Raw genomic sequence first — 127,744 nt, 5'->3', positions numbered from 1 at the left:
TAGTTTCCGAGAGCTTCTGTTGCAGTCCCCAAGGTCTGGATCACTTGGGTGAGTGCTCAGGACAGATAACTGCCCACGATGGGGAAGAAAGGTAATCCTGTTTCCCTTGAGGTCAGGGAGCAGCAGGGAGAGAGGAGGAGAAACATGCTCGTTTTAACAATGAGTCACAGTGGCAGAGCTGCAAGGCTGCATCCAAAGCTTAGACTAGACACTGTTACACACACACACACACACACACACACACACACACACCCCCGGGGCTGGGACAGTGGGAGCACCGGCCCTGCTCAGCTGGAACAGCTGCCCAGCTTCATGGGGGCCATCGCCAACTGCCTGATTCCATGGTCCTGGCTGGGGTGTGGCAGATGAGGGCCTCCCAGAGGTGCTCACACAGCTCTGTGACTCTGCCTTCCTCTGCTGTGCTGCTGCAGGGTCCCTCTCACAGAGGTGTGTCTTCCTCTAGGAGCTCCTGAAGAGCCGGCACGGCCAGGCCTGGGGCCCAGAGACTGGATTGCTGGCACCTGGTTTGTGCCTCTCTCTTGTTGGTCGAGTTGGAGTGGCTGCCGATGCCGCCTCAGGTCCCGTGTCTCACAACTGACAGTGCCCCGTGTAGGTTGTCACTGGGGCCTGCGTGGCTGCTGCACACTGAGCTTTGGAAATCAGCTACCACGGCACCGGGCCTCTGTGTCCAGTCCTGCCCCCCTGGCCCAGCTGTCTTCCCACCCCGGGAAGCTCCTGCACCTGGGGATCCGTCCACTTGCTCCAGAGACAAGCCTTGGCTGGAGACCCCAGGGCTACCAGGTGGCTAGAGACCCAGCCACAGTGTAGCCCAGGGCAGTTACTGTCCAGGGCTCTGCATGGAGCTGGCCAGATGGCAGGGCACTGCTTCTTTTGAAAAGCAAGGTACAATGAGGACTGAGGCAGAGGCGCTTGACCCTCTGGCCCCTGTTGGGCTCGGTGGCTCTCCCAGCTCCTAGGCTTCTGAAGAGAGGAAGCCAGGCACCGGCGCCGCCCAGCCCCAGGACGACTTCTCTTGTCACAGTGGGGAAAGACAGAAGGTGTCTGGAGCACTCTGGGAACAGGCCGCTCTGTCCTGCAGGCAAGCTGCAAGGAGAGGCCGCCGGAAGTCCACTGGCCAGTGTTTGCTGGTCCACCTGCAGCCCTCCCCGGCTGCCTGCTACTCAGGTCTGCGGCTGCTGATCGCTGGTGGGGAGTTGACTCCTCACTGTGGAGAGGCTCTGGCAGGCCATTCCTGGGGACAGCAGTCCCCTGGTACCAGCCGGAGTGGCACTGGGCTAAGCCCCAGGGGAAGCCTCCGTGGGGTCACAGTGAGCACAGCTGGTGTTTTGGAAGAGTCAGGGAGGAAGGGAAGAGAAAGCGAAAGCTCCGGCCCCACACCCACAACGGGAAGTGGGCAGCTTAGCGGGGACTGGAGGTCCCCGCAGGTCCCGGGAAGATGCATCTGGTCATCCAAGCTGCCTTGGTCTCCAGGGACAGTCAGGTTGCCGCTGCTTAGCTGTGTGCACGATTAGGCTGATGTCCTTGTCCATCCCTCCCCCAGTCCTGGACCCACTGTCACAAGCATGACAATAAGTCACAATGGCAAAGCAGCAAGGAACTCAGTCAAGGTCAGAAGAGACAAGTTCAGGAAATGGGCTTCTCTTGCTTTCAACTGGAACACACACAGCCCAAGAACTCCAGGCCTTGGGTGTTGGGCTGTGTCTCCTCTTCCACGGCGTGGGCCCAGGCACCTGCTCGCTGCCCCGGCCACGCCTTACCTCCATCCCTGGGAGCCAGCACACTCCTCCAGTCCTGGCCACCCATCCACTGCAAACCACCCCAGGTCCACCGCAGAACCGAGGGAGCATCACCGATGCCCAGGGACAGCGTGGCACTCCTGCTGCCCTGTCCTCAGTCCAGCTGCCACTGGGGCTTCGGCATGGGACACCTGGCAGTCAGGGCTGCTGGGCTGCAGGCACGGCAGGAGGTCTGGGGGAGGGCACACTCCAGGGTTTCCACCAGACCAAGGCTTGGCCAGAGGAAGGGCCTGGGGAGTCCAGTGTTTGCTGGTCCACCTGCAGCCCTCCCCGGCCACCTGCCACTCAGGCCCGTGGCTGCTGACTGCAGGTGGGGAGTTGACTCCTCACTGTGGAGAGGCTCTGGCGGGCCCTTCCTGGGGACAGCAGTCCCCTGGTACCACTCACTTTCCCCCCGCCCCTCTTGCACCTGAGAGAGGTTTCTAGGGGGCTCCCTGCACGTCCACCATCCCAGGAGCAATGGTCTACAGGCGCAGCCCTTGGCCAGTGTCCACCTTGCCTGGGATCCTGGGGTCAGAGCCACAGGCTCAACTGCCCCTTAGCTCTACAGCCAATGCTGGACCACCCTCCCAGACACACAGGCCCTGCAGTCAGTCACCTGGAACACCCGAGTGGGCTGGAGGTGCACCCCTCCCAGGTGCGGTGTTCAGCTGTGAGCACCGCAGTGTGAGCTGGCGAGGGAGTCCCCTGTCAGGAGAGTCACTGCAGAGGACTGGCTCGCATGCCAGACTCTTTCCAGGACAGCAGCTCCCTGGCTCCAGTCCCCTGGCGACAAGGGCATGTTCCAGAAAAGTCAGTCCAGATTTGAGGCTGCGACATGAGGAAACAGGGAGATGTGGCTTCTGGCCTCTCAGGCCACGCTGCCTGAGGCTCAAGGACAAGGCTGTCCTGGGGCTCAAGGTCAAGGACCCAGGTGCTGCCTTGCACTGGCCAGGTGAGGGGTCTCAGGGAAGCCCCTGCCCACATCTATTCTGGGGGGTCAGCCTGAAGCCTGCAGCAGCCCTGAGACCTCTGGTGCCCAGGACTCAGGTCTGGTCAGAACAGGCGGCTTTGAGCAGGCCTCTGCTTCCAGAGGCTGCTGGAGTTCTCGGGGTGGCTGTGCAGTGCCCCCAGGCCTCAACCTGGTCTCTCCCTTCACCCATGGGTCCATCCCAGGGAGACCGAGCCTCCCTCGGGGCACGCCCACCGGCAGGGGTAGGAGCGGGGAGCGAGGTGCACATCTCTAGGGCACACCTGGGGACGCCCAGGACCCAAGTCCTGGCTGGTGGCTGATCTGGGGCATGGAACAGACCTGCAGCAGCTGCCAGCTCCACAGAGAGAAGGGAGACGGAGCCTCCGGCCAGTGCCCGGAGCACGGAACCTGCTCCTCTCGGCAACCATCCGGCCCTTGCCCAGCTGGCCCTGCCCAGCCAAGGATCTGCCCAGCTGGAGAGCAGAAAAGAAGGAGAGAGGGCCCTGCCTCTCCAGGCCCTGCAGGGTGTTGAGAGCCACAGCCGAAGGGGCCCCAGCAAACTTCCAGCTGCCGGCTGATGATTGACTCACAGCGGCCCCAGCAACATCTAGCTGATTGGCTCCTCTGCGGTGATGCTCATTGGGCTGTTTCCCTGCCCTTTCAGACCACGGAGCTGCTCATTGGGGGACTTTTTTGGCTCCGCCCACGTGACCCAGCCAATCGGCCTCAAGAGCAGGAGGATTGTGGGAGGTGGTGAGGCTTGTGGTTGAGGGAGAGGCTTGTGGGAAGCCGGTGGTGGCAGTTGGGCTCTGAGGGTTTTTCCTGAGAGGCTGTTTTGTTTGGCCTGTGTGGTTCTAAAAATAAAGTTAGTTTCTTTTGACAAGTGGCTCCTGATTGTGCCCAGCCAGACTGCGGCAGCAGGGGAGGTCTGCTGGCCAGCCAGGGCACCTGTGCGCCTTCTCCAGCGGCAGTGCCCTTCCGCAGTGGTTCTGCAAGGCCCGGTAGCCAGCCCCTTACTCCGTGGAAGCTGCACATTTGCTGTGGTCCTGGGGTTTCCGTGGGGCATGTGGTGGGCAGGTGCTGACACCTGGCCACCTCCCCTGAGTTGGCCTGCAGCCAGCCTGGGCTGAGTGTCCCCTGGGTCACCTCTGAACTGCCCTTGTGTGCGCTAGACCCCATGCCCTGCCCTGTCGCCACCGCATTGGCAACCAGCACCCGAGGCCGCCTGCCTCTGACCCTTCAGCATGGATGGCCCTGCCAATGGGCTGTCCCAGCCAGCAACCCGCTGCCAGGAGCACTGAGCCAGCTGTGTCCCTCCCACAAGATCTGTGGCACATGCGTCACTGTCTGTCCCTCAGAAGGTCATCTTTACTGCAGGCCTGTGGCCCATGAAGGTGCAGCCTGGGAAGACCTTGAAGGAGCATGAACAGTGATGAAGAGGAAGAGGACACCAAACCAGAGGCGAGCAGCCGTCCACGTCCTCTGGGCAGCCAGTCAGCAGCCACAACCCTGTGGGCACCTGTGGTAGCATGGGGACCTTCAGGGGCCCCTCATCACCTTGGACTCTCTGCCACCTACACATGCAGCTGAGTTTCCTCTGAGAACAAAGCTGGCTGAGTCCTGTCCCTGCACCCGAGGTGTGGCGACCTTACCAGACAAGGCTGAGAAGCTGGCCGTGATGGGCAGGGCCCTGGCAGGGGAGCAGTGTCTCCCTGCTCTCTGGGTCACATCTGCAGAGCCAGGCAGCTCCCAAGCTCCACAGCCTCGGGGCAGGCAAAGCACTGTCAGTGAGTGAGCCCGGCCTCATGCCATCCCACGTCTACGGAGAACAGCCCCACAGGACCCGGCCATGGTGACCCGGCCATGGTGACCCTGCAGCGGTGGCTGACTGATGACAGAAGTGACCCTGCTGTCCTTGAGCCCTGTCTCTGTCGGGGTGAGGGGCCCATGCTTGGCAAGGTCATGGAGCCATCAAGAGCCCCTGCTTCTGCAGGAGAAGGCCATCCGGACCTCAGGGTGTAGAAGGAAATACCAACATGGTGGCCCCGGAGCACATACTGGGCTCTGCCAGCGCAAGGGAAAACCAGCTCGACCCCACGCAGCCCAGACACCACAAGATTGCACGGAAGGCAGGACAGCCGTTCCTCCCCCAGGGTCACCAAGAGGGGCCAGCCTTGGACGCAGTCTGTCATGCAGGCTCTGTGGCTGTGTGAGTGAGCACAGAAGGGACCGTTCCACTTGGCACGGCCGTGGTGACTGCCAGATTCTGCCATGTGTCAGCTTTTGTCAGAGAACACAGTGTGAATTTTGCTCCCCCTCCGCGGAGGCAGAAACCAGCGGGAGCACAACCGGAAGTCGTCTCTGTTGGCTGTCCGTCCTTGCAACCGAGGTGCAATTCTTCTGGTGTCCAGTTACACACGTGGTGGACTCGGGTCTGCTGGAACCTAAGAAGGTAACTCAGCCTTCCTTGCGCAGGCCCGGGTGGGACGTCCACGCTCATAGAACATGGTGAACGGCTTTGAAGGGGCCCCGTCCAGGTTCCAGGGAGGCGGTATCTGGGAACTGCCCTGTCCAACTGTAAGCAGTTACAGATGCCCGAAGTCTACTGGCCGTCTCCACGATGCCGACTGTGCAGTCTACCCCTCCCTGGACCCCAGATGGACTCTGGCTGGTCTGCCTGGGCTCCCAAAACACACTCCAGGGCCTCACTTGACCGCGAAGAGTGGCCAGGGCTGCCTGGTCTGCCTGGGCTCCCAAAACACACTCCAGGCCTCACTTGACCGTGAAGAGTGGCCAGGGCTGCCTGTCCTGGGATGATCTCCCACTGCCTGGTGGCCTGACGCTGGAGAACGCAAAGCTGACTGGGAACTGGCCGGTACTCTTCCCCCAGGTGTGGTGTGGATGAGGAGGGGGCAGACCCAAACCCACCACTGGACCCCTGCCAGCCAGCAGCACAGGCCACGCAGCCCACGGCATTCCTCACATCGCTGACCTGGAGGGGCCCAGAGCCTGGGAAGGGCCGGAGGCCTCCATGAGCCAGGTGGCTGCCTCTCTGATGAGGCTGATGGCAGGTGTGGCCCCAGCTGCCCAGGCCAGGGTCCTGGCCCGGTGCCCAGGGAGAGCTGGCTCCCACCCCTACTCCAAGAGCACCAGGCTTTAGGAAGCAAAACCGCCCTGAAGCAGAGCCAGGTTCCTTCCCCACGGCCCCCGGCCCTCCCGCCTCCCCACCCTCCTGGCCCTCTCGGCCCCCAATGGCTCCCCCGGCCCTCCCGCCCCCCGTGGCCCCCGGCCCTCCTGCCCCTCAACAGCCCCGGCCCTCCTGCCCCCGTGGCCCCCGGCCCTCCTGCCCCTCAACAGCCCCGGCCCTCCTGCCCCCGTGGCCCCCGGCCCTCCTGCCCCTCAACAGCCCCGGCCCTTCTGTCCCCGTGGCCCCCGGCCCTCCTGCCCCCCGTGGCCCCTGGCCCTCCTGCCCCCCGTGGCCCCCGGCCCTCCTGCTCCATCCGCTCAGCCCTCCCAGACATCTGACAGTCCGGGCACGGGGGCTGGGCTTTCTCAGTGTGGATTTTTTTTTGGTTTGGGTCTTGGAACTGGGATTTGAACCCAGAGGTGCTTTACCATTTGGGTGCAGCCCCAGTGCTTTTTATTTTTACTGTTGAGACAGGGTCTCAAGTTGCTAAAGCATGCCTTGAGCTTGCAACCCTCCTGCCTCTGCCTCCCAAGTTTTAAGAGCCCATTGTCTGGACATTGCCCAGGGCCCATCCACCTGTAAACCAGAGTCCTTCTGCCTCTGAAAACACGTGGTTTGATGGAGAAGTGATTCCCAAGGGTGTGCTGAGTCTACAAGAAAAGTGACTTAAGGCAAGAAAAACAATACTGGGAGGGGGCTCCCAGTATGCATGACCGGACTCAGAGGCCAGAGGAGTCCAGGGGAGATGCAACCCTAGGGGAGTCTTCACCAGAGGGTCAGCCTGGGACAGAAGCAGGGGCCATCCCTGACCAGGCACCAGTCTGCAGCGAGAGGCCCTGGAGACGGGCAGCACCCAGGCCTGCAGCTCCAGGCTACCCAAGACCGGAGGGGAGACCGCGCAGGGGAGCCGCGTGCAACAGGAAGCAGGCCAGCTGCGGGGGTCAGCAGTAAAGACAGTGGCCCGGGCTTGCGTCCTCCCTGTTCCAGAGGGAGCCCACACTTACCCACAGGCCCCGGGCACACCCCACGCTCCCATGGCATGAGCTTGCTGGCAGCTCTCAGAGGCACATGGAACATTCCGTGGCCGCCCACCAGGGCCACTGGGCAGGAAGTATTCCCACAGGCAGCAGCTGCACAAGGGCCAGACAGGTGCAGCCACCTGCCAACCAAGGTCTCCACCAACTCAGCTCCCACCCACTGCCCCACAGAAGCCAAGCCCAAGCGGTTCCTGCAGCTCCGCCCCACTGGCCGCCCCCTCCTACCTCTCCCTCCCCTTGACGTGCACCCAGTCTCCAGGCCGCACCGTGGCCATCACCCTGATGTTGGATGTGCCACCCATGGACTGAGGGCCGTTCCACCTGCCCCATGGGTGCCCCAGTTGAAGGCCAGGCAGCGGCTTCCTGTGCTAGGACCCTGGTCCTCACACAGTCCCACTTCACGCATTTCACTGACCACCCGGCAGAGCTGGTCGTGAGCTTGGTGCAGGGCAAGGAAGACCAGTGGGCACTCACCCCACTGGGACAAGTGGGACTTAGACTCACTCCAGCAATCACCACAGCAGGGGACAGGGGTGCCATCAGCCCGGCCTGGCCTCTCTCCCACCTGGTGCAGGATAGGGTTGATCCTCTTTTGGCTTCTGGTGGCAATTCATTGTGCCCAAGGCACACAGCAGGGTTCTGGGCCCCTGACGGCGTCGTTCCGATGGGCACCTCTGGCCCCCAACTGAACCAGGACTACTTCCTGTGCAGGATCCACCGGGTCACTTGGGCACCCAGGACAGGTGACTCGGCAGCTGACAGAAGTGCTCTGCACCCAGACCTCCAAGGAAGAGCTCAGAGGGGCTCATGCCCAGAGAGGGACGTGACCATCAGGACACCAAGAGGCACAGAAGGCACCCAGTGAGCACCCAAGGACACCGTGGTGTGCAGACTGAGGGGCACGCAAGGAGGCTTCCTTGGGCGGCTCACACCCAGGGACCTGCCACTGCAGAGGGCTCGCCTTCCCATTGGGGTGTCTTCTTGTCCCATGTGAGGCAGGCCCCTCCCCTGGGAACGCTGCAGGACCACTGGTGGCCAGATCTGGGGATCACTGGTGGTGTTCATCAGGAGCAGGCTGGTCTGCACACCAGGGGTGGCCGTGTGATGTCCATTCTCAGAGGTGAGGCCAGGCGACTCTGGTCACCAGAGGTGGGCTGTGTGACATCTATCCTCTGAGGCAGGGCTGTGTGACACGGATATGCAGAAGTGGGGACACTGAGCTCAGGGTGGCAGTCGGACGCTGCCCCCTGGCTTGGGGCTCAGGTTTCACCTGCAGCTCCTCCCCCAGCCTCTTGAACTGGTCTGGTTTAGCTTCAGCTGCATCTTGTGCCATGCCTGGGAACGAGTCGCATCTTCCAGAACCTTCCCCACTGTTCACGAGGCAGCTCACTCTGAGTCGGAGGAGAAGGGACCAGTCAGACAGCAATCATCATGAAGAGGCCTCAGTGCAGCCCGCCTGACCTGGGTGTCCTCTGTGCAGCGCGACCTTGTGCTGAGGGGAGAACGAGGGTGGGACAGGCATCTGCAGCGAGGCTGCGGGGGAAGTCCTCCGTAAATATGGCCGGTGGCTCATTCATGGCCCTGCTGATCCCTGGTGGGCCCCCCACCTACAACAGGTAACAAGAAAGTGCAAAGAAGTCATTAGGAGACGATGAGTTTTGTTTTTAATGTAACGTCTTCCTTTGACTCTTGTGAGTGTCAACTTTTAAGGATGATGGCTATCTGACTGGCAGAAGCTCCCGGCATTCTAACAGCAGCTCTCAGCCAGCCCGCACTGCCCTCCTGCCCTGGGCAGGCCAGCGAGTTCCTAACCCACAGGTGCAAGGCCTCGCTGCAGGAGTCTGGCTCTCCGCTCGGGTCCTTTTATGGCTGCAAAGAAGATGTCCTCCTCTCAGCATCAATGAAAACGCAGCGGGGGGCTGCAGGCATTCAGCGCAGCTCCTGGAGCCCTAATTGCACAGCTCACCTGGAAGTCTGGCTGGAACGGACAGTCCCCTCTGTGGTCCAGTGGGCTGAGGTTCTGCATTCGAAAGGCTCCCTTGGGAGCCAGCATGGCTGGTCCTCGGACCACTCTGCAGGCAGTGGAACTCGGGCCACCAGAAAAGAAGGAACTGCATCCCAGACACGCTCCACGACCTCTCAGCCCACGCTGGCCTGTGGGGACACTCACCTCGCTGCCCCGCGGTTGTCACCTGCTGTGCCAAGCTGCCCTCGGCCTTCCTTCTTGCAGAGCATATTAAAATAAGTATTTGGGTCCTTCCTATATGCTCACACATGCAGGCACCACAATCAAACCAAAAAATCACAAGGAGATCAGTATGCGGACAGAATCCCCAGAGCTGGCTAATGACGTGACGGATAGCAAAACCAGGCAAGACAGCGATCCCTGCGCCTCCCAGCCACGAGGTGCCTCAGGGCTTGTCCAGTGGGGGGCTTCCCTGCTGCCTGCCAGCCACCACAGGTGGGGCCTGGGTAGCCACCGGGGCCTGCCACCCTCCACACTCCCTTCCCACCACCCGGCCGACATTTCACCAGCCTGGGGCAAAGAGCAGAACAACAGCCACTGAGGGCACCGCGCGCCTGCCACCCGAGCTGCTCCTGGGAAACGGAACAGCCCCATCGCTGGTGCCCACCTTCTCTGACATGCCCCTGTGGGCCGACTTCCTGAGCTCTTCACCTGTAGGGTGTCTGCCCCAGCTGTGCTCCAGCGGCCGGAGGAGCCAGGCCTAAGGACCTGGCTGGGCGGGCCACCTGCACCCTCTGCTCCGCAGTCCTCGGATTCACCCTGAGGGAACCAGTCGCCTCTGGGAGCAGCAGCCATGGCATGCTTCCAGGCCTGGGGACATGAGCCTCCTGGGCGCACCTTCTGCTGCAATGTGGGGCCGCGCTGGAAAGTCCCAAGGCTGTGCACCAGTTATACATGGCGAGAACACAGCCTGCCGCCTCCTTCAGCAGCATCCACCTCCTGAGAGACCTGGTGTTGCTCCGGCACCGTGGGCTGTTGCTCTCCTTCTAAAATCAAAATCCACACTTTTATAGCTGGGCCAGAGTTCAGTTTGACAAAAACATTTTAAAGCTAGCAGATTTGATATATTTTTTCTCACTATCAAATGTTTCTCTAATTGCTCTGCTGCCTTGGAGTTCCGTGGCACCTGGGAGGAGTCTCAGGGGCTTTCCATCAGTGCTCTGCCTGTTTGCAAAGCTGCGGGGCCTCTTTTTATTTTTGGTCCTGATAATTTCTGCCTGGTAGGTGTAGAGGGGAGAGGAATTTTCCAGTCATTCCATGCCAGCGACAGGGCCAGGGGACAGTCCATACTGCGACCTCGGCCTCCCACTGGGCGCTGTTCCTCTGACGTTGTTCCAGGATAGATGTTCCAGGATTGTGTGTTGCCTTGTGTTAGCTGAGCCTGGTCGACACACTGTGCACTGTCCCAAGGAACAGGGACACCCTGAAGGGCGCACCTGTCTTCTGGCCCCTGAATCTCTCCCAGTGGCGGCACAGGTGGGAAGGGAGTGTGGAAGCCAGGCTCCTGGGTGGGCCCGTCACGTCCACTTGCTGAAGGGCTGAGTGAGCACAGACCAATCTCAGTCTGGACACATGTCCGCAGGGCATTTCTTCACCCGCCTCGCCAGCCCTGGACCAGCCCCGGAGGTCCTTCAGCTCTCCAAGGGCAGGAGTTCCTGCACCCAAGGGTCATTGTGGAGGGTGCTCTTTGGCGTCAGGCCCCTGCAGCAGTGACCACACTGCCCTTTCGTCACATGCTCTTGCAGGGGCTAGATGAGTTTGGAGCTGGCAGGGCCTGGGAGCTGCCAGCTGCAGAGGCTGCTGATGCTACCCAGGGTCCTTCCCAGTCACACTGGCCATGCTGGGTTAGGAGAGCCAGCCCACAGGACGGCTCCCTGGGCAACACCCTGCCTGCTGAAGAGGTGTGCTCCCAGTGTGTCCCCGAGAAGCCCAGAGCCACAGCAGTGCCCCTGCCATCCCTCACGTCCCTGTCCCTCGGAATGACCCACACTGAAGGAGTTCACACGGATGCTGTCACTCACAGTGGTGTCACGAGTGGAGTCACGGTGACGTGGCAGGAGGTCGGTCATGTCTTGCTGGATGCTCTACTCACAGCTCCAGCAATCTCTCAGAGAACTGTGACGCGGGCACCCGAGAGCCACTGTCCACCCTGTCCAGGAGGCTCCCAGAGGAACAGAGTGACTCTCGGCTGACCACATGGCAGGTGCACCAGAGGCCGTCCACACTGCCCCAGCATCTCCTGAGGTGACAAGTGACAGCTCTTCCTTCCAAGTGTGGAGAGGGTCTGCTCCCAGGCACCCTGATGGGAAGGGGCAGAGGGAAACAAGATGGTGGGAGCCAGGGCCCAGCCAGCAGAGGGGCTTGACAGAGCCTTGTCCTGCTCCACGGGTGGGGAGGGTGCACGGGGCGTGAACGGTCGACGTGGCGGGATGCTCTGGCCAGGTCCCAGGGAAGGTGTGCTGGGACACCCCGCGTGGCAAAGGCCAGCCAGGCTGCCCCTCAGCCATCCTGCCCGTGGCACCTCACTCCCTTACAGTGTGTAGGCATCCCATGCCTGGCACAGGACAAAGGGTCAGTTCTGCATCCTATTCCACATGCCCGTAGGCAGACGATGGGCCTCACGCTCATGGAGAGCTAGGCCACCTGGGCAGCGTCGGAGCAAGACTCCTGGGATCAGCCACGGATGCGCACTGGTTGGCGGTCTGTCTTCGAGCCGGTCTTGGTCTCTGGGCCTCCTTAAACCACCCCTGGGGCTTCCTGGTTGGCGAAGGCCCAGGCAAACAGCAGCCAAGCTATCAGACTAGACAGAACGTCCCCAGGAGCCGAGAACAGGCCACGTGCCACAGGCAGAGCTTCCTGGCAGCCAGCATTCTTAGGGAGGGGCGTGCTGCACATAGGGCGCCCAGCTCAGAGAACTTCCTACCCTTCTGGGATCCAGCAGGCCTGGTTTGCAGCCCCAGCTGACGGGGAGCAGGTGGAGTCGGCCTGCCTGCCAGCCAGGAGCACTAGCAGCCCCTGGATGGGCTAGCCTGCCGAAAGCCATGACTGTTGCCATGGTTTGTCCCCAAACAGAAGAGTCTGCTGTGATGTAGACTGTGCTTTCAGGCCACATGCTGTGCTCATGTGCACATTCATGCATACGTGTGCACGCGTGCACACACACACACGCACACACGCACACACACACGTGTGGCCTGGGCCAGGCCGGCCTGTTGCCTCTGAGACACGCTGGCTGGGGCTCTGCCAGGTCTGCGGTGTGGGCTGGCAGGGCGTTGGGGCAGGGAGGACACCCTGGACATGTGCTCTGGAAATGCAGAAATGGATACACTAGTGCTGGCCACTGACCTCCACAGAAAGGGCCCCCAAGAAGCAGCCACCTGCTCCCAGGCTTGGCCAGTGGCTGAGGCAGCACCTTTATTCACAGAGTGCTCCCAGGAAGCACCCACCTGCTCCCAGGTGTTCCTGCCATCCCAGGTGTGAGGCTGAGAGCAGCCAGGGGGCACTGGACTCTTCACCGCTTGAACGTGGACTGACCCAACATCAGGTCACCCAGCTCTACAGTCAGCCAGAGGGCAGCCAGGCCAGGCCAAGCATGGACACTGATGACCCTGGTCTCCTGTCCTGGCGGGCAGGAAGCTGGAGAAGGAGCCTTCCGTTCATATTCCTTGTGAGCAGTCGCTTCACAGACGGGCACTAGCTGGAGAAGAGATGGCCATGAGTGGTGTCCCCAGTACTTGCTGAGACAGAAAGCAAAGCGACCACAGGAGCCCCTGCCAAGTCAGGGCATCGTGGCCCGATCCTCGAACACAGGCCAGGACCTCTGCCGTCCAGCAGCAGGGCAAGGCAGTGGAGGAGCTTAGGGAGGCCAGCGGCAAGAGATGAGCTGGGTGGCGCTCCTTGGCGACGGCGTGACCGGCAGCCCCAGATCCTCCCGCCCCTTCCACTGCTTCACCTGAAGAGGGTCTAGAGAAGCCACTGCTCCTGGACCAGCGTGTACCCTCATACCCACAGACCACTGGAGTCTGGTTGTCCAGCTCCCTGTGGGTTTCAGGACAACACACACAGCCCCATCTGGAGGAGGGGGACCCTGGACCCAAGCATGACCTAGGGGGTCCGTCGGCACAGACATGTCCACCTGCATGGTCGCACCTGGGCCCTGAACACGTGTGTCTCCATGACAAGCAGCAGCACTGTGGGCAGCTATGGGAAGTTCCTGGGCCAGAAGTAATTTTACGAGGGGGGATCTGGCTGATGGGCCTCGGTCCATGAGTACAGACAGGTGCTTTGGCTGCTGCTTCTGCTGCTGCAACTTGACATGTCAGTCTGTCAGCAAGCCGGCCGCAGCTCCGCAGAGCTGTCGACCAGAGGAAGGACAGGGGAAGGAGAAGCCAGCCCCCTGACCTGATGACTGGCTCTCCGAGAAGCTTGCTCCCCGGTGTCAGGTGGCTGGCAACGTGTCTGACCTAGGCCAGGTCCTTCCAGACGGAGCTCACACAGTGCTGGGTCTAGCCGGGCCCCACAGCTCAAGGACATGTTGGCAGACATGTCTGGGGACAGCTGATGGAGAGCTCGGCTGAGAGGCGGAGACTGGCTGTGGGACACTTCACGTCTCCACTCTTGGCTCCTGAGCAGCTCCCAGAGGCTCGGGATCTGGAGGAGGATCAGAGCGGCCAGTGGGGCCAGGCGGCTCCGGCACCAGCATGCTCCGGCCTCCTGCTCCGCGGCGCTGTCAGGCCCACGTTTCCTTCATCACAGCAAACGGACCTCAAACACTGACACAGATCGGGATGCTGTCTCCCCTCCCGGTGTCTGGGAGACACTGCAAGCTCTCCTCACCTGTGAAGCCAGGGCAGCACCAGAGGGTCCCAGCGCAGTCGCGTCTCACCCTGAAGCAGAGTTCCATCTTCTCTACCCGAGACCCCAGGCTAGGGGCCCTGCAGGGCCCTTGCTCCAGGTGTCAGAGAATGACCCGTCCCTGCCGTCCCTGGAGTGAGGCTGAGAACAGGCCCGGGGCACTGAATCGTCACCCGTGCCATGCGGTCCTGGACCAAAGACGCTGCTCCGGGGCAGCCTCGAGGCCCGCGGGCCCTCCCGGGACTCACAGCACAGGAGCCCACGGAGCCACGGCTCCCGTTCCAAGAGGCCCATGGAGTCCTTCCTGCCTCTGGACAGCCAGCCCTCTGGGGTGCCCAGACCTTCTCTGGAGCAACTGGGCCTCATCTCCATGGTTTCCCGTGGGCGAGTAGGGCCAGGAGGGGCAGAGCCAAGAGCTGGAGAGAGGGGTGGTGGCCATGAAACCCCACTCAGTCCCCTGGCACCTGGCTGCGGGGCCAACTCCTGAGTGCTGGGCCAGTTTGCAGTGCGGGCTGGCTTGAGCCGAGAGCCCTGGCTAACATGCTGACCCTGCAGCAGAGGCCGCCTATGGATAAATAAGCCTCTCCCTGTTGGGTAGACACTAGGGCAGAGGGGAGTGTTGGGCAAAGTCTGCCGTACTGTCATCTGGCTTGAGACTGGCGATGACACTTGCAGAACTGTTTTCCCCTTCCTTTTCATTTTTAGTGTGAGGATGTCTAATAGATCAGGTTCTTTGTTGGACTTTGGCTCACTCCGTTGGTGAGTGATGAGAAATAGTGTTTCTCGGTGTTCCACAAGGTGGTGACCTTCTGGTGAATGCTGCCAGGGCTTCCAGCAGAGCACCTCCCCGTCGTCACCGTCACCGTTGTGCTCAGAGGCCACAGAGGGAAGCCGGGCACCTCCCCCTGCAGTCTCCTGAGTGGAGGCTGCAGTGGCGGGAGACCATGAGTGGGAATGGTGTGTCCCTCGAGCTCCTGTTGGTGTGGGAATGCTCAGAGGAAGGGGATTGGATGGTGAGGGTGTGACTAACCAGCCCGTCCGGCTCCCAGGACTGACTGGGAGGGACCTGTGGGCTGGAGGGGTGGGTCCCTGCAGCTGTGCCGGGAAGGGGGCCTCTCCCCGAGTCCCTTCCTTTCTCTCTTCTCTGCTTCCTGGCTGTCATGAGTTAACAGATTTCCTCTGCTGGTCCCTTCCCCCATGATCTGCTGCCTCCACTTGGACCCAAAGCAATGGAGTCAGCCATCTTGGACAGAAACCTCTGAAACCATGAAACCTCAATTAAACTTTCCCCCTTCCAAGTTGTTCTTGCCAAGTGTTTTGGTCATGCTAATGGAAAAGCTAACTAAAACAGAAATTACTACTGAGATGTGGGGTCCTTGTAGCCAACCTAACCCTGGGCTTCAGAAGCATTGGGAAATGGTTGGAGGAAGGAATTTTGGAAAGTTTAGGATGAAAGCTGCAAAAGTTCTAGAATTTGTAAGCAGAGCTTAATGGGCAGTTCTGCTGGGAGCTTAGACCAGAATGCCAATACAACTGTGGACCCTAAAGACTTATGTCAGGGGCTGGGGCTGTATGTGATGCTCACATTCAGGACCCCCAAAGACCACCAGAGACCCAAGATCGATGTAAGCAGCAAAGAGGTGTTTATTGCGAGCTAGCTGGGTCCTCCGCACGCGCACACAGCAACTGATGATGCTGAGAGGCCCCGAGCCCGGGGTTTGCAGCAGTTTTACACATTCTTTGGAGAGGGCAGGGACTTCACCTACATCATAGCATCTCTTAGCAAATCATCACACACCGCGGGAAAATCAAATAACAACTCTTAACATTGATTAGCACATTCACTGGCGGGAACAAGTTGGGTAGGGGGTGATTGGTCAGTACAAAAGGGGGATTCATTTGAACGGATTGGTTTAAGCCAAGAGGGGCGTACGTGCTGAACTACAGGGTTTCCCAACATGTTATCAACCACCATAAACTACTGGGGGGGTCATCTGGCATCCCAGGTATTTCCCTGTCTCATGCTGATTGGTGGCTGCTAGGGGGCTGCTATGGGTCCCCACCTAGCCTGACTGAGTCAGGGACACCTGGCGCAGCAGATCTCTCCTATTATTTGTAGATAAACAACTTAGCAGGGTGGGAATGTGCCTAGGAGTGCTCTGTGGGTTTTTCCAAGGACAAAGGTGATGTCCCTTCCTTGGACAGGCTTTGCTCTGAGGTAGAGGCTGGTTTTTCAGTAGCTCAGTGGTAGAGTGCTTGCTCTTGGGCTTTTGGGCTTTTCCCAGACTTCATTAACATTCCAAGAGTTGTCCTGCGTTTCCCGGATTTCATTCTCAACCTGGCCTCCATTTTAGATCTTACTCCATATTAGACCCGATTTACCTAACTACACTGACTACCTAACTTTAAATCTGGCTTCAATGAGGTTTCAGAGAGAAATGAAGACTTTGTTGGGAATGATCTCTATTGGGAATTGGACTAGTGATCATTCATGTTTCCTCTTGGCAAAGAACTTGTCTACATTTTCCCCATCCTATGAGAATTTGTGTGAGGCTGACTTCAAAGGTGATGAACTAACTAATCTAGCCAAGGAAATTTCAAGGCAGCAAAGCATTCAGTTAATGATATGGATATTGCTGGCATTTTTTAGCCAGGTTTACTGTGAGGACTCGGAATAGAAAGCAGAGCTAAATGATTTTTTTTTTTTAATTACAGTTTGGCCAGAAAAGTGCCTGTAAAGTTGGCCAAGGAAATTGTGCTTTTTGAAGAGATTAGAACCCTTAAAAATATGCTAAGTACTTAGCACAGAGACCATAGGAAAGATGGCTTGAGGCACCTCAGGAATCTGCAAGACCACACCTACTTACTACTAGTTGCAGAGCACAGGACAGAATATTGCACTGAGGAAAGACAGTAGATGCCCTGCTTACACAGGGGTGCCTAGGAAGTCGATTCACTATGCTGAGCCGTGCAGGCACTCCGAGGCTGCTACGCTGTGATTCTAGGGGCTAGGTACTGTGCTAGCTGGCTGCGTCATCCACAGGGTTCTGCAGGAATGCAGGGTACTCAAGTTAAGGGTCGTGGAGGCTCCCACCAAGATCTCAAAGGGAGGCCTGGGAGGCCAGGCAAAGTGTAGAGGGGTCGGAGTCCCTGCGGGCTGCCCTGAGAGGAGCGTTCAGAGGTGAAATGATTGGCTCTTGAGGGCTGTAACCTGGTCAGCCCATCCTAGTTTGGACAAAATGGGGGGTGACTGTGGGCAGATGGGGCTTGGCTGCAGGAGGCGGGCCACTGGGGGCTGCCCTGGACGGGTGCATCTTCCCTGAGTCCCTCCCTCTCTGTCTCTCTGCTTCCTGACTCCACCATGTGCTGAGCAGCTCTTCCCCACTGGGTCCTTCCACCATCATGAGCTACCTCACCCTGGGCCCAGAGCTGTGGAGTCATGGTCTGTGGACTGAGACCTCCGAAACCCTGAGCCCTAATAAACTTTCCTCCTAAGTTGCTCTTGTGGGATGTTTGGCCACCATGCAGAGGAGCCAAACGGCACCCTTGGTGTGTGGTGCATGCCAACGTCCCACGATTCTTGGTGGAAAATGCAGGAAAATAATAGATTCTTACAATCCGCTGGCTACAGCGAGCTGGAGACCTCTCCTCACACTGCCCTGCATGTTCCGCCCGCTCCTTTCCCATCGGTACATTGGACGTACACGTGGCGGCGGGGTTCCTAGTGCCAGGTTCACTTGCCCTTCCCCACACCCTGCCCATCTTCCCCACACCCTGCCCATCCCTTCCTCCTCCTGCCCAGTCTGCAGGCTCTGCCCGACGGGCCTCCCTCAGTCACCATCGTCACCGACTTAGATGTGCTAAGTGGTGAACCGAGGCACGATCGAGTGGTGAAGAGTTCATCTGAACAAGCAGGGATTTGTGGATCAGTCAGCTCCCAGCCGGAAGGGGCTTGGGATCCCTGCGGGAAATGGGCAAGGCAAACACAAGCAGAGGTAAGCCGGCATGGGCCTGGCTCGCGACAGGGCAGCTCCATTGGCTTGTCTGGCTGCAGAGCCCCGGGCACGGCGCCCTGAGCCTGCAGCTGCTTTTCTTTCTTAACCCCGGCCTGGAGGACCGGCCTGGAGGACGGGCTGTGAGGTACGCCCAAGTCTGCACATTGGACCACCTGGAGGCCTGCTGGAGTGCTGCAGGCAGCTGCAGGCCCGTCTCTGTTAGTGCCTGTTCCCGGAGTCAGGTGCTTCCCCTCCTGGTTTCCTTCTTCTTTTTTTAAAATTATTTTTAGACAGAGAGAGAGAGAGAGAGAGAGAGAGAGAGAGAGAGAGAGAGAGAGAGAGAGAATCTTAATATTTAGTTTTTAGTTTTCGCCGTACACATCTTTGTTAGTATGTGGTGCTGAGGATCGAACCCGGGCCGCACGCCTGCCAGGCGAGCGCGCTACCACTTGAGCCACATGCCCAGCCCTCCTGGTTTCCTTCAAATCAGCAATCTTCGTCCAGGTCTTAAATGTGATTTTCATTTCTTTTCAGAACAAGAGGGGCCCACCTTATTGTCGGCATCAGCTCTCTTGAGACACCGCTGGACGCTATGTGTGCTGCCATCTAAAGTGGACAGCTCAATGGCTCTTGCCAGTTCCCAGTGTCATGGGCCACTTGGGAAGTCTGCCACCTGCACAGAAGCCACATCCAGTAGCCCAGACCTGGCTTTCTCCCTGGCCGGAGGCCACATATCCACTGAGGGGTGTGGAGCTGGACTTGGGCGCTGAGCTCTTCAGGTCTGCCTGACTCTCCTGACTCTCGCTGGCTTTTTTTCTGGTGTTCTGTGTGAGAGACAGAGGCCCGTCTCTGACGATGGCGCCTCTCTGACGCTGAGGCAAAGGAGCTGGCTTTCCCAGGGTCTCAGCCTTCCCATGGCCAGGCTCACCTGGTTCCTTCCACTGCCTTCTGTGTTTCTTTCTCTAGTTTGTAGCATTTTACATCTTTGTGCCTTTGAGTGAACTGGTAGGTGTGCAGTGCGACACACGCACGTGGGGACGGCACCTGCCTTCTCCGCTGCTCCGCTACCTGGCTTCTTCAAATGAACTCTTCACCACTCGATGTTGTGTGCCTCGGTTCACCATTTAGCACATCTAAGTCGGTGACGATGGTGACTGAGGGAGGGCCAGGTAGGGCAGAGCCTGCAGACTGGGCAGGAGGAGGAGCCACCCCCCCAGATCGACTCTGCCATCCCCGCCTTGATGGAGGGACGCTCCCACCACAGGGAATGGGCTCTCAGGACTCTCAAGTCCCCTTCCTGAAGCCCCCAACTGCTGGTCTACCTCATTCCGTCTCCTGGAACCAACACACGGAGGCCTCCACACCCAGCGTCTTGCCCTGCTGAATGGGGTCTAGGCACAGTGGAGGCTGCTCTGACCTCCTCACTCCTACGCCTGGTGTGGAGAAGGGCAGCAGGTCAGGGTTAGGCGCAGCTCTAAAGCGGAATCCGGGCTGCGCTCTCTGGGCCAGGGTGCCCTGCAGACTCAGCCTGAGAGAAGCCAGCTGTGCATAAAGCTGTTGGGCAGTGGAGCCTCACCTCCCGTTCTCCTGTCCAGGGGTGTGGGGAGACGGACCTGTGCTCTGGGCACTGGGGCGGGCAAGCATCCCTATGTTGGTCCAGTCTGCCAGCTTTGACGGTCAGTGTCTTAGTGGATGGGTCACATGACACCTCTATCCTCACTCCTCCAGGAAGCACCAGGGCCTCTTCTAAAGGGTCTCGGCACTCGATGAGCCTGGCAGGCAACAACCACATCAGCAGTTTCCCACTGATAACAAACCAGCTGGGATTCGGCCACAGCTGCTCCCACGAAGAGAAGGTTCCAAATGGCTGCCAAAGTGCTCACAACTGGATGCAGGGCCGGATTCTATCTAAACACCTCTCCCAGGGACCCTGGAGCCCGGGAAACACTGACAACATTCAGTGAGGGGAGATGAGTGCGCTCATGATGCTGCCTTGCAGGTGAACAGAGCACTTTGTAAGCAGAGGACCTGGGGAGCTGCAGACACAGTGGGCCGGGGGCCTGCCCTCTGTGTTCCACAAGTTCGCAAACTCCCACGAAGAGCATGTCTACAGGCAAAAGTGTTTGGAAGCTGCGCTCCCTCCTGAGACAGAAGCCACACAGAAGGCAGAGGTGTGGCCCAGACGCAGACTGATACCTAAGAAAGCCAAGGGGCACAGCCAGTGCTGGCAGACCCCCCTTTCCACCTCTCTGGTTCCCTGACACCAAAGTCTGACAGAAGGGCCAGCCCCTGCTGGCTGGCCTCCTGTACCTGCTGCCCAACTCCGATCCCAGAGGCATCGGATACCCAAGTCCAGAATCAAAGCAGCAAACCCAACAGGGAACAGAGTGAATGAGGAAAACCAGGGCTGGAGAGGAGAGACGCAGGGAGGGGAGGAGCGCTCGGGCTCACGCTGGCCAGCACCGAAACAGGGACAGAGAGCGGGGGTGGGCCATGCACCACAGACCAGTCAGGCCCTGAACCAACTCATTTAGTGATCGATCCAACAGCAGGGTGACCTGCCATTGTCCCCAGCCTACAGAAAAGGACCCTAAACAGGGAGTGAGGCACTTGGTCAAGGGCACAGTCTCTGCCATCCCTGCCAACAAGCTCACCCGAAAAGAAAGTGGTGGACTTTCGCCCCAGGCTGAAGAAGCCAGGTAGTGCAGCAGCGGAGAAGGCAGGTGCCGTCCCCACGTGCGTGTGTCACACTGCAGACCTACCAGTTCACATCGGAGGGGCTTCATTTCAATTTCAGAAATACATTTAATACTGACAGCCTCCCACACGTGATGGGAAATGTCGAGTGGGCAGAAAAGCACAGATGGGAGGCAGAGCCAAGCCCGGCTCCACAGCCAGGCCACAGATGTTGCTTCTTAGACCAGAGACAGCCTGGTGGTGCCCCAGCAGGAGCCAGGCGCTCTGTGCAATGCGTCCCCCGGTGGTGCTGGATGGCCAGCTCAGGACCCCATATTCCAGCAGAGGAGGGGCGAGAGGAGCAGAGCATTAAGATTCTGGAATGACGGACAGGCTCCCTAAAGCGGTTAGTAAAAACTGACAAAATGAAATCAACAGGAACTAACTGTAACATACTCTATGTAGATTTTAAAAAAATTAGATGCAGATGGGCACAATGCCTTTATCTTATTTATTTATTTTTATGTGATACCGAGGATAGAACTCAGTGCCTCACACATGCTGGGCAAATCCTCTACCACTGAGCCACAGCCACAGCCCTGCATGCAGATATTAAAGAAACAGATAACAAAATTTGTGGGTTAGAGAAAAAAATCCTAAGAGCTGCACAAATAGAGACAGATCTGGAGATCTGTCTCCCCGAGGCAGGTCATTCACAAATGTACCTCAAGGCCAGGAAAGGACAGCCAACCCTCCAGCTGGATGAATAAGAGTTGCGGGGGTGGGGTGGACTGTGACAGGCCACTCCACAGGTCCACGGCCACTGGAGGCTTGGCACAGGTGAGGGTCTGAATGGGCAGCCATGTTAGCCAGGTTGGGATGGTCCTCCCAGGGAGAACAGGACAGGCCCAGGGAGCCTGTGGCCTCAGTGCATGGGGACCACGCTCTCTCTCACCCAGGGCCCCTTTGTTCTCTGCTTACTTTCATGTCACAATGACCACAGGGGCCAGGAACACAGCCCTGTGAGGCACATCTGCTGACCCAACAGCACAGCTGCTGCCCAGCTGCTGCCCAGAAATGGTCACATCCCCTGGGAGACAGTGGTGTCTCAGGGACAGTGGCCCTGGCCTCCCGACAGCTACACCCAGTGAATGATTCCAGAGGGAATAAGGCTCCCTTCCCAGGCCTGGTGCTGGGCAGAAAGTCTCCATTTCTGGATGCAAGAGTGACACACTGCACTGGAGCCTTCTGTGTGCCCAGGATCCCTCCACAGGTCGCCTGGGGCTTGACAGCAGGCACATCCTGCAAAGCCAGACCTTCATAGTCACATGTGCTCCCCAGGGCCTCAGGCTCTGTCCACTGCTCTGATGTGCTCTGCTCTGTCCACTGCTAGTGTCTCTGGAAAGGCCCCTGGGTGAAATGCAAGTGTGAGCACCTGGGTGTGTATGTGAGTGCCTGAGTGCATGAATGTGCCTGGGTGTGTGTCCATGTGAGCACAGGAGCATGAGTGTGCATGTGCATGTGTTGGGTTATGAGAGTGTGCGTGTGTGCGTGTGCACGTGGCTGTGTGCCCGGGTTTATGGGTATGGAAGTGTGAAAGCCTGAGTGTGTGTATACCTGTGTGTGATGTTGCAGTTATGAGTGTGTGAGCGTGAGCACCGAGTGTGAGCCTGTATGTGTGGGTGTGAGAGCTGGCATGAATGTGTATGTGTCCAAGTGATTATGCATGTGTAAGTCTCATGAGTGCGATGCTGTGAGCACATTAGCTTGGATCTGCGCGCGTGTGTATGCACCTGTCCGTGTCCCAGGTTGCTCCTCCAAGTGGTGGGCCTACCAGCCCTGACTCATGCTCCCAGAGCTGCGGGGTTCCACGCTGCTCCGGGCGGCTCTGATCGCCGCAGGGTCTCCCCAGGACCCCGCTGGGCGCGAGAGGGCGCCGTGCCACCGCGGGCAGGACCCACCAACCGATGAGCAGGGCGGTGCCAGACTCTGGGCAGCGGGCCAGCGGACGCCGCGCTCCGCCCCGAGGAACCGCGGGCAGGCGCGCGCAGCCGGCAGCCAGCCCCGAGGTAAAGTTGCGCGCTCCGTGGAGCCGCGGTCTACCCCGCAGTTCCGGGGTCCAGGGCGGGGATGGGGGCGCTGGCGCCTTTCCGCGGGCTGCCACTGCCCGCTGTGCACACTTTGGCCTGAAGTGGAGGGACTCGGAGGGGGCGGGGCGGACTGTTCGGGCGCCGCCCCCGCCCCACGCGCTCGATCCCCAGGGCGCGCGGGCCCGGCCGCGTTGTGCGCTTTCATGGAGGTCCAGGTGGCCGCTGGAGCCTGGATCCTGCAGCCGCCCCGTCTGCCAGCATCGGTCCTGCCAAAACCTGGGTGAGAGGAAGAGGGGACGGACAGAGGGCCCGCGACTGGGATAGGGGTCCCCAGGGTGAGACCAGGGCTCTTTCAGGCTCTGTCCGGCTTGGAAGGTGGGTGCACCCGGCTTCCGCGAAGGTGGGGACATGGGCGAATGTGTGGCGCTCGTGCGCCTTCCTGGCCGGAGAAGCGGTGAGATGATCGACCCCACGGCCAGCTTACCAGCACAGGCGCGCGCACGCGGCCCCCCTCCCACCCGGCCTTGTACGACCCGCCGCGGGCGGGTCTGAGTCTGGCGGGGGTCCCCGCTCTCGCAGCGGTGATTTCTGCGAACTCCCAGCCCGAGCGTGCGCCGCACCTTCCAGGCTGAGATGGGGCTCTGCGGCTGGGGCGCGGGCAGCGCCTGTGGCTCGTACGGTGGCCCCAGGGGGCAAGGATCGTTGGGCGTTGAGGGGGTCCGGACCTCGGCGGGCAGGTGCGGGGTGTGAACTGGCCTGCTCTTGCCTCCGCACCAGCACCCGCCCGACGCCGGTCCGGGGAGGGAGGCGTCCTCGCACCTGCGAGTGTTTGTGCTTCAGCTGTTGCGGGGTGGCCCGGGAGGTCCCTTCCCAGCCCGCCCGGCTCCAGCCATTCCGAGCCTCGGAACTTGGCCCGCTCAGCAGCGCGGCGGTGGCGGGTTGTCCCTGGGAGCCTTGGCCCCTTGTCCGACTTGGCTTTCTCGGCTCTTCTCCCCGCGACTTCCAGGAAGTCCTTCTCCTCCGCATTTGCCCTCCGCAGGTTGTAAATAATGGATCTTGACCTAGTTGGGAAATCTCAGAGCAGTTCTGAGTGGCTCACTCAGCCCAGCCCTTGGGTCAAGGTGGCAAACCCGGGGTCAGATGTAGGTGGGGCGCGGGAATCGCCTTGAGCAGTTTTCTTGTCTGCTGAGAAATCTGGAGGAGTCCACCATCCCTTGGTGATGAAGGCAGAGAGGGCTCATCCCAGCCCCCTACCTCTCCCTCGGGCTGCCGGGCTGAGCTCTGGCTGGGGTTGACCTCACATCCTTCCAATCCTCGTGGGGTGGAATTGCGCTGTTCCCTTGAACTATGAACATGTAGCAAGTTAGGGGTCAAAATACACTTGCTGTAGGTCCTGGTTAGGTGCTAGCCACAAAGATGTGGGCTGTGATGTGTGGCCCAGAGGTGCCTTGTTGGTGTCTTACTAGGGAAGGGAACAACTTTCAGGTCTTTTTAAGGCCAGTGCCAATATATACATTCCACTTTGCAAACTTCTGATACCTTGAGATTTCCATACTTTAAGAAACGAATTGTGTGTGTGTGCAATACAGGAAGGAAAGGAGGAAGCCTGCTCCCGGCTGACAGAGGGCCTGTATGGCTTTCCCTTTTCAGTGCCTAGGAGGCTCCTGCACAGAACGGATGCTCAGAAAATTGTGCTGGTTGATTAATTGTTTGAATCGTAATTAAGAGTTTATGCCCAGGGTATGGCTGGGAGCGCATTATCGTAATTACAGGTGTAGATGCATAATCAATAGGTCTTTTAGAGCATAGGTTGGTGGGAAATGATAAAATGTGGGGTTGCCCTGGTAAATGCCATCAGGGGCCCCTCAGCAGATCTGGTACAGTCAGTCTCCTGGTCCAGAGCTTGTCTTCCAGAGAAGTGCGTCTGCCAGGCGCCAGGAGGGCAGCAGGAGCCAGGGGGCTGTTTGGAGTAGGAGGTGCTGCTGACTCGCCTGTGTGGATGTGTGGGGGCAGGCTGTGGGGAGCAGATGGGCAGCTTGGGGACGTGTCGATGCAGAAGAGGGGCAGACCTGAACAAGGAGGCCAGGCCCAGGGCTCCAAATGGCCACCTGGGTCTGCATATCTGAGCGCGTGATTTCTTGAAGCCGAGACATCTAGGCTCTGGCCCGTCTAGGAGTGTTCTTTGGTCATGGAGGGGCTCCCATTTGCTGGAGGTCAAGTGTCTGCCTCAGGGGTCCTGACAGTCCGCTGTGAGGAGGGCTCAGAGTGGCACCTACAGAGCAAGGGCCGGACCCTGCCCCTGGGCCGGACCCCAAAAGAGGGTGTGTGCCTCACCTTGGGAGAGCTCAGCGTTCCCTCTGCTCCAAGGACGGCGGTCGCGCTCGCAGTGCAGTGCCCTCCACGGAAGAGTCCCAGCAGTTCACCTGGGCACCTGTGCCCCAAGCAGGTGTGTCTGCAGCATTCCCAGGACTCCACTTGAGAAGCAGCTGTGAACCGTGTGCATTCTGACCCTGTGTCAGATGGGAAACGAGCACTGCAAGGTGTCTTGGCGCTCAGTCTGAGAGGGGAGACTTTTATCAGAACCAAGTAAAACCAGTAGTACATTTTCTAAACAGAAAGCACCCAGTATTTACATCTGACGGTGAGTTTAGAAAAAGACTAATGGAAATGGAAGACGGTAACAGAAGGCCTCATGTTGCTTGTGTTCCACAGAAGACGGCATATCTGCTGTGCAAGCAGAGGCCTGCCCAAGACCCTGGGCACAGCACAGTAGGCTCTCCCCTCCTCCTATTGGAATCCAGCTCTTAATTTGGTTCCCCTCTTCCTCCCAGGACCCCTGTGAGCTGCGCCTGCTGGGCATTGCTGCTCCTGTGAGGAGGGACCCGGATGCAGCTGTGACCAGGAGCCTGGGCACACTTTCCAGAACTTAATGACCTTCCTGGTTATTTTTAACCTTCTTAGATATGTAAATGGTGGAGTTTAAATGTGAGATTAGTCTTGGGTGGTGCTGGGCATGTGAAAGTAAAGGCTAGAATCCAGGGGCCACACAGAGCCTCATAAACTGATCTGATCTGAATACGGCAGAGTTCTAACTAAATTCCAGTCTGGCAGACAGATTTGCTTTTGTAAAGGGTTAGTATGGTGACTAGTACTCTGACCTAGGTGAGCCTGACCCTCGGCTCCAAGCACCTTGTGGGCGTGGGTGTGGGTGCCCAGGCTGGCCCTATCTCCAGCTTGTGGGCATCAAGGGGCTCTGAGCCAATAGGGGTTGCAGGTGTGGCAGACCCATGAGCAGCACTGAGCACAGGCTTCCCTCGTGGTCCCAGCTGGACGGTGGGAGCTGAGCCAGTGAACCCAGGTCCTGCCCCGGGCTCCACCTGTGAGGCTGAAGACAGGACCTGCAGTCAGCTCTGAACACAGAGCCTCGCTGATTCCCCTAGTGGGAATTTTTTTTTTTTTTTTTTTTGTACAAGGATTGAACTCAGGGGCACTCAACCACTGAGCCACATCCCCAGCCCTGTTTTGTATTTTATTTAGAGTCAGGGTCTCACTGAGTTGCTTAGTGCCTCGCCATTGCTGAGGTTGGCTTTGAACTCTTTGAGCACTGGGATCACAGATGTGCACCACTGCACCTGCCCATTTCTTAAAATTTAAGCACCACCAAAGTGGACATCTTTAAAGACTAACCTGTGAAATTTTGAGTTTGATAAAAAGTTTGAGAACATGTAGGCTCCAGGGGGGGAAGCTGACTTCCCAGCAGGATGCCAGTGCCTGGAGCTCCTCACCATGTAGTGCACCCCACTTTACTGTCCAGGCCTTCCAGGTGAGTCCTTGCCACCAGGTGTGGTCCCTGTCCAAGAGGCGTGCCCACAGGAGGCCCCAGGCATGCTCCTCCAGGGCCCTTCCCTGGCTGGCGAGGCCTGTGCCCACTTCCTTTGCCTACTTTAGGGGGTTGCGGTCTGGCCCTCTCCTGGCATCCCAGCTCTCTCCATGCCTCCTGTTTGGTCTGTCTTCCTGTGACGATCCTGGGGCTGGTGCTATTGCCTGTGTTTGTCACATGGCCTGCGTAGGTGTCACAGTGACTGTACGCTTGCCTTCTGCCATGCAGCCTGCTACAGGCCTGATGTCAGCTGCTGACGTCATCGGGCACTGCTGTGTACCAGGCTGCACAGCAAGAGGAAGTCAATTTGCAGACATTTCCAGTGAATTAATGCAGGCTGGATTCATTAGAATTAGAAAAATACCTCAACTGCTAAAATCTAGAGTCTTTGGGGGCTAACACACACCTTGTGTGCAGGGCAGGCCCCTTTCCATCAGCCAGCAGATGGTGAAGAGACCAGAGTGAAGGCCCAGGAGGTCGGGTGGGTCTGAGGTAGGCAGGCAGTGTTGGTGTTTCTCCATGACCCCAATCCCAGTGTGACAGTGCAATGTAGGTGTATCAGCCTGTCTTTACTATAACAAAGTACCTGGGACAGGCTGATTTATAAAGAGAAGTTTATTGGGGCTCATGGTTTTGGAACCTGGGAGTTCAAACAGAGGGTTGCCGGCCCCGGCCCCTGGGCTACATCCCCTCTGGCAAGAGCACATTGTGTGTCTGTCAGTCTGGTTGCTCTCCCTTTGCTATAATCAATCCCACTAGGAGCCTCTCAGGGGACTCCACCCCGTGAGGACTCTCTAACCTCATCACTTCCCAGAGGCCCCGGCCCTAAGCACCAGTTTCCACCCTCTGAATGAGAGAAAGGGGACTTTGTCTGATCTAATCACTCTCCGGGGACCCAGCCCTAAGCCCCAGAGTCGCAGGCACACATGGCACATTCCAGCCTTGGCAGAGGCCAAGGGAATGAACCACGTGGGGGGAGAGCTGTGTCCCTGCTGGACAAGTGCTGCCGTGTTAGGCCTCGGCTCAGGTCAGGCTTGGCTGCTTGTTGGCCGGGAGGCTCACTGGGGAGTGCTGTGTGGTCCCAGGAGGCTCTGCAGGGGTAGATGGGCCTTGGTCACTGAACATCAGCAGTACAGGACGTGGGGCCGCCTTGCTCATGGCTGGGCCGAGTGAGGGATGTTCTGGGGTGCTTCACACTCCAGTCAGGCCTCCAGAGGAGCGCACTCCAGGGAGTCGGAGGCGACTTTCAGAGTGATGTGGGTGGAGCTGCCCTCGCGGGGGTCTGGGATGTGCGTCTGGCCACTGTTGTCCTTGAGCACTGCTTTCAGACTGGCCCCCTGCTCGCCCGCACCCACCGCGGCAGAATTTGTAAAGGGGGAAATGGCACACTCCTGGCAGTTAGGGGCTTTGAGAGAACTTCCTCTTTTTTGATGCATAAGTGTAAGAACTGAGCTCGGAACCCTGGAGCCCAGATGGCTCAGGCCTTGGAGCCGAGAGCCTGGGGTGCAGGGCAGACCCGGACAGGGTTGTCCCTGCCTCTTGCTGGCTCTGGACTTGAGTCACGTGGGTCTCTGCACTCTTCCCACTGAGATTCCTCAGTCCTCCAAGTGGCGGGTGTACACTCCCCTGTACCAAGTGGGAGTGAGGCCCCATTTCTCCAGAGTGAGTTCCGTCTCCCGATGGCCAGCCCTGTCCTGCATGCCCTGTGTCTTGCCACCACTGGAGGCACTTAGTGTCCCTCTAGGTAGCCAGGCTGGTTGTGACGTACCCAACCTTCTGAAATGAGCTCACTCAGGTCCCATCTGTGACATTTGCTTTGAACAGTGTGACATGGGTTCCACTGGGAAGAGGAGGTGGTTCACCCCGGGCAACTGAGCAGCGGCCCTCGTGACTCCTCCTGCCCCCAGAAGCCCCAGCCTCTGGCTAATGGGGTCAGTCGGCTCCAGGCCCTGCAGTGGCGCGTCTGGGTTGTGCGCCTGGCTCTTGCTGAGCCAGCTCTTTACTCACCCCAGGGAGCTGAAGGACCAACAGATGACAGGAGCCGCCACTGTCTGGTCTGAGTGGGGAGGAGAGATTCTGGGAGCCTTTGTCAGCTCACTGCAGGGAGCTTGTCACATGGAAAGCCTGCTCTCTCTTATGCAGAATGGGCTTTAAAAGACAGAAGGAGCTTGAAATAATCTGAGAGAAAAGGGCTGAGGCGGAATTTACAGAAAGAGAAACTTCAAAAGGAAGACTTCAGGGCCTGTGGCTGGGACGCAGTGGCAGAGCGCTTGCCTAGCACCTGTGAGGTACTGGGTTCTCAGTGCCGTTCTCAGCATCACATATAAATAAATGTACAAAATAAAGGTCCATCAACAGCTAAAATTAAAGGGCTCAGGCCTGTAATCCCAGCAGCTGGGGAGGCTGAAGCAGGAAGAACACAAGTTTGAGACCAGCTTCAGCAACTTAGCAAGACCTTGTCTCCAAATTTTAAAAATAAATAAAAAGGTTTGCGGATGTGGTCAGTGGTTGAGCAACCCTGGGTTCAATCCCTGGTACCAAAAACAAATAAACAGATAGATAGCTAAAAGGAAGGCTTGGAAAAGAGAGTGGAGGCCTGCAGAGTCCTGGCCAGGAGGGAGTGTGGGGAGTGGGCCTTCACACAGGGCACTGCTGAGGGCAGGCAGATCACAGCTGATGTCAGGCACCAGGGCAAACCTAGCAAAGAGAAGCAGCAAAGATAGAAGGCAAAATTAATAAGCAAACTTAAACCCGTGCTAGTGCACACTTCCAGTCGCTGGATGAAGAGAACCCTCAGACCACAGAGACAGGCAATCAAGTCCTGCTCAAACCAACCAGAACATAAAGTCAGTACTCAGAAATCACGTATGTTTGTATATACTAATGGTGAACAATCTGGAAGGAATTAAGCAATGTTATAAAAATAATAAAATCATCATCTTCATAATAAAATATGTGAAATAAATTTAACCAAAGAGACGTAAGACTTGTGTATTCAAAATTACAAAACATTATTAAAAGAAACTAAAGGAGATCTAAGTAAATGAAAAGATATGCTATGTTCATGGATTGGAGTATTTAACATTGTTAAGGTGGGCATACTCCCTAAACTGATGTATAGGTTCAATACAGTCCCTGTCAAAATCTCAGCTGTCTTCTTACAGAAATGGACAAGACAATTCTAAAATTCATATATAATTGCAAAGGACCAACATTAGTCAAAAAGTATCCTGAAAAAGAAGAAAGTGGCAATGAACTCTGTACGTACTAAAACTAATTACAAATCTACAGTAATCAAATTTGTGTGGCATTATAAGGAGAGACATCATGGGCAGTGGTATAGAATTGCAAGTCAAAACACCAACACATACATCAGTGGTCGGCTGATCTTTACTGTCAGGTTGTTCATTTGTCGTGGTGCTGTGGATTGAACCAAGGTCAGCTGAGTTTTGATAAGGGTATCAAGACCATTCAATGGGGAAAATCATTTTTTCAGTAATGGTGCTGGGACAACTGGATATTCACATGTGAAAGAATTCGTGTTCAAAACATCCACAATTTGATAAAAAGTTCACTCATCATACCAAGAATCAGAAAAACCAAAACATGAATGAAAAAAAAAAAAAAAGACAACAGACACCAACCTGGAGATGGATCTGATTAGGGATCACATGAGCAGCATTTTGAAGTAGGCTTCACCTATCATTTACAGGTTTTCCTGAAACAGATAAAAGAATAGAAAACCTTGGCAAAGAAAAAGAAGATATAAAAAAGAAAAAAGTGGAATTATAGAACTTGAAAATACAATAACAGTTTTTTAAAAACCTTGCTGCATGGGGGCAAATAGTAGAGGATGACAGAAAACAGAATCTGTGAACTGGAGAACAGATCAATAGAAATTGCCCAATATCAACAACAGAGAAGAAAAAAAAGACTGGAGAAAAGTGAACAGAGTCACAGGGATCTGTGTGACGGTACAAACCTATCAACATCTGTATCATCTGGTCCTAGAAAGAGGAGAAAAAGAGTGGGGCTGAAGGAGTATTTGAAGACAGATGCCGGAAAACCTCCTCAAATGGCAGAAGACACAAACAGATGAAAGAAGCAGACCATAAAGACATCTAAACGCTTGGGAATTAAATAATACGATTTTAGTCAATCTGTGGGCCAAAGTAGAAGCCTCAAAAGAAAATTTAAAATGCATGGGACTTAATGAAAATGAAAATACAACAGATCAAAATATGTAGGATATATGCAAATCAGTTGAGTGGGACGTGGACAGCACCCAATGCTGACATGAGAAAGAGGAAAGGTCTAAAATCAGTAGGATGAGTTACAACATTGGGTTAATTCTTTAAAAACTCCTGGAAAAGGACTCCCAAGGATATTTTCACTGGAAAAGTCTATCCAACATTCAAAGAAGAGAGGAGTCAGCATTGCCTGATGACCATAGTAGACAAAGACAGTACAAAAAGAGAAGACAACAGGTCAAAGCTTGCATACATGCACATCCAGAATCTTCAACACCGTATTAGAACAGTGAATTCAGCAATGTGTAAAGTTACTGAACCAAGTGAAATTCAATACAGGTATGCAAGGCTGGTTCAATGTTCAAAAATCAACCAGTATCTCCCACCATATCACCATAAGATATCATCACATCAATTGATGAAGAAAGGCATTTAACAAAATACAACACCTAGTCACAATAAAAACTCCCAGAAATCTAGAAATGAGTATTCAACCTGACAAAGAGCACCTGCATGAAACCTACAGGTGAAAGACTGAAAGCTCTTCTCCCAGGACCTGGAGTAAGATAGGGTTGTTCACTCTCACCACCGCTGTCAGCATAACACTGGAATTTTTGAAAATGAAGAAAATGAAAGAAAGGACGTAAAAACCATTAAAGAACAAATATAACTCTGTTTGCAAATGATACAATTATCTATGTAAAAAAATCTAAGAAATGTTCCCCCCCAAAACTCCTAGAACCAATAAGTGAGCTGGGAAGATGGCAGTGTAGACGACCAACACCCAGTGAGTCACAGTTCTGTGTGCCAGCAATCAACGTGGAGAACCAAAAGTAAGATCGCAGGCCAGGCTGAGCGTAAAGCTGGAGCACTTGCCCAGCATGCACAAGGCCCTGGGTTCAATCTCCAGCACCACAAAGAAACAAAAGCAAGGCCATTTACAATCATACCAAAGAAAATAAAACACTTAGGCATAAATACACAAAATATCAAGTCTATGTGCTACACATTGTAAATGTGAATAAGAGATAACAAAGAAGACCTAAATAAATCGAAGGACATACCATGCTCATGGATTAGAAGACTCTGTGTTAGTCCTCAAACTGATCTATATGTTAGTGCAACTTGTATCGAAATCCCAACAACTTCCAGGTGTATGGCGCACGCCTGTAATCCCAGCATCTGGGGAGGCTGAGGCAGGAGGATCATGAGTTCAAAGCCAGCCTCAGCAAGATCGAGCTGCTGAGCAACTCAGTGAGACCCTGACTCTAAATAAAATACAAAACAGGGCTGGGATGTGGCTCAGTGATCAAGTGCCCCTGAGTTCAGTCCCCCGTCATACCCCCCCAAATTGCAATATTTTATGGAAAAACTTATTGGAAAGTTCATATGGAACAGCTCAGGATCTAAAACAATCAGAACAATTTGGAAAAAGGAGAGCACAGCGGGAGAGCCACTCAGTATCGACGCTTTCCACAGTCATCAAGACAGTGTGCTACTGACAGAGGCACAGACGCATGGACCAATAGGATAGGGCACAGAACCTATCAGGAGAGTCACACAAAGGCGTCAGGCAGGGGTCCCTCATCGTAAACCTCAGCCTTTGTAGAAAAATTACTCAAAATGGATTGGACTTAAATGTAAGTGTAAAAATATAAATTTCTAGAAAAAAATTGGAGAAAATCATGGGGATGCAGCCTTGGGGCAAAGAATTCTTAGGCCTGATATACCAAGGGCAGGATCCAAAAACAAACTGGATCAATTGGACCTCATGGAAATTAAAAACCGCTCTGCAAAGACCCCCTCAAGAACGTGAAAAGAGCTGGGCATGGTGGCACAGGCCTGTAATCCCAGCATCTCAGGAGGCGGAGGCAGGAGGGTCACGAGTTCAAAGCCAGCCTCAGCAATGGCGAGGTGCTAAGCAGCTCAGTGAGACCCTGTCTCTAAATAAAAAACAAAATAGAGCTGGGGATGTGGCTCAGTGGTTGAGTGTCCCTAAGTTCAATCCCTGGTGGGGTGGGCTCTGCAGAGTGGCAGCAGGGTCCTGGTGGGGTGCTGCATGGGGCCTGCCTGCATCTGTGTCCTGCTGGTGTGGCTGTTTAGTTTTACAGGGCGCTACAGCAGGGGCCACCCGAGTGGAGGGTACCAGAGACCTCTCGTCTGCAGTTCTCTCTAAATAGGAAGCATACTTTAAAAGGTGTACATGTGCATGTTGTGGTCTGGATGTGGAACATGCCCATGGATCAGAGGCTGGGCACCCGGCTGAGGGCAGGTTGGAAGTGGCAGAAACTCTGGCAGGAGGGACTAGCTCTGGACCCTCCTGCCCTCAGGGGCCTCCTGGCCTGGTTCAGGCTCCCAGGCACAGCTCTTCTTGTTGTCAGCCAAGGTTCCCAGCAGAGTGCGCTTCCAGGGCAGGCCTACTCCTTGCCTGGCATGGTCTTGGGACTGGCCTGGGCCATTTGCTCTCATCAATCGGTGAGCCCTGCAGGGTTGGCGTTCAGCCCGTGGGATGGAGAGGGTGTGGCACACCCTGCAGTTTGAGTCCCTTCCCACCTTCCTCTGAGAGGCCATCCTGAAGTGCCCGGCTGCTCCCCATCCCTCTGGACAGGGGAGGAGTGCCCTCTTGTCCTTTAGGAAGTGTCACAGGCTCCGTGTTCTTTGGCACTGAGACTCTCCCCAGCGCGGTGTCCGGGAGTCACTGCGCCAGCCCAGAGCCTTGGCCTTTCCCGCTGCAGCGTGCCTTGGTCACCTGTGTTTCTGTTCCAACCTGCGCAGCTCCGTCCGTCTGAAGGGAGGTACCTGCACAGGTGCTCCGACGTCTTCAGCGTCCACTGTGTCCAGGGCCTCAGTGCCTCAAGGTGACTGGCTGGGAGTTGCTGGATCCCAGCAAGGGCTATCCTCACAGCGAGAGTCCTCCTCACAACTGGCCCACAGAGGCGTTCGGGCTTCCAGGTTCTGTGGGTCCCCAGGCGACGCAGCATGTCACCCAGCACTCTGACCGTGGTGTCTGGGCTCTTCCCCCTGTGAGGGCTGTTTTCTCCCTGCATCGCTTGCCCATGTCCCTCTAGGTTTTCGAGGATCCTGTCTACGTTAGTTTTCCTCCTCGTGGGGTCTCAGTGCGCCCCCGCTGCTCTTCCACATTTGAATGTTACAGTAACGTGTCTGACTCCACAAAATAGGTGGCTCTGGTTTTCATTGGACAAGGGACTGAACTGAATTTATAGGTGAACTTGGAGGGGAAACACCTCCCTAACGCTGAGCTGTCCTGTCCAAGAATAGGGCACCGCGTTTGTACACCTGTTCTGGTCCATGTCCGCGTTCCAGAGCCTTCTCCAGGACACCTGTCACGCCTGTGGAATGTACTCCCACGCCCTCTCCCAGGCTTCCCGAATGGGCCCCTCCGATCGCTGTGGTTCGGCCAGCTGCTGGGTAAAGGAAGGTAAGGGGTTTCACAGCCCACGGCTTGGCTGACTCTTGCATTCAATGAGTGGGTCTCACCACCGATTCTCTGCGGTCCCGGTGTTCAGCTGTGTCCCTGCAAGTGGAGGTCAGTCCTCACCCTCCAGTGGCAGGCTGGTCTTGCCTGGTTTCTCCTTGTAGTAATGAGAAGCCACTGGAGACGGTGCCCTTCCCCATCTTCCCCACTGAGAGGTGGCTTCAGACGTAATTGCCCTCCAGTCAGTGGCATCCTCATGTCCTTGGGGCCTGGCGGAGGAGGTGGCTGTGCGGCTTCCCTCCGAGGTGTTGCTGTGGTGTTCCACCTATCGGAACCTAGCCGCCTGCCTGGTGTAGACGCTACTTGGCTCTGACATTCGTCGTCTGAAATGTAGCACTGCAGTTTTAAGAAGGAAAGGAATGAAGCTTGGGTGAGTGGAAATCCATCGTCTTAGAATTGAGATGATTTTCAAAGGCACATGTCACAGTCTGTTCACCTCGGAGGACAAATAAGCTGAGGGACAGTGAGTGGGCGCACACTCTCAGCCTGTCCCGAGGGTTGGATTGCTGCGTGGAAAGCAGCCCCGGCGGGAGTCAAGGGAGCACATCAGGGAGGCCTGGCCACAGATGCATCTGATCCACAGGGCACTCAGTGCTCAGGGTGGGTGTCAGCAAGGACACGGCAGGCAGGCCGTTTCCCAGGCTTCAGTCCCCTGTGAAAGATATCATTTTGCTCCCCTGAAATTACAATTGGTTCTAAAATCACCTGTACCTTTTGAAAAAAAAATGAAAAAGTGCAGGAGAGAAAAACATGAAGAAAGTAGAAATCACGGAAACTTCCATGCCCACACCTAGCCACCCCTAGGGATGTTTCTTTGTTACCTGCTGGTGGAGAGAGATGTGGCCTCGCCACAGCCACTGCCCTGGGCCAGGGCCGTGTCAGCGCACCCCTCCTGGTTAGAATGCGTGGAAACGGCCTGGCAACCAGGGGCGGCCCCGAGGCAGCCCCCACATTTCCAGTCACTTGTCCTGGTGGGCCTCGCCTGCCCCCGCCTGGCTGGGGAGAGAGCTGCCTGCACAGCCCGTGGGGAGGGTGTGGTGCTACTGGCAAGCCCACTGACCCAAGCACCCACAGGAGTTCCCTGGGCACAAAGTGCCCCTGCTGCCCTTCTCTTTGCCTGAGTGCTGTTCTGTTGTAAATAAACTGGTTTCTGTGTGGACACACTCCCCACCACTGCTGATGGGCATAGGTGGACAGGACCACTGAGATAGCCGTGAGAATTTCAAACCCAATGTCCTTTGCTTTCCAGGCCCATGTCAGCCTCTCTGCCTCTAAGTGATCTGCTCCCTCACTAGCATCCAGGATGCACAGTTTCCAGCCCAACCAGGGCTCTTTCTCCCAGTGGGCAGGACCTGGTCGCTCAGCACTGCATCTCTCAGGCACCAGGCCTCAGGGCTGTCGAGAACCTCTGAGGGAGCTTTTATTTACAGGGGTGGCACCCCAGTCCAGAAAGGAGGAGCTCTTCAGCCTGTGGGGAGAAGAGGGACTGTCCACCCCCTCCTGGGCTGTGTTCCTGGAAACACAGGGCCGTGCCACCTCCCACTACCATCAGCTCTTCAAATAGAGTGCCGTGGGCTGGGCCTAAGCCTCTCTTCTCTGAGCTCTGGACTGGAGTGCTGGTGTAAATAACTACTTCAGAGGAAAAATGGTCTTAACAGTGTATTTGCATACAAATGTGCTAATTACCATCTCTTATGTACCAGATCAGAATTGGAGGCTAGAATCATACTAGAAATTTATGATCCTTAAAACCCTCAGGCATACCGGCCTGCAGAGGTACTTGCACATGAGGAGATGCATGTGTGTAATGCCATATTGTTGTCTGTACATGTGTCTGTGTGTGTACGAGTGTGTGCCTGTGCATGTCTGCTCATTTCACTCCTGCTGCAAGCTCGGTACCCATCCCTTCACCCTGTGTCACATGCAGCTGTGTTTCTCGGGATCGGCTGTCTGCAAGGAGCTGGTAGTGACCTGGAGACACGTGAGTCTCTATGTAGTTCCCTTGAGTTTTGTGCCTTCTTTGTGGGTCTTGTTCCTGTGTGTGATGGTGGCAGGGTTTTCTATTTCTGAGCTGGAACCGTGACACCAAAGTCATAAGCCTTGGGCCTGCATTTGGGCTCCCCCCAGCTCATGACTGCCCGCTGCCTCTGGCCCGGTTGCTGGGTTATGGTGGCTGCCTCCTGGGAGGCAAGGAGAGGGTGTGGTGCTCTGATGGCCTCCACAGCCCCCAGACTTACTGTGGAGAGTCGTCGCGATGAACACTTATGTGAACAGTGAGTGTTAGGTAAACACTTTGTGACTTTGAGTTTGTAAGAAAACAAGATTGTATTGAGGAAGAAAAAAGTTCTCCCATGAAAGTAAGAGTCTTGGAAACTGTAGAGAACTAGTGTGGCCAGCTTCATTTTAATCCTGGGGTGGTCTGTCTGCTCTGGCTGTAGGGAGCAGAACACCTTCCCCAGGCAGGGAGCTGGCCATCCTGGCTTGGGCAGCTGAAGGCCCAGGACTCAGCCCTGCTCACCTCTGGCAACGAGAAGCCTGGTGGCCCCTCACCTGTCAGGCATGGCAAGTGCAGACCTTGCTTTGTAGGCTGCACCTGTCTGGAGGGTTCCTGGCTCCTGTCTCCACTGTGGCATGAGCCACTGTGGCACAGGTAGTTGGTGATTGAATCAAATGTGGAATGCTCCCCTGAGTTAGGAGTCCTTAACCCGGGCCTGTGGAGCCCAGGTGGCCGTGAGCAATCAGAGGGTCCCACAGCCTGTGGAGCCCAGGCGTCACGTGGCCACATGTGTGCTGTGAGGAGACCCTCCAGAGGGCCAGCCCAGTCAGTCAAGGAGTCCAGCCCTAAGTGCAGGCCTTTCCCTGTCATTTTAGGGTTTGGAGAAGTGTCAGTAGAGATCTGAGATGGCAGCTTCTGAAGAGAACCCCCAGAAATGAGCCCCCAGTCAGGAAACCCATTGAGGGAATGCCTGAGTGAGGGCCTACCCCCCCAGAGAACTGCGGGGTGGCCTGGAGGTAAACCTTCCTGCTTGGAGTGTTGTAGATGGCGGGTACATGCAAAAACACCTGCTCCTCAGGTCGGTGTGTTCTGGGAAGACGCTCGGAAAACACTCCAAGTCCAAATTTGAAGGATAATTTGAAGGATTTTCATTTTGCCAATTTTACCAATTATACCTGGTCAGGGGCTGAGTCTAACAGAATTCAAGTTGCTCTCTGAAAGAGCAGCAGTTTCCTGGCCTGTGTCTTGGGAATTTAAGGACAAAAACTGTACCTCAAGGACTTTCCTTAGCGTCATGCAAGCGAGCCAGTCACAGACACGAAAACAGCAGTTAGCAGACAGCCGCATCTAGGGTCTGAGCAGGCGGTTGGCAGAGGTGAGAATCTACTTCACAGTCATCGAGGTCACCAAGAACACCATAGCCTGGGTTGAGTACATCTTTGTGGGGTACAAAGTACACAAGACAATATGTGTTTTTTTTAAATTTAGCAGAAAATAACTTTCATTTTGTTTTCTCAGAAATGAGTCTTGCTGCTGACTCTATGACTTAAATCCTATGTCTTACAGTTGCTTATTTCTGTTATCTTACTTATCAGATCTTTATTCCTCTAGTCTATGACCTATACTTACAACTTACTGATTGTGTTGATCAGTTCACACCACAACAGGGTGCAGAATAGGTCGTATTAATTGATTGCTAGGGAGGAAGGTAAGGACGGGCTTCCAACCCCAGACTCCCAAGAAGGAGTCCAGCCCCTCCTGATGGCCAGAGAGTGCAGAGTGAGGAGGGAGACATGCTTCGAAAGCTTGTGTGGCTGGTGGAACAGTGTTGAGGAGCCCTTCAGAGAGCCCCATCCCCTGTCTCTTGCTCTTGGATCTTTCTCCTTTCCTCCCACTTTCTTTCCTTTCTCCTTTGCTGCTTTCTGGAACCCTTCACCCCCTCCCCCTAATCTTTCTTTGGTATCCATGGGGGTCCCACCTTTGGAAAGGTCTTAGTGGCCTCGTGCCTTGGTTTACCTGCGTGGGCCCCAGAGGTCGACACTCAGGCCAGGCACAGGTGATGTGACCGAGCGGGTCCTGTTCCTCTGGCTCCATCCTGGGTCTCCCACTCGGTGGCTCAAGTCCTTTCAGCCCAGCGGAGATGGGTGAGCTGCCGAGGGCCCTCTGAGCCTTGCCACCTTATCAGCTGACTCTTCAGGCACCTGCACTGGTGCTGTGGAACAAAAGGAGACGTCCCCGTTTCTGCTTCCCCACCCCAAGCAGGACTGCCCCATCGAAGGGGATTGGAGTGAAGGCGGGAGCTCACGCCTCCCTGCCACAGCACTGGGCTCTCAGAGCGCAGTCAGAACTTCTGCCGTCTGACCGAGTCCCTCCTGTTGCGGCGTGATTTGCTGGAGACTCTTTGTTGCAGTCCTAATTGTTGTTTTCCTTTTGACACCCACACTGTTGGTGCTGTGTTTGGGAAGTGACAAACCAGAAAGTGAGCTACAGGACAAAACCCAGACCTGTTGGGCCATAATTGTCTAGAAGTGACAAATTTAAACCAGCCCCACGGGCAGGCCATCTGGAGCGTGTGCCTACATGAGGGGATCAACAAGCAGGTGTGCACCTGGAACTCCAGTGACCACATACCCTGCCCCCAGGAGGCCAGGGGTGTTGGGATGTCCCCTCTATCCCTGCAGTCCTGAGGCCACACATGAGGAGCAGTGACAAGACTCCTCCCACAGTGAGGAGCCCCTTGGGGTCAAAAGAGACCACATGAAGAACCTGGTTTCCACCCTTGCCCAGCAAGGAGACCTCACCCGTGCCCTGCAGAGCAGCATGGGAAGATGCCCGCACAGTGAAGGGTCTGAGCACCCAGGTGTCCAGGTTTCCTGAGAAAGCACTCATCATGCTGCGCTCCAGGGAGAGCTCTGATTGACCGAGGAGGAATAGCAGTGGACACCAAGCAGGATGGCAGGGGAGCGAGAGTTGTTGCGCAGAAGTGCAGAGCAGCTCCAGTGAAACGCTCCAGCGAGCCGCGGAAACGGCAGGCAGAGCCCAGCCAGGAGTGCCCGTGAAGAAGCAGAAGGAAGTGTGAGGACTGAGTGCAGGACGCAGTGGTGGGCTCTGTGGCAGGTAGAGTGGACGGATGGAAGAGGAGAGCGACCTCTCCAGGGCTCATGGGCAGCCTGGGCAGAAACCGGTGGTGTCCAGCACTGCCAGCACCAGTGCCAGGAACTGGATCACTGGGACCCAGATCCCTCCGACCCCGTGGCCTGGGGCTGAGGAAAGCAGCCAGTGTGGAGTGCAAGCGCTGCGCGAGCAGGGATTCCAAGGACCCAGGGAGCTTAGGGCCCTGGTCCCCCCAGTTCCAGGGCCCTTTGCCTGCCTCCTCTGACGGGCTGTACTGACCAGCCCGTCAGCAGCCTCGTGGTAGGGCAGCCCCAGCTGGGGTTGGCAGTGACGCGGCCGTTACCAGGGCCGAGTCCTGCTCCCTCACATGTTGAAGTGTGACGTTAGAGAAGCACGCCAAGGCAGGCATATAAAGCAGGGTTTATTTAGAAAGAGGAACCTGGACGTCTCCGGGGAGGGAGAAGGGCCATAGTGGTGTCCTGGTATCCCGAGGAGTGAGGTGTTCTGCCCTTTTTATATGTCCTAGGCCTGTTAGGTTCTCCTCCCTTTTCCCCTTATCTCTCTCCTTCCTAGTACATGACTAGGCCTAGGAAATGCTCAGTGGGACGGCCTAAGGGTGGGAACCAGGTGGGCTGGGGGGAGGGCAGGACGGTGCAGCCCTGGACACAGTGACTATCTTAGGGTTCCCTGTAGGGAGGGGCAATTCCTGGGACTGGTGACCTTGGCAACAGGTTGGAGAAGGGGCTGGTTCCTGATAGGGTGGAGGAAGGGCTCGGAGGAATTCACATTTCAGTCCTTCAGGGGACAGTCTCCAACTTCCCACACTCACTCAGAATTGGCCTTCTAATCCGACCTGACTGATTTCCTGTCTATGCTGATTGCCTGTCTAATTCTGGCTTCAAGCCAGAGGAAACAGAGACTTCTTCCCCCCACAGACAGTGGCAGAACCCAGACCCCCCCCCACACACACACAGAATTGTTCTTCCTGCTCCCTGGCCACCCGCAGTGCACTGGGCATGCACACACCCCACAGCAGCGCGGTAACCCTTGATTAAACCTCACCAGGCCACCGAGGCCCCTTTGCTCTTGCGCTGCGACCACACTGTCATCTCCCAACCCAGAGCAGATGGAGTTTGTGTAAAGTTGGGATGAATTGATCCTCCTTTCATTCCTTTATTTATTTGTTTGGGTTTTTTTGGGGGGGTGAGGGCGTATTGGGGATTGAACTCAGGGGCACTTGACCACTGAGCCACATCCCCAGCCCTGTTTTGTATTTTATTTAGAGACAGGGTCTCACTGAGTTGCTTAGTGCCTCGCCATTGCGGAGCTAGCTTTGAACTTGGGATCCTATTGTCGCAACCTCCTGAGCCACTAGGATTACAGGTGTGCACCACCGCACCTGACTCCTTTATTTATTTTTTACTGGGTTTCCTCCACATACATACAGGTGAAATTCTTTTGGTACACTGACATGACATGCAACATGCTGTGGTTGACTTCCCTCCATATGTCTGCCTCGTTCCCTCCTTCCTCCCTCCCTCCCCTTCTCCGACATCTACTCCACCGTCTTCCCGTATCTTTATGATACTCGTCTCCTCTCCTACCACCTTCTTTCCTTGTTTGGGTCTAGCTTCCACATATGAGAAACATTCAGCTCTTGGTTTTCTGAGTCTGGCTGATTTCACTTACCATGATGTTATGGTTTGGATGCGAGGTGTCCTGCACAAACTCAACGTGTGAGACAAAGCGAGAGGCTTCAGAGGGGAAGTGACTGGGTTACAAGAGCCTTAACCCAATCAATGGTTAATGCCCGATGGGATTGACTGAGCGGTGATTGAAGGTAGGTGGGGTGTGGCTGGAGGAGGTGGGCATTGGGGCTGTGGTTCGGGGTATAGATTTGTATCTGGCAGGTGGAGTCTTTCTGCTTCCTGGGCATCATATGAGCTGCCTCCCTCCATCACACTCTTCTGCATGATATTCTGCCTCACCTCCAGCCCTGAGGAATGGAGCCTTTTGTCTATGGATTGAGACCTCTGAAACTGTGAGCCCCCAAGTAAACTTTTCCTCCTCTACAGTTGTTCTGGTGAAGTCTTTCATCACAGCAGCAAATTAGCTGACTAAAACACACGATGTTCCGCATTTTCATCCACCCAATTATGGTACATGCCGTGACTTCTTTCTTCCTTCTGGCTGAGTGCAGTCCTTTGCGTGTGAATACATATAAACACATGTTCTTAATCTCCTCTGTTGATGGGCACGTGGGCTGGTTCCATAACCTTGCTTTTATGAACTGTGCTGCTATAAACATTGAGGTGGCTGTGTTGCTCTAGTATGCTGATTTTGGATCTTTGGGATAAATAAAGAGTGGGACAGCTGGTCAGAGGGTGACTCCATCGGTAGTTTTCTGAGGAGTCTCTGCGCTGCTTTCCAGAGGGATTGTGCTAATTTGCAGTCCCACCAGAATATGTGAGTCTACCTTTTCCCCACGTCCTCACCAGAATTTATTATTTTTGTGCTCTGGATATTGAAGATCCTTTTATTAATATTTATTTTTTGGTGTAACTGGACACGATATCTTTATTTATTTATTTATTTTTATATGGTGCTGAGGATCGAACCCAGCATGTTCTAGGCAAGTGCTCTACTGCTGAGCCACAATCCCAGCCCCTGAAAATACTTTTTGATTAGTTTTCTTCTTTTTTTTAAATTTTTTTTTTTTTAGTTTTCGGCGGACACAGCATCTTTATTTTATTTTTATGTGGTGCTGAGGATCAAACCCAGTGCCTCGCGCATGCCAGGCAAGCGCATTACCTACCGCTTGAGCCACATCCCAGCCCTAGTTTTCTTCTTTAAGTTATTAAGCTTAAAAACTTCGTAATAGGGCTGGGTTGTGGCTCAGTGGTAGAGATTCGCCTCACGTGTGCAAGACCCTGGGTTCGATCCTCAGCACCACATAAAAATAAATAAATGAAATAAAGGTATTGTGTCCAACTATAACTAAAATATTTTTAAAAGGCTTCATAATATAAACCTTTATTATTTTCCCTGTGAATTCTATGAAGCAAGGAGACACAATGGCTCAGAAAGGACGATGTAGGCTTTGGATGGTACAGCCCCAGGGTGACCAGGCCACGTCCACCCATGAAGTGGACAGGCAGCTCCAATTCCAGCACCTTCTCCCACGTCCAGGAGTGGGTTGCCCTAAGATGGAGGAGGTGTTGAGGGGACACTGAGAACAGGGGGCATGCTTGATGTTGGCCAGGAGGCCGGGAAGCAGTCCACGCACATCAGAAAGTGTGTGCATGCCTGTGTGCTCACTGCCTGGAGGACCTGTGTTCTGGGCCGTTCTGAGCACTTCCTTATCTGTGGTCCTCACCATGGTCTTGTACACAGGTGCCATGACGCACAGGTCCCCGTCTCTCGCTGGCCAACGTCACAGTGGTGAGACGCACGCTGACAAGCACCTGGGCCACAGTGCTGAGTGCATGCTGCGGTAGCACCACGTCAGCAGGTTAAGGCGGGCCCAGACTGAGGGGCCACGTGCAGTGGGCAGAGCTGCCCAGGCCCAGCCAGAGGCCCGGCTCTAGGGGCCCCAGTAAACCAGGTCTGGCCGTTTGCCCCAGCCCCATACAGAAGAAGCCATGCTGAAGAGCAGGTGTGGCCATGTTGGGAAGGCACCGTGGGGCAGCAACTCGGCCCTGTCTCTGGGGTGCTGAGTGAGCCTTGGGTTTCAGTGGAGGAAGAGCTGGGACTTCCTCACACTGGTCTGACTGACTGTTCTCTAGCGCTGGTTCTGTGAGGTGGCTCTGGAGACCCTTATTGCTGGAGAGGGCCGTCCCCCTTTGCCTCACAGGATGTCTGTCTGCCAGACCTGGAGTCCTGGAGGGGGCACTTGGGTTCCCATGAGACAACTGCTCCTGTGGGGGTCTGCCTCTTCATGGGGGGTCTGCCTACCCGGCTACGCTGTTCCTGGGTGGTGATGGGCCACGGCAGGAGACTTTTAGGTGCTGCTCCAGGAGTCTGCAAAGTGCTTGGCAAGAGCTGGGAGCTGTGACCCCTGAGAAGCGTGAAAACACCTCGTTGCCCTCATCTTGACGTCTTCAGACCCCAAGGAGGGGGTCACTGAGTGGATGCACCCTGCTCCCATGATCACCCTGCTGCACAGAATGCAGGGATCTAATCAGAGCTGAAGGTCATCACAAAGACGAGACACCAAAGGCAGGCAGAGGCCAGGTCCCCCGCCTGGTCTGCCCTAGCATGCACAGGCCCAGGCAAGAGGCCAGGCTCGCAGCACAGGCCGCTTCTGAGGCTCTGTCTTCCTAGTGCACTGCGAGCTCTTCACTGTGCCACTCGAGTCCTGCTGCAGCTTGACGAGGTGGGCCAGGCTCCTGTGGGGAGTGCTCCAGGAGCAAGGGCTTTGCCTGGTTTTGACTGACTACAAGTGCTGTAGCCATAGGGGAACACCCCCACATCCTCTGAAGACCTGGGCTGGACCTGGGAACCCCAAGTCACTGCAGCGTTCACAAGTAGCATTTAATCACCACCGACAAGCTGTGTCCCCCCCCCATGGCCTCCCTTCAGGAAAGCTCTCTCCCAGGGCTGGGACTGTGACTCAGTGGCAGAGCACCTGCCTAGCATGTGTGAGGCACTGGGCTGGACCCCCAGCACCACATGTGAATAAATAAAAATAAAGTTTTATCAACAACTGAAAAAGAAAGAAAAAGAAAGCTCTCTCCTGCTTTCCTAGGTGTGGGGCCCCAGGGAGAGGGTGGTGTTGGCCTGGTTACTCCAATGACATGCCTTTAATCTCCAGTGGCACACGAAGCTGGCTCTGGAGAGCTCAGCACCCTGAGGGGCATTCTGTACCCAGTTTCATGTCTGCTTTGTGTGACACCAAGTCCACCAGGAGCGTGCAGCAGCACCAGGAAGAGCTGGGCCTTAGTCCACCGTACAGGGGACATTGCCAATGCTGGCCACACTCAGCCAGGCCTGGGCTTTCAGGGACCCTGGGATCAGCCCCCTCTGGGCCTTGGCATTCCCGACCGTCCCTCGGACTGCCGACATCTGTGCATGGCGATCTGCCTCCAGGGTCCCCAGGCCAAGAGCAGTGATACAGGAAGCCAGAGCGGGGCCTTCAGCCTGTCTACAAGGAAGCTAGGGCACAGGTCCAGGGCTTCACACCCAGTAGCTGTACAGTGACTCCAGGCCCGGCCCTGATGTGCTCCTGTGGTTCTGGTGGTTCTGGGACTTGGCTTGAGCTAGGCAGGAGTTTACAGCTCCTTCTAGGTGAGATGTGGGTCACCTTTCTGCACCCTTTCAGTGCAGGCTCACTCAACCCGAAATCCTGCTACGAGGCAGGCTCAGGGCTAGACGGCGAGCTGGCCTCAGTCCCACTGATGCTGCCTCCTGGCCTTCCGGCCTCCCCCACTAGGCGTGGGGTCATCCCCTCTTGACAATCAGAGCCACCTCCAGACCTTGCCTGTGCCGTATGGGCAGGGTCAGACCGAGAATCGCCGCTCTGATGCTGTGTCTGGTTGTCAGGTGCCTGGGCCTAGCAACCTGCAGCTACTGCCCATCCACGTCTTCACAGGCACAATCCCAGCCTCACGCCATCGCCTCCTTTTTGACCCAGCCCTGGAGACTTTCCTTATGGGTAGGTGGTCTCTCAGGTCTCCCCTGGGCTGCGGGTTAGCCTGTGAGGCCACTTTCAAGTGGGCTGGGTCACACCTCCGCCTTGACCTTGAGGTCCAGCACCTGCCTCACTCACTTCCCCACGGAGACAGCATCAGACTTGCCAGGCTATTCCTGGTAGCATAGGTGTATCTGTTTTTGCTGTTATGAATTGAGCATCTTCTCACATATTTAAAAACTTCTTTTCATCTACTGTCAATCAGACTTCATGTCAATCTGCCCATTTTTCCTGTGGCACTTCAGATTTTCTTTATGATCAAGAGCACATGTTTCATTCCACTCCAAGGATGGGAACGAACTCGAGTTTCCACAAGTAACTTCACGATTTTAAGTCAGATGGAAGTCGACTTGAAGTGCTTTCCATGTAACGTGACGTATGGGCAGGTGGTAAAGACAGTCCTCCACATCACTTCAGTTCTGTGGCTCTTCTTCACGATCATCCACCCAACCACAGAAAGCTTAGAGCCCCCCATGCCTTGGCCACAACAGGAGCCAGGTGGGTGGCAGAGGTGGGGTCAGGGCCAGGCGGTAGTTGGCCACAGCAACACAGTGGGATGGGAGGTCCCCAAGAAACACATCAGGTTCTTTCTGTTTCTGAGAGCAAAACCCAGCGTGTATGCTCCTGGTAGGAGCTGCCGCCTCTGCTTCCATTCCAACAGGTATGTGGAGAGAAGGTGCCGCCCTTCACAGCCATGTCCACCCAGAGCCCAAGGAAGCTGGCAGGAACCCTCAAGCAGCACTGGAACTATTTGTAATTTCAGAGGAAATGTCATCTGGATGTGCTTTCTGCTTGAGTGTGACCCTTGGGGGGGTGGGGTGCACCTCCAGGGCAGCCAGAACACAGGTCCTCCCGAAGTGGAAGGCTGGAGCAGGACCCCAGGCAGCCACACTACCAGGGATCATCAGGGGCAGTTCCTGCAGTCTCAGGCCTGCATGTGCTCCTGTTTTCCTGCCTCGAGCAAGTTCAGTCTCCAGAGATTTTGAATAAGATGAGACCCTCTTGGGGCTGTACCTCAGTGGAAAAGCGCTTGCCTAGCATGTATGGGCATTGGGTTCGATCCTCAGCACTGCATATAAATGAATACATAAAAAATAAAGGTACATCAACAACTAAAAAAAAATAAAAACAAACAAAGACATGTTGTCCATCTACAATTACCAAAACAATAAAATAAAATAAAAAATGACTCTTTAAAAGAAGAAGGAAAAAAAATCCAAGATCCTCTTCTGCAGTACTTTTTCAAGTTCCCCTGATTTATGGCCTGGAGCCTAGGAAGCGACCGACCCCTGGCTGCGTGGAGCTGTTGGGCACCCCTTCTCAGTGCATGCCATCCAAGAGAGGCTGGGATTTGCAGGTCCTTGGCCTCAGCTGGCCCGCAATGGACTGAGACTGGGTGTTTACTGGATGAAAAGGCAGTGGGGCTTGAACTCACACACAAGCTTGGCTCTTGGATGACCCCAGTCATGCAGCCAGCAAGGCTTTGCAGCTGTAGCACCGGTGCTGGCTGCTGGAGAGGGTCCTGGCCCGCGCAGGTACTGTCCTGGGCAGCCCTCCAGAGTTCAGGCTTCATGCCCCCCAATGGTGAAGTCCCGCAGCCAGCGGGAAGGGACTGTGATTTGTGGATGTTCTTTCCCCTCCCTCTGTTAACACCACCCCTTCCCCCAGCTGTAGGGGAAGCTCACTGCAGGAGGGTGCCCTAGTGTCTGAGCTGCCCCCGGGCAGGTAGCTCACTCTGGACCCCTTAACATGTGAGATGCATGTAACGAGCAAGATATTCAGACTGTGTGGGTTAGACACAATGATTTACCCAGCACCTACTTAAAAGCTGGTTTTAATTTTTAAAAATTGAGATTAAGCTGGGCAAAGTAGCACATGCCCGTGATTCTAGCAACTCCAGAGACTGAGTCAGGAGGATCACAAATTCAAAGCCAGCTTCTGCAACTTAGAGAGACCCTGTCTCAAAATAAAAAAAATAAAAAGGGCTGAGATTGTGACTCAGCAGTAAATTGCCCCTGAATTCAGTCTCAGGTACAAAATATATATATATAAATTAGATTAAGTCTCATAAGGTCACTCTACCATTTTAATCATCTCAACCCTCAATTCAGTGGGCTTAGTGTATTAACAGTATAACCATCACCACTAAGCCCAGAACACTGTCACTTCCACAAAAGAAACTTGGTGCCCATGTCCGCTGCCAGCCTTGTCTTCCTGTGGGTGCATGTAGACTGGACGTGGCACATGAAGGGGCCCTTCCTATGGTTGTCCTCAGCGTCGCCTCCCAAGGTCAGCCACACGGCAGCAGCACCTGCTTCTTCTCCACAGCTGACCTGTCCCGGTGTATGAATGGACCCAGTCTGTTCACCCATGTGCCTGTTGATGGGATCTGGGCCACTGTCACCTTGGGCTGCTGTGCATGAGCTGGTGCAGGCAACTGTGTCCAGGTTGTCATGAGAAATGCTGTCATTCTCCGGTGTCTTCCAGGGCTGGGTTTGCAGGGCCGTGGCCCCTGGCTGGCCTTTCTGGGGAGCTGCCAGGCTGTTTCCCACTTCCTGCTGGCCACATGCCAGTTCTGACTTGGCCAAGTCTTCTCTAGCACTTGCTTCTTTCCCGTGTGTGGTGAGGACGTTTACAGGTGTGAGGAGGCGTCTCCCTGTAGTTTTTAGGAAACGCTAAATTTGACCCCAGGCTCCTCCAACGAGCACTTACTGGCTGCTCTCAGAGCCCCCCACCTGCCTCTTGACAGCTCAACATTGGTGTGTCTTCATGTGACTCTCGTAGAGCTGCTTAGGTGTGTGGATCTAGGTTTTCATCAAATTTGGGGATTTTTATCCATCGTTTCTTCAAATATTCTCTTGCTGCTTTCTCCTTGTGGGATATCATACATCCCACAAGTAGGTACCCTCCACAGGAGCCACAGATACCTCAGGATCCATTTGTTTTCTTGTTTCTCCCCCCCCCCCCCCCCCCCCCCGCCCCTGGGCAATGAACCCAGCCCTTTTTATTTTTATTTTAAGACAGGTCTCACTAAGTTGCCCAGGCTGGCCTGGGGAGTTGCTGGGACCACAGGTGGGTGCTGCTGCACTTGGCTTCAGTTTCTTTGGGCTCCTCAGACATGATGCCCTCCGTGGCCTGTCTCAAGTCAGGGTGCTTTCTGCAGCCTCCTGGATCTGCCCCGGGGCCCCTGGAGGACGTATTTCTTTACTGCATGTTTCAGCCCCAGAGTTTCTGTCACTCCCTCTGTAACATCTATGTCCACTGGTCCTGTGTGTGGCGAGGCATTATTCTTGCAGTCTCCTCTGTTCACAGTCTCAGCGGGCTTGGGCAGTTTGTTGCAGTTTCTCTCTGCGGAGGCTACACATTTCATTCTTTGTACACCTCCTGAGTTTTCCATAGAACATTTTAAGAGGCAGGCCTGAAACCAGACCCCCTGGGATTTGTTGTAGCTACTGATGTTCAATAACTTTACTGGAATAATTTTTAACGGTCTGTATTTTTGTTCAAAATGTGGCTGCTAACATCTCTGTTCTATCAGCTCCGTGGTCAATGAGTAAGTGGACACAGATTCTTAAATGCCCAGAATGGAAAGCAAAGCAAGCTTTGCACACAGGCTTTGTGTGTGTGTTTATCTCACTCCAACCCATGCCAGACAGTTCACACCACAGTCTTGCCCTCACCTCACTTTCTCCATGTGTGTCCTGATCTCTGCCTTGCCCCCACCTGCTGGCAGTGGGGAGATCAGCCCAAGGAGAGATGAAGGAACTCCTTTGGTCTTTCCTGAGCTTGTGCACCGTCCAGGCTTGAGCATGGTATTCTGGAGTCTCAGGAATTAGCTGGAACAGATTTCTGAGTTCTTATTCCCCAAAGTGCCTCACTCCCCAGCCTGTCCTCCCACACACGCTGCCTAGCTGTGGTTCATCCCAGCTGTGACCCACTGCCTCAGCAGCAATAGCTAAGGCATTGGCCAATAAATATCTTCACTCCACACTGCCTGCTTTGGCACTGGGAGAGTTGCCAGCTATGAGAGATAAAGCCAAGACCTTCAAGCTGGCTTCTGGGAGCCACCAGATAGGTCCAGGTAATGACAGTCACTGGTGCAGGAGGTCCGACTGTAGGGGAGAGGGTTTGCAGGCTGTGTTTCCAGGACCACTGCTAAGCTGGGAGCAGAGCAGAAGAGGAGGGCACAGTCAAAACTGCAAAGCTTCAGACTGGGCTGGGCTGGGCTGTTTTGAGTGTTCCGAGGTTGCTGGTTAGTTCCCAGAGTTCAAAAAGAGTTGATTTTAGAATTATCTTACCAGGTTTTTTCCCCATTGTTTTGAGCAACGCCTTGCCCAGATCTCTGGCTGTGTCTCTAAGACGGACCCAAATGTGAATGTGTGCAAGCCTCTCTCCAGCACCTGTTCCAAAGCAAATCCCAGCATGTGTCACTGTTCTCAGGCCACGAGTTAAGGTCAGGTCTCCACTTAACCAGCTCCGCTAGAAAGCCTGAAAGTTCTGCTGTTGGGATTTTGTGAGCTTGGGAATGCGAGAGGAGAAAGCAGCAGGTTCACTGGCGCCTGCCTCTTTTTTCTTGCAGGCCCCGTCTCCCAAGAGCGCGGCTCCGTGACCTCTTGGGGCAGCACCTCTGAGCACCGGCCGGCACATGGGGCCATGGCCCTACTCCCGGGGCACGCCGAGCCCCCCAGTTGGCCGCCTGGTGGTGGACCCGCCCCCGCTCGGCACGTCATCATCAACGTCGGCGGCTGCAGGGTTCGCCTGGCCTGGGCCGCGCTGGCGCGCTGTCCCCTCGCGCGCCTCGAGCGCCTGAGCGCCTGCCGAGGCCGCGACGAGCTGCTGCGCGTGTGCGATGACTATGACGTGAGCCGAGACGAGTTCTTCTTCGACAGAAGCCCGTGCGCCTTCCGTGCCATAGTGGCCCTGCTGCACGCCGGCAAGCTGCGGTTGCTGCGTGGACCGTGCGCGCTGGCCTTCCGCGACGAGCTGGCCTACTGGGGCATCGACGAGGCGCGCCTGGAGCGCTGCTGCCTGCGCCGCCTGCGCCGCCGCGAGGAGGAGGCCGCCGAGGCGCGCGCTGTGCAGACTGGGCACGTGGCGCCAGGGAGCCCGGCGCGCGCCCTCGGGCCGGGGCGCCTAGAGCGCAGTCGGCAGCGCCTGCGCGATGTGGTGGACAACCCACATTCCGGGCTGGCGGGCAAGCTCTTCGCCTTTGTCTCCGTGTCCTTCGTGGCCGTCACGGCGGTTGGCCTTTGCCTGAGCACCATGCCGGACATGCGTGCGGAGGAGGAGCGGGTGAGCGTGGTGGGTCGGTGGGGCCACCCTTGGGCAGGGTGGGGCAGGAAGTGCTGGCTGGGGGCAAGCCTAGCATGTGGGAGGTGGCAGCGCTGGCAGCCCTGCCAATCTCAGAACAACATGGGTGGGACACACGCGGGGGTCGGGACAGGACAGGACATAGACGGGTAGAGGGCCCCAAGAGAGCCCTGGTCTTGTTTGTGTACAACCCTCCTGCAGTGGTGGGTGAGGCCACAGGCATCAGACCTTCCTGACCCACTGGGCCGTGAGTGAAGGTCCAGTGGGCAGAATCTGGGCTCTAGGTTAGAGTCAGTTTGGGCATCCATCCCCAGGCCTGATCCATTTTTCTCTGGAGTCTTTCCAACAGCTCAGCCAGGGTGGACTACCTGAAGCTAAAAATATGCAATACCTTAAGGGTCTAGAGAACTGTGTGGTTTGGCCCCAAATTTGGTCATTCCAGGGCAAAGGAATGAGACCTATGTTCTCCTGGGGCAGCAGGGCCAGAGCCAAGTCAGCTTTGGGGGGGGGGGGGCGGGGGGGGGCACTCCATCATATCACAGTAGCTTTCTGCCCCCTTCTTTCTGGCTTGTTGACCAATGGGAGAATTCCAGCACAGAAGAGCTAGGCAGAAGTGTCACTTGTGGGTTAAGCTAAGTTCTCAAGACAAGGCAAGGGCAGATGAAAGACTGCCCTTGCAGTTAGCCTGCATTTGCACACATTGTGCATCATGGAACGTCCTGAAAACATTGTGTAAGGATGGTGTATACCAGGGCAGGTGTCGGGATTAGTAGGGAAGGGACGGTCACTCCTCCTCATGGTGCTTCATTCCTGCAGAGGCTCCTAACCTTCCACCTCTGGTCAGCTGGCCAGAGCCCTTTGGGTGTCCGGGGACAAGTGCTGGAGCCCTCCAGGGGTTAGCTCATTCAGAGAAGCAGGAGAGCTGAATGGAGTAGGAGCGTGGCAGCCTTACTGCAGGCTAGGTTTGCATGTAAATTTTGGACACTGGTTGGCCTGTTTCGTTGATGAGGGTCCCACAACTGAGCTGTCATGTCCAGTCATCTTAACCAAGCCTGAGTTGCTAATTCTGCTTCTAAAAAGATACTGATGGGTTTGTATTTCTAAGTAGCAATTACTCAGTGCAGTATTCAGAAGGGGGAAATCACTTACATAAGACCAGGGAGCGGAGCAGTCAGGGCTGCCTGGGCCAGCAAAGGATCTGGGAGCCCCAACTGCAGATCCTCTCTTAGGCATCTCTGGTCCCCATCACGCCTCTTCACACTCCCAGACACTATCTTCCTAACTCAGTTTCACATTCAAGAGTGGAGCCTCCATTGTGGGAGGACATGGGGAGAGGCGTCCATGCTGCCAGAGGTGCTGGCCACTGTGGGCTCTTGGAAAGCTGTTTGCCAACGGTCAAGAGCTTGTGACAGACACTTCTGAGAACATCTGTCTTAGGGACATGGGAAGCTACAGGCACTGTGGGCAGGGCTGCAGGTCCCACACCCTTCTAGAATAAGGATGATGTTAGTCAGCTGGACCTGGAAAGCAAGGACAGTGACGGATGCTCATCATTGACAGCACCTGCTAGGAGCCCATCTGGAATCACTGCCTTCCTTCCATAACCCCGAAGCAAATGCCACAGCCTGTCTGACTTAAAACAAGGTTCGTTCTGGTGCAGTCCTGTGGGCGAAAGTTCACAATGGGTGTGCATGGGCCAGAAGCCCAGGTGCCACAGGGTGGTTCCTTCTGCAGGCTGTGGAGAAGCCAGGTCCTTGCAGCCTCCTCCATCACCAGTACACATCCCTGGCCTCCACTTCCACCTGTCTTCTGCTCTGACTGGCCCCAGCTGTCCCCTTAACACTGACCCTTACCACACTGAGCCCAACTGGTGAGCAGGACACTCTTCCATCCTGGGTCCCTTAACTTGGTTACACCCATAAGTCCCTTTTGTCTTGTGAGGTGATGTCTCCCTGGGCTCCAGAATGAGGATGGGGAGGCCTCTGGGGGCTACCCTGGCCTCTAGGTCGAGTGCTAGGGCTCAACCCACATCCTGTCCTGGAAGCCACTTGCCTGCCTACATCAGAGAAGTTCAGCATGCATCTGCCTCCTGGCACCTGGTCCAGGCACCCAGAGGAGGAGGGACATGTGTCACTGCTAGAGAGCAGCCGTGGCCTGGCTGCGGGGATCGGAGGAAGACCTGTGAGTTGGAATTGCACTGTCTCCTGCGAACTCTCACAGTTCAGCTCTGTGCAGCTGTGTGGCAGTTCTCCTGGGGCCCTGCTTTTGTTCACACTAAGCAGCCTTAGGGCTGTTGTTCATAAAGTCCCGTCGACTTACGAGATCTGAGACCTAGAGCAGAGGGCCCATCTGTGCCCAGCACCTGAGCCTGAGGACCAGCTCTCATGCTGCAGGTCAGATCCTTCACTCCGAGATGTCTGGGCAGGAGGGTCTGGAGGAGGGGCCATCTGCTGGGTCATCCCCATCCTGTGGGCTTGTCCCCTGCATTGTGTGCTCTGGAGCTGCACCTAGACCTGCCTGCTGTCCAAGCAGGGCTCAGGCTTGGGGTGACCGCCATGAGTTTTGGATGGAGGACACAGTGTGTCTCTGCCCCCACCTCATGCTGCCATCCAGTGCTGATGGTTGCTTAGGGACCACAACAAAGGTGTCACATGAACACACAGGTGCTGCACAGGCCCTGACTGCAACAACCCTGATGGCTGTGGAATGACCCGGAAGGACTCTCTGTAGTGAGGCCAGGAGGTTGAGGATGCTGCAGGTCCCAGGCACCCCCAGTGGTCAGCGCATGCCAGGGGCTGGCTTCTGGACAAGGTGGGGTCTCAGTGCCACTGGACCATGAAGAGGCGTGGACAGGGCTTCTCACTCCAGCAGGGAGCTGGGAGAGCTCTCCTGTGCAGGGGTGGCTGTGTTGCCTGGGCCCGTGCATACCAGCCTCTGAGAAGAGCCTGTGGCTGCCTAGCTTGCAGTAAGGGGCATTTCTCAAGGTCCACCACTTCCTTTCATGTTCTGACCATCTGGGAGTGTAGGTCGATTTTCCTCTTTAAATTTGCATGATTAACTGAAGGCCAACGTGATTAGTTATGGATTTCACACCTGGGAGTCCAGCTCCTAGGCCCCCCTGAGGATGTGTCTGCAGCACTGTGAGCTGGTGCTGTTTCTGGTGCACACGGCACATGGTGTTTTGTCAGCTTCTGCCTAGAGCGAGATCAGTGCTGTGTCTGAGCTGGGCCACCATCCCCCATGCACAGTGCACCAACTCATGTGTCAGTCACCCCCAGAAGCACCTCATAGACATATCCAGGGTAAAGTCTGACCAGCAGCTGGGCACCCGTGGCCCAGTCCACTCATTCCCCACCACTTGAGCACTGGTGCCCTCCATCCCACCAGTGTGGGTCTGTATGGTGGGGCCCTGGCTCACCAGCATCCATGAGGTGAGGAGGAATCACACTTCCCAGCTCCTCCCGTCTGTCTTCCTGGGCCCTGCGTGGTCTGTGGGGCCCCTGACCAGCCTCCAGGGCTGTGCACTCCAGCTTGAAGCTTGGATAAAGCTTCTGAGGCTCACCCTGAGCCTTGTGGTAAGCTGCCCTGGACCTACACACGGGGGTGCTCACACTGAGAACCATCTGCTGCCAGGCAGGTATTCTGCAGAACTCAGGATGCTGAGGCAGGAGGATCGCAAGTTCAAGGCCAGCCTAGCAATTTAGTGAGACCCTGTCTCAAAGTAAAGTGAAAAGGGCTGAGATATAACTCACTGGTGCAGCACCTCTAAGTTCATCCCCCCCCAAAAAAAAGAAGAGAAAGGAAAAAATACTAACATGGTTCGTTTGGAAAAGGCAGACCAAGGCACTCCCATGGGAACCACGGCCTGAGCTTTCCCATCCCAGGCCTGCCTGGTGACAGCCATGGTGCAGTGTGGGCCATGGATGACAGCTATGGCATGGCCACAGCAGGGCCTAGTGGTGGCCATGGTGCTGGGACACTGTGGGGTGACAGCTGTGGGGGTGAAGGCTGTGGTGTGGTGACAGCTGGATGATGGCCACTGCATGGTGGCACTTGTGCTAGGGCTGTGGTGTCAGACCTGCATTCAGGTCTCCACAGGGGGAGGCTCCTTCTCTCTGTGAACTAAGAAGCAGAGCTGGACCCTCGACTCTAGCCTCTCGAGTCGGTTCTCCCAGCTGGTGTTGCCTGATGAATTTATGCTTGGGTGGATTCAGTTCCCTTCTGTCACCCAAAGTGAGTCCGGATGGGCAGCATGGGTCAGCATGGTCTCTCCCAGAGGCTCCCAGCTGCCCTTCCTAGGCGTGGGGACGAAACCTAGTGGGGTGGGGGGCAACCCATGGCCACACATGGGTGCCTCGGGGGTCTGTTGACAAGACTGTGTGGCACTCCTGGGTGGAGCCATCTTCACAGGGGTCCGGGAGGCTGCAGGTGGTGTTTGCACAGAGGAGGGAGAGGCAGACAGTGCCCACACACTGCTGCCCTGCATGCTGGCCCCCTAGGGCCATGCTTGGACCGCTGGAGCACAGAGGGCCGAGGGTACTGGCCAGAGCTCAGGGCACTGCGGCCCTGCCTGGACAGCCCAGTCAGCCACAGACTCCCCATCCCGTCTCATGGAAAGGGGTTGGGTTGGCTTATCTTCACGTTTGCAGAGACCTGCTCCAAGCATCAGCAAACCAGCAGCACGGCCATGAGTGAATCTGTGCTGCGCATCCTGGAGGGCCTCGGGCCTGGGGTCAGATGTGGTCGCCCACCTTCCTGTTCTGTGAAGTGGGGACCATTCCTCAGGGTGCTGCGAAGTGGGGTGAGCGCACAGCAGGGGCTCGGCCATCCTGCTCCTCTGCAGTCCTCCCCCCTGCAGCTGGCCCCTCCCCCGCAGGAGTCCCCAGTGCTGTCGCAGCCCTGAGTGGCCAGTGTACCATGCTGCCCAGATGGATGTGGGAGGCACAGAAGGCCAGTGCCCACATCCGGGATCACTGCCTGCTTTTGTGGGAGGCCACGTGGGCTCTTGGAGGCAAGGAACAGCTGGAGCTGGTGAGGCTGCTCAGTGCAGGCAAAGAGGAAGCTCTAGGTTGGTTCTCTCTGCTCCCTGCACAGATCTGGCAAGAGGAAGCTAGGAGATCTGTGTTTCTGGTTTTCGCTGTAGTCTGCTGGGAAAATGTATTCACATGCCTAGAATAGAAGCACAGGTTCTTTTCTCCATAACCTATCCAAGATTCTTGGTCTCTCCTCTGTCTCCAAAAGAGGCACAATTGGGCATTGGTTTTGGTGTGTGTGTTCTGATTGCCGCCAGACCCCAAGACAGTCACTTCTCCCTGGAGCTTGGGCTCCTCACCACTCACTTGCAGGTTCTTCAAAGGGATTTGCTTGAATCGTGCCTGAGAATTGGGGACTTGTTTCACCCTCTTTTTTTGGTACTGGGGATTGAACCCAGGGTCACTGAGCCACATCCCCAGAGCTTTTTCTTGTTCATTTTGAGACAGGGTCTCGCTGAGGGGCCAGGATGGCCTTGAACTTTCACGTCTCCTGCCTCCGTTTCACTGCTTCACCCTTTCTCCACAGAGCATGCAAACGCACCATGCGACTGACTGGAGGAGCGGGCGAGGGCCCCTCTGCCTCCCTGCAGGTGGACACAGGCAGCACTGTGGGTGCAGGCAGCTGGTGAGAACCTGAGGGAAGGGTGTCTGCCATCTCACCTTTTCCCAAGTCCTGGACCCTGGGTCGCTGCTCACACCGCACACAGCGAAGGGCTCTTCTGACCAGCTCAGAAAGGCCGGGCCTGGGCCCCTCCTGCTTCTTTGCCTGGAGTTCCTAATGTCAGTGTGGGTCTTCTCTGCCTCCCTGAGCAGCCCACTGTGAGCACGCCCTGGCTGGACCCTGGCGCTGCCCCACCAGCTCCTGGAGAGGAGGAGAGGCCGAGCTGTGAACTAAGAAGCAGAGCTGGACCCTGACTGCAGCCTCTCAAGTCAGTCCTCCCAGCCGGTGTTGCCTGATGAATTTATGCTGGGGTGGATTCAGTTCCCTTAAAAAATGCAGCTTATCTGTCAAAATAATTCAGTCCTATTTAGGGAGGTGATGGGAGGCAATGAAATCATAGACACTTGGAGAAATCCTTCTTCTCCACTTATTCCAGTAAACTCTCAGTAGCTCTTCAACTGCAAGAACCAAGCGGGACAGATGCCTGACCTGAGGGCTGACAAGAAGGGGCCCTTCCTGGCCACCCACATCCCCCTCTTCACAAAAGTCTTTCTTCTTCTTACTGCTGGTGGGGCCCAGGAGAGGGGCAGGTGGGGGAGGCAGCACAGCCATCTGCCCAGGAAGCCACCAGGGAAGGTCCCTTCTCTGTTTCTCTGACCTGGGAAGCCAGGGTGTCCTGAGGACATCATTAGAGTGATCCGCCTCTCATGAAACAAGTGTATACTTAGTAAGGACCCGCACTGGAGCTGCTGTAGGCAAATCCATACAGCCTGGTGAGCAAGGACAGAAGCTGCTCACACTGGCAGTCCAAAGACACCAGGCAGCTGGGCGCAGTGGCATGGGCCTGTGCTCCCAGCTACTATGGGGGCTGAGGCAGAAGGATCACTTGAGCCCAGGAGTATGAGGCCAGTCTGGGCAACATAGACTCTGTCTTAAACAGAAATGACCAGACACCCAGATACAGTGTGCGGGGGCATTAAGCATACAGACGACAGCTTTACCAGTCAGACAGGAAAGGGTGGCCATCCCCTGGGTGGTGCAGGGTAGAACTCAGATAAATTTCAGGTCTCTGGGAAACTGTCGAAAACACTAAGTCCATACAGTTAATAAAAGAAGATGTAGGTGAATATATTTGCCCTTTTGGGTGTGGAGGAAATCTTTTTAGGTTTGGTAAGAAAGCCAGAAACCACACAGGAAAATATTTAACGACATAAAAATTAAAAGCTGGTGAACGCCCTCCCCCAGACTTGAGCAGTTGACCGTGATCTAGGAGCAGACCTGCAGCACCCATGGCTCATGGCTGATGTCTGGGGAGGTCTGAGGAGTCGGGAAGCCCTGCCAGGAGGAGCCAGCCCCTGCCCGGCGTGACAAAGCTGTGGGGCCCACGGCAGGTGGTGGAGGAGGCATGTGGCAGTGAGGCCAGCTCCTGCCCACACCTGTGGGGCAGGGCTGGATGCAGGGTCCTCAGGGTTGTGCCCCCCCAGAGCCACGAGTCGCATCCAAGCAGGAGGTCCTGTGTGGGAGCTGATCGGGAGAAATAGCTGCATCTCCTGTCTAGGGTGGGCCCTGACCTGTTGTTTGACCAGGTGAAATCAGAACAGCATTTTTCCATCCAGCTGTGGTCTGTAGTGATAGTAGTCTATTCAGTTCAAACAGGCCCACCTCTGCGAACCAAGAGCTCAGTGCTCTGCGCCGGGCACAGAGCCGACGAGACGTGGAGGGGAGCGGGCACATGGACTTGGTAACAGCTGTGGTCAGCACTGGGTGGAGAACAGTGGCTCAGGATTCTGTGCCATTGTTGGACATGGAGGAAATCCATGGGTGACCTGGAGCCCTGGGGGGCGCCCTGTCCACACTCACAGGAGGCCTCACCATCTGCACCTCCCGGCGGCCTCAGAGCAGGTGAGTAGATGCAGAAGAGCCCCAGGAGGGACAGGGCAAGCCAGGGGTCACCAGCCAGGCTGTGTTGGTTCAATGCATCCCCACAGTAGGACCCCACGGTTCGTGGCAGAGCCTCCAGGGGCCGGCTGGGCTGGGCTGGGGAGGCCAGAAGCCAGGATTGGTCCTGATGAAGTTCATTTCCGTGTCACCAGCACAAAGCACTCGAGGAGGCGTTGGCAGGAGAGGGAGCTGACAAGCCCGCTCAGCGCCGATGATCTGAAAGGAGGGGCGCTGTTATTTCTGAGTAAATGGCTGTTGTGCTATTTTTAAACAGTGGGTTCTCCTGGGTCGATTTTCTATTCCTCTGTTCCTTCTCTGTTTGCAACACCACATCTGATAAGAACGATAGTTTAAAAAAATAAACCTCATTCAGTTCAAAGCTGAATTGTTATAAATTCATAGTAAAATGAGTTGAATATTTTCTTTCTGGTGCTTAGGGGAGCTAAAGAGGAATTGCACAGAGTCACTAAGGAAAGAGAGGTGCATCTGCTGTCCAGCGTGGGAGCAGCATGGAGCTCAGAACCATAGTCCCAGCCAAAGGCAGACGGCAGGACTGGTGAAGCAACGGGGGGAAGTGTCCGGAGGACACACAGGCGCTCTTCAGAGGGCCGTGGGCAGTGTCAGGATTCAGTCACACGCCAAGCACACTCCACACCCACCAGGGAAGGCACTGGCCTCGGGGCTCTATGAAGCAGCCGCCCGCTAGGTTGGACCCTCGCCAGGGGCCTTTCTGTCTCCTGTTCTGTCTGTGGAGAGATGTGGAGCATGGTGGTGTTCCTGGGCAGGCTGCTGCTGCTGAAGGCTTGACAGCATGGGACAAAGGCAGGGGTGCAGCACCTGGGTGCACTGGCACTCTGAGTACTGGGGTGCGAGTGCCATCCAGGCGTCCTGCTGCTGAGCGCAGACCACCCCACCTTCAGAGAATCAGAGGCCTCTGTTCATTTTCATGAGAGAACACACAGGGCCAGTGTCCACACGAACCTCTGATGGGGCCAGCTCCTGACAGGTCAGCTTTCCAACAGTGGGGTGTCTGTGGTTCCTGGTGAGCCCGCTGCTCCCTCTGCCCCCAGGCATCTCCTACCACCTGCTCTGCCAGCACCTAGCCTGCAGCCTGGCAGAGAGCACAGCACAGGGCACCCTCCTGCAGTGCCTGTGAATTTTCTGGTGGCATCAGCTCTGCTAGGCAATGTGTAAGTGGCCTGAGAAAGAAAGCTAGAGCCCCCTAGTCCCACTGCACACAGAGGACACTGCTAGGTGGTGAGGTGGTCTTCCTGCTTTGTTTCTGCCCATGTGGGCAGGAAATAGTTGAGTTGGGCACGGAACCCAGGGCCTTGCATGTGCCAGGCAAGTGCTGTACCACTGAGCCACACCCCAACCCTCATCACACTATAAACTGAGCTCTGCTGGCCATCCTGCTGGTAACCAGAGCTCGTTGACATGAGAGTGTCGGTGCCCTCTGTCTTCTCTGGTGGCCTTGGTCATGGCTACATTGTTTTGGTAAGACCATAATTTATTCAGCAAGCTTCCCTTTAGTACTGAACATTTAGTTTTTTTGTAAAAAGAAATAAAATGATTGATACTTGGAATTCAGTTAGGGGACGGATTGCCACATCTCTCTTCTTGCTCCCTCAACCCGACTACGGAGACAGTGAGAGAGAGCTCAATGTGCGCGATGAAGACAGTGCAGGCAAAGGGAACAGGTGCACGTGTCCACACGTTGTGGAAAGGAAGGCAGCAGGACATGGCATGCAGAGGCAGCCGAGGGACACTGAGACTGGGAAGTGAGACCACGAGGAGGTGGCCCAGCACTGCCCACACCCTGCAGGTCCATTCGCCGGGCCCCTCATCGCTGGCTGTGGTGTACAGGACCACAGTAGGCCCCGGGCAAGGACCTGAGCCTACCCCACCAACCCCAGCAGGAGTCCAAAGGCCCTTGTCAGGAACCAGAAAGATCAGCTGTCACTTGGGCCTGACAGAGGCCGAGCTGGCTGGTTGTCCCTTGTGAGACCCTGTGTCCAGCAAGCCCACCCACATCAGAACCTCATGCTTGAGACAGACCCAGAGCCTAGGGGCTCACTGCAGGGAGCAGGAAGATGCCAGCCGGATGGAGGCCAGGGCTGTGGGCGGAGCTCCGGGAAGGACCTGCACCTGCAGAGGGTGCAGCTCAAAGACCAGGAAGGAGGGAGCCTGGCCCTCCCCGACAGGCGGGTGCCACGTGCTCAGAGTGCCTCAGAGCCCTCCATCCTAGACTCCTAGTGGCCCCCCACTGAGTGCTCAGCAGCCCTCGCCCCAAGCCTGCAGGGAAGCCTGAGACTTCTAAAGGCTTCCTGGGGAGAGGGAAGAAAGGTGGTCCCACCTGGCAGTGAACAGGCAGAACACCCTTCAGCCCCAGGATCCTGGGGACTGGGGTGGGGACGCTGGTCGTGTTCCCCTCTGGTCTTCGTGCTGGTCAATGGTTGCTCAGCTTGTGGGGCACACACACAACCACACACCAGCCTTCCGTGTTTTCTGTGTGAGGCTCACCTCGGCAGCAGTGCTGACAGCTGACCCAATAGACAACGCCTGCTATTCTGAGTGCAGACTGCTCTCCACCTGTAGTCGTACACCAAGTTATACTTTCAGCCAACCTTGAAGGTAGAAGAAAAGCATTTCCAGATGTGCAAAGATGTCCATGCACCTGCTCTTGGAAGTGGCTGGAGGGTGTGCTTCAATAGCCAGTGGAGTGAAGCAGGGAGAGACGGTGCCTCAGAAGCAGGCACCGTGCCAGGCACAGGGCCCATGCCTTCATCCCAGCAACTCTGGAGGCAACCCAGTGAGACCCCATCTCAAAGTAAAAATAAAAAGGGCTGGGGGTGTGGTGCTCTAGTAAAGTGCCCCTGGGTTCAATCCCCAGTGCTGAAAAACGCCAGCAGGAACAAAAACGCCCGAGTGGGATGTAGGGCTCCGTGGGGGAGCCCTTCCCCGCATGCTCCAGGCCTGGGTCCATCTTTGTGCTCCATCGCAGCACAAAAAGAGTAAACCTCAGATCACCCTCAGTGGGAAGCCAGACCAAGGCTGCAGCTGCATGAACATACAGAACCTTCTGGAACAGCAGGCAAGTGGTGTTGGTGAAACCACCCTCCAGGCGGAGACAGGCTCTGTACATGTCAGAGCCCACGGGGCTGTGTCCACAAGTGCGCTCCCCTTTTAGTAAGTCTTTGGGCCCATTTCTGACAGCCCCTGAGAATCCACTTTCTGAAACCGTTCTCAGGTCAGAGGACACACTCTCTGAAGGCTTTTAAAATGTATTTGTGCCAAGTCTGTATGAATGCAATCTGGGCCCTACCTGTGCCACCCTGGGCCCAGGCCCCTGTCTGCTGTCAAGTAGGGAGCAACCCGGCAGTTGGTGATGGCACGTGTCTTCCAGGTGCTCCTGGGGACTCCAGTGTGTGATCACATGATATTCTCAGCAGGTTCGGTTTTGTGTTTGTAACTGTGGGAAAGGCCACTGGAGAGGCTGAGATGTGAACGTGGCTCAGGGATTCTCAGACATGCAGGACAGCAGGGGTACCCTGCCCCCCCACCTCAGCTCAGACACACAGACTCCCTGGGCAGCTGCAGCCTTCAGACTGATCCAAGGGTCAGCGCCATGTAAAGGCCAGACATCCACAGTCAGGGCAGGAGGGAAGCCCTGCCTGCCAGGCCAGGCTCAGTCAGACAGCCCTGTCGGGTCCTGAGGAATCAGGGTCTGCTTTCAGGGAGGATGTTCCAGAAACCCCACCCCCCAGCTAATCACCTATGGAGATACTGGGCCACCCGGCTGCCCCCCATGGTCTCTCCAGCCTTAAGGTTTAGGTGGCTGTGCCAGGTGGCCCAGACGCCTTCTCATGCACAGCTGAGGGTGACCAGTGGGGACTCATTGGACACACATTGGACCCAATGGGTAGGACATCCCAGATCTCCCAGGGACACAGGGTTTGTCCCTTCCCCAACATCATGGAATCAGAGCGGGGGCAGCCATGTTTCCCAGGAAGGCTTTAGGGCAGTGTCCCTGGAGTGGGCTCAGATCCCGTGTGTACAGCCCAAGCAAGCTGCCCAGGAGGTGCAGGGGTAGGGATGCTCAAGAGTGGAGTGCACCCACACCTGTAGATGCCATGTCTTCACAACGTGTCTGGAGGGTTTCACACACACGGAGTCCAGGTGGCTGGATGTGGGACTCCAGAAGCCCACAGACTTGCCAGAAATCCATCCATGGTCATTGGACTGGGTCAGAGGGCCTTCTGCAGGCAAGAGCACTGCCCCTCCCCTCCTCAGGAAGGCAAGGAACAGTTCCAGCCACGTGGAAGGACGAGATCAACCTGGAACCTACCAGCGAGGTGTGGAAGACACTGACCAGCTTACACACATGGCCCTGAGCTGGCCGTGCCTGGCTCAGAATGAGCTAATTGGAGCACAGAGAAGTCTGTGGGAGCTTGTGGTCTTCTCTGGGCCTCTTGCAGATTACATGATCCATCAGTGCCTGGGTCTGAACATGCAGGATGACCCCTCCCTGTCCTAGGGTCCACAACGGCTGAAACTCCTAGGGCACGTGCTTGTGGTCTGAAAGTGGGGCTGGGTGAGGTGACATGTGCAGGGCTGGTGCTGCGGCTGCTGCACACGCTGCTCGCTGGGCTGCATTCACTGGGGCTGCGCTCACTGGAGGCTGAGGCAGGAGGATCACTTGAGCCCAGGAATTATAAGCCACACAGATTCCATCTCAAGACAAGAATACTGGGTTGCTGAGCCCAGACCTGGTGTGCACTAGGAGCGTCTGAGCCATCCTGAGCTGAGGTCTTGCTAATGATGGAAGGCTCAGGGGCTTTACCACCCTCTGCTTAGGGTAACCCCACCACCACCAACAGCCTTAGAAGGTTTCTGTCTCCAGATGCTCACGGGACTGAGCCAACCAGGGCAGGCTGCTATGGGGACTCCCTGCAGGACAGGCCTAGGACCCAGAGGTCACTGCCAAGGTTTCCTCCTTACAAGGTCACTGAGGGTATGAGGAGCCATGATTCCTCATTGTGGGTAGGACGTCGGCCCTGGGTCAGATTCTGTCCAAAGCATTTTCCGTGTACTGCATTAATGGACTCTCAGAGACTGTGCCAACCTTGCTTTCCTGGGATGAGTCCTTCATGCCCAATTCTTACTTTCACCTGCTGCTGAGCTCAGTTTGCTGCTCTCCTTAAAGCATCTTGCACTGGTAGGGACAAACAACTCCATCTGCAGTTTTCTTATGCTGACTTGGGTGGGTAAACACAGGTCAGAATGGGAGCCTGTGCTCCCTCTGCCTGTGAAGACTTGGTGTTGGCACTGAGTTGGTGGAGCTCAGCAGTGGAGCCTCTGGGCCTGGCTCCCCTGAGTCTGTCCACTCCCCTGAGTTTAGTCTCCTCACCTGCTTCCTTCTAGGCCCATTTCTGTGGTTTGCCTTTATAGAATTCACCCATTTCTAGAATTTACCCAACTTGTGGGTACCTCCTTCCCAGTGTTGTTGTGGTCCTTTTACTCCTGTCCATGTGGTAGCAATGTCCCCTCTTTCGTTTCTGATTCCAGTAGTTTGAGTTTTCTCTCTCCCCTGGTCACCCTAGCTAGAAATGTGTCCCTTTAGTTGATCTCTTTAAAGAATCAGGTTTTGGATTTTTGGTCTGTCTCCTATTCATTCATTCCAGCACTCATTTTTTCTTTTCTTTTTTTTTTTTTTGTGGGGGGGGGGTGGAATTTTTTCTTTTTAAGTATGCATTTTGACCTATCTTACATACATGGAGTACAACTTCCCATTCCTGGGGTTGAGCATGATGTGGAGTGACACTGGTCATTTACTCATCCATGAACATAGGAAAGTTTCCCATTCCCAGCCTCCCGCCCTTCCAGGCACCGTGCCCTGCCCAATCTGGTGACACCCCACCCCACTGTGAGCCAGCATCCACATATCTGAGAGAACTTTTGGCTTTTGGGGACTGGTTTATTTCACCTAGCATGAAGTCTCCAGTTGCATCGGTTTACTGGCAAATTCCAGTGCTAGTCTTATGGCCTCTTCACTTTTTGTGAATTTTATTTACTCTTCTTTACCTGGTTGCTTTTTTTTTTTTTTTTTTTTTTTTTTTTTTTTTTAGAGAGAGAGAGAATTTTAATACTTATTTTTTAGTTTTCCGCGGACACAACATCTTTGTTTGTATGTGGTGCTGAGGATCGAACCTGGGTCGCACGCATGCCAGGCGAGCGCGCTACCGCTTGAGCCACACCCCCAGCCCCTACCTGGTTGCTTTAAGTGGAACGTTGGGTTATTAATTTGAGACCTTTCTTTCTTGTAGGCACCGCTGGCCATCATTTCAGAGGCTTTAAGTGGTTCGGGTTTTAAGTGACTTTCCAGTTTGCTGGGTCAGGCCACAGGGAGCTCCCCCAACCTCGTGTCCCCTCTCCTCCGCAGGGTGAGTGCTCCACCAAGTGCCGCAGCCTCTTTGTACTGGAGACGGTGTGCGTGGCCTGGTTCTCCTTCGAGTTCTTGCTGCGCTCCCTGCAGGCGGAGAGCAAGTGCGCCTTCCTGCGGAGGCCGCTCAACATCATCGACATCTTGGCCATCCTGCCCTTCTACGTGTCGCTGCTGGTGGGCCTGGCGGCGGGGCCCGCGGGCAGCAAGCTGCTGGAGCGAGCGGGGCTGGTGCTGCGGCTGCTGCGCGCGCTGCGCGTGCTCTACGTGATGCGCCTGGCGCGCCACTCGCTGGGGCTGCGCTCGCTGGGCCTCACGGTGCGCCGCTGCGCGCGCGAGTTCGGACTGCTGCTGCTCTTCCTTTGCGTGGCCATGGCGCTCTTTGCGCCGCTAGTGCACCTGGCTGAACGCGAACTGGGCGCGCGGCGCGACTTCTCTAGCGTGCCGGCCAGCTACTGGTGGGCAGTTATCTCCATGACCACCGTGGGCTACGGCGACATGGTGCCGCGCAGCCTGCCCGGGCAGGTGGTGGCACTGAGCAGCATCCTCAGCGGCATCTTGCTTATGGCCTTCCCGGTCACCTCCATCTTTCACACCTTCTCGCGCTCCTACTCGGAGCTCAAAGAGCAGCAGCAGCGCGCTGCCAGCCCCGAGCCCGCCCTGTGCGAGGACAGCACGCGCTCAGCCAGCGCCACCGAGGACAGCTCGCAGGACCCCGAGGGCACCAGGGGTGCACAGGGCCCAGCAGGGCCGCTCTGAGCTGGCAGGAGGGTACTGCTCTGGAGCTTCAGGAAGTGCGGTCGCTGGAGGTCCACGAAGGGGCCTGCAGACCTGCCAGAGCTTAGTCTAGTGCACCGACTGGCCTCGGAAAGCTTCCGGCTCCCAGTAACTCCTGAGAGCTCACCAGCCTGGGTCCTCTTATTTCCCCTCGGGTTTTAAATTTTCTATGGCTAACTGAATAATCCACTGGATCCCAGAAATCCCACACCTGGAGCAAATGCCAAGCTACGCTGGCCTGGGCCTGACCCTGACCTGTCAGCCAGGGCAGCCCTGGCAGGAGTCGGGCAGTTGGAGACAGAAGTCCCTTCTGCTGCCTGGTCACCCATAGTGGCAGTGCACCATGGGAGGGAGACATCCAGCACTGCCAGTCCATGTCACTTGCAGAGTGACAGGGCAGAGTCTTGACATGGGCACTCACAGGCCCTGCTTCTCCCTAAGTAACCCTCCTTTGGTGGGGGGCCCAGACCTCTGACCTGCATTCCCTGACACTGGCTCCTCAGGTGACAGGGCCTCCCCTGGCAGGTGGCAAAGCAGGTTTGCATGTGGTGTTTTAACAGCCCCCTCCACCCACCCACCATGGAGGAGGTTACATCTCCCCCCTGGAACACAGTTCTCAAGGCCTCACAAGCAGAAAACACTCCCCACTCTCAAGTCCGGCGTAGGATGTGGTGGTATAGGGGCAAGATGGGCAGGGGCTCCTTCAATGTTTCCACAAAAGCATGGGCAAGTCCATTCAGGACAGGACAGAATTCTCCAGATGCCACTTTGTACTTTTTCACTGATGAGCTTGGCCACCACACCTGAGATACTGCACCCAGAGGGTCTTGGACAGCAGGGTACCCTCCTCAGGACCCCTGGGGTGAGCAGAGGCCCTCTGGGTCCCTTGGATGTTTCCTAAGATTCCACCGAAAACCAATAAAAAGTGTAGCCTCCCCTGCAAGCTCCTGGCTGAGCTCCTTGGGTGCAATGTCACCTGAGTCTGTGGGTCTGCCCAGAGTGGGGGCCTGGGGCCCCAGGATCTCCTGGGAATCGGCAGGTGCAACAGTGGGAACCACCAGAGACACTCTGACCTCACCAGTGTCCCTTCACTAAGCCCAGCTGTCTAAACTCCTAGGTCCACGGCAGAGCCCAGACACACATGCCCCTGCTCTCCAAGGTAGGCTGGTTCATCTCAGGGTGCCAGAGCCAAACCCAGAGCCAGAGAGGCCTGGGATCACCTGCTGCACGCAGGCTCTGAGGTTGGCATGGGGTGAGCCTAGCTCCCAACCCCCATCTCCCCCCCCTTGTCCCAGCAAAGTGTTGGCATGCACACAAACACCTGGGCTCCCCAGTCAAGGACAAGGGCCCTGGAAACGGAAATAACTGTCTTTCCAGCAACCTAGCAGGCTTCCTGCAGACCAGGTAGCAGCCAGCCAGCATGGGAGAGCCCTCGCTCCCACGTCTACCTTCAGGGCTCCCCACTTTCTCCTGGATTCTTGCACAAGCTTAGGGAAGAAAAGATGCCCTTATTTCATGAGGAAATGACTGTCCAAGATGGGCCCAGCCACATGTAGCACCCTGGCCTGAGGCCTGCCCACCTGGCCAGTCTGAATGGTGAGGACAGGGGCTGCTGAGCCCCTCTTCCTGCACTGTGGCCAGGCTATTCTTCTCCTCCCCACTGGGCCACATGCTATGGGGAGCAGGTGTGGTGAGGACAGGAAATGCAGGGAAAGGTAAGTCCACCTGAGAGCCAGAACCTCCTCCAAAGTGGGCTAGAGCCAGAAGGCCCCAAGGGCCCCTTGTGCTCAGACCTGCCTTCTGGCTTGTGCCCCTCGACACTTGGGGAGCCAGTGCAAGGTGAACTGCCCCCACGGCAACAGCTGCAACTTGCTCAGGATGAAAGGGGTAGAGGGGTGGTACCTGCCAACACAGACCCAGGCAGCCTCACACATCAGGCCTGTATTTAAGCCCTCACATGAGGATGGGCCTCCAGGAACAAGACAATTCCTGCTGTGCAGGCACGCTGACCTTTACCATGAGGACCCCCGAAATAAACCCAGGTGGTCGTTCCTTGGAGGCCAGGTAAGTAGCAGGAAAGGACCAAGGGCATCTGTAGGAGACTCCAAGACCAGGCTGGGAGCATCAGAGGCCCCCTGGGTCACCAGAAAGAACATTGGCCAGCTCTGCTGAGAACAGTGGATGGGGAGGGACACAGCTGCCGCTGAGCTATGGCCTGGCCCTGGGCTCCGAAGCTGCCAGATGGCTGCCCTCTCACAGGAGGGCTCCGGGCGGGCTTGGCTGCCACGGCTCAGTCCCTGCCTGTTTTCAGGGGCGTGAATTCCCTAGATTCCCACCAGCCCCCTTCCTCACGTTCTGATGAGCTCCACACTGGGGACACCTGCCCGGGCCTCTGGCAAGAGCAGTGGTGAATCACCACTTCATCAGGGCACTGCTGTTAAAGTGGTAGGAATCTTTCGGGGCAGCAGTGACTTGGCTGAGCTGAGAAATGAGGCTATTCCACCACCTCAGGAGCCATGTTGAGACCTATTCCCACCTCTGCATGTGCTGCTGAGGAGGGCAGCCGCCAGCCACAGGACAGAGGTGGCAGGGGCCCAGTTAGGCCATCTGAATGGAGGCCGGGCACGGTGCCCATGAGGCCAAGTGGGGCTGCCACACCTCAGCCTCCTCCCTGCCAGAGCCAGAGCCACCAGGTGTTCTACCTTGTGCAGACAACTCCCTCACGGCACAGGCCTCCGCTCAAAAATCAGCAGAAGGGGGTGACCATCCAGGTATGGCGGGAACTCTGGCTTAACTGACAGGCACCTGCAGCACCAGGCCTGCACAGTTCCCCAGCACCACGACAGTGCTTCACTCCAAGGCCACCACCCCACCCACCCCCATGCTGGCCCCACCCTAGGCACACAGAAGTCTGACTCAGAGCCAGCTGAGGTACATTCAATGAGCAGCCACCGAACCTGCGGTCGGTGACATTTTAATTTGGAAGCAATTACCACTACAGACATCTACCTTCATTTTTAAAAAATAAACATTTCAAAGCATCTTGCAGCCACAGAACTAAGCAAGAGCCTCACTCAGACACTGAATCTGAGGAAAGCCAGGTGGGGATGGTGCTGTGGCTTCCTGGGCCACCATAGCGCCCCCTGCCATCACGAGCCTGGTGCTGACCACAGCCTGCCGCGACCCCTGCATGGGGGCGGCCCCTCTGCCCTGCAGAAGGAAGTCATTGCCTGTGGGAGTCCACAGAAGCATCCAGAACTCTCAGGGCTGGGAGTGACCAGATGGGCACAGGGCTGCCAAGCACACGTCACCGGTGTTGAATGGAAAGGGGGAACATGGCGGTGGTGTCAGGCCAGCGGCCCGTCAGGCAGGCACAGCAAGAGTGGCAGCGGGTAGGTGGGGACAGCATGGGGATGGGCCACCAGCAGCCAGGACCCTCACACTGGCCTGCTGTCTGTCCTGGCAGCCACAGGTTCTGCCCGGGGTCTGCAGGGCCCCCTCTCCCCAGGCTTGCCCAGGGCAGCTCCTTCCTGACGGAGCCTCTCAGGTCAGGCCAGTGCATCTGAGAAGGCGCATGAGACACAGTTTCCTGTCAACTTGAACATGCCTGAGAGCTAGCCCTGGGTGCAAGATCCGTGCCCACTGTCCTCACGGGGAGTGCCAGACTGGCCTGTTCCCAGCCACCCCCAGGCACCCACCCCGCACGCAGGCTGGTGGAGAACCTGGCACCAGGACTTCACCTCCACCCACACCCAGCCTGCTCCTTGTGTGGCCTTGGGCCCACCCGCCCTGACGTGGGAGCACAGGATGACTAGTGCCCACAGCCAGGATCACACAGTCTTGTCTCTGGTGCCTCAGAGGGCCTTGGCACTGGCAGGGTGTGCAGTGTGGGGTGCTGGCTTCTGGGGGTGGCAGGCAAAGATATAGGCCTGCCCCAGGATGGCCAGGTCCACCAGCACCTGCAGCAGGCCACAGACTGAGAACTGCAGGGGTGCACCATTGAGCAGGAAGTAGGCTGTCTTGAAGGTGTCCCCGCTTGTCCACATGAGCACCATCTTGAGGCTGTGGAGACACAAGAGGGAAGTCAGAGGACAGGGACACAGAACCCAGGAGGACAGGGACACACAGGGAGGTCAGCAGTGTGATCCAGGGAAATGGGGGATGTGCTGTGGCCTACTGAGGTTGGGACCCAGTGCAGCCTGGGGTGGGTTGGCACCATGTTGGGCAAACAGCCTGGACTGACACAGGCCCAGCCAGGGCAAAGGCCTGGTCCTCATAATTGCACATATGGGTTGTGTGCCAGCCAGCCTCAACACACCAAGAGGTGGTCTGTGTACCCCTCTAAGCAGAGAGGTTAAGTAACTGCTCCAATGTCACACAGTAAGTAGGATGAGGTCCAATGAGGCTAACTCCAAAGCCTGGGAAGCACTGGGTTTAGGCAGAGGGGTGTGTGGCTGCAGCCTTGATCCCAGGATCACCTGTCCTGTCCCAACCAGCTGCCCGTACCCTCACTCTTAGTGGCCTCAAATGCACAGGTATGCTCCAGAGCTTGGCACCATGGCTTCCTGGACCCCTGCCACCCCCGCTCCCCAGGCGACAGCTCCTCCTGACCCACCATTGTGGGGGCAAGTGTTCAAGCCCAGCCTCCAGAGGCCCTGACACTAGCTACCTTGACACTAGGGGCTGGAGCAGGTCAGGCTCCCAAAGGACCTGCTCACTGGGAGCCACAGCCACCAAGCTTGGGACCCAGGGCTTTTGATTTCAGTGCATTATTGATGGAAACGATGAATTCCACCTCTTTCTCCCGCTGGGTTTCTGTGATCCTTTACCCCAGCACCATCTGTGAGAACAAGGAGCAAGTCCACTGGTTCTGCCATCCAGGGGGTCCCCAGTGCACACCAAGCTTGGCCTCAGCATGGTGGTAAGCCCCACCCGAAGCGAGTCCCTCTGTCCCTAGACAGCAGACGCTCAGCTGGCCCAGATCCCACCCAGGAGCCCCTATCCTGCAGGATGCCCACCGTCAGGCTCAGCCGCATAGGAGAACTGACGCAGGTCGGGAGGGGACTGCCACCTCCAGGGACCAAGCTTTCTGTCTGCAGCTCCCTCTGGTGGCTGGTGGCCGGGGGCAGCTGCAGCTCCCCAGCTACACCTCCTGGTTTCCCGTAACCTCACTCTTGGCTCCAGCAGGCTTCCTCCAAACTGGCTGCCAGATCACCACTCCTGAAACACCCCTCACCTGATCCTGTCCCAGGTAGCCACTGGAAATGGCCCCCAGGTCGAGGAGATGAGGGCCAACTCCCAGACCTGCCCAGCTGCCTCCCTCCCACAGGCACACAACCCATCCTGCCCCAGCGCACCAGGGACAGGCCCCACTTTCCAGCAACCATTGAACCCCACCCAACGATATCCCCAGGAGGCCATCCCAGCCCTCCCGTCAGGTGACCCTGTGTTAGGCCAAGTTCTCTCAGGTGAGATGAAAGAAAAGGCAGGCAGCGGGGGCGCTGGCGCAGGCCTGTGATTGCAGCAGCTCTGGAGGCTGAGGTGGGAGGATCGCAAATTCAAAACCAGCCTCAGCAACTTGAGTCCCTAAGCAATTCCTTGAGACACTGTCTCTAAATGAAGTACAAAAAAAGGTCTTAGGATGTTGCTCAGTGGTTAAGCACCATTGGGTGCCAAAAAAAAAAAAAATCCCCAGTATGAAAAGAAAGAAAGAGCAGACACACTGCATTGCACTGTATGGGAAAAATCTGCTGAGAAAGACAGCATAAGGAAAGCCAGAAGACCACCCACAGGACGGAGGGGGAAAGATTTGTAAATCATACATTTGATGAGGTTGACTACCTAGAATATATGCTCTTACAATTCAGTAATAAAAACCACCACATGACCAACTTACAAAGCAGCAGAGAGCCAAGCAGACACTCTCCAAAAAGGAAGCACCCATGCACTTGAAGAGATGTTCCACGTCACGGCCACCATGGAAATGCAAACTGAAGCCGCAGCGACACACCCCACATGCCTGCCACAGTGGCCAGAGGCACAGACAAGGCTGGAGGGGGCACGAGGACATCACTTCACAGGGTGGTAGGAACATGAGGTGGTGCAGCCAGCAGAGAGACAGGTTGGCAGTCCCCTCAGCCATCAGTCGCCACGTGATCCAGCCCTCGCGGGCCCACCTGTCTGCCCCAGAGGGGAAAACATGAGTCCACGTGAGAACCTGCACACGGAGGTTCAGGACAACCTTGTTCCAAAGAGCCTGCGGTGGCTGAGCACCCGGGTGCCCAGGAACTGGAGTGTGCTTAAGCCACATGTGGTGTTTGCACAGAGAGATGTCACAGCATAGACAGCAATGGCACCAACACACCTAGGCCTCTGAGGACCTGAAGATTGCTGCCTGAGAGGAGCCGGCACTGGACCATGCTGGGCAACTGCACAGCTCCAGAGCCACCGTCAGGAGACCCGCGTGGCTGTGGGGCCAGCTGGGGCGGACAAACCACCTGCCGCCTGAGGACAGTACCTAATCCTTGGACACAGTGCTCTGCTGAGGCCACTGAGGTGCACTGGATTATGGCACAGGCCAGCTCTAAAGTGTCCCAGCCCCTTGTCAGAGGGCGGCCATGGGCTTTGTGTGAGGGGGTCATCACGGGCCCTGCAGAGCACCTTCCACTCACAGCTGTCACCAAGAGCTAGGCGGAGGTCTGAGGATGAGGTAGATGTGGTCTAGGGGGAAATGCTCTACTTCCCAAAAGGCTGCAGATCCCAGTGGTCTGCTCAGGAGACCAAGACAAGGCCCATGTGGGATCAGACACAGAATCCAGCTTCTGGGTGCATGCCGCTCAATGGCGAGAGCCCAGAGTCCTGCTGGATTCGGCAGAGTGGCCAGATGAACAGCATGGCTGTGGAGGGTGACCTGCACCTGCTGCCTCTGGTCTCCTTCTCCTCACATAGCCTCCATGGTCACTAACTGTGGCCCTGCCATGGGGACCTGCACCTCCCTCCAGCCTGCACCATCTCTACCTCTCTCCAGGCTCTGCGCCCGAATGCCTGGATGCCTTCCCCACACAGCCCTTTGCATTCTTCAATAATAACCCGTTCCTCTGTTGAAGGTCTTGGACTGCTCAGCCCCCTCTTATCTCTTACAAAATCCCACTCCCACTCCAATGATTACTTGTTAGGGAACAGTCTTCAAATCTCATAAAAACTGGAGGAAGACGAGTGCAAATAATATCCCCACAGAATCTGCCTTTCAGGTTGCTGCACTAATTAGTAGCATCTTTTCAAAGGCTCATCATTTCCTATAATTGGCACTGAACCCACAACATCTTCATGTTTTTCAAAAGGAAAAACATTATTCAAAAAAAACTCTAGCAGTTGCTCCATGATATACAAAGTATGTACAAGTCTGTGTGTGCATGTGGGTAAGACCATGTCTCCAGACGCACTCCTGCATGTGCACACCTCTCTGCACACATGTGGTATGGGTGCCTTTGTGCATGTATTCACATGAGGGTACATGTGTACACACACATCATAAACGTGTGAGTCTAGGTGCACGCTGTGTGCCGTGTGTGGCCATGTGTGCACACTCATGTGGACACATGCCTTCCCACGAGGCAGGACCTTCTAGAAGACCTGCTGTGAAGCCACTTCTACAAGGCTGCTCACTTGAGGCTGCCAAAATTAGTCGGTTCAAACATGAATTCAAAGACATCCTTAAGCATCCTGGTGATCTTTGGTTTTTGTTGTAATGGTGGTGCTGGGGATTGAACCCAGGGACTTGTGCATGCAAGGCAAGCACTCTATCAACTGATAGAGTGATCCCCAGCCCCATCCTGGTGATCTTAAGGTGGACTTGAGGCAGAGGTTGTGATGTGGTCCCAGGGGCCTCCACACTTCCCTAGTCCACAGCAGTGGTGCTAGGAGGCCCTCAGAAAAGGAGGCCAGGGCTGGGGTTGTGGCTCAGAGGTAGAGCGCTCGCCTAGCATGCATGAGGCACTGGGTTCAAACCTCACCACCACATAAAAATGAAATAAAGAAATTGTGTCCACCTACAACTAAAAAATAAATATTAAAGAAAGAAAAGTAGGCCAAAGTCTACACTGCCACGCTGCTGGCCACCAAGCAGTCTGTGTATCCAGAAGTGATCACATGTGCACATTTAAACACATCTCGGTACACCCAAGGCTGGGAGCGTCTGCTCTCTAGCTCACATTCAGGAGTTCCTCCACGTCGCCCCATGGGGAGCAGGGCAGGGTGCACAGGAGCCTGAGGTTTCTGGGCAGGCGATCCAATGAGTGTCCGGGGTGCACAGAGAGGACATGTCTGAGCACATCCAGGAACCCAGCAGAGCCCAGAATAGGCCACAGGGCATGGACGCCAGGTCCAACCTGGGTTGGGTGTGGCCCACACAGAGACCCCAGGAGACAACACAGCAGGAGGGGTGTGAAGCTGAGGACCACAGGAAGCTTCCAGCACTGCTGCGACAGAGCCCCAGGGAGCTAGGGCCTGTGCAAGCAGAGGACTCGTGTCCTGCCTCGGAGGAGCCTCTGCGCACTGCCCTCTGGAGTGCCACACCTGCCTCCCTCTGCTGAAATGGGGGGCTCCCTGGCACCCAACACTGGGGCTCAGGACCATTTTGGATTCAGAGGAAAAGCCACCAGAATTTACTCTTGGGTGACATAAGACCTCAGCAACCAAGGTGGACAACACATCTGAGCAGCAGCAACCATGGTCTCAGCGTTCCTGTGTCAAGGAGAGAACATGCCCCCATCTGACCACAGGTCCTGTGTCCAGGTGCCCACCCTCATCTGCTGATGTGGCCCAGCACAGGCTGAGTACCTGTGTCCCTTCGGTGCATGCTGAAGCTAGGAGATGGACAGTGTAAGATCTGGGGGCTCCCCTTCCAGGTCAGATGCACAGGAAGAGCTGACCTGGGGGCCTGGGCTGTGATCCCGACAGCTGGTCTCTGCAAACTTGGACTTGGGGAGGGATTCCACCGTCTGCACTTGCTAAGGCAGCCCCAAGGCAGCCAACATGGCCCACATAGGACAAAGACCTTCCTCCAGGGAGTCGAACACTGGCCCAGGGGAGCAGCCCTCTGAGTGAACCTCACTGGGCAGTGCCCAGATCCAGTCCAGCATGCTCCTGGCAGGGAGATCACTCCATGAGACCCTCCACAGGGTGCAAGGGGCAACCTGGGGCCTCCCACCCTGCACACATGGCTGCTATCATCCTACACTGAGTGCTGTCAGGCCTTCACACAATCCCAGGAGGTGCAGCCAGGCACACACAGAAGAGGCCCCCTGAGAACTGAGCCCAGACCCAACTCCACAGCCACTTGCCATGAGCCCCATGTGTATACCCAGAGTGGGCACACCCACTCTGCACACCTCCTTCCTCCCATCTGGCTCCTGGGGTGGCATCACCCCTGAGCAGAGCCTTGGGTCCTCATGGTCCCAGCCCCATGGTGAGGAAGCCTCCCGGCCAACCTGTGGCTGCAGCTACCCCAGCAGTCTGGATTCGCGGTGGTCACATGGGCCAACCTGGCCCCTCCCAAGCTTTGCAGCAGGCCAGAGCCCAGATCTGCACTAACATCCCTCAGCCCTGAGCACAGCTGCACCCCCACCCAGGCCACACCTACATCTGTGCACCAAGCCCCACCTCCATGCCAGCCTGGGCCACTCCTTAAACCCGGAACTCCAGCTCTGAGAAGGGAACTTCCCAGAACCCTGAGACACACCCTGCACTTCCAGGGAAAACCACTTGCTCCCCTTCCACCAGTTCTGTTTTCTCAGAAATAAAATAGATCTGATGGTGGGAAATACCTTAGCAAGCGTGGGGGCAGGGGCGTCTTCAGTGAGGAGTGGGCGGGCTCTTCAAAGAAGGCATGGGGCGGGGTCCTCCGGGAAGACCAGGTGCTGAGCTACTGAGCAAGCTGCGTCCTCGCCCCTCCCCACCAGGTGACGTGTTTCCTACAAACTGCTTTGTTCCAGAGCTCACCAGGTACCCATCCCCTGATGCTGCCGTCACCTGGGGCCTGTCGGTCACATGGGGCTTTGTCCTGCCAGGTGCAGGCAGACCCTCAGTCTAGCCCTGTCGGATAACAGCTCCTCCACCTCCTCCTGCAGATCGGCAGCAGGAGGCAATGCGCCACTGAGGGTTATCTACCCTGACTACCTGCTTGCTCTGTGGGCAGGGTCTGTCCTGCCCACCTGTGCCATGGGCACCTGCCACTCCAGCCCTCCACAGCCTAGGAGAGCTCTTCATCCCCTGACAGGCGTCACTTCCCCCAGCCCTGCCACCTGAAATACCTGCTCAGAACAGCCAAGACCCCTGTGTTCAATGCCCCCCATGCCATCTGCAGCTCACGGTGCCACAGACACTCCGCACGTGCCCCTACCTCATGCCCTCGGTGGAGCGGTGGCAGTAGTTGCGGTACAGCTGTGGCACGCCCAGCATGGCCTCGGTCAGCACTGCAAGGAAGCCCAGCGTCTCCACAAACAGGGCCGAATCGATGGACAGGTAGGTGACATAGCCCGCCACACCAGTGAAGGCCAGGACACACTGCACATAGTCCCCGAAGCTGCTCCAATGCCAGAAGTGGTGTGGATCAAAATCTAGGGCAAGAGGGAGAGAGCCACTCAGCCAGGTGAGCAGGTCAGGGCAAGTAAGGAGGGAGACGGGGAGTTGAGCCAGGCCAGGTCAAAGTCAGCCGGGGAACAGGAACCAGGTGACAGGTTGGGGACAGGTACATGAGCAGGTCAGGGTCACTGTGGGGAAAGGCAGACTACATGTGTTCTTGAGGAAGCGACTGCTGGTGGAGCCTTGGCACAGACACTAACTCCACATAAAAGGCACACTCTAGAGTCAAAGTTCCTTCTGAATCTGTGTGACCAGCAACAACACCAAGACAAGCAACCTGATTAAAACCGGGCAGAGTCTCAATGGATGTCCTCCACAAGGCCCAGGGAAGGACGGCCTGCATCATTGTCAGAGGGAAGTGCACAGGGGAGTTCAGGGGCTGCCTGATGCTCTGTTGAGGATGGAAGCCCAGACTAGCTGGAAGACTCAGTGGAGCCATGCCATGTTCAGGATGCACCTGCATCTCCTGGATGGCTCTTGGCACCGGAGGCTTGTAGGAATCTGGGCTTCAGGCAGGCAGGTAGGTCCCCAGGCCCATCCTAGGCACACAGGAGGAACACACCAACGTGGGTGGGGGCTAGGGCCACTCCTACCTCCCCCAGCATTCCCACGCTCCCCTGAACAGGGGCACCTGAACAGAGGCCTGCTAGGGTTGGCCTCCACCTCCACAGGGCACAGCCTTCCCAGTCTCAGGGTCGTGACCTATCCATTTTCTTAAACCATGAACATCACAGTCTAAAGGAGCAGGAGGTTGCTGGTCCCTGCAGAGCAGCTCTGACCAGCTACAGAGGGCGCTGGTGTCCCCCACACCTCCTGCCTCTGCTCAGGGCGTCCTGTGGGACCCAGAGGGCTAGGGTGGGCAGTACTGCAGGCATCCCCACAACCCACAGCTCTGCAGGTCTGCTGCCTCTCAACCGTGGGGAGCAGTCAGGACCCCAGGTCCAGGCAGGAGTCCGACCCTCACAAGTGGTCGCCTGCAGCTGGGCCCTGGGGCCAGGCACCAGCAGTGACACCTAACAGCGTGACAGCGCAATTTTCCAAGGGGCCACCAGAGTCCTGCGGCGGTCGACGGGCGCCCTCGTGCGGCGGGCCCAGGCCACGTGGAGCAGAGGCCTTCTCATTGCCCTGGGAGCAGCTAGTGGAGGACAGGATGAGGGGTTCTCTCCTCAGCCCCTGCCACACGGTGTTCAGAGGCGAAAAGCCACTGGAAAGAGTGGAGGGACCCGCGCGTACAGCCTGGCTTGCCGCACCTCTTGGGGCTGTGTGCTCAGCGGATCCCGCGCTCCAGGCATGGAGGCTCTGGAGAAGGGGTCCTGCCAGAACTCCCAACCCCCATCCCACAGGAGCCCCGAAGCCGGGAGGCTGGTGCCATCTAAGGGGCTATGTGGTACAAGGCGACTGGTACCAGGCCCCAGCATGAGGTGCACCCCCACACACACCCTGCAGGCGGGCTGCTGGGGAAGATGGGGCTGGCTCAGGGCAGCTTCCCCTGGCCAGCAGCGTCCCCCTGAACAAGCACATGCTCCTTTCCATTTCCAAAGCACCCAAACCCTGCAGCACACAGGGGCCTGGCCAGACACAGTAACCCACAGCCCTCCTAGCACAGCATGACCCTATATGCAGTGGATGTGAGACAGCAAGAGCCCCCACACACACACTGCAACTCTCTCAATCCCTGAATCCTGGGATGCATGGGGAGAGAAACTCTCCACTGAGCTACAGAGAGACCTGACAGCCACTTCCATCCCGCTGAGCACAGCGCGGAGCAAGACTACCTGGGGCAGCTGTGGGGACACTCCCTACACCTCACTGAGGAGGAGGTGCAGGACACTCTAAGGAGAGAACATCATGCAGCCACCAGGCTACATCCCAGTAACCCCGAAGCCACCTGTCACCGTGTCCCAGACCCTGCTGGCAATGGCCCATAACAGCCTGCGTTCTGGCTGGCAGCCTGGCACAAGAGCACCCCCTCCTCCTTTAGTATCTTTAAGCCAACCCGCAGCAATCAGGTGTGTGGTTCTCCTAAGCTGCTACCTGGTGACAGACGACAGAGCAAGAGGACAGAGCTCTGCAGAGGAGATCTCGCAGCATCACTCCAGTCAGGGGCAGAACTGAATAGGGGCCAAGCGGGCTTCCTACCTAGACCCTGCCAGACCCCAAATTGCTCTCCGAAGGGGCAGCAGAGAGGGCAAGGCAACCAGGAACCACAGGAACACTCTGTGTTTCCAAACCCCAAGGCCCTTTCCAGACAGCTCTGCAGGAGCAGTTCCCTCTGGTCCCAGGGTCCAACAGCATGTGGCACCTGGAGGCAGCACACCTGACTCCTGAGACCCAGTGGGGAAGGGGCAGGAGCTTGATCCTGTCAGAGCTGATCCCACACAGAAGCCGCGCCTGCCACCACACCCTTCCCTGATCTCTTCTCACCTCCTTTCTTTCCTTTGCCACCCTGTCCCGGTCCCTTCTCACTGCTTCCCCAGCTGGCCTCAAACACCTAGGCTCAAGCTTCCTCCTGCCTCCCCCCTCCCCCCTCCAGCTGGTTTCTTCTAACTTTTTTAATTGGTTGATAGAAACTCTTAAAGTCAGTGAGTGACCTCCATGACAGCTGGGTTGTTCCACGTTCCACAGGGAAGTGCAGCGTTGCCTCTGCAGGTCATTTGAGGCCCCAGGCCAGAAGCCAGAGTCAACACAGCACCCGGGGAAGCCAGCAGCCTGCCCAGATGGGCAGGCCACCACCCAGCCTGAGGACCAGATGTGAAGAGAGCTCCCCAACTAGGGGAGGCCCCATGAAGAACACCCTCCAGGGACCCACCACACAGAAGTCTTACCAAGCCCAATAAGAGCCAAAGTTGGAAAAGGTAGGAGCTGACCAGGCTCCTGGCCTGCCGGGAGACAAGAATACACGGTGCGGGCTGGGGTCGTGGCTCAGTGGCAGAGTGCTTGCCTTGCACACGTGAGGCACTGGTTTTCGATCCTCAGCACCACATAAAAATGAATAAACAAAATACAGACATTGCCTCCATCTATAACTAAAAATTATTTTAAAAAAATACCTGGTGCTCTGATGGGCCCTCTCCTGAGACACCAGGTCTCCCGACAGAGGTCAACAGGAATTTCCCTGTGCTTAGGAAATAATCATTTTCAAATAGTTTAAAAAAATGGTATTACCATGTTAACCTATTTCAATAGGTTTTAAAGTAAAAACCAGTTCTCCAGGAGGAGCAAATCAAAGAGCTCCCCTTCCTTCCCCACCTGATCAGACGGGCACATGGCCTTGCTCCACTGCCCCACGCTGTCTCCCTTTGACTCCAGCTGAGCAGGGACAGAGCTGTAGAGTCAGCTCTGCCCACAGCCACCACTTAGACCCCTGCGGCCACAGCCCAGTGAGAATGGTGGACTTGGCCCAAGCATGGGTGGTACAGGGCTCGGGCACAGAGGCCTCACCTGGAGGGACTTTGAGGGATGCGGGGCCCGAGCCTTGCACGGGGCAGTGCCAGGTCAAGTATAGCCAGAGTCCAATGAGACAGCAGCAGGACCTGCTGCAAAAGGAGCAGGAATGGCCTGCTGGCCTCCTGTGTCCATGATCCCGAGCCAGCACCAGGCTCTCCTGCAGCAGACATGGGAAGGACAGAGATGCAGACTTGCCATTCCCAGTGATGGACCCCAGTGACCAGGGGCTGGCACTGCCCATGTTGAACCACCTTGGCGGCTCCAGAGAAGACCCAGGACCAAGAGCTCTCAGGTCCCAGGTCAGACAGCACATGGCAACTGCCAAGCAGCGTGCTAGCCCCAATCTAAGGCTGCACAAATGAGGAGGCCTCTGAAGACTGCCATGGAGGCTGCACGTCACTGTGAGGAAGAGCCAGGGACAGAAAGAGGAGACCCTCTCAGGCTGCAGTGATCTGGTGCCTTCTGTGCCCCTCATTTCAGGAGCCTTTCCCTCTTTCTCCTCGTCCCCACCCTGTCCCGTCCCGGCACCTTTGCCCTGCAGAGCCAGCTGCTGCCACCCCAGCCGACGGGCCACAGTCTGAGCAGTGCTGCCTGTGCAGCAGAAATGACCCCAGGAGGCCAGCCAGGCCTTGGGGCTGCCCACTTCTACAGCAGAACTTGGAATGGTGCCCAAGCTGCCCAACACAAACCACCACAGAACCTCAAGCTGCTGAGATCATCCCTGCTGCCACAGTGGACAAGAAGGCTAGCGTGTCTCTGACCTGGCTGAGACTCCTTCCTAATTCTGGCTCCCAGGGTTTCAGGTTAAAGACAGCAGTCTAGTGGGCACTACCAGAACAGTGACTCAAGGGTCACACACACCATGGCTGCTAAGTGCGACAGGCAGCCACACGGGAGGTCTCTGGACATCAGCACATGCAGACGTTCCCCAGAGGACCTTCTAAATGGTGGTGGGAAGAGCTGTGTGCCTTGGGCCATGACGTGCGCCCCACCCCATGCCCGTGTACCAAAGCACCACTCCAGGTGTCCAGCCAAGACAGCAGGTTCCCTCTACCCCATCACCTGCACAGGGCAATGGCTGCCAAGAGCAACAGCAGCCCTTCTGCTCCTGCCTCTCAGCCCCACTCACAGGGCAGAAAAACTCAGCACCCATCCTGGCCTTGACTTGCTCATGGAGTTCACACCAGGATGTCAGGCTGAAAAGACCAGAGGGCCCCCAGGTGTTCTGAGGGTAGGGGTCATCTCAGGAACTCACCACTGCCCTGGCCAGCTCCACACCGGGGTGTAAGATTCCGCCCCATGAGCAGGGTAATCAGTTGAAAGCTCCATGCTCTCGCTAAGGGTGGGGACCAGAATGAAGTAGGGGCAGCCTGGGAACCATGAGGGTCTGCATGGCAAGCAAGAGAAAGGAGGCCCTAGAACCAGCTCAGTTTACCACACAGCCAGAAAGAGCCCTCCCAGGACAGAGCAATCCTCAAAGACTAGCCTGAAGCACAGCAGCACCTGCCCAGGTACCACCAAAATCAACCTTGCAATGGCTGCAGTTGGAGGAGTGCAGCGCCCCTGGGGGCAGACCACCCAGGAGCCCATGCACACAGCAGACCTACAGGAGGACTCAGAGGCCCATCCCCCAACCAGAGGACAGCCAGCAACCTCCCCGGCACGGGTCAGTGTCCACAGCTGCCCCCAATGTCTACCTAAAGTGTCCATCTGCAACAACCCAAAATAGAGATACACAAAGGAACAGGAAAAGGTAGCCTGCACAGAGGGCAGAGAGCAGCCGCAAAGCAGGACCCACAGCCTTGGGGGAGGCATTGGACTCTGCAGGAAAAAAAAAAAAGCCTTCAAGACAGTCACGGCAGATGTGCACAGAACCCAAGGAAACTGCAGCAACGTAAAGAATTAAAGGGCACTCGATGATGGCACCCAGCAACAGCATCAATAAAGGGGTAGAAAGGATGAGGAGAACCAGTGGGAATCCAGGTGAAGCACACACACAGAGGCTCTCGGCCAGCACCAGGCAGCAGACGGAGCTGGTGCAAGAGCATGACCTCAAAGACAGATCACCGGGGGCTGGAGCTGTGGCTCAGTGGTAGAGCGCTCGCCTAGCATGTGTGGGGCCCTGGGTTCGAACCACAGCACCACATGAAAAATAAATAAATAAAATAAAAATGATATTGTGGGGCTGGGGATGTGGCTCAAGCGGTAGCGCGCTCGCCTGGCATGCGTGCAGCCCGGGTTCCATCCTCAGCACCACATACAAACAAAGGTGTTGTGTCCGCCGAAAACTAAAAAATAAATATTAAAAAAAATTTTCTCTCTCTCTCTCTCTCTCTAAAAAAAAAATGATATTGTGTCCAACTAAAATATTAAAAAAAAAAAAAAAGACAGATCACTGAAGATGACATAGCCCAAAGCATGAGACAGAGGAGGAGTGGCAGTCCTGCACATACGACAGGCATGCTGCTGGGAGGAGAGAGGAGCAGCCGAGGAGAGAACACCAGCCTGCACACCCAGACAGCCACACACCCACACTTCAGTCTCAGTGCTGACACTCAGTAAAAACCCAGGGTCCTGAAAGCAGAACAGGGAAATGGAGTCCCTTGCGAGGGCACCAATGAGAGTCACCGCAGGCTTCTCAGCAGCAGCAGCAGCAGCAGTGCCCAGGCAGCTGGCCAGGCACCAGAAAGAAGGCATCATCAACCACGGTCTGCACCTGCAAAACCCCTGTGCTTAAAGGAGGGCAAAATAAAACCAGAGAATGAAGAGAACAAAATCCCCAGAGGACAGGAAGGGGACGGGACTGTCTGTTGTCAACAGACCCACCTGCAGGGAAGGAAAGCCTATGAAGCACACAGTCAGAGCCAGCACCCACAGTCCTGCCAGAAGGTAATTCCGCAGGTTGCCCCAAAGACAAGCACAGGCTGCTGCTTTCCTCCCACGGCTCAAGAGCAGCTGTAGAAAAGAACCTGAACTTGAGGTCCTCGACACCAGCACCCAAGGTGGGCAGCTGGAGTGTTCTGGAAAGATGACTGAGGCAGTCACTCTAACAGTGAGGACAAGGAAGAGGCAGAGCAAGCAGGGCTGACCCAGGAGACCAACAACTGCTCTCTCTCTTCCCTCGTGCCTCAGTGTCTGAGGACGTGTAGCCACATAAAGCAGCAGTCAGAACACTGCACCATTAGGTGTGTGACCTACCTGGACACAATGTGTAGCCTCATCTCCCACAGAGGGAGTAACTGCACAGGAGCAAAGTTTCTGTATCTCATTAAAATTCGTCTGGGCTATGTTTGAAGCAGATTCTGGAGAGTTAAAATGCATACTGCAATCCTCAGAGCAACTACCAAGAAAGTAACTCTCACATGTAGTTAAAAATCACTAAAGGAATTAAAATGTTACACGAGAATTAAAATGTTACAAAAGAAACTGCAAAGGCACAAGGGCTGGGGAACACCCAGGCACTTCAAAGGCAGAAGGAAAACTGCAGATATAAATTCAAACATCCACGGTATGTGTGAGTCAAATAAGCAATCAGAATGCCAAAATAAACTTCCTAAAGACCTATGTGCTGTCTACAGAGGATGCCCTTTAGATTCCCATACAAAAACGTGTAAAAGAACAGAAAAAGATACACAACTCAAATAGCAAACATAGACCCATGGCTCCACTAATACCAGAGTAGGCTTGAAACAAAAGCACCACTAGAGACAGGGTCATTCTACATGAAGACACAGCACCTACCAAGCACATCCCACAAGCACACCCCAGAACACACCAGGAAAGCCACAAGGGAAAGGAAGGAAGTCAACTCAGAAACAGCTGGAGACTTTGTATCAGCTTTGTAACACTTAGGTGAAGAACCAGAAAGAGACCTGAGCCTGCACCTGGTAGGGCACACCTCCCAAGCGAGCCTGGACTGCTCTCCAGAAGAGACCCACGGCGCCTGGCAGCACAGGATGGTCTACAAATGCCACAGAATGAAGGCAAAAGAAACTCAGGAAATTCACAAACAGGTGGAAGCTGCAGATGCTCATAAACACACAGGGTCACAGGAGAAATTTGTAAGGAAACGGGAATCACTGAAATCACTCGCTAAAATCACTCATATGAATCTCCACCAGGAGAAACCTGGGGAGACGGAGGGAATGGACAGAATCCCACAGGGGAGCAGTACTCCTACAGTGGGGAAACCAAGGGAATGGACAGATACTAGCACAGACAAGCAACTGCAATTGCTGCAGGAAGAAACAAAGCAGGCCTGCATTTATAAGAGTGTGAGTTCATTCAAATCTTCCCGGGAGAAACCCCTATGCCCAGATGACTACTTGATGCAAATCCTTCTCAAACTCATGTAAGGAACAGAGTAGAAGGGAACTCCTTCCTCCCCACTCACGTCCTATGGTCATTATTACCCTGAGTCCCAAGTCGTAGCCACAAAACTGCCCTCTCACATCTTTATGACATGGACACAAGATACCCTCCCACCTAGAGCAAACAGCACCTGGCAACACATAGAAGCATTTAACACACCACCAGGAATTTAAGAGTGGCTCAGCACACAAATCAGCCAATGATTCTCCACATCATCAGAGGAAAAGCCAAGGCCACGTGGCCACTCCACAGTTTCAGCCAAGCACCTGCAAACCTTTACCACCACTTTAGAAGAACGGAGGCCTCACAAGCCCAAGAGCAGGATGGGGTGTCCACTCGTACCAGGTCCAGCCAAGCAGTCCAGCAGGAAATGAAAAATAGCCAGATCAGGAAAAAAGATGCAGTCTGTGTTCACAGATGACAGGATCACAGCGAATCCTAAGCAATCCACTAAAGATCAGCTAGGGTGGGCAGACTTCTGCAAAGCCGCACAACACAGGAGGTTATGTAAGACTCAGTTCCACCAGGCAGCAGTGAAGGATGCTGGATGGAATGAAGGAGACACTGGCCTCTTCCTCCCTCCCTCCTTCCTCCCTCCCTCCTTCCTCCCTCCCACCCATCTCTCCTTCCTTCCTTTCCTTCCTTCCCACCTTCCATCCTCCTGCTTTCCCTCCCTCCTTCCTTCCTTCATCCTTCTCTCCTTCCTCTCATTCCCTTCTTCCTTACCTTCCTTCCTTCTTTCCACCTTCTTCCTCCCTCCCTCCATCTCCTCCTCCCCATTCAGAAAATGGATGGGCTTCTAAGGAAGAAGGGTTCATGCTTGGGGCAGCAGAGCCAGGGGTTGGTTAGCTCAGGAGACACAGCATGCACCGTGGGAGGAAGCACAGAGGAAGAACTGGCAGACAAAGCTGAGAAGTGACAGGGACGCACATGGGGGCATCCTCATGCAGCGTACATACCCAGATAGGACCGCCTGGGCGGGGCTTTGGGCTCTTCATCCCTGCTGTCTCCAGCTTCATTCAAAAAGAGAGAAGAACAAAGATGGAAGGAAGGGAGGAAATAAGGAAGGAAGGAAAGAAAGAAAGAAAGAGAAAGACAAAAACAGACTGGTTTTAACACTGCAGACTGAGGTTCCCAGCCCTTTGTGTATTTCTTGAACACACATACACACACACACACACTGGAACAGAAGGACTGTAAGAATTCCATTTCTGTGCTTTGGAAATTCACTTTCTAAACCATTCTCCAAGCCTACCCTTTCCCATTATCCTAAGGAAGTGAACAGAGGAAACAAAGCGAAGACTCCATCGCCCCCTTGTCACTGTCTCTAAAATCAGGCAGCATGGAGCTTCCATGGTGCCCCAGGGGCAGCCACAGGGCCAGCTCCACCCAGTCCCCAGCCAGCACTGTGCCAGCTGCGCCCACAGGCTGCTTGATAGCATAGCTTTGGGACACATGCAGTGACCTGTCCACCACCAAAGGACAGCTGACTCGACATAAAAGAGACAAGCCACAGTACAGAGATAGCCGGAGCTCCCAAGGTCAGTCATGGTCAATCCTCCTGCTGCACTGCCCTCCATGGCCAGGATGCTAGACAGCTCAGCAAAGCCTCATGTGGTCCTGGAGGGAAACAGCTGGACAGAGGGTGTTAGGAGCTGAGCTCCTGCCCCACCATGGTGGACGACACCTTAAAGTCAGCTGTCACAACAAACAGGCGAATGCAGACACAGAGGAGCCCCACGGCCTAGATGCAAGGCCACTCTGCTCACCACCCAAGGGCAGCACCCCCAGGCAGCTTTCCCACCTGTCACTACCCAGCACCATGGGCTTGGCCAATTCACTGCCCACGGGCACCTCTTCTAAAGATCAGATCCACTGAAAGGGGAAGGGAGAGGACATGCTGGGACATTCTGGCATAAAACGTACCCAGAGTAAGAGCCCAGGGGTGGAAGACAGATCCAGTACCTAGGCAAGACCCACCTGGATTCCCCTGGACACACCTGCACCACCCAATGTTTCCCACCTGGAAGGCCAGATGGTCAGAGCCACTACATTTGAGAACATCTGCAGGACAGATGGGAGGAATGTCCGAGGCTGACACCAGGGAATGCTTCCAAGAACCCTGTACTCCATGCTGAGCAGGGATCCAGCAGGCACCAGGACCCTGATGTGGCTGGCAGCATGTCTGCCCACAGCTTCCTCAGACCCTCCAGGTCCTTGCCAGGTGGAGAGGTACACTGGCTCCAGTCCATGGAAGCGGACTGTCGACTTCCAAGACTAGGTCCCAAGGAAGAAGCAGCTCCCTCCACACTCACCAGAGGTGCTCGCCCTGGGAACCTGAAGCCATGCTGTGAGGGAACCCAGGCCTGTGAGGAGTCGCCGTGGGTGTGCCAGCCAGGGCCGGGTGACACCAGGCGAGAGGGAGCAGGGAGTGAGGAGGGGCACCTGCAAGTCAGTGAGCCTCAGCTCCCAGCCTCAGCCTCCAGGCCTCCCTAGCTGACACTAAGGACAACGGGCACAAGCTGTAGGGACAAGCTCCACCTTGACTGTCCCTTGAGTCCTCAGTTTGGGGTAACAGACAGCAGGGCACCAGGTGATGAGGCTGAAGCTCAGGGTGGGCTGGAACAGGACGACCTGTCGCACAGGCAGAGAGTCATCAGGAGAGTCACTGTGGCTAGCACACGCACACCGGGAGGGGACAGTGGCAGCAGGTGGGACCAGGGAGGTGAGGACTGATGAGCCTTGTCCCAGGGGCCCGAGCCAGACAGAGGGCACCATCCCACACACCCCTTCAGTCCCAAGACTGCTGCTCTGAGCCCCCGCGCAGACGGAACGACCACCCAGAGGCCCTACCACAGACAGGTGCTCCTCCCTGGAGCTCTGAGTGCTAAGAGCTGGGGAAATGTCAGATGATCCAATCACCTGACTTCAGGCCACAATTTTGTTATTCAAATAACTCCTATGACAAATTTAAAAGGAAAAAATACATCATAAACAGAGTTAGATTTTTAAAAAGCAGTCTCACATGATGGCCATGCCTGCAATCTCAGGGACTCAGGAGGCTGAGGCAGGAAGATTGCAAGTTCAAGGCCAGCCTCAGCAACTTAGTGAGACCCTAAGCAACTTAGTGAGACCTATCTCAAAAAGGGTTGGGGATGTGGCTCAGTGGTTAAGTGTCCCTGGGTTCAAACCCTGGTTCAAATAAATAAATAAATAAAATGACTGAAGTCAGCTCAAGTGTGTCAGCCAGCAGTATGCCCACAACGAGGCATCATTCTCACAACACCCATCCCTGGGGGTGGTACTCTAAGTAGGTGCAGTTCTGAGCCTCCAGCCCCTCCAGCCTATTCCAGCAAATGTCTGGAAGCAGCCTCAGATGATGGCAAGCAGTGGGCCAAAGATGGTGGTGATCTGTGCCGTCACTCCTATGGCTCCTAAGTCATGGGGGTGACGTGGGTGGGGGGCCAGGGCCATGACGGAAGAGGCCCAGTCAACCCCAGGTCTGGGGCTGACAGGCAGAACCATGTGCTGCCAGGAAGCATTTCATCTCATGGGAAACAACCCCACCTCCACCCCAAAACACCAAACAGCAATCAGACCCTACCACCAGCCCTGCAGACTGCCTGCAGATACCAGAGCTACTCAAAAATGTCGTACCGCAAACGTGCACTCTGCATGTTCTTCACACTTAGACAACAAATACATAATCTTTAAATCGAACCCGCCCTGCGTTGTTTCCTTAATCTCACCTTGCAAATTGAATTTGCAAACTTCAAATTTAAAAATCCTATAAAAGATGGTGGGAAAATGTTTACCTCTTATTTTCAGGCCATCTGACTGTTCTATTGAAACAAGGTCATTCTGAAGTTTCTCCTTGAACCACTCCGGCTCATGATCACTGTGCCAGGACTTGAGTCTGCCATGACACAAGGCATCACCCACCCCTGTTCCTGGGTAGCCCCAGCGTGCACTCCGACCCAAGGTCCTAGTGTGGGATGTACAGACGCTGGCAGGAAGAGCAGCACTGTGGTGAGCACGTCAGCACAGGGTTCCTGGTTTCCATACACCCATCTTCCACTTCTTACACACAGTGGACAGGACACCACAAACATGAACAGGATTCCAACCCTAAAAGGGCTGAGGATGAAAACCTCGGGAATTTTCAGGCATGGACTGCCGTCCCAGTACAGAGGATCTATGGCCTGTCAGGAGCCCCAGGGTCAGCAGGCAGAGGTCCTGCCTCCTCCCTCAGGCTGGATTAACACAGGACGACCTCCCCACGAGGACCCCAACTTCCTCCACACCTGCAGAGCCCTTAGCCAGGCGAGGGTCCCAGGACCGATGCATCTCTGTGGCCAGTATTCTGCCCATCACAGGAGCACTGGTTCAAACTTCAGGCTCCAGCCTGTTATCGTTTGGATATGAGTTGTCCCTGAAAGCTCATGCTGGACAATGAAGGAGTGTTCAAGAGTAAGACGACTCGATTATGAGAATCCACTTGATGGGTTAATCATCAAAATGGATTAATGTGGTAGCTATAGGAAAGTAGAGTGTGAGGCTGGGGGTGTGCCTTTGGAATAATTCCCTGGACAACAGGAACCACTAACACGTAAAGGGAGGCTAGCCAGAGATCCAGTCCCCTGGCTTCCCTGTGAAACCTCCATGGGGTCCCCAGGAGACGAAAATCTGCCCTCACCTGAACCAGAACCCGCTGGAAGCCTGAGGAAGGGGCTGTGGGACACAGGTTCTGGAGGCAGACAATGCTAGGCTCCGGGCCTGCCCTCCTCCCAGTGCACATTGTGCTGTATGCCGCCTACCCTCAGTCCCCAGGCCCCCGAGGCTTCACGTGTCACAAAGCCTACTCTGACGCTCAGAGACGGGCAGCACCAACACAAGCTGTTGTTTGGTACCTTGGGTGCTACTGTGCCCCCTCAGCCTTTTGGCATTCCCCCATGAGAACACGACTGAGGGCACCCCCATCCCCCAGCCAGTCAGGGCACCTGCTCTGTCTTGAGCCAAGGCTCAGGGACATGGATCCTGCCACGGGAAGCTCAGGCCACCCAGAGAGGGGGCAAAGCTGGCAGGAAGTAAACCCAAGCCACCCCGCAAGACCTGAAACCGTGACTCTTTGCTCACACTGAAGCTGGCCCCCTAGGAAGCCCAGCCTTCCAGGCAAGGTGGGCAGCACCACTGGCACTAGCCCCAGCACACCTACAGCCAATCACACAAGAGGGCAGAGAGTGGGGAGAAAGGACAGATACACACCAGAAAACAGATGGCCTTGGTGGCCATCTCTAGTTACGGTAACACTCATTGGTCTAGGACCTCCCTCAGAGAGAGAAGGTGACCCACTTTCTACCAAGACTGAAACTAGCCCCATTCATCTCACTCTAAAACAGACATGCAGAGAAAGAGAAGGAAGGAGCTTGCCAGTGCGAAGAAAATAATGATCAAAAATGAAAATACCTGGCAAGACTCCAACTTCCCAGCACCCCAAAACTGAATGACTCTGGGGAAAATCATCTTGTAAGCAACCACTGAGATTACGCACATACACAACCTCAGACAAAGCACAGCATGTGCTGTCTTCAGCTCAGTGATGGGAAAACGACATAAGGCACTGCCCCTCCTGCACACGAGGAGCCCACCAGCCTGCGACTGCAACGCAGAATGTCAGACTCCAGGAACTTCTTCAGGAGGAGGCAAACGCAGGAAGAAGTGCATTCCATTTTCCAAGCTAAGCTGTGTGAGCTGGACGTGAACTGGCCCTGCCCCAGTTAACACCAGTGTGCACCAATCCAGGTGAAGCAGGCTCCTGGTGAGAGCCAAAGGCTGTGGCCTCACACGGGCAGCACCCAACATCAGAAACCCTGCCTCCTCAGGCCCCATCTTCTGTGACAGGACACAGACAGACTTCTGGCTCCCATACTGCACAGCACCTGATGGCCACAGCAAAAAGGCCACCGAGATAGGTTAATGCCTCAGCGACCTCTAGTGAGGAAACCAACCTGGAACCGTTTCCCTCTTGCAGAGCAGTGCTGAGACACTGCTGTCCATCACAGATAGCAGCTGCTTGGTGAAATGAAAGTTGCTGAGGTAACACAGTGGCTTGTGTTTCACCAAGTGAGCAGGAGACGGTTTTTGGTGGATGAGTAAGAAGTCATTTCCAGAGGCTGCCGAGCACCAACCTGCAAAGGAGCGGCGTTTCAGGTTCAGCTCGCTGGCCACCCGGACCTCGGTGCACAGCTTCAGCATCAGCAGCATGGTCAGGGTCATGACGACGCTCTGCCACAGCAGCGGGGACTCGAAGCGCCTTCCAAACCTGGGCAGCAGAGACTACAAGTCAGGGAGGAGCTGCAGGCCAGGCCTGACTCTCAGCCAGCGCCAACAGGTGAGTGGGGACAGAGAGCCCCAGGGCCTTAGACATCCATGGCCGCTATGGCACTGGCTGCCTGCTGCCTCCTCTTCCAGGCTCCATGTGGGATGGGCTGAGGTGGGGAGGGGCCTTGAGATCCAGGATAGACAGCCAGAGACCCTGAGCTCCATGCCCATGGGCCTTTCCACACACAATATTCTCCCCTCCAGGAAGTCTGGAGATCCCGCCTGAACCTGGCACCATGGGAAGGCCTACCTCTCCATCCCAGTAAATCCCAGATGCCAAGGCCTGTCATGCAGAGACCCCTGCCTCTACCAGGCCACAGAAGCCCTGCTTTCTGCCTGGGAGGCAGGTCACCAGAGCACCCAGAGTGTGCATGGAAGAGAAGGGACTCTCTCCAAACTCTAGCCTCTCCCACTAGAAGAGAAGGCAGCTAAGGGCATGGCTCTCCACCCCAGGCCCCCCGCACCATGCCACCCTCACTCCCAGACTAGCAGCCCAGTGCCAGCTGAGGTTCCTGCTAGTTTTCCACCAACACAGCCCACAAGCCCACGCAGGGCAGCAGCACAATCCAAGGCTGGTGTGACTGGGGTCTCCCCTACACCACCAGAACACTATGGAAAGTGACACGTGAGCCCCATCACCATCGCCCTGGCTAGACCTGGGACTGTGGCCCTCTCTGGGCACAGTTGCCACACCTGTAATCACAGTGACTGGGGAGGCTGAGGTAGGAGGATGGCAAGTCCAAGTCCAGCCTGGGCAACTCAGTAAGACCCTGTCTCAAAATAAAAAACAAAAAGGGCTGGGGATGTGGCTCAGTGCTACCACTCTGGGTTCAATCACCAGAGGAAGGAAGGAAGGAAAGAAAGCCTCCTCCCTCACCCTAACCTGACCACTCCAGCTAGAAACGGCCTCAGAGTTTGGCCTGAAAGGCATTTCCCCTGAACTTGGGGTCAACACACCACACTGGATGTCTTGCTAACTCCCAGCCTCTCCTCAACACTGAAGTTCACACACCACAGCCCCATCCCACAGTCACCTCTGAGGCCAGCATGGGTACAGGCAGCTGGAGGGCCTGTTACCGCAGCTCCTGAGCAGCGCCCACAGGAAGTGGCCCGTCCTCAGCACAGGGCAAAACTGGCAGAGTGGCCACTACTCAGGCCCACACACCCAGAGGCCTTGAGGATCTGCAGCCATGGCCAAACCTGCTCAGGAAATGCCTGCTACTGTGACAAGGAACATGCCAAAGTCACTCCATAAATTAAAATCAAAAAAAGTATTTTATAAAACTTGGTGGTAACACTCCTCCCAGCAACTGGTACAAGACAAAACTGGATGTGGCCTGGTCTTCTAGCCTTGAAGAGTGTATATGAGAGCTCTACACAGTCCACGAGAAAAACAGTCCCCTTAACACAGAGAACAGATCCCGGATTCACCTGTGTGCTACCAGTCACCTTCTACAAGCCCAAACCTGGGAGCACAGTTCACTGCCAACATGAAACCTAACACAGTAGGCCTCTCCAAGGCTCTGAACCATGGCAACCTTGCCCCTGCCCAGATCAGCAGGCCTAGCAGGTAATAAGTATGCCTGGGGGAGGAGGTGTGTGTAAGAGGACAGATTACAGGCAGGCCACTGGGAAAGTCTCAGAGAGTCTCCTGGGGGGGGGGGGGGCAAGATGGAATCCACAGAAAGTAGGAAGAGAGCAACCTAGGCACAGGGTACATGGGGGGCCAGGGCACAGACAGGCAGGCCAGTGCATCCCCAGGAAGTGTCATCAGAGCCCTCCCTGGGAGGCCACCAGGAAATACCAGGTGAGGAACTAAGAAGAGGCTAGAACAAGACAGGGTGTGGAAGCCAGACCCAGGTCAGGAGGTCCAGCTGGAAAGAGGCAGCTGCAACAGGGGTTTCTGAGTCACAGGCAAGGGCTGGTGCAGTGGACTTAGGCATGCTGCCCACGTGTGCCTGTAGTCATGTGCTGCAACAGCTAATGTCCCTGGGACCCTCCATCCGCAAACCTGTCTCTTCACCTGTGAAGTGTAGGACATATCTAAGGTTGCGGGGGTTACAGAGCCAACCACAGTCCCTCTCAGGCTGGCTCCCCACCAGCTACCTGGCTGTCCAACTTACCCCAAGGCAGTCAGGTGAGGGAGTGGGAAGCCTCTAGGGGTCACTATGTAAGCCTGCAGCACAATAAAATGAATTCCTGAATCAAGTTCTCAACAGGGGCCCTTCAACAAATGGCCACTGTGACCAAAAGACTACTTCCAATTTTATAGATATTCAACAGAAACACAGCAACTAGAAAAACTGGAGAAAGCAGTTGAAGTCTGCACTCCCCCATACCATACCACCAATCAGATTTAACTGATGTCCACAGAGAAGATGGTCCAGCAGATCTCACCCAGGGCCAGAGGGAACAGAGCTGGACATACAGCTAGCTGACTACAGGTGAGTACAGACCAAGCAGGAGACAAAACATCAAAAGGCACACTTTCCACAAAAAAATATACAAAGGACAAAAGAAAAATAAACCAAAGCTCAATATCATTAATCTTTTAAAAAATATTTGTTTTTATTTGCAGATGGACATGATATCTTCATTTATTTATTTTTATGTATTGCTGAAGAATAAACCCAGAGCCCCACATGCACGAGGCAGGTGCTATACCACTGAGCCACAGCCACAGCCCAACATCATTAATTTTTAAAAGATATTTAAATAGAAAGGTGCTGGTCTTTACTTTTCAGGATTCATGAGTCTGGCTGGCAAGGTGTTCAACAGCTCCTGCTCTCCTGCCTGAGGATGTGAGTGAGCACAGCATCTCTGAGGGCCAGCAGCCCTGTTCCTAGAGCCACTCTGAACACCCCATCCAAGTGGGCTCTGGTGGGGTGCAGGTGCCCATGCTGCCCCCAGGGGCACACAAAGTCCTGCAATCTCTTCTACAGACAGCTTCTCCACCTTCCACAGTAATAGAAAAACTCAAGTGGAAAAAAAGTTAATAGCTACTCCTCAGTGCTGAAGATATCACTCAGTAGCATAATGTTACTGCATCTCAGATACAGTGTTTCCATTCTTACAACTAACCCTGCAAGAGGCAGCAGAGGCTGAGCTATGCGACCTGTGCCTCACAGATTCCATAATGAGATCACAAGGCTCTGGGACCCAGCCCTCCTTGCCCACTCACCCCCCAGACCTATAAATGTGATCCAAATAATCACATGGCACTTCTGACTTCTGACACCACAAACACCAAATTCCACATTGACATTTCATGGAGTGTGATCTGCTGAATGCTAGTTTTGCAAAATGACAAAAATTGTAAGAAATGAGGCCATGAGAGTTACATAAGTTTCAGAATCCTTGAGTTTACACTCAAATCAGCCCCTTCCTGCAGGACTGTAGAGCAGCTCTCAATAGGGGTAGGACATATCACAGGGGATCGGAGGTCTGAGGTCTGAATCCCAGCCAGCACTGTGAAATCCATGAAGCCTCCAGCTCCACCACCATCCTGGTATGTAGCAGGCTCCAGTTTCACCTACTCTGCCCCACCCACAACCACTCTGAGTGTTCATGGGGGGTGGGGCACATATACACCTGCATGTGTGCATGGTGGTACATTTCAAGTATCACTCCTGCTAAAGCAAAAGCCCCGTGGCCCTGGCCATGCCTGACATCAGGGAAATCCTCAAAATCTGTAGGATTAGAGGTTGCTGGCCTGGAGCTTGGAAGGAGACATGCACAGGGCTCTGAGGGGCTCCAGGGATATAAGGATCAGCACATGGCCTTGGCCAGCAGGGTTTCCAAGGTCCTTCAGCAGCACTGGGGACATGTGGCAGACTACCCTCAGGCCCACTGCGCAAGAAGCAGGGAAGGGACAGGCTAGGCTGCAGACCAGAGAAGGGCCATCACCCTCTGGGTCCTCCTCCCAGTCTTCTGGAACATGCTGGGAGCCAGGGCCTATATGTGACCATAGAAGCCTGAGTGGCCCAGGACAGCTCAGTATGTGTTTCTACAGAAAGGAACACCTGCAGACAAGCCTGGCATCCCCGGGAAGGTGGCCCTGTAACCCCTAGGAGAGCACTCAAGGGCCTCAGAGGCCCCAGCGCAAAGGCAAGGACACCAGTTCCTGTGTACTTCTCCCCTGGGAGCACTAGGGGCAGTCTCCAGGCAACACCAGGAAACTGGCCTCACTTATGACTTCCCCACACCATGTGCTCAAATGTACATTAAAACTTTATTTTCTTTTTTTAATTCTGAACAATAGCATACTGATGGAAACACTCAAAGGGGCACTTTTTCCCATTCATCAATCAACTTCATGTGATTCTCCTCTGTTCTGGAGAAAGACAAGCATGCCCTCCTTCACAGTCTGGACACTGTGCCCGGGCTGCACTGAGGAGCCTGTCTGGGAGTGTGCCCTGCTCTGTTCATGCTCAAGGCGAACGACATCATTGAACACAATTTTATCTCGGAAGATATTTCCATTCAACCTGAGATAAGTCCACTTCAGGGCACCCAGTCCCATCACGGGGTAGCTAGGGACCTCCACCCTCAGCCAAGGGACAAGGAGGAGGAAGGGAAAAATCTTCAAAACGTGGTCTTACAACTTTCTTCAGACAACAGTGAGAGCCTCCTCAGAAGTCTCCTGGCCCAGAGACAAAGCTCAAGGTATCCAACATTGCTGCAATGGCCAAACCTTCCCACTCCACCAAATTCTTACACGATTCAACTCACTAGTTTGACTTCTAAAAATCCCAGACAGGGGCAAAACCCATCCCAGGGCTATTCAGCATCTGGCCCAGGGCAGAGCAGAAAGAGAGAACCTGCAGCTCCTGAGTTCAGGGAGTCTCGCATTGGAATGTACACTTCAAACAGGGACATTTTACTTAGTGTGAATCATACCTCACTAAGGTCGGCTTGGTGCTACTGGTTTGATGCTAAAAGGCAGATACATGATTACTCAAACTGCATCCAGAAACTGGGAAACTGCCTGAGCCTTTCTTCTGGGCCGCTTCAGCTCACCCTCATGAAAATTTCCTATCAGCACAGAAGCCTTGGGACCAGAAGGAAAAATGCCAGACCTCTTTAACCTTAGGATGAGGCTCTGATATCTCTCTCTTCATTTCCTCTGAAAATTCACCCTCCAAATTATGTCTGCTTTAGCAACTGTTAAACTAACCTCAACTTCCTCGCAGAACACAAATGAGAGTAAGAGGAAGCTGGCCTGAGAGAAGCAAGAAGACAGTCTCCAATTGAGTACTATCCAGAAGGTCGGACTTCCTTTCTAAGGAAAATAAAACCACACCAGCTAAGAGTCTGCCAGGCAGAGGGCCCCTTCCCACCACTAGAATCAGTCCCAGGAAATGCTCACAAAGAGGAAGTATCAGATACAGATAAGCCACTCATCAAATAAAAAGGCAGATCTGGAGACTGTATTTGAGAGTATTCCAACTTCTCCAGAGAAATAATCTCATTCTAAGAAGTTCAGTGACTGCGGAGGTCCCACACCAGCCACCTGTAAAATGGGCCCCTGAGCCACCCGAAGGTGTGAATGGGTCCCTTTGAGGAAGTAGACACCTCCACCCTCGCCTCTCATCTGGAACAAACCCCAAAAGAGAATGCCATCTCCCCAGGCACCCTCAGGTCAAAGCCCCAGCTTACCAGAAGAGTATCCGTAGAATATTGGCCACCAGTAGCACCAGACACACGTGGGTGGAAAAGCCGTCGGCGTTCTGAGTCCTCCTGATGTCCCTGTACTGCGGGATGTACGGCACCACGCCCCCAAAAACCATGGCTGCGGCGGCCCCCCAGGAAACCAGCCGATGTAGCGGGACCAGAAGCCAATCCAAACCTTCTGCCTCCATCCCGGGCACCGGGCAGCCCTGCCGTCCGGCCGAAGTCCACCTGGCACGAGCCCCAGCGCTCTCACAGCTCCAGAATCCGCACAGTGACGTTCCCCTCTACATTGCAGCCGCTCTCCTGCGCGATCCTCCACCATCGGGGTCTGGCAATGGGGGACGAGAGTAAAGAACTCCTGGTAGAAGCTCGGCTCCGGCGCACCACTTCCCGCTGCCCAGCTGAAGGGCCTGTGGGGCCAGTGAGGGCGGCGCTCCGGAGGCCGAAGCTGACGCTCGCACCAAGGGCACCTCAGGGCTGGCGGCCGGGGCAGGACCCCCTCCCGGGACCGGGGCGGCTCTGGGAGCTGGAGACCCGCGCCGGGCCTTCTGTCCAGCAGGCAGCTGGGAGGACGGAGAGCGCCTGGCCGGAGCGGGGAAGGGCGCAAGGCCGGGAAGCGGGGTGAAATGGGAGGAGGGTGCATGGCGGTGGGAGGAGAGCGCACGGCCTTGGGGTAGAGTAAGAGGAGGGTGCATGTGGGTGGGGAGGGCGTACGGCGGGAGGAAGTCACCACTGGGGTGACAGGGCCGGGGGAGCAAGTCCGCCGTGGGGGAAGGGCGGGCGCGCGGCCCGGCGGGGGGTTCGGGGCGCGGCGGAGGCCGTGATCGCGTGGCCGACCCGGTGTCCTCGACCCCCCTAGGGCGTCTCAGAGCGCACCCCGAGGAGGACAGACGGCCGGGCGGCCCCGCGCCCAGATCCGCGCCCCGCGCCCCTTACCCGCGCTTGCCACGCCGGTCTGTCTGTCAGTCTGTCCGCGAGGGCGGGGAGCGCGCCCCTGCGACGTCACAATGGAAGGCCCCGCCCACTCCGGGCCCGCAGGAAGGCGGCGCGGGTCCTAGCGCTCGCCAGCCAGGGCGTGACGACGCCGAGGACCCGACCCCCGGCTCCGTGGGGGCGGGAAGGGGCGGTGGGCGTTGGGCTCCACCCCTCTAGGCAGCCGGGGTTAGGAAATTGCTGGCGGGCTGGGCAAGTCTTCGGGTGCCCGAGTGAACCTGTTTCCATCAGCCCCGGCTCGCGAATGGGGTCGGTGTAGACGCAGAGCGCTGCCACCTAGAGCCAAGGACGCAGTCCTGGGGAACCAGAGGGAGCCCTGGCCAGGGAAGTCCCGTCCTGGGGAAAGTCGCCGGGCGCCCTGCGGGTAACAGAGGAGCCTGTGCGGGGCTGGCCACGCTGGTCCAGTTCGGAAGTTCACAGTCCTGGAGACCACTGAGCCCTGGAGGAGTCGCACAGGTCCCAGCGGGGTTGGGTTTCTCTCCAGGAAACGGAACCCTGCCCTGTGCAGGGTCATAGACATTTCCTCCATTCCAGGGACAGCGGCCCAGGCGTCACCGTCACCGCGGCGGAAGCTTCCTGGGCGCTCTTAGCTGCTGGGCGACTCCTGAGCTGGCATCAGCTGGCATCAGCACACCAGTGTGCCCAGTTTGTTGAGCCTCTCCTTCTGCCTTCGGTTGTATGTGGTCAATCCTCAGGATGCCCGTTGAAGGAAAAAGAACAAAGGAATTCCTGAGTGTGTCCGCTGGCCTGGGAGTGCTGGAGTGGAGCCCACCCCAAGACCTGCTAGGGACCCTGGGAGGCCAGCCTCCAGGGCAGAGAAGAAGACCACAGTCCCTTAGGAAACACTCACACACACCGGCTTTGCTGGAGGCCCTTCCTACCAAGGGGAGCATCACAAAAGGGGCACTAAAACGCAGGTGGGTGGGGGCCATGGCTCCAAGTGTTGCCGGTCTCCTCACCAGTTCACCCCTCTCCCAGATCTAGTTAGCCTGGCCTCCTGTTTCCCAGTCTGCTGGCATTGTGGGAAACCGTGAGAATACTGATCTAAGAGCAGGAACACTGACCAGCAGCCTGACCCCAAAGACCTAAGTGAGTACATCTCTCACCTCTGTTGTAGCTTGGAACTTAAGTGTCCCCTAAAGGCCACATGTTGGTGGCTGGGTCCCCCGCTGATGGAACTCTTGGGATGTGGTGGAACCAGAGGAGATGGGCCTGGTGGAAAGAAGTGAGGTCTCTGGGGACATGCCATGAGGTGGGCAGCTTTGCTCTACCACATACTCCCTGCCATGCTCTGCCTGGACACAGGCCAGAATGTTGGGACCTCCAAAACCATGAGCCAAAATAAATCTTTCCTTCTTTTAAGTTCATACTCTCAGGTATTTTGTCACAGTGGCAGAAAGCTGATGAACACAGCCTCCAACCTCCAAGGCTCAGAGACATTTTCTCTGAGCCAACACCGTTCAGTGTTCAGCAGCAGAAACCCACACAGGAACAGACAAAAAAGATTGTGGCAGGGTCAAGAGCAAAAACTATCCCACCCTCCCCCACATGCTAAATCATCTAGAATGTTCCCATTCCTGACTCACAGGGGCATCTAGGGAGTCACAGCTGCACACCTTGTTTGTCCTGTTATCTAAGAGGTCATGGAGTCACTCAGGCAAGTTGGCTTTCTACTGCTCAATGTTATTGGGGATCCCTCCAGGACAGCCTTGCATTCTGGTCCTGGGCCACCCCCACAGACAGAGGCAAACTGTGGTCTGCAGAGCTGGCTTCACATTTTCATGTCCCCTGCCCTGGGATCCAAGCAGAAGGATATCCAGCTCACCACAGATGCTGCACCTGTACCTAACTCCTGCCTTCCCAAGGAAGCCAGCCACACTGTGTGGTGAAAAGTGATCCGAGATGTCCTAACTCCAACAGCCTGTGAGGGCTTCTGTACACAGAAAACACTAGTTTTTGTTTTTGTTTTTGGCAGATGCAATTAAGGGTCTAGAGACAGGGAGGTCATCCTGTGGCCCCAAATACAGTCTCATGTATCTCTGTAACCAGGAGGCAGGAAGCTTGACCCAAGGAGAGAAGGCATGTAAAGATGGAGCAGATAGGTTTGAAACTGAGGCCTTGGGAGTTGAAGGGCTGCAGCCACAGCCAGGGACACCTGTGGCCAGCAGGTTTGGGTTCTCTCCAGGAGCCGTGGAGGTGCCTGGCCAGCCAACACTCTATTTCCACCCTGTAAAACGATTCAGACTTCCAGCCTGGAGAACTGGAAAGAATGACGTTCTACTGTTAAAGCCTCCTGGGTGGTGGTCATTTGTTACAGGGGCCACAGCAACCTGACGCAGGGCCCAGCAACAGGTGATGACCAGCCATTGGACCTTGGTCTTGAGAGGAAGCTGAGCTACTCCAAGCACTTCTGCCAGCTCCGTTGGGGAAAATCAAGTCACCAGGTTTGCCCCCCACCCCAGGAGACCCATTAAAGCCTGAATCCGACTGGGAGCCACTTCAGCAGGTGCCTAACAAACTATACTTCTATAGGAGCAAATCCAAATCACCCTAGTCATGACAGCTGGGCCTTAGAGGAGACTTCCCTATTCCCCGCCCACCTTTCCCTCCAGGAAAATACAAAGGAGGGTGATTGGAGATGCCACCCCAGGACCAGGGTTAGGGCTCAGAAAAGGAATCCTGCTAGAGAGAATTTATAGTGTGCCGCAGTCTGGCTGGGCACAGAATAACCAGGCCACCACACCGCCTTGTAGATTCAAACAGCAATTCTTTATTCCCGAACTCTCACCGGCACTCTACACGCACGTTCTGGGAAAATTTATCCCCCACCGGGCTCTGCGTACCAAATACCCTCTGAACTCAACGGAACTCCAGGAGCGGGCACCTGAGGCAGCAGGATACGCCCTATTCCAGCAGGATCCACCCTAAACCCGGAGCCACCCTAATCCAGCAGGATCCACCCTAAACCTGGAGCCACCCTAATCCAGCAGGATCCACCCTAAACCTGGAGCCACCCTAATCCCCGAGCAGGGTCACCTTTCAACCAAAAATGCCGTGCGTCATGGCTCTCAGCAGTAGTGCAAAATGTGCGTTTGCTTGCAGGTGTTCTTTGTTCTTGTTTATGACTTTCTTCTCATCCTCTGCCCACCCTGTTCCCTCACTGTCATTGGTGTGAGCACACTGGCCTCCCAGAGGACACACACCCCACCCCTTCCCTGCATCTGCTGGGTGGGCCTCAGCTCTCAGCCCAGGCAGGGCCCCTGCAGCTTCCCTGTAGCAGCCAGACATGGAAACTTTTCACCTAGAAAAGCAGCCTTTTCATTTTTTCTCAGAGTTGGTGTTTGATTCCCAAACAATTCTGGGGCATGGTATTTGGCCTGGAAAACACTTGGAGAGGCCTGGGACGCTGCTGCGGAGCACCTTCACGAATTCAGGCGGTGTGAAAAGCCAACCCAGCAGCTGCACATGGTAATTCCGTGTATATCACATCTTTAAAGGGCCAAAACTTCAGAAATAGAGGAAAGATCAAGGATTTGCACTGGGGACAGCATGAGGGGTGGTGGGTGGGCTGGATCCTGGGGGTGATGGAACAGCCCATCATGTACCTTGATGCACACAGGAACACCCAGTCAAAAGTGATCCAAATGCAGAAAGGGGGTGTGCTGTGCTGCTTACAACTGCGTGTGGGTCTGTAGTTGCCTCAAGAGAACAGTCCAATGAGGCACTCAGTGAAAAGTGGCATAGTACTGAAATGTATCCAGTCAGACACCAGGTAGGTCCAGGTCAAGGCATGTGCCCTCTGCCCACAAGGGCTTTTGAGGAAACCCATACCTCTTTAAGGCTAAATTGACATCATTTCAAAATTCTTAATAATGTCCACCCACAAGAGCACCTGAGGATAAAACAGTGGCCACCTGGTGACCCTTGGGTTTACATGTGAGTATCATGGACCATGGCTTCAGCCAGAGCAGCAGAGGTGTGAGCTCCAATGCCCTGGCTTGCAGAATTTATAATGAATATCCTCAGTCTACTTAGCAAATGCTTGAAACCCCACAGATCTCACCAAGATATGTGTCAAGTACTCTATGTGCCCCTAGCTTCACACCAGTCACCCCACCCCCACACCACGGATGAAATCCAGGAGCCTCATTAGAGGGGCAGCACTGAGTCCTCTTCACAGGGATGTTGACTGGCCAGCTTCCACTCACTAATTCAGCAAATAAATTCCAGTATCTGCCATGTGTCAGCAGGCATTGTGCAAGGTGGATTTAGAGCTTTCCGTATAAATTTTGGAGTCTGAGGCCCAAAACACCATGCTGAGCGACAGAACAGATGGAGGACAGTCCCAAGAAAATGTACACATGCACATGTCCACTTTGAAACCCAGTGTCAGGGGCCACCCTGCACATGAGCTAGGCACACCCTGATTCCATTGCACATGCAGGACATGGGCAATAACCCAGAGCAATGGCCCCTTGGGCTGGGGTGTGGTCAATGACAGAGATGTGCCTAGCACACTCCAGACCCTGGGTTCCATCCCCGGTGCTGAGAAAGGAAAAAGTGCTCCCAGGTCAGGCCAAAGTTAGGAAGGTGTGGGTTTTGCTCCCTGAGGGTTAATGGTCTTGCCTGGCACAAAGTCTCACACAGAAGCAGCCGCCTACCATCTGCTGGCTCATGTCACCAGCATCTCTGGGAAAGATCCCCAAAGCAGGCCTCATGGCTCCCACTCTTCCCACAGAGCCTGCAGCCCTCCAAGAGAGCTAAAGCTTCATACATGCCAATGGGGGCCCCAGAGCTCAGGTCACCTCCACAGGCGGAGGACAGGCCCAGGTACCCTGGGAACAAGACTCGGAGTTCCTAGGGCCTGAGGTTCAGAACCAGGAAGCACCCCCAACCAATCCTGGGTCTTGGAAAATGGAAGAGAGTAAGCCCATGGTGAGCCTTGAGGGGGGTGAGCACTGTCCTCCAAAATCCATATCCCCATGGGGCCCCAGAATGTGAAACAGGACCTTATTTGGAAATAGGTCTTTGCAGATATGATTAGTTAAGATGAGGTCATGCCAGAGTAGGGTGGGCCCTGAGGCAAAGACTGGTATCCTCACAGGAAGAGGAGATACCACATGAGGTTGCAGGTGGAGATCAGAGCAATGTGACCTCAAGCTAAGGGACACCGAAGTCCCCAGAGACTAGAAGCATCAGGAAGGACCCCCCAACACACACACACACACACACACACACACACACACACACACACACACGAGCTGCAGAGGGACTGCAGCTCCATCGACATTTGGTCTTGGACTTCTGGCTCCCAGAACTGTAAGACAATACTTTTCCGTTGTTTTAATCACCACCCAGTTTGTAGTGGTTTGTTACACCACCCCCAGGAAACTCCTTCAAGCCTCAAATAGCTTCTCCTTGTCCTTGAGGACAATCCTGACCCTGAACACAGCACCTCACCCCTGATAAGCACTTCCCCAGGAAAAGGTTTGCAGGTGCTGTGAGCAGTACCTGGTACTGCAAAGATTCAGGTCCCCAGGCCTACTGGTCCCCACCCACTCAGGACTTGGGAATCTGTTTTGCCAAGCCTCACAGGTGGTTCTCAGTTCCAAACAAATTTGAGAAACTCTGTCTCAGGGGAACTTAGGAGTCTGTCTTAGCCTGGAGAGGGACAAGGAAATTAATGGTAGATGGGCAATAAGTAATCAGAAGTGGGTGAGAGCATGTGACCTGGGACACCTGTCAAAGCAGTTTGTGCCTGGGAGGCACCTATTCTCCAGAGCACCCCAACACGGCTGCAGACTGTCACCAGGAGTGATGGAGTGCCAACATGGACTCAGATGTTGAGCCAGCTGCTGACACCTTGCTGTGTGGTGCGTCCAGTGCCTCACTGCTGGGGGAAGGTCCTGTCCCTGGCACCCCAGCCATGGAGTCTGCTCCCAGAGCATTCACAGACTACCCAGGGATCATCACACAGCTCTGGAAGCACAGCTTTATGCAGAATATACGTTCATGACTTTCCCAAACTGGGATGAAATAGGGATGCACACTGGACACTGGCCTATGTCAGTACCACAGTGACGGTGACCCAGTGAGGGTGTCTGCTTAGCGTCAGTAGTGAGGACATCCCATGACTTGGGCATCAGTCAATGTTGGTGCACATACAGGCTGCTTCTTACCTGCTGTTACTGTGAATGACAGACCACATCCTCAGGCCTCGCACCTGCCCCTCAGCCCCTCGGCTGCTTGGTGTGGAGCTGCCGGGTGTGACAGAGTGACTGACAGGCATCTGCCCTCCATCGCCAACACCAGCTGTGGGATGCAGGCTTACAAAGGCACCCTGGTGTGCAGGGGCCCACGTGGGCAGTGAGCTGCTATGAATAAAAGTAGTAAGTCTATTGAGTTAATCCTAAATAATTCACTTTAATTTTTACTATTAAATCTTATTGGGGCTGGGCTGTGGCTCAGTGGCAGAGTGCTGGCCTAGCATGTGTGAGGCACTGGGTTCAATTCTCAGCACCATGTAGAAACAAATAAAATAGAGGCATTCTCTCTATCTAGAACTACAATAATAATAATAATAATAATAATAAATTTATTATAAAATTATAAATAAAACCCTAAAATCATAGACATAGTCTCTGGTGTTACCCTGTTCTTACAGTCAAATGTTCAGTCCCCCAAAGATATTTTTCCCTGAAGAGCAGGGCAGCAATCCTGTTGACGTTTCCCAGATAACAAACTGCTGCTCTCCATTTCTTCTCCATTTATTTCAACGCCACTTTTATTAACTTCAAAACAAATGTTACAGCCACAGATCTGAAATAAGCACTTCACATAGAACTTTTTACAGTTCTGTGTCATCTTGTGGCTTCTCAGATCCAGCAGCTGAGCCCTGGCCTGAGTCAGAGTGAGCCTCAGGCTGTGGACTATCAACAGTGCCCGCAACCTAGGGAGGCACACCCTTCTTTGTGTGTGTATTCAGGAGGCATACAGGACTCAGATATATCTTGTTTCTCATCCTAAATGAATCACAGTAGCACACTGGCACCCACCTAAAGTCAAGAACACAAGGTCCTTTCTGCTATGTCCCCCTCTCCTGCTTTCCTAGTTTTCTGTGCATTCAGAGCTTTAAGCCACATGAACCCCCTGGGGTCTGTGTGTTGAAAGCTACGCAGAGGCTGACAGTGGCTGCTGCTGGGCAGCCCTGCAAAGTGCCCAGCTGCTGAATGTGCAGCCAGGTTTGGGAGCTACTGCCTGTAGTCTCAGGAGACAGCTCCTTAGAGGGGCTGCTGATTCCTGCAAAGACCCAATGTCATAGCTGGGGCTTCAACTGCACAGGAAATAATTAGTGGGATTCAAAATGTAGTTGATGAAAGTCACATTAAAAAAGTTAAAAGTTTAAAAAAAAAAAAAAAAGTTAAAAGTTTAGATCGTGAAAATATTATGACTATTTTATAATAAATAAAAATATAATGTATACGCAAATCTTTTCCCCAATAGAATTTTACAGAAATTTCACAAATGCACAACAATGGAAGAGCAGCACAAAGAGCCCGTGGTAACCACAGTTCAGCTGGCAGCACCTCCTCCTGCAGCCCAGAGGCTGCCCTTGAAACTGGCGCCATGCTAGATGGGAGGCCTGAGGACTGGGCCTTCCCCAGGCACTCACTCTCAGGAAAGCTGCTTCCTGCCTTCCAAACTTTCCTCTGCTTCTCAGGCCAGTAACAGGAGCTTCGCCCTTTATTCCCAATTGTCCTCACACCAGGGAAGTGTGGCCTAATTTCTACATCCTCAGCACATTTTAATAAAATTTAATATTTAGTGTTGTATGTTTCCAGGGTCAATCATCATCCCAGCCAGGGCTCAGCAATCAATTTCTTGTTTGTTGATTCCCAAGCAGTTCTATATGCTTGCCTTAGGGCTAACATGTTCAGGAAAGCAAACTCTGTAGAAACGATCACATTGAGCCCAAGGAAATAACTCTGGGCACAGCTGGCAATGAGTCTCCATTAGCTGTCAATCAAGAATGAGACCCAGGGCTCCTCCTGTGTTCCAACTGGGGGATTGCTTTAATCAATAGATCATGTCAGTTTGCTGGTTGAATGGCAATTTTTGTTTTTGTTTGTGACAGTCCAGTGGTTGAATGGCAATTTTTGTTTTTGTTTGTGACAGTCCAGTGGTTGAATGGCAATTTTTGTTTTTGTTTGTGACAGTCCAGTGGTCACTGGAGTGTGAGCAGAGGATGGACAGCTCTGGGCTCTGTCCTCAACTCAGGCCCCCTGGGCTTTCTGTTTCTGAATAACAGAGAAAAGATCCCTCAGTGAGTTTTAAATGTTATGACTGAGACTGCCATGCCAGTAGGGTTCAGGCTTTACCGAAACAAAAAAAGTTAGGAAATAAATCTGGTCCCACAAGTTGTATTCTTCTTACTTATTAGTCACCATCAGAGGCATGAGGGAAGACTCCCCAAGCATTCTGTTGTTTTTGTTTTGTACTTGGGATTGAACCCAGGGGTGCTCTACCTCTGAGCTACACCCCCCAGATCATTTTTTTTTTTTGAGATAGGGTCTCACTAGATTGCTCAGGCTGGCCTTAAACTTGTGATCCTCCTGCCTCAGTCTCCAGAGTCGCTGGGATTAAGGGTGCACACCATGGTACCTGGCTCTGAAAAAAGTCTTTTTAGCCCAGTGCTGTGGCACATACCTATAATCCCAGCAGCTCAAGAGGTTAGACAGGAGTTCAAAGTTCAAAGCCAGCCTCAGCAAAAGCAAGGTGCTAAGCAACTCAATGAGACCCTGTCTCTAAATAAAATACAAAACAGGGCTGGGGATGTGGCTCAGTGGTTGAGTGCCCCTGAGTTCAATCCACAGTACCCACCACCTTGTCTTTTTAGTTAGAAATTTTTCTTAAACATAAGACAGCTGTATAAATATTGTCAATACCTTATAGATAGGTTTTGCTTTGGTTTTTATCAAACTTGTATCTATACAACAAAAACAAAAATTGCCATTCAACCAGCAAACTGACATGATCTATTGATTAAAGCATTTTCCCCTGAACTTAGGTCCTGAATTTAACATCCTCAGTCTCCCAGGTCCCTTTTCTCTCCTCCAAAGGCAGGATTAAGAACTGATCCCTAAGCAGGCAGTGTGGGAGAGCAGCCACACCGGCCAGGGGCTGAAGCATGGGTGCTGTTTCCCTGAAGAGAGGCTCTCGGGGCTCCTGGAGTCTGCAGTTGGTTCTCACTGGGACTGAAGATCATGGTCAAGAAAGTAAAACATGTTTTTAAACTTCACTGAGGGGGACTCACTCCTCAGGACCGCTGCATCAGAAACGCTTGAGTCCAGGCTCAAGCTTGCAATAAAGACTCTTGTGTGATTGCATTAAAAAAAAAAAAAAAAAAAACTTCACGGGGGAAGGGGAAGAGAATCACGGTTTCCTAGGTCCCAGCCATCTTAGCATAAGGGTTCCAGCCTATGACAAGGACTTTGGGAGAACATACACATATAAAACCCACCACCATGAGTACTCAATGTCCCTGAACTGTGCTCACGGTGTTCTGCAGCCATTGCACCGTTCACCTACAGAACTTCCTCACCTTCCCCAGCCAGACCCCAGCTACCTGTCCCCTCCCCGGGGCTGTGCCCATCCATTCCCCTGGCGCCTGTGAGTCAGACTTCTCTAGGATCACTCCTGAGTGGAATCTCACAGCACGTTCCTGCATGTCTGGCTGACCTTCCAGGTATTCTGGAGGCCTGCCGACACAGCTCAGGGTCTGGGTGCTCCATTTGGAGTTCACGCTGAGTTCTGTGTGCAGGTGAACACTAGGGTTGCTTCCCTTTCACGACTGTGAATGGCACTGCTGTGAACACAGGTGTGCAAGTGTCTGTTCAAGACACTGCTTCCCATGGAGCACAGAGGTGCACACATGTAGCCCCAGCTACTCTTAGGCTGAGGCAGAAGGATTATGAATTTGAAACCAACCTTCACAATTTAAAGAAACCCTATCTCAAAATAAAATTTAGGCCTGGGGATGTGGCTCAAGTAGTAGTATGCTTGCTTGCATGCGCGAGGCACTGGGTTTGATCCTCAGCACCACATAAAAATAAAATAAAGATATTGTGTCCACCTAAAACTAAAAAATAAATATTAGAAATAAAATAAGGGGCTGGGGATGTGGCTCAATGGGGCTGGGGATGTGGCTCAATCGGTAGTGCGCTCCCCTGGCAAGCGTGCGGTCCGGGTTTGATCCTCAGCACCACATACAAACAAAGATGTTTGTTGTGTCCGCCGAGAACTAAAAAATAAATATTAAAAAAATCTCTCTCTCTCTCTCTCTCTCTCTCTCTTTAAAAAAATAAAAAGAAAAAAGAAATAAAATAAAATTGTAAAATAAAAGAACTGGGGAAGTATCTCAGTGATAGAATGCTTGCCTAGCTTGTGTGAGACCCTGATTCAATCCTCAGTACAAAAAAATAACCCAAATCCTACTTTTTGTCTCTTTTGGAGGTGTTCTAAAGGGTGACAGTGGGATCATAGGGTCATTCTGGATTTTTAGGAGAGTTCCCCAGCCATGCTCCACAGTGCCTGTATCATTTGATGTCCCCCCAAGAGTGCACAAGGTCTCCAACTTCTCTGCACCCTCCCTAATATTTTTTGTCTGTTCAGTTTTGTTTTTTTTTTATGATAGCTATCCTAATGAGTATGAAGTGGCATTTCATTGTGGTTTTGGTTTGCATTTTCCTAATGAGTAGTGATATTGAGGATCTTTTTTATGTTTATTGAGCAATTTATATTTTCTTTGGAGAAATGGCTACTCAAGTACTTTCCCATTTTTTATTTGGGTTGCTTGGGATTTTTGTTGCTATTGTTGAGTAAGTTGAGCCCTTTATATGTTCTAGATGTAGACCCCTTGTCAGATGCATAATTTACAAGTGCTTTCTCCCACTCTAGGTTGACTTTCCACTCTGTTGATAAGAGTTCTTTAGTGTACAAAAAAGTTTTTAATCTTCAGTAAATCCAACTTTTGGACTTGCCTGTGCTTTTGTTGTCATATCTAGAAAATCATCGCCAAATCCAGTGTCACCAGCTTTCCCTAAGACTTAATTTTAGCTCTTATGTTTAGGTTTTTGACTCACTATTATCTGATTGTTTTCACAGCCTAAGATAAGGGTCCAATTTCATTCTTTGCAAATAGAGATTCAGTTTTGGAAAGATGTATTTTTTAAAATATGTTTTTAAGTTGTAGTTGGACACAATACCTTTATTTTGTTTATTATTATTATTATTATTATTTATGTGGTGCCGAGCATCAAACCCAGCACCTCCTACCTGGTAGGCGAGCGTTCTACCTCTGAGACCCAGCCCCAGCCCTAGCCCCGGGAAAGATGTATTTTTATGCCCAAGAAAATCAAGCTTTGCTTTATAAGATAAACCACTCACCTGGATCTGCAGGCTGATTGCTGACAACTGTGATACAGAGCCATCCATGATCTTAGAGTGAAGGTCCCTGATATTCCACAGGCAGGATTGTGACTCAGAGCCCCGCCGTGATCTTAGCCCTTCCATGATCTTAGAGAAAAGGTCCCTGGTCCTCTTCACATAGGACAGGTCAGGAAAGGAAGACACCCAGGAAGAAATCTGGGTGGCAGCAGCCTCTATAGTCCACAGGGCAGACAGGGAAGGGAGGAGTGGGAACTCCATGCTGTCTTGGGGCCCCTTCCTGGGCCTCTGCTTTTTTTTAATATTTATTTTTTAGTTTTAGGTGGACACAATAACTTTATTATATTTTCATGTGGTGCTGAGAATCGAACCCAGTGCCTCACGCATGCCAGGCGAGCACGCTACCACTTGAGCCACATCCCCAGCCCCCGGCCCGTGCTTTGATCTTATTCCCCACGTCATACAGTGAGTAACAACATTTGCTTCACATGGGCCATTCATCGTCCAGACTTATGTGAACAGCAAGCCCTAGTTCCTGTTCCAGAGATGGCATTCCACATCTCTTCCAGGGAAGTCTTTCCTACCTACCAAGAAAACTGAACACTCTTGTCTGTCTCCGACGAGTTGTGTCCTGATGATTGGAATTCAGCAGCACTTGAGGACACATCCACACACACCAAGGCTGAGCCCCCAGCCTCACACCACCATCCACCCTGGCCCAGAGTCTGAGGCCTGCTTGGTCTGCTCAGGTTCTGGGTGAGTGGGCTCCAGCGCACCCAGGAGCCTGGGGTCTGCAGGTGATTGAGCTGTACTACCATGCGCTATTTCAATCTCCTGGGTCTCAACTGGCCCTGTGCCCCCCCAGAGCCTGTCTGCCCAGCTCAGCCACCCATTGCCAAGGCCACATTTAAGACTTTTCCACCCCCTGCAACACTTCTAGAACCTCCCTTGAATCAGTTCTGATCCAATGGCTTCCAAGCTGGGTTACTCTCATGACCCCAACCCACCCTCCTCCAGTCAGAACCCCGTTTTTCCTCTGTTCCCAGCTCAGAGAGGGATCCTGGACCCCAGGTTTCCACAGGGTGGTCCCAGTCAGATCAACTTAGAGCCCACCTGCAGAGCTCCCTTTTAGGTCTCTGCTTTCAGAGGCTGTGCACAATGTGCATGACAGAGGCCAGTTGACTCCCCCAGTCTGGTCTAAATGAAAGGCCACCCAAGAGGGCCACAGGGCCCTGGAACTGTGCGGCCCTGGAGCCCGGACAACTGGCTCCAGGCGAGAAGTACATGGAGGTGGAGCCAGAGGTCCGGTTTAACTGTCCATAATTCCAAAGGGATGGCCGCGTGAGGCACATGTGCCAAGCTGCTGGCCTCCACGGCGTTTCGGACTGTAGTTGGAGACTGGGTCTTACTGAATCCCGCTGGCATGGGATTCCCACTAGGTACTGGGAACTAAGCGGGCCCTGTCCGCACAGGCGTGGGATGCCAGCAGCGAGTGAGCAGCCTCGTGTTCCAGGGAAACCACCCTTCCATGTCCAGCACCCTACAGTGAGGCTGGCCCTGCAATTGGCAGTGGCCCTGCCATAAGCACCAAGCTGGCTGTCCTTGCAGTGAGACTAAAGGAAAGGCAAGGTCCCAGGACTCTCAGGAAGGAAGGCAGGCTGCCGGACTGGTTTCGTGCCCGTGGGCTGATGACAGGCACACTGCCTCACCAGCTGTGGGCGACAACGCCCAGTACCTCCCGTCTCTAGAAATTAGGACACTCTCCCAGGGGCCTTGAAGGGCTTCAGCCAGGAGTCCTCTCTCTCCCCGATGATTTCCCTCTCTTTGCTTAAGCTGGCCTGCGACAGTCCAGGTCCCTGAAACAGGGAAACAGGCTTGGCCTCCTTGCCACTCACTCCTGGGCAGAGGCAACCTTTTCTCCCCAGACCTCCCCCGCTTGCTCACAGCCACCTTCAAAGAGAAACCAGACGCGGTTGGACAGGATGTTGGCCTGGAGCCTCCGCAGAGTGGGCTGGCCCACTGCCAGCACCCAAGAGCAGCTGCTCTGTCCCTCGCCCTCCAGAACCAGCGTCCTCTTCACAGCCCTCACAGGTAAAACATGGGCCTGGGCGCGGGGCGGGGGGGCGTGGGGTGGGGCGTGGGGTGGGGCGTGGGTGTACATATAAAAAGGACCCTGCACAATGGAACTGCTTTTTTTTTTTCTTTTAACATTTTTTTAGTTGTCAACAGACCTTTTATTTATTTATATGCAGTGCTGAAAATCAAACCCAGGGCCTCACAGAGCTAGGCAAGCACTCTACCACTGAGCCACAACTCCAGCCCATGGAACTGATTTTAACAGCCTCCAGGAGATAATTCACAAGCAGAAGAATGGGTTCAAAGTGTGCAATTCTGTGTTTCTGGGATGTTCATGCTGCACTGCCATCACCACCATCTAATGTTTGATTACGTTCACCCAAATTAAGCAGCTTCTTTCCTAAAAAGCAGTCCCCCATTCTCCAAATGCTGGGTGACCGAGGTCCACTTCCTGCTTCCATCTCCAGTCCTCTTCCTATCTCCTGGTGGGTGAACTCACCAGTTCATGTCCTGGGTTGACCTCTGGTCACTTACCATCTCTACTGGTCCACTTTCTGGGTGACCGCCAGTCACTTCCAGTCTCCTCTGATCACTGGTCCAGTACCAAGGGTAACCAGGTCCACTTCCTATCTCCAAGGGTGACACCAGTTCATTTCCCATATCAATGTAGGGGAAACTGGTCCACTTACTGCTTCCACAGGTGACCACTAGCCCACTTTCTGTCCCCATGGAGGAAGACTGGTTCACCCCAAGGGTGACCACTGGTCCACTTCTTATCCATACAGGTGACCTCTGGTCTCCTGGATTTCTTTCTCCATGGGTTTGCCATTCTGGACACACTAATGTTTCACTGGTATAGTGTTTTCTTTCTTCCTTTTTTACAAAAATATATTCAGTTGTCAATGAACCTTTATTTATTTATTTGTTTGTTTATTTATTCATGTGGTGCTGAGAATCGAACCAGGTGCCTTACCCATTCCAAGCAAGCACTCTGCCTCTGAGCCACAAACCCAGCCCTCTTTCTTCCTTTTTTAATTGGTGCATTTTAATTACACAGTAGTGGAATTGGCTGCTAAATATTCGTACATGCATACATTATAACAGTAATTTGGTCAATTTTGTTCCCAGTTCCTCCCTGTGTTAGTCAACTTATCCCACATGAACAACTTAGGAGGGAAAGTTTATTTTAGCTCATGGTTCCAGAGATTAAGTCTATGGTAGGTGGACTTCATTGCTCTGGGCCAAAGGTGAAGCAGGATCATGGTGGAAGGCACAGGGATGGGAAGCTGCTAAATTCATGTTAGCCAGAAAGGGACACACACACACACACACACACACACACACACACACACGGGGGGGGGGGGGATGCCATGGGGAACTTGAACCCTTCCAGGACATGCCCCCAGGGACCCATCTCCTCCAACCCTGCCCTACCTGCCTACAGTTACCACCTGTCAGTTCATTCAAACTAGGATGGACTGATTAGCTCTCACAACCAATCATTTCATCTCTTATTCCTGCATCAACACAGGAGCTTTTGAGGGATACTTCATATCCAAACCATAGCACTTCCCTTTCCCTCCCTCCTCCATTCCCCTACTTTATTGGTTTCCCTTCTATTATCATGAGTTCCTCCCCATCTTCCCCCCCCCCTTTTTTTCTTTGTAGCTTCCAGGTGAGAGAAGACATATAACCCTTGACTCTCAGTTTGCCTTACTTCACTTAACAAAAACTAGCAAAAATGTTTTGGACGTTCATTCACATTGCAGCATGCATCAGTAGTTTGTATGGATAAACCACGTTGTGTGTCCACTCATCTGCTGATGGACAGCTGGGTTGTTTCCACAGTCTGACGTATTACTTGTTAATAATGTTGCTGTAACATTGGTGTGCAAGTTGCATAGACCCACCTGGCAATTCTCTTAGGTACACACCTAGAGTGGAATGTTAAATTCTGTTCAACAGGGAGCACCCACTAGCCTGCTTTCCAAAGTGAAGGCATGGTTTGGTGTTCCCACCAGTAGCATGTAAGGACTGCAGTTCCTCCACAGCCCCCTATGCTTATTCCAGCCATAAAGGCATGTGAAATAGGACCTCTCTCATTGGGTGTGGGATTGCATTTTCTTGGTGACTACTGAAGTCGACATCTTTGTGTAGCCATGTATTATTTAAGCACACATTCTGCACCCTGGGCATCTAGGGATTGTCACTGGGCTAGGCTTTGGGGTCACTGTGGTGAGCCAGACAAACACAGCCCTGCTCCCTCATAGCTACAGCTCTGGAGGTACAGCCATGGGAACCAACAGGTAACTGCTGAGAACATAGCTCTGGGAGATGGCCCACAAGGTGACCCACCATTCAGAAGTCAGAGGTTCTGAATGAGAGCAGGGGTCATGGGACATCTTCCAGACTTTCCGGGAAAGTAGTGTTGTACATGTGACTGCTGGAACAGGGTGAATTGGTCATAACCATAATTAATTCTGAGATTGGCATCCACAGAAATGGTAGATTCCAGGGGCAACTGACTCCATGGCCCAGGGCTTTGTGCGTGTCCCTCATCAAGAGGCGAGCGTCTTAGTGCATCTACACAGAAGGCAGAAGGGCAGGTGATATGAGTACCAGAAATATAGGATTACTGACTGTCGGTTATGTTAATTATAATATAATGTGGCCCATGATGTAATGTGCAGAACTTAGATTTAAGTTGGTGATGTATGAGTCTACACTCCAGACCTCACCCAGTTACTCATCCGCCCCGATCGAGTTCCAGCAACCCGGATTTAAGACACGTCACAGGTGAGCTTCTGGGACCCTTGGGTGTAGACTTAGTACTTAGAATTGGGATGTGTGTGAAGTGTGATGAGCATCAATAAAATAGGTTTGACTGAATCTAACTGCGCCTCAGCTAAGTCAATAATAAGCGCTCGTGGCAGCAGGCGGGGTTGCAGTTTCGTGCCAGCCCGCCGGTTCTGGCACAGCCACACCCAACGGCGCGCCTTGCAAAGGCCGGCGCTTAGCCCTGTCTTGCGTCCACTGCGCCGCTGCGAAGACCAACGACCGAGAGCTCTGGCTGCCAGCTCCTCCCCGGCCACTTCCGCCCCTGGCCGAGGAAGGCCCAAGCTGCGCCACAGGAGCTGGTCCGTCCGTCCGCCCCGCGCCCAGGCCTGGCAGCCCGTGCTCTGGCGGACCCCGACGCGCACATGGACGCACGGACCTCCGAGGGTCCCCACGGGGACCCGCTGCGGGACGCGGTGAGTGGTCCCGGCGGCCCGGACTAAGCAGCCAGAACCTGTGCCTCTAGGAGGCCCCCGCCCCTTCCTGGAACCCGTGAAAGTCCTGCCCCACCGCTGGAGCCGGGCTGGTTTTTAGAGCCCCGCCCCAGGAGGGGTGACTTTGGACCCTCTGAGTCTTCCGCGTCCCGCCTGCTCTCCTGTTTGCCAAAACAGGTTCCAAGCCTGGAAGAGGCAGATAGGTTTACCCTGTTAAAAAGAATTTGCTACATGAACAGACTGCATTTTCCTGACCAAGGTAGACGCCCCTGATTGAAGGAGGCAACTAGAGATAAGGATGGCAGCTCCGCAGTGAGAAGGCAGACTAGGAGTGCTGGTCCAGTGCTTCCACCGCCAGCAAATACAGGGGTGAGAGGTCTCAGGTCATAAATTATTTAACGTGCAAACTAGAAAGCAGCGCAGAAACGTGAAACGCTAGCTGTAACGATATTCTGCGCAACCTGGCTGATAAAACCAACTACAACACCAACGCCACCAGCTGGTGAACACCCGTAGTAAGGAGGATACATGAGCTGTGAATGGCTTCGCCTCCTTGGGGAGCTCTTGAGAGTGACTGAGGCTGCTCCCTGTGCTCCTCCCTAGACTTACATTTCAGCTCTCAGAGGGTAGGTGTGTGCTCATTGCGAGTTAACTGTGTAGTGTACAGATGCAGTTTTGCACAGTCATCTCTTTCTGGTGCTTGGCACCTTTGTCAAAAGCCACTGGAGCCCACGTATTCAGCATCTAAACGTTTTGTATTTTCTTTTTATTTCTCTGTAGAGCCAAACAAATGAAAAATAAAACTATTCAAAGATGCAGGGGAAAAAAACACTGGAGCATGTATGATGGATTACTTCATTAATAATAAATGTTGAGTACTTTGTGGTTCCATTTTCCAGGCAGAACATCTACTTCAGGAACTTCAAGAACATTTTCAAGCTCTCACTGCAGCCTTAAACCTGAGAAATATCCTCTTCTATCTTTGGTAAACACTAATGCTTTTGGACAGGCACATCTCCATTGTCTTCTGCTGTGGACAAATAGTTGTTTATTTGGATTCTCCAGTATTTACACTTGCCCTTCTAAGGGGCTTTTCCTATGCTGTCAATGCCAGAGGTCTGTGGCAAGTGTGAAGTTCAAGGGCACCACTCTGCTCCTGACCACCTGGACAACCTGGTCTGCAACACTTAGAGGACGGTGCTGAAGTCCAATAGGAGGCTAGACACTGCTGTGCCATTGCTTTGTTTTGACTTCCCGGGCTCACTCTTTTATTTCAGAAACACAAATGTTACAAAATTAACACAGAATGTTTCCAATGAGTAAGTTCAGGTAAGGGCAAAAAGTGCCTTAAAACTTGCCCAATTTGAGCTCACTTTATTCAACTAAGTGCATTCCTTAAACATTGTGCAAAGTATTTACATTTGGAAGTGCTTACCTGCAGCTTTTGATTTTGAAGATGGGTTCCCAACAAGGTAAAACATGATAACACGATAAATTAAACCATAGAGTTGTTTTAAAAGTTAAATTTCCATTATATTATGCTCAGAGTTTGGCAGGTTTAAAAGCCAAGTTTCTCACTTCAAGGTTCAAGATGCACACTAAAAGGGACTCAGGAGGCAGCAAATTTGCATTGACCCTTCATTTTACAAGTTCCTCTCTGTGGAGAAGGTATGGCCTTGAGGGCGTGTCTGTGGTCACTCTGCACCCCAGACCTACATGTGCAGTTTTCCTTGACGTGGCACTGGAAGACATGGGGAATCGCATAGAGGACTTACAGAAGAATGTGAATGTCCTAATGGAGCAGGCTGGGGTTGGAAATTCCACTGAAGAGCAAACAGTAAGTTCATCATTAGGCAACTGTTTGCCTTTTGCATATCTTTTAATTGCTTTCATCTTGAAAAATACAATCCCATATTTGTTCACTGTGCAAATACTGTTGCTGTATTACTGAAAAACCATTAGAAACAACACATTTCCAAATGCTCTAATCCAGTTATACCAACTGAAACACTCTTTTCCATAATTCCTTAAAAGTGCACATTTTAGATGAAAAATTCCTATTTCAAAGTTGGATTTTATTAGGGTACTTTTCATCCCTACTCCTTAAATTAGTCTTCAGCTAGAACACAAATCACAGTGAACTAGAGACTGGGATTATAACTAGTAGTTCCTGTTTAGATAACTTATCCATGTCACACACTGAAGTCCTATGCACAGAAAGTCCTTAACACATTTCCTGAGTGGCCCACCAGGGCCTGGATCACCCCACAATGGGAACTTTCCCATGCTAATGCAGTCTTGAGGATGCAAACAGATTCCTAGCTCCAGGTCTGAGACCTGGAGTGTAGCTTTATTAAGGTAAGTATGCATATTATCATGACAGTACTCCAACTATGACCATCTTTTCATTGAACAATTTAAAGGCCTTGGTTTACTCACAATTGCTATCCTAAGTCGGATATCAAATTATCCCTTCTTGTCCTGCTAAATTATAGTTGCCTCTGTCAGTGACATTAATTGCAGTGAGTTATTCTAAGCAGAGTCCACACTGATGCCATTGGACTAAAAAGGCCCTTGTATCATTTGTTTTTCTGAGTGCTAAATTTTGCCTACATAACAATGTTGTAATAATTATAAGAAATTAGGGTACTTTATTAAAAACTGTATTCGGATGTATTTACCTGTAAACTGGAATCCAGATCACCTAACTGCTTTCAAATTTTTTCTTACAGACCTGAAGATGTTATTGGACAAGTCCCGTGAAACTAATACAATGAACACTTTGAAGGAGTAATCATCTATGTAATATGGATTCTGATTCTCAGTACTTAATTTTAAGATTATTTTTTTTTTTTTTGGGGGGGGGGTCCTGGGAATGGAACTCAGGGCCTCAGCATGCTAGGCCCTGAGTTGCACCTCCAGTCTATCAGAATTCTTTTTTTTCCCTTTTAGTTTTAATTGGATGCAATACCTTTATTTTATTTATTTTTATGTGGTGCTGATTATTAAACCCAGTGTCTTGCACATGCTAGGCAAGCGCTCTACCACTGAGCCACAACATCAGAATTCATTTTAACAAATAAAAAGATTAAAAGAGGGCTGGGGATATGGCTCAAGTGGTAGTGCGCTCGCCTGGCATGCGTGCGGCCCGGGTTCGATCCTCAGCACCACATACAAAGATGTTGTATCCGCCGAAAACTAAAAAAATAATATTAAAAAATTTCTCTCTTTAAAAAAAAAATTAAAAGAATAAGAAATAAGAATTCAAAAGGTGGTGAACTACTTACCAAGATAACTGCAAACAATGGAGAAATATTTTTTCAGTGCATAATATTTACAAATTATGGAAGAAAAGCATATGCTGTATGAATACATGAATACTTTTTCCAAGTTAAAATTCTACATGGATCTTTTAAGGATCACCAGCAGTTTTCTATCGGGCTTTGCTTTTTTTTTTAAAATTAATTTATTTATTCTTGGGCTGGGGATGTGGCTCAAGCGGTAGCATGTTTGCCTGGCATGCGTGCGGCCCGGGTTCGATCCTCAGCACCACATACAAACAAAGATGTTGTGTCCGCTGAAAACTAAAAAATAAAAATATTAAAATTCTCTCTCTCTAAAAAAAAATTATTTATTCTAATTTCTTACATGTAACAGCAGAATGCATTTCAATTCATACTACACATATAGAGCACAATTTTTCATGTCTCTGGTTGTATGCGAAGTAGAGTCACACCACTGATGTCTTCATACATGTACTTGGGGTAATGATGTCCATCTCATTCCATCGTTTTTCTTACCCCCTCTCTTCCCCTCCCCTCTACCCTATCTAAAGTTCCTCCATTCCTCTCATGCCCACCGCCATCCCTATTATGGACCAGCATCCTGATAACAGAGAAAACATTCGGTATTTGGTTTTGGAGGGATTGGCTTACTTCACTTAGCATAATATTCTCCAGCCCCACCCAATTACCTGCAAATGCCATGATTTTATTCTCTTCTAATGCTGAGTAATATCCAACTGTGTAAATATACCATAGTTTCTTTACCCATTTATCTATTGAAGGGCATCTAGGTTGGTTCCACAATTCAGCCATTGTGAATTGTATTGCTATAAATATTGATATAGCTGTTTTTAAGTCGTTTGGGTATAAACTGAGGAGGATAGTTGGATCAAATGGTGGTTACATTTCAAGTTTTCCAAGGAATCTTCATACCACTTTCCATATTGGTTGCACCAATTTGCAGTCCCACCAGCAATGTATGAGTGTCTTTTCCCCCACATCCTTTGCAACACTTACTGTTGTTTGTATTCTTAATAGCTGCCATTCTGACTGGAGTGAGATAAAAATCTTAGAGTAGTTTTGATTTGAATTTCTCTAATTACTAGAGATATTGAATATTTTTTAATGTATTTGTTGATTGATTGTATATCATCTTCTGAAAAGTGTCTGTTCAGTTCCTTGGCCCATTTATTGATTTGGTTTGTTTGTTTTGGTGATTAGCTTTTAGAGTTCTTTATATACCCTAGAGATTAGTCCTTTATCTGATGTGCATGTAGGAAAAATTTGCTCCCATTCTGTAGGCTCTCTATTCACCTCACTGATTGTTTCTTGCTTAGATGATGATTTTTAGTTTGAATCCACCCCATTTGGATTCTTGATTTTATTTCTTGCACAATAGGAGTCTTATTAAGGAAGGTGGGGCCTACTTTTTCTTCTATTAGGCACAGGGTCCCTTGTTTAGTTCCTAGGTCCTTGATCCAATTTGAGTTGTTTTTTGTATGGTGATAGGGGCTCAATTTCATTTTGTTGCATATGGATTTCCAGTTTTCCCAGCACCATTTGTTGAAGAGGATATCCTTTCTCCAATATATTTTTGGCGCTTTTGTCTAATATGACTGTATTTATGTGAGTTTGCTTCCGTGTTCTCTATTCTACACCACTGGTCTACAAGTCTATTTTGGTGCCAATACCACACCGTTTTGCTACTGTTGCTCTGTAGTACAGTTTAAGGTTTGGTATAGTGATGCCACCTGCTTCACTCTTCTTGCTTTAGCTGTTCTGGGTCTCTTTATTTTTCCAATGAATTTCATGACTACTTTTACTATTTCTATGAGGAATGTCATTGGGGTGTTAATTGCAATTCCATTAAATCTGTATAGTGCTTTTGGTAGTATGGCTATTTTGACAATATGAATTCTGCCTATCCAAGAACAAGGGAGATATTTCCATCTTCTAAGGTCTTCTTTAATTTCTTCCTTTAGCATTCTGTAATTTTTATTGTAGAGATCTTTCACCTCTTTCAATGATTCCCAAGGTTTTAGTTTCTTGGTTTTGTTTTGAGGCTATTGTAAATGGGATAGTTTTCCTAGTTTCTCTTTCAGAGGATTTGTCACTGATGTACAGAAATGCCTTTGATTTATGGGTGTTGATTTTATATCTTGCTGAATTCATTATTAGTTCTATAAGTTGTCTGGTGGAATTTTCTGGATCTTCTAAGTATAGAATCATATAATCAGTATACAGTGATAATTTGAATTCTTTTCCTACCCGTATCTTTAGTTTCTTTTGTCTAATTGATTGGCTAGAGTTTCAAGAACTATGTTAAATAGTGGTGGTGAAAGAGGGCATCCCTGTCTTGTTCCATTTTTTTTAGAGGGAATGCTTTCAATTTTTCTTCATTTAGAATGATGTTGGCCTGGATCTTAGAATAACAGTTTTTACAATGTTGAAATATGTTTCTGTGATTCCTCGTTTTTCTAGTGGTTTGAATGAAGGGGTCCTGTATTTTGTCAAATGCTTTTTCTGCATCTAATGAGATGATCATATGATTCTTATCTTTAAGTCTATTAATGTGATGAATTACATTTGCTGATTTTCATATTGAACCAACCCTGCATCCCTAGGATGAACCCTACTTGATTGTGGTGCACTATCCTTTTGATATGTTTTTGTATTTGCCAGAATTTTATTGAAAAAATTTGCATCTATGTTCATTAGAGATATTGGTCTGAAGGTTTCTTTCTTTGATATGTCTTTGTCTGGTTTTAGAACCAGGGTGATAATGACTTAACAGAATGAGTTTGGAAGTGTTCCCTCTTTTTCTATTTCATGAAATAATTTGAGGAGTATTAGTTCTTCTTTGAAGGTCTTGTAGAACTCAGTTGTGTATCCATCTGGTCCGAGGCTTTTCTTGGTTGGTAGGCTTCTGATGGTGTCTTCTATTTCATTGCTTGAATTGACATGTTTAACTTGTATATATCATCCTGATTCAGTCTGAGCAAATCATGAGACTAGAAATTTGTCGATAGTTTTTCTATTTTACTGGAGTACAAATTTTCAAAATAATTTCTAATTATATTCTATATTTCTGTAGTGTCCATCATGATATTTCCTTTTTCATCACAGATGTTAGTAATTTGAGTTTTCTCTTTCTTTCTCCTGTTATCATGGCTAAGATTTATCAATTTTATTTATTTCTTCAAAGAACTAACTTTTTGTTTTCTCAATTTTTTCAATTTTCTTTTGTCTCAATTTCATTGATTTTAGCTCTGATTTTAATTTTCTATCTTCTACTGCTTTTGGTGTTGATTTGTTGTTTTCTTTCTAGGGCTTGGAGATGCAACATTAGATCATTTGTTTACCGTTTCTTCTTTTAAGGAATGAACTCCATGGGGCTGGGGATGTGGCTCAAGCGGTAGCGCGCTGGCCTGCCATGCGTGCGGCCTGGGCTCGATCCTCAACACCACATACAAACAAAGATGTTGTGTCCGCCGAAAACTAAATATTAAAATTCTCTAAAAAAAATAAAATAAAATAAAAGGAATGAACTCCATGCAATGAACTTTCCTCTTAGTATTGCCTTCATAGTGTCTCAGGGATTTCAATGTTGTATCAGTGTTCTCATTTACCTCTAAGAATTTTTTTAATCACCTCTTTTGCAACCATTGTTCATTCAATAGCATATTATTTAGTCTACAGGTGTTGAAGTAGCGTCTATTTTTAATTTAATCATTGACTTCTAAATTTCATTCCATTATGATCTGATAGAATTCAGGGTATCTACTTTTTTTTTTTTTTTTTTTTTTGTATTTGCTAAGTTGCTTTATGACATAATATATGGTCTATTTTAGAGAAGGATCCATGTGCTGAAAGTGATTTCAGTCATTCATGGATAAAATATTCTATCTATGTAAGTTATTGATTGTATTATTGAATTCTATAATTTCTTTGTTTAGCTTTTGTTCAGAAGATTTATCTAGTAGTGAAAGAGGTTTGTTAAAATCATCAAAATTATTGTGTTGTGGTCTACTCGACTCTTGAACTTGAAATGTGTTTGTTTGAGGACTGTAGATGCTACATGGTTTGGGGCATATATAATTGTTATATCTTATTGATGTATGGTTCCCTTAAACAGTATGAAATATCCTTCTTTATCCCCTGTGATTAACTTTGGCTTGAAGTCTACTGTATTTGTTATGAGGACAGAAACCTTGCTTGTTTCTGCAGTCCATGTGAGTAGTATGTTTTTTTTTTCCCCCAACCTTTCACCTTCAGTCTGTGGATGTCTTTTCCTATGAGATGACAGCATATTGTTAGGTTTTTTTTTTTAAACCCAATCTGCCAGTCTAGCTTTTCGATTGTCATTGTAGACCATTAACATTCAGGGTTGTGCTCTATGTGTAATATGAAATGAATTGCCTTCTGCATGTGTAACAAAAATTAGAATAAATAATTTTTTAAAAATATTCAGGATTATTATTGAGACATGATTTGTATTCCTAGTCATGTTTATTTTTGGTATTTAACTTAACTTGGTTTCTACTTTGATTAGTATATCCTTTAGTGTAACACTTCCCTTTGCTGATTTTCATTGTTATTTCCTCCTCATGGAATATTTTGCTGAAGACGCTTTCTAGTCATAAATTCTTTTATCATGGAAGGTTTTTATTTTATCATCAAATCTATAGCTTAATTTTGCTGGATATGATTCTTGGTTGGCATCCATTTTCTTTCAGAGCTTGGTATATGTTGTTCCAGGATCTTCCAGCTTTCAGGGTCTGGGTTGAAAAATCTGCAGAGCTACTAATTGTTTTCCCCCTATATGCAATCTGATTCCTTTTTCTTGTGGCTTCTAAAATTCTCTCCTTATTCTGTATGCTGGGCATTTTCAATATAATGTGCCTTGGTGTGGATCTCTTTTGTGATTTTGTGTATTTGGTGTCCTATAAGCCTCTTGTGTTTGATTTTCTAATTCATTCTTCATGTTTGGAAAATTTTCTGATATTTAATTGAAGAGATTATTCATTCCTTTGGTTTGGAATTCTATGCCTTCCTCTATCCCAGTAATTTATTTTTTTTTTTCTGAGCGAGAGAGAGAAAATTTTAATATTTATTTTTTTAGTTATCGGCAGACACAACATCTTTGTATGTGGTACTGAGGATCGAACCCGGGCCGCACGCATGCCAGGCGAGCGCACCACCGCTTGAGCCACATCCCCAGCCCTATCCCAGTAATTCTTAAATTTGGTCTTTTTATGTTATCCCATAATCCTTCAATATTCTGCTCTTGGTTTCTTACCATCTTCACTGTGTGGCAACATTCTTTTCAAGATTATATATTTTGTCTTCATTGTGTGAGGTCCTGTCTTCCAAGTGATCTAATCTGTTGGTGATGCTTTTGATTTGGTTTATTATTTCTTTCATTTCAAGGATTTCTGTTTTTTCCAGAACTTCTCTCTCTTTATTGAAACAATCTTTTGCTTTCTGTATTTGCTTATGTAGCTCTTTATCAAAATGATCTTTTGCAGCCTGTATTTGCTCTTATATCATCCTTTAAGTCACAGAACATTTTAATTATGTGTATCCTGAACTCCTTTTCTTTCATTTCTTCTTTTGTGCTGGCCATGGATTCTAATAATGTAATATCTTGGTTTGTTGGGGGCACTTTCTTCCCTTGTTTTTTCATGTTGTTTGTGTCTTCCCTTCTAGCACTGGGGATCAGATTAATTACCATTTTTTATTCTATAGCCTTACAGTGCCCCTGCAGGGGACCAATACCTCTCCTTTAAGAAGGAGAACAATGTGGACAGATCCCAATACAAACAATATACAACCTTAAACCAAATATCTGCTATTAAGACATTTACAGTTGGTCACAATATACAGAAATGGTAAGTTCTACAATATAAATGGTAGGTTTGCAAAAGGGACTAGTTTCTGATGGTGAACAAAGAACCAGGGGTGAGGTGTAGGATGACATGTTGGGTTAGGAGGTGAGGATATACAGTTTTTAGATTTTAGAAAGCGTGAAACAGGAATCTAAAGAAACTGGTTAGTAGCAGAAAAGATAATTATTTGGGGGAGAAAAGTAAGTGTAGACAGTAGAGTATAAAAAAATATTAAGTAAAAATTGTAAAAATAGGAGATAAAAGAATATACCACACCACTGTAATATACTATTCAGACATCTCATTCCTTATTAGTCTAATTTGTGAAAAATACTTGGTTTCACTTCACTCCTGAAGTACTGGCAGGCCTCACACACAGGAGACTAAGTGCATCCCCACAGCCCCTCCTCAGGCTGTTTGCCAAAACAGCTCACAGAACTCAGGGGAACACCTACACTTTCAAGAACACAAAGAGCCAAAAGATATCCTCAGGGTGCGGCCTGGAAGAGGCCCGAATGCAGGACCTTCCATTCAGTGGAGCTGGGGTAATCAGTTCTTGGTGGTCTTCCAGTATAAGCCTCCACGAGCTCCCCTGTTCAGAGCTCCTGGAAGCCTGTTCTTTGGGGTTTTCTTAAATTTCTTTCTTTTTGATGCTGAAGATCAAACCCAGGCCCTCATGCATACTAGACAAGTGCTCTACCACTGAGCCCTTGATTTTAACAGACACATAAAAACATAAAACTGTACATATTAATGGGGTGCCACTTTATGTTTTGATACATGTGTACATTGTACCTTTAAATGAGGTTAAGGGGCTGGGATTTGTGGCTCAGCAGTAGAGAGCTCGCCTAGCACAAGCGGGACCCGGGTTTGATCTCAGCACCACACAAAAATAAAGGCATTGGGTTGTGTCCATCTACGCCTAAAAAATATTTGAAGAAAAGAGTATATTTTAACCTCATTTATTTGAGGTTAAAATATACTCTTTTCTTCAAACAAAAAATTGTTAAATGCCTTCTAGCTCCTGAAAGCACAGGACTTTACTGTTTTAGTCACCCTGCTGTGCAACTGCAGACTAGAGTGGGAGTTTTGTTTTGTTTTGGTTTTCAGTACTGGGGATGGAACCCAGGGGTGCTTAACCCACTGAGAGACATCCCCCCAGCACTTTTTTAGAAACAGGGTATCACTAATTTGCTTAAGGCCATGCTAAGTTGCTAAGGCTAGCTTTGAACTCGTGATCCTCCTGCCTCAGCCTCCCAAGCCACTGTTATCACAGGGGCATACCACTGTGCCTGGTACTGGAATTTTATGGAAACTTCATGACATAGGCACGACTGAAGCATGGACAGCATGTGAATGCAGCTGGCACAAGGGAGATCTACAGCTGGAGGGCCAGATGGGAGGTCCAGATGGCCTATGGGCTCACATCTCCAGCATTCCTCGTGGCAGGTCCCGGCAGGACCCTGTTGTGCCAAGATGCAGGAGGAACACAACTTAAAGGGGAAAGGTTTACTCTGGCTAACAGTTTCAGCCCAAGGTCACCTGGCTGTTGCTTCTGAGCCTGTGGGGAAGCAGAACATCATGGTGGGCCAGAGAGGGACAGCAAAGCTGCTCACCGCATGTCAGCCAGGCCACAGGGACAAAAGATGCCTCAGGGACACCCTACCCCACTCACCAGGCCCACCTCCTAAAGGCTCCACCACCTCCCAACAATGCACCACCTGGGGACCCAGCCTCAGCACACACACAGGTCTTTGGAGGCATATTCCAGATCCAAAACACAGCACCTGCTACCAGACAAGGCAGGTCACAGAATTAAGACCACAGTTTCTATGGCCTGCCTTATAAAGAGAAAAGAGTAGGTGGAAAGTGGGAGAGATCGCAGAGAAATTCTGCTTTCTTGAGGCTGCTTCTGGGGCCTGATGTGCACCAGGATAATCACTTAGCCAACAAGGGCGATTAAGAGTCATGAACCAGGAACTGTGACAGAAACCAAAAAAATACCTGTTCCGGCCACTAACAGAAATGATGTAGAAAAGTCATTAGAAATGGCACCCACATGAAGCAGGTCAGCCACATGTTCCCAGCGAGCACCTGGATTTCCAGAGAGAAGCCCTGAAGACCAGAAACACATCTTGCATTTTGATTCTGGGTGTGGTTCTGTTTCTTTCCTGGGCCCATGGCCAAGGCTGCCCTGCCTATGGGATGCCTACAAAGTCCAGTGCCCACACACTGGTGTGATCATGTTCCTGGTCTTCATGAATGCTCAACAGCTGTGTGGGAGTGGCGCCAGTCTGCAAGCTCTGCCCTGCTTTTCTGTTCAGCAGCACAAGACGTGTGAAGCACTGGTTCAGCTACTAACTGCTATGCAAGTCCACTGAATGACCTGTTGTTTGACTTACACTGCTCTCAACGGTGCTACAATGAAGATTCCCGCCTCTCCTGTGTGTGCAAGCCCATCACTGGTGAATGGGATCACACACTCATTCTGGGCCTCCCGATTAGTCACATGGAGTAATTCCCCGAGTTTGCCTAAAGACTACCACAGGAAGATGGGAGAAAAATTGCCAAGTGCTGAAAAGCACTAGCTAGTTCCAAACGGATCAGAGTAATGTGGGCAGCAGACAAGGCAATGCTCAGTAGCTATGCAGGCATAGGTTATGAATTCCCATCCTTTGTTGCTATTATACCTCGGGTACCTGCGTCTGTTTCTTTTTCTGAATCACGGGGGACGGTATGTGCCTGTAGTCCCTGCTACTTAGGAGGCTGAGGCAGAAGGATAACCTGAGCCCTGGAGTTTGAGATCAGTCTGGGCAGCAAAGCAGGACCCTTTCTCAATAAAGTAAAATAAATTTAAAAAAAAAAAATCCACCTTGTAGGTGACTGTAGAGTTTGTGAAAACTGAGAAGAACCCAGCTCAGGTCAAGGTAGACAGTAGATTCATAAAAGACAAAATCATGGAATGCAAAACCAAGTCCTTATACATTTGACTATGCTGCAGTCACGAAGCACCAGTGGAGACAGTTATTAAAATCAAGCTTGAGCAGACTTCTTTCAACTCTGTAACTGCTATGCACTGAATTTTCATGTGCCTGTTGTCCATTCACAGGTCGATGTCAAAGGGTGGACCTGGTCTAATGAGCCTGGCATTCTTATGAGAGAAGGAGCTCACCTGCTTTCTCTGTGGACCAGGGAAGTAGATGACCCTTTTAGATACTTGTTTTTCAAGAGGCTAGACTTATTTCTTAGGAATTCATACTTGCACCGTCCAGAGTAAAGCTGTTTTGCACTCGCATGCCTTTTTCCTGGTTTGTTGAAGATGGATTTTTACTAGTATAATTTCTCACATCATGATGTGCTTGTTCCTGCAAAGAGAGAAAGGCACCAGTGCACACAGGAGATTCCACAAGAGCCCCGCCTTCCTGCTGTCACAAATGCTTGCTGCATCACTGACGGATACATACAACCAAGAGGAGACCTCGATCAAGAAAAGGCTGAGACACCCAAATGCTATTTCTAAAAACCACAATGCAGGGACATCAAACTCTTTCTAGCTGAAGGCTGCCATCTGCAAGCAGGAAGAGAGACCTGAAACTACTTGGCTTGGAAGACTGACCCGCATTTTTCCAGATTCCAGAACTGTGAGAAATAAACCTGCCATTTAAGTACCCAGTTTGCAGTGTTTTGTGATGGCAGTCCAAGCAGAGTAATACAACACACAACACATTTACAACAGGTGCGCACAGATATGGGATGTAAACTTTTTGCTTATCTTTTTCTCATAATGGCTAATAAGGCTGTTATTGAAGAGATGCAACTCACATACCACACAATTCACCCAATTACACAACTACATGATCTTACAGAGTTGTGCAACCACAATTTTAGAACACGTTTATCATCTAAAAGAGAAACCCAGCACCCATTTGCTCCTTCCCCTCACTCATTCCTCCCAGTTCCAAGCAACCACCAACTCCCTGCTGCCCACATGGATCTGCCTCTTCTGTACCTTTTGCAGGCTGGGTGACAGGTAGCCTCTCTCATCTGAAATTTTCAAGGTTCATCATGTTGTGGCATGTTAACAGTACCTCATTTCTTTCCTTTTTCTGGTATTTTTCCTTTTTTTTTAAATTATTTCTTTTAGTTTTAGGTGGACACAATGTCTTTATTTAATTTTTATGTGGTGCTGAGAATCGAACCCAGTGCCCCACGCATGACGCGAGCACTCTACCACTGAGCCACAACTCCAGCCCTACTTATCCTTTTTTTCTCTATCAATGAGCCACATCTCCAGCCCTTAAGATAGGGTCTTGCTAAGATGCCCAGGATGGCCTTGAACTTGTGATTCTCCTGACTCACTCCCCACCCCCCCCGATCTCTGGGATTATAGATGTATGCCACTGTGCTTGGCATTTCATATTTTTTTTTTTTTTTTTTTTACAAACACAGAACACTGCCCTATGCAGATAACAGCACATTTTGTTCATTCACCCACTGACTGACAGGTATGGGGGCTTCCCTGTTCTGGTCATCAAGAATAATGGTACTGAGCACAAGCTTCTGTGGAGCAAGTGTTCAACTCTCTTAGGTACACACATCTGGGAATGATATGTTGGGCTGATTATGGGGCATCACATTCAACTTTTTCAAGACCAGCCTGCCTATTTTCCAGAGTGGCTACATCATCTTATCCTGTCAGCAGTTCATGAGGACTCATCAACACTTGTCAGCCCGACTTTCTAACCTAGCATCCCAGTGGGCAGGGAGTGGTGGACCATGGCTAACTACAGCCTCTTCACAAGCAGTGGTGATGAGTGATAAGCACTGCTGCATGTTGGCTGGCCATTTGTTCTCCTTCTTTGGAGAAATGCCAGGAGGGTGATATTCAATGTTTATTATATGCCAGGTACTTGAGATTATATAGATTTTTTATTAATCCCTCATAAAAATGCAAAATGGTTTTAAACTCCCTATTTTACAAATGGGAAAACTGACACCAGAGAGATTAAATTACAGATTTGCATTTGAAAAAAACATTTTTGCAGTGCCAGGA

At 53.3% G+C, this 127,744-nt stretch overlaps 3 protein-coding genes across 11 annotated transcripts; 2 read left to right on the top strand and 1 right to left on the bottom strand.

Moving 5' to 3' along the window:
* The first annotated feature begins 22,606 nt into the window (after positions 1 to 22,606).
* Positions 22,607 to 66,166, top strand: Kcng2 (potassium voltage-gated channel modifier subfamily G member 2). Of its 3 annotated transcripts, XM_071602586.1 has the most exons (6): positions 22,607 to 22,914; positions 34,044 to 34,203; positions 49,639 to 50,351; positions 55,929 to 56,027; positions 57,711 to 57,965; positions 64,447 to 66,166. In XM_071602586.1, exons 2-6 carry the CDS (start codon positions 34,074 to 34,076, stop codon positions 65,203 to 65,205), a joined length of 1,956 nt encoding a protein of 651 aa, XP_071458687.1. In that variant the 5' UTR covers positions 22,607 to 22,914; positions 34,044 to 34,073; the 3' UTR covers positions 65,206 to 66,166. The 3 variants fall into 3 exon arrangements, with proteins under 3 accessions (XP_071458687.1, XP_071458688.1, XP_071458689.1); XM_071602587.1 differs by lacking the exon at positions 55,929 to 56,027; XM_071602588.1 differs by lacking the exons at positions 55,929 to 56,027; positions 57,711 to 57,965.
* A 1,989-nt stretch (positions 66,167 to 68,155) lies between these two features.
* On the bottom strand, positions 68,156 to 96,791 carry Slc66a2 (solute carrier family 66 member 2). 7 transcript variants are annotated; one of them, XM_027935324.2, is made up of 6 exons: positions 96,673 to 96,791; positions 95,722 to 96,064; positions 89,691 to 89,870; positions 84,642 to 84,695; positions 75,623 to 75,839; positions 68,156 to 69,285 (listed from the first exon to the last, which is right to left on the bottom strand). In XM_027935324.2, exons 2-6 carry the CDS (start codon positions 96,056 to 96,058, stop codon positions 69,078 to 69,080), a joined length of 996 nt encoding a protein of 331 aa, XP_027791125.2. In that variant the 5' UTR covers positions 96,059 to 96,064; positions 96,673 to 96,791; the 3' UTR covers positions 68,156 to 69,077. The 7 variants fall into 7 exon arrangements, with proteins under 7 accessions (XP_027791125.2, XP_027791121.2, XP_027791126.2 ...); XM_027935320.3 differs by lacking the exon at positions 96,673 to 96,791 and having other exon boundaries at positions 95,722 to 96,635; XM_027935325.3 differs by lacking the exons at positions 89,691 to 89,870; positions 96,673 to 96,791 and adding an exon at positions 89,871 to 90,004 and having other exon boundaries at positions 95,722 to 96,024.
* Positions 96,792 to 113,299: 16,508 nt separating this feature from the next.
* Hsbp1l1 (heat shock factor binding protein 1 like 1) lies at positions 113,300 to 116,329 on the top strand. The gene is made up of 4 exons (XM_027935332.2): positions 113,300 to 113,501; positions 114,419 to 114,504; positions 115,104 to 115,356; positions 116,252 to 116,329. The coding sequence occupies exons 1-4, from the start codon at positions 113,451 to 113,453 to the stop codon at positions 116,255 to 116,257; spliced, it is 396 nt and encodes a 131-aa protein (XP_027791133.1). The 5' UTR covers positions 113,300 to 113,450; the 3' UTR covers positions 116,258 to 116,329.
* Positions 116,330 to 127,744: the final 11,415 nt, after the last annotated feature.

The sequence above is a fragment of the Marmota flaviventris genome, chromosome 16, assembly GCF_047511675.1.
Source record: "Marmota flaviventris isolate mMarFla1 chromosome 16, mMarFla1.hap1, whole genome shotgun sequence".
Classification (NCBI taxonomy): Eukaryota; Metazoa; Chordata; class Mammalia; order Rodentia; family Sciuridae; genus Marmota; species Marmota flaviventris.
Note: the sequence above shows the minus strand (reverse complement) of the source record. Positions and strands in the feature narration are given on the sequence as shown.

Bases quoted from the DNA above. Each gene is read 5' to 3' on its own strand.
- Hsbp1l1 (XM_027935332.2), top strand. From the start codon at position 113,451: ATGGACGCACGGACCTCCGAGGGTCCCCACGGGGACCCGCTGCGGGAC. The intron at 113,502-114,418 runs GTGAGTGGTCCC...TCCATTTTCCAG, and splicing joins GGGACCCGCTGCGGGACGCG to GCAGAACATCTACTTCAGGA. The intron at 114,505-115,103 runs GTAAACACTAAT...TCTCACTTCAAG, and splicing joins AATATCCTCTTCTATCTTTG to GTTCAAGATGCACACTAAAA.
- Slc66a2 (XM_027935320.3), bottom strand. From the start codon at position 96,379: ATGCACCCTCCTCCCATTTCACCCCGCTTCCCGGCCTTGCGCCCTTCC. The intron at 89,871-95,721 runs GTAAGCTGGGGC...GCTCCTTTGCAG, and splicing joins ATTCTACGGATACTCTTCTG to GTTGGTGCTCGGCAGCCTCT. The intron at 69,286-75,622 runs GTAGGGGCACGT...GTGTCTCCACAG, and splicing joins CGCTCCACCGAGGGCATGAG to CCTCAAGATGGTGCTCATGT.
- Kcng2 (XM_071602586.1), top strand. From the start codon at position 34,074: ATGTCCGCGTTCCAGAGCCTTCTCCAGGACACCTGTCACGCCTGTGGA. The intron at 34,204-49,638 runs GTAAGGGGTTTC...TTTTTCTTGCAG, and splicing joins CAGCTGCTGGGTAAAGGAAG to GCCCCGTCTCCCAAGAGCGC. The intron at 57,966-64,446 runs GTGAGTAGATGC...TCTCCTCCGCAG, and splicing joins TCCCGGCGGCCTCAGAGCAG to GGTGAGTGCTCCACCAAGTG.